The sequence below is a fragment of the Trichomycterus rosablanca genome, chromosome 10 (assembly GCF_030014385.1).
Source record: "Trichomycterus rosablanca isolate fTriRos1 chromosome 10, fTriRos1.hap1, whole genome shotgun sequence".
In the NCBI taxonomy this organism is placed as follows: Eukaryota; Metazoa; Chordata; class Actinopteri; order Siluriformes; family Trichomycteridae; genus Trichomycterus; species Trichomycterus rosablanca.
Genome location: NC_085997.1, coordinates 32769786 through 32891058, shown reverse-complemented (window position 1 = coordinate 32891058; position 121273 = coordinate 32769786). Strand labels below are relative to the sequence as shown.

Here is a 121273-nt window from a genome sequence, read left to right as displayed (position 1 = left end):
AAAATAAAATGCTATCTGATGAAGACTGAATTAAGTGAAGGCTTTACTTAATTTTTTGATTAATGGTAAAGCTGCTCTCTCTCTTCATGTTCAAAGTTATTTGTGAGGGCAGACTGACAGATGACTTAAGATGTTAATTATTTAAGCTTTAATTTACCCCTTGAACGGGTCACCTTGGCCATCATCACAACAATTGCCCCTCCCTGAGAGATTTGGCTGGAGCCGCCACTGGTATGAATTATATAAATAATAAAAATTAATTTAAATGATATAAAAATTCCCTTTTTCTCTCCAGAACAATAAATACTCTTCAGTTCCTTTTACACTGGGTAATAAAAATGAGGTAGCAAAATAAAATAACTGTAATCCATCATCATGAGGCCAACAGCTGATTTTCACAAAAGAAAAACGATGGGTTCTGAGTAGTACATCTGCTTGAAAAATTTATTAAAAATAAAAAGATAAAAATGAGAATAAGAGCATTCAGCTTACACACACAATGAGGAATCCGATGAGGGGGCCTGCGAAAAAATGCACTGTTGCACATTTTTACTTAATTCTTTGGCTTGTTTGGCCTTTTGTGGTTTTATTTTAAGATTTTAACATTTTAATCAAGTTACAATTTTACACTGTCCAATACTCACTAACATACTAACAAGTAAAAGGCAAACGGCCATTACAGCATTAAGCAGACACTTTTATCCAAAACAATTGACAATTGTAACTGAATACAATGCGAGTAATTAAGGATTGGGGGGCCTTGTCCCCAACCCAATTTATTCTATTTTTTCTAATTTGTCACATTAAAATGCTTAAACCTTTCCAAATAATTTTAATATAAGATAAAAAAATCATTCTTGAAGATGAAGATTTATTTAAAACTTATACTGTATCATTCATGTAAAAATGTAAACCTAATCACTGGTTGTGCCACACTTGGCAGTAACGACTGCAGTCAAACGTTTGCAATAACATTTACACCACTGTGGAGGAATTTTGGGCCACTTTACATAATTGTTTTATTTTGGCTATGCAGGAGGGCTTTCGAGCATGAACGGCCCATTTAAAGTCTTACCGCAGCATCTCAATGGGGTTCAAGTCGGGACTTCGACTCGGCTGCTCCAAAACCTTTATTTTGTTTCTTTTGAGACATTTAGATGTGAACTTGGTCGTGTGCTTCAGATCATTTTTCTGCTGCATAATCCACCTGTGCCTGACCTGTGAGTCATTAACAGAGGTGCCACTCCTGTGAAAGTTCACTACTGTTTCAAGTTTTCTCCAATCACTGTGGTTTGTTGGAGTCCCAGAGCTTTAGCAATGGCTTTGCAACCCTTACCAGACTGGTAGATTACAATGACTTTTGTACATCTGTAGTTGAATATCTTTAGAATATTCAAAAGCATCATGTGATGCTTTTTTAGCCTGTTTTACATTACCAGACAGGTTAGGTGATGTTTAGATTCGACAGGTTTGGCAGTAATCATGTCTGGGTGTGTCTAGTGTCAATTGAATTTGGTTAAGTGGCTGATTAAGCAGGACTGAACAGTATTTGTCCTTCAATTAATGAAAAAAACATTTGTTGTTTACTTGGATTATCTGTGTCTAATATTAAAAGCAGTTTGGTGATCTGAAACATACAAGTGTCACAAACATGCAAACAAAAGAATTTGGAAACTGGGGGTGAGTGGATGGATGGATGGATGGATTAGGTGGATGGATGGATCGGGTGGATGGATGGATGGATGGATGGATCGGGTGGATGGATGGATGGATGGATGGATTAGGTGGATGGATGGATGGATTAGGTGGGTGGATGGATGGATGGATGGATGGATTAGGTGGATGGATGGATGGATGGATTAGGTGGATGGATGGATGGATCGGGTGGATGGATGGATGGATGGATTAGGTGGATGGATGGATGGATCGGGTGGATGGATGGATGGATTAGGTGGATGGATGGATGGATGGATTAGGTGGATGGATGGATGGATGGATCAGGTGGATGGATGGATGGATCGGGTGGATGGATGGATGGATGGATTAGGTGGATGGATGGATGGATCGGGTGGATGGATGGATGGATGGATGGATTAGGTGGATGGATGGATGGATGGATGGATCGGGTGGATGGATCGGGTGGATGGATGGATGGATGGATTAGGTGGATGCATGGATGGATGGATGGATGGATCGGGTGGATGGATGGATGGATGGATTAGGTGGATGGATGGAAGGATGGATTAGGTGGGTGGATGGACGGGTGGGTGGATGGATGGACGGGTGGGTGGATGGATGGACGGGTGGGTGGATGGATGGACGGATGGACGGATGGATGGACGGACGGATGGGTGGATGGATGGACGGGTGGGTGGGTGGACGGATGGACGGGTGGGTGGGTGGGTGGATGGGTGGGTGGATGGATGGACGGATGGATGGACGGGTGGGTGGACGGATGGATGAATGGATGGATGGATTAGGTGGGTGAATTCCTTTTTGTACTAGTAAACTAGGAATCACATTTGAAATGTTAATTCCTTGAATCCCCTAAACAATGTATGCTCCAAAAGTAAACAATTAATTTAAATAAAACTTGTATATTATTTTTTTTTTCACCAATGAAAATGCTCTATTATTCAATTTTTTAATAAAAAGTACCATCCAGTGCAAAATAACTTTTTAATGAATCACCACATGTGGTGGGAGAGGCACGGCACACAGGACATGGTCTTCATTCCTCTCATATATTTTCTGGGTGGGACAGGAACTGTTGCAGGACCAGCTGAAATCGCTACCACTCAGCAGCTGTGAGGAAGCGTCTTAAATAGAGTTCAAAAATCACATAAAAATCTAGAAGAGAAACTGTTTCCCAACTCAGTGACTAGTAGTTATATAAGTTACATAATTTTAACTGTGATTGAAATTTGAGCCAAAATTATGTGAAGTTTATGTCTTTAATAATTTATCACATTAATATACAGTAGAACCAGTACTTCAGTTGTTCCAGACTTGTGATTGCTTATCAAGTAGGTTTATGCAATGCAATCATTCAGTCAGCTCAGAAGTAGCATGGATACATGCTAATTGTATTATTGTGTTCAAATATGCAGAACAAAACAGAGCAGTTGCAGATTTGTCTCTAGAATGGTGATAAATGCAAAAAGAAAAAGAAAAAACATCAAGGTGGACCAACTAGGTAGGAGTGTCTAATAGAGTGAACAGTGAGTGGACTCGGTATTTAAAAACTCCAGCAGCGCCGCTGTGTCTGATCCACTCATACCAGCACAACACACACTAACACACCACCACCATGTCAGTGTCACTGCAGTGCTGAGAATGATCCACCACCTAAATAATACCTGCTCTGTGGTGGTCCTGTGGGAGTCCTGACCATTGAAGAACAGGGTGAAAGCAGGCTAAAAAAGCATGCAGAAAAACAGGTGGTCTACAGTCAGTAATTGTAGAACTATAAAGTGCTTCTATATGGTAAGTGGAGCTGATAAAATGGACAGTGAGTGTAGAAACAAAGAGGTGGTTTAATTTTATGGCTGATCAGTGTATATATACATGTAACCATTTGACTTTGGTGTATGCATAGCATACAATAATGGTAGGTATTTGTTATAAATTATTATGAATTACTGAAGAGTCTAATTAATTGTAGTAAGGGGCAGTTTCATAGCAGAAATGCCTTGTTGTTAAATGTCAGACAGGTCCATTTTTTTTTTTGCATCGGTCAGTGTAAACCTTGGGACTGTCGGGTTTAAAACTGCAAGAGCTCTGCAGTTTCAGACAAATTTAAACCAAGTCATGGCAGGGCAGTTGTAGCCTAGTGGTTAAGGTACTGGACTAGTAATCAGAAGGTTGCCGGTTCAAGCCTCACCTCTGCCAGGTTGCAGCTGTTGGGCCCTTGAGCAAGGCCCTTAACCCTCAATTGCTTAGATTGTATACTATCACAACTGTAAGTAGCTTTGAATGAAAGCATCTACTAAATGCTCAACATGTAAGTCATTGGACATTAGCTGTTTCCATTTCTATTAAGATAAGACAGACTTTATTGTCATTGTAGTTACACAACTAACTTTGTTTGGTAGCTCTGTGAGATCAGCAGCAATAATAAAATAAACATAGGATAAAAATATAAAAAATATTAAAATATATTAAAAAAGTACAAAAAATATAAAACTCAGTACAGCACAAAATAAGCTAAAATTACAAGAAATATGAGAAATGAGTATTTACATGGTTACAGGTAGTAATTATTATCATTATCAATATTATTGCACAATAGTATATTTATGTACAAAATTTAAAGTGATCTGTTTTTTAAATAGCAGCTTGGGAGGGCAGGGTTCAAGACAGTTTGGTTTGCTATCTCAGTAACTATGGGTGTGTGTCTGGGTGTGGGGTGGGGGGGGGTGGAGGTGTAATGAAGGCTACAGCTCTGGGGAAAAAGCTGTTCCACAGTCTGTTTGTTTGAGTCTTAATTGTCCTGTATCTTTTGCCTGATGGGAGGGGGACATACAGTCTGTGACCTGGGTAAGTTGAGTCTCTGGAGCTGTGTCTGTGATTTTTTTAAATTAGCTGCTGCTACATGACAGAGCAGGTGAACAGGTGAAACAGTATATAAGGTAAATTGATTAAGCTAGTCGGCTAAGACCAGAGATGTTCACAAGTCACAAAATACGAGTTCGAGTCGAGTCACGAGTCTTTAGGCTAGAGTCCAAGTCAAGTCAAGAGTCAATATAATATAAACAAAACATATATTGGAAATGTAGTGTAGAAATAAACAAATAATCTGTAAGTTCAGATAAAAAACAACAACAGATTAGCGACTGTATTTTTCCGTTTTACATAGTGCCTTTACTTTCCAAGGTTCCAGTTAAAAGCTTAAACTGACAATTTGTTTTAATTGCAAATTATGGCACAGCGGCCAAAATCCAAAACACAGCAAAAAATCCATAATACTGCTTATTTTACCTTGTTCCAGATGCTATTAAATTTATAAGTGTGTGTCCCATTAGAAATATAATCCGCTATTTTGTAAATGTGCTAATCATTAAAAACTTTTCCCGGTTGTGAAGTAAAACACTAACTCGTTAGAAAGCCAATCAAGTGTTTCATTGACACATCAGAATGATGTCAGATCATATATACAGTATATATATATATATATATATATATATATATATATATATATATATATATATATATATAATTGTCACACATACAGTGTATCACAAAAGTGAGTACACCCCTCACATTTCTGCAGATATTTAAGTATATATTTTCATGGGAGAACACTGACAAAATGACACTTTGACACAATGAAAAGTAGTCTGTGTGCAGCTTATATAACAGTGTAAATTTATTCTTCCCTCAAAATAACTCAATATACAGCCATTAATGTCTAAACCACCGGCAACAAAAGTGAGTACACCCCTTAGTGAAAGTTCCTGAAGTGTCAATATTTTGTGGGGCCACCATTATTTCCCAGAACTGCCTTAACTCTCCTGGGCATGGAGTTTACCAGAGCTTCACAGGTTGCCACTGGAATGCTTTTCCACTCCTCCATGACGACATCACGGAGCTGGCGGATATTCGAGACTTCACGCTCCTGCACCTTCCGCTTGAGGATGCCCCAAAGATGTTCTATTGGGTTTAGGTCTGGAGACATGCTTGGCCAGTCCATCACCTTTACCCTCAGCCTCTTCAATAAAGCAGTGGTCGTCTTAGAGGTGTGTTTGGGGTCATTATCATGCTGGAACACTGCCCTGCGACCCAGTTTCCGGAGGGAGGGGATCATGCTCTGCTTCAGTATTTCACAGTACATATTGGAGTTCATGTGTCCCTCAATGAAATGTAACTCCCCAACACCTGCTGCACTCATGCAGCCCCAGACCATGGCATTCCCACCACCATGCTTGACTGTAGGCATGACACACTTATCTTTGTACTCCTCACCTGATTGCCGCCACACATGCTTGAGACCATCTGAACCAAACAAATTAATCTTGGTCTCATCAGACCATAGGACATGGTTCCAGTAATCCATGTCCTTTGTTGACATGTCTTCAGCAAACTGTTTGCGGGCTTTCTTGTGTAGAGACTTCAGAAGAGGCTTCCTTCTGGGGTGACAGCCATGCAGACCAATTTGATGTAGTATGCGGCGTATGGTCTGAGCACTGACAGGCTGACCCCCCACCTTTTCAATCTCTGCAGCAATGCTGACAGCACTCCTGCGCCTATCTTTCAAAGACAGCAGTTGGATGTGACGCTGAGCACATGCACTCAGCTTCTTTGGACGACCAACGCGAGGTCTGTTCTGAGTGGACCCTGCTCTTTTAAAACGCTGGATGATCTTGGCCACTGTGCTGCAGCTCAGTTTCAGGGTGTTGGCAATCTTCTTGTAGCCTTGGTCATCTTCATGTAGCGCAACAATTCGTCTTTTAAGATCCTCAGAGAGTTCTTTGCCATGAGGTGCCATGTTGGAACTTTCAGTGACCAGTATGAGAGAGTGTGAGAGCTGTACTACTAAATTGAACACACCTGCTCCCTATGCACACCTGAGACCTAGTAACACTAACGAGTCACATGACATTTTGGAGGGAAAATGACAAGCAGTGCTCAATATGGACATTTAGGGGTGTAGTCTCTTAGGGGTGTACTCACTTTTGTTGCCGGTGGTTTAGACATTAATGGCTGTATATTGAGTTATTTTGAGGGAAGAATAAATTTACACTGTTATATAAGCTGCACACAGACTACTTTTCATTGTGTCAAAGTGTCATTTTGTCAGTGTTGTCCCATGAAAATATATACTTAAATATCTGCAGAAATGTGAGGGGTGTACTCACTTTTGTGATACACTGTAAATAATGTTGCTGACTTTTGTTGGACACAAGTCACTTTTTGCGAGTCAAGAGTCGAGTCTGAGTTGAGTCTGAGGTCGCTGTGTGTGCGACTTATGTACGACTCGGATTCGAGTCCCCATCTCTGGCTTAGACTCGAGTAAATCATTACCAAAACAATGAGACGCAGTAAATTACATTTATGCTAATTCATTCAGATCTTACTGAGGATTTTAGTGACTCATTGGTAGTCTGGAGATGATAAAGGTACTCCATAGCAACTGAGAAGATCAGTTTAATCCCTCAGTCCATAACCAGCATGCCTAATGTTACTCTGGGGAGTCTTTTCACTGTGATCTTTACATAGCAAAAGCAGCTTAACTTCACAGAAGCTTTTTCCACTATTGACATCTGCTTCTGTCATCATTAAATAAAGTGACTTACATTCACATCATGCAAACACCTGGACAGAGCTGAGAACTTTGTAAAACAATGTCATAAATCACAAAACCTATAAATAACAAAGAAATATTATAAAACATTAATGCATTGTTGTTTGTTAAAAGCATGAAAGTAACTCACTCACTTTCTTAACCGCTTATCCGATTAGGGTCGAGCCTAATGCTGGAGCCTATCTCAGCTTTTCAATGGGCGCAAGGCATACAGTAACACCCTGGACGGGGCCCCAGTGCATCGCAGGGCAGACACACATACACACACACATACAAACACCCATAGGGCAATTCAGTGTCTCCAATTAACATGACTGCATGTTTTTGTACTGTGGGAGGAAACCCTCGCAGACACGGGGAGAACATGCAAACTGCACAGAAAGGACCCAGACTGCCCCGCCTGGGGATCGAACCCAGGACCTTCTTGCTGTGAGGTGACAGTGCTACCCACCAAGTCACAACAGTAATCAGACCACAGCAATCCATTCCCTTGTACTGTGTTAATTAAGTTAAGTGTTTATGTCAAACATTGTTGAGAAATGCAATGCATGCAATTTAAAAATATCTTGTTTCTAAACTCACTGTCCATTTTATCAGCTCCACTTACCATATACAAGCACTTTGTAGTTATACAATTACTGACAGTAGTCTGTTTCTGTGCATGCTTTGTTAGCCCCCTTTCATACTGTTCTTCAATAATCAGGACTCTCCCAGGACCACCACAGAGTAGGTATTATTTAGGTGGTGGATCATTCTCTGCACTGCAGTGGCACTGACATGGTGGTGGTGTGTTAGTGTGTGTTGTGCTGGTATGAGTGGATCAGACACAGCAATGCTGCTGGAGTTTTTAAACACCTCACTGTCACTGCTGGACTGAGAATAATCCACCAACCAAAAATATCCAGCCAACAGCGCCCTGTGACCACTGATGAAGGTCTAGAAGATGACCAACTAAAACAGCAGCAATAGATGAGCGATCGTCTCTGACTTTACATCTACAAGGTGGACCAACTAGGTAGGAGTGTCAAATAGAGTGGACAGTGAGAGGACACGGTATTTAAAAATTCCAGCAGCGCTGCTGTGTCTGATCCACTCATACCAGCACAACACACACTAACACACCACCACCATGTCAGTGTCACTGCAGTGCTGAGAATGATCCACCACCTAAATAATACCTGCTCTGTGGTGGTCCTGACCATTGAAGAACAGGGTGAAAGCAGGTTAAAAAGATATGTAGAGAAACAGATGGACTACAGTCAGTAATTGTGGAACTTCAAAGTGCTTCTATATGGTAAGTGGAGCTGATAAAATGGACAGTGAGTGTAGAAACAAAGAGGTGGTCATAATGTTACGGCTGATTGGTGTATATTTTTTTCTCTTTTTAAGTTTCCCGACAGTGTTTCATCATACTATACAATTCTGTTTTGGCATAATGACAATAAAGGTGAGTTAAATTAAATATAAATTAATTGAATTGAATGTAAAAAATTTTAATTTGGTACTTTAATTACATAATTAGAGATGGACAGCTGCGTAAATTGTGCTTGTGGCACTGCTTGTCCCATGGTCACCCCTGTACTTAATAATTATTTATCGATAATAATGATAGATGAAAAACTAGAGCAGATGGTCAGGAAGTTATCATCATGACACCTTTTTTACACTTTAACAGCTCCTGCTAAATAAGGATCAGCAATTTCACACAAGCGACAAGTGCTGCATTAAAGAATCGGTGGGTGGGAGAGAATTTGACACACAGAAGCACTGACATTCCCACGAGTGCCCTTGGTCTGTTCAGTTCATAGGAGCCACAGCTGAGAGCTTGTAGTATCCAAGAGAAAGAGCATCACTGCATACAGCTACAGGAGGGGACATTTACAAACTTGTGCAGTTATAACGGTGAGATGTGTTCATTATATCATGCTATCAATTCTAGCTGCTTATATTTGTTTCATATTAGGGCATAATATTGTATGTCCAGTGTGAATAAAAACGTAGAATGTGGGTGTAAAGTGAAGTATGTTAGTAACTGGCTGGTAATATAGTTTTTATTGCTTGAATTTACTGTTTAATAATGTAACTACATGCACATCAGTATTATGTAGGTATTTGATCTGTAATGCTTTTATGTTAGAGGACTGAATACTGGTAGCTCATTCACAAAAGCTGACCAAAGGTCTATATTTGATTAGACAAGCACTAATGTTGGGACATTTTGTAAAATACAATAAAAGGAAAAATCTGTGATTTGTTTATTATCTTAAATCTATATTTAAATGACAAAAGTACAAGAAATATTTGTTGCCTGCAGGACAAAAAAAGTTGGGACAGAGATGTGTTTACCCCTGTGTTCCATCAGCTTTCCTATTATTGAGACTTTTTATTGGTTTGGGAACTAAGGACAATAACTATTGCAGTTTTACAAGTGGAATATTTCTACATTCTTGCTTGATACAAGACTTAAGCTGTTCAACAGTTTGTGGTCGCTGTGTTGTTTGACTCTCCTCTTCATGATGCACCATACATTTACAATAGGAGACAGATCTGGACCTCAGGCAGGTCAGTCAAGCACTTTCTTAGGGGGCGCTGCCAAATGAATCAAAAAGTGCCAAGCAATGCAATTTAAATGAACACACACATACACATCCAGAAAAAATAAATACACTGAACAAACAATAGCTGGTTGGCAGCAATGTTACAAACAAAACTACAAAACTATGGAATTTATTCTAGGCAAGGCAAGGCAAGTTTATTTGTATAGCACCTTTCATACACAGTGGCAATTCAAAGTGCTTTACATAAGGAAAATTTAAAAGCAGTAAAACATTCCTGAGATCTAGAACCTCAGAAAGACTTCTTGCAAACATTTAGTTACAATTAAGACAACATGAAATTCAAACAAGAGAGATAAAAATTAAGAACACGAAAAATTAAAAGAAAATATTGTAAAATATACCCTACAATTTAAGAAATATGAAATTAAAACAAGAGAGATAAGCAATTAAGAACATGAAAACTAAAGGAAAATATAGTAAAATATACCCTACAGTTTAGAGAATATAAAATTAAAACAAGCAACAAACACTCATACACTACTCTATAAAAAATTATTAAGAGCATGAAAAACTAAAAGAAATATGGTAAAATGAGGGTAATAGCAAAAATCTCGAGCTCAATCATAGGCACAAGAAAAAAGAAAAGTTTTTAACCTGGATTAAAAAATTTCTACATTTAAGGAACATCTAATATATTCTGGCAGTCTGTTCCAGTTATATGCAGCCCAACAGCTAAATGCTGCTTCACCATGTTTAGTTTGGACTCTGGGCTCAACTAGCTGACCTGAGTCCATCGATATAAGAGATCTACTGGGTTTATATTCTCTAAAAATTTCTGAGATGTATTCTGGGCCGAACCCATTCAATGATTTATAGACCAGTAGCAGCACTTTAAACTCTATTCTGTAACTAACCGGAAGCCAGTGTAGAGATCTTAGAACTGGAGTGATGTGCTCAGTTCTCTTCGTCTTAGTTAAAACTCTAGCAGCAGCGTTCTGAATGAGCTGTAACTGTTTAATGGTCTTTTTGGGAAGTCCAGTTAAGAGACCATTACAATAGTCCACCCTACTGGAGATAAAAGCATGGATCAGCTTCTCTAGGTCTTGTTGGCACACTAGACCCTTGATTTTGGCTATATTTCTAAGATGGTAGAAGGCTGTTTTGGTGATGGTTTTTATATGGCTGGTGAATGTGAGATCTGAGTCTATTAGAACGCCAAGATTTCAGACTTAGTCTTTGGTTTTTAGAGCCCGGGAACTGAGGTGTTCACTGACACTAATCTCTTTGCTGCCATACACAACAATCTCTGTTTTGTCCTTATTTAACTGTAAAAAATTCTGGCTCATCCAGTTATTGATGTCCTCCAGACACTGACACAGTGAATCTATTGGGCTGTAATCATCTGGTGAGAGAGCCAGATATATCTGTGTGTCATCTGCATAACTATGGTAATCAATGTTGTTAGCCTGTAGCATTTGGCCTAATGGCAGCATGTACAGAAGAGGTCCGAGAACTGATCCCTGGGGGATTCCACATGTCATAGCCACCCTGTCAGATTCACAGCTGCCAATAGTGACGAAGTAACTCCGGTCTTCTAAATAAGACCTGAACCAATTAAGGGCTGTTCCGGAAAGTCCAACCCAGCTGACGTTACAGGGGCTGTCATTTTTCTCACAGTGAATTTGACATCCATTTTCCCAGGAATTAAGATATAATGTGGACTCATTTGACTTCATCACAAGTTTCAATTGCCTTTTGATTAATCTCTGTAAACATGAGCCCAGAGAACTTGCTGTCTGAGGGCTTAAAGGTTTTACTACAGATTCCTTGAATCTTTTTACCATATAATGTACAGTAGCTGGTAAAATACCTACATTATTTGCCTCCTTTGCATTGAGAAATGTTCTTTCTGAACTGATTGACAATGAAGTTTGGTGGTGAGCCAATAAACAATCTTTGCTTGTAGAGACCAAGCGGGTCAATCCATTTTACCCAGTCATGATACACCTCACCTGTTACCAGTTCAACTACTTATTGTAAAATGTTTTAAAATGTAAACATTATTTTAACTTTTCACTCTCATTTGGTAAATAAAGGTATTTAGACAATATAACAACCTTTGCAACTTTTAAGATTCAGCTACAATAAGTAGCAAAAATAAAACTGACAAAACTTAAGGAGTAAAAGTACAAAAAAAAAGTTTTTCCTTCTTTCAGAAACATACTCAAGTAAATGTACCATGGTAGATCTAACACATGATTATACACCTCTGCATATAATCATTTAAAATGGAAACAGCTGAACCAAGCATTTGCTGAAAAGCACTGTACGAAACCACATCACAGCCTGTGGTTATGTGCATCAGCAGTGTCACCTGTGCACCGTAATAAATGTTCAAGCCTGGTGTGGAAATGTGGCAGTTCTCAGCATTCGCCTCATTAATAAACATACCACACATACCAGGAACTGTGCTGTGTGCCCTCCCAACTCCAGCAAGGTTAACTCAGTATGCTTGTGCGACTCTGTGAATCTGAATACATTTGTAAACATTTGAACAACAGCAGCTGAAATGCAAATCTGTCTGCGCTTGCCCAACTATCAGTGAAAACCTTCAGATTTGCCCACACAAACAAATGCAGTGTGTGGTGCAGTCGAAAAGTTAAACTGTTTCATGTTACCACTCAGCTTTACTTCAATAGCTAACATTCAAACCCTCCGCTATGCCACATTTCATATATTCTCACGGGAGATAATAACAGGTATTATTACAGTGTTATGTTACCAGTATATGTAATTGACATGACAGCTTCTTAGCATGTGACATAAGCTAAGATGACTTTTTAGAAAAACAGGCATGAGATGACCCATTGCTTTAGTACTTAAGTACTTAAATGGAAACTAACATTGCTTTTTTAATGTCTATATCGCTATATTTCAAAATTATATATGGGTGGGTTGTGTATGTAAAAAATATCTGTATGTATGGGTGGGTGACATGACTCCCGATTGTACTGTAATCAAACATAAATATTTTATAAAATGCTTGTTTGTTTATTAGGATTTTAACATCATGTTTTTACACACTTTGGTTACATTCATGATGGTAGATATTTATTACACAAGGTTCAAGGTATCAAGTTTAGTTTCAAACACAGTCATGGACAATTTTGTATCTCCAATTTACCTTACATGTCTTTGGACTGTGGGACGAAACCCATGCAGAGAACATGCAAACTCCACACAGAAATGACCCGGACTGTCCCACCTGGGATCAAACCCAGGACCTTCTTGCTGTGAGGCGACAGTGATACCCACCGTGCCGCCCTTTTATAAGATGTGTTTTTCCTCTAAAATACTTGAATGTAATGTTTTATGTAACAGTTTTACTTTTAGATGGAAGATAAAAAGATGGTAATAAAAATGAAGTGTAAAATATACACATTTTAAATAAATCAGTAACACCTGGAACTGTTTATAAATGCTTTTTGGCATTTTACATATTTACTTTACCCATATAAGGTTTTAATATGGACATGACCCCTACAGTAATAATCACAGTAAATTAGGTGTTGTGATGAAAATGTTGTCCTGTAGTGTGACATCATGTCATGTGGTTTGTAGTATTTTTTAATCACTGCATAATTTAACTATAAAAAGAAAACAGATCGTTTTCATAAGAATGTCATTATTTTATAAGATACCCATATATAATTTTGAGAGTTCCACTTGTGTGAGTGATAAAAAAAGGCTACAAGTAAAGAATGGAATTGAAAATCAGCCATGAATAATATACATATACGAAATATTAATTATAGTTTGCTTAAAGGGACCCTTAAACTTTTACTTAAAAATATAAATAACAATCTGTATTGAAATTTATAATTACATATCCCTATATTCCTACATATTACTTTTTAATTTTTTTTATTTTGGTGTCACTCTGCAGGACCATCTATCTTCCTCTTTGTGATAGGAGCTTGTAAAATTGTGGAAAAAAGAGATATCTGTTGAAAATAGGGCAATTTAGACTTTGAACATTAGAATAAAATCCTTAGGAAAATAGGTAGTTTATATCTAAAATATTCTCTGTTCTACATATTTCTGTTTGTTCTAATTTGTGTTCAGATTTGTGTTCGTAGGCTGTTGTTTGTTTATTAGGATTTTAACGTCATGTTTTACACTTTGGGTTCATTCATGACAGGAACGGTAGTTACTCATTACACAAGATTCATCAGTTCACAAGTTTATAGTAAACACAGTCATGGACAATTTTGTATCTCTAATTCATCTCACTTGCATTTCTTTGGACTGTGGGAGGAAACCGGAGCACCTGGAGTAAACCCATGCAGACACGGGGAGAACATGCAAACTCCACACAGAAAGGACCTGGACCACCCCACCTGGGAATCGAACCCAGGACCTTCTCGTAGACTGTTGTCTGCTTGCACTAGAGTAATGAAATGTAGCTCTAGATAAGAGCATCTGCTAAATTCTGTAAATTTTAATTTAAAATTCTAATGTCTACACCAGGACTAATGTGTTATCACTATTTTAGGTGGAACAGGACTGAAACACTGATGGATCATCAATTCTTGGATTTCTTTTCGAGTGAAGACAATGGGATGACGTTTGTTAAGGTAAATGATAAGTGCTCAAAGTATGCTTTTACACAAAGCTGGTTGAAAGGCTCTTTTTGTCTTGATTAAATTCTACATCACTTATAAGTCACTTTCAGAAAAATATGGTCAAATATTCTGATTATTGTGGAATCAGTAGTCGTGCATTTCCTCTTTTCTTTATAGGTCATGTCCATATGAACTATAGAGTCATGTTCCTCTTACAGAGAAGAACAACACGCTTTATAGACCAGTGCTCCACCACATCTACCACACTACATCATATTTACAGAAATATAGTCCTAATATATTCTTTTAAAATGTTGTACTGATTAAGCTGTCCTAAGAACTTAGTTAAAGTATGTTCATCATCTTTACTCATCTTTAGTAACTCCTTCCAGTGGTAGCGCAGCAGTTAAGGTACAGGACCTCCACTGTCAAGTAACCACTGTTGTGCCCTTAGCAAGGCTTTTACCCCTTAATTGCTTGCAATGTATTTGGTCAGATCATTTGAATAAGGGTGCTTGGGTGGCGCAGCAGTCTAATAAGCTTGCCCACCAGTGCTGAGATCTTAACCTCTCAAATTTGAATCTCAGCTGTGCCATCAACCTTGGCAGGCCTCTAACAATCAGATGTGTCTGAGGTAGGAAGGTCAACATGTTCTTCACTGCTGATGCAAATCTGCTGATGCAGGATGATTCATGGAAGTGCATAGCATGTTTCTCAGTATACTATATGGCTCTCTGTGAGACTCTATCTCTGGCAGGTGAAAAGTAGCGGTTGCCCACTGCACATTTGTTGTATGGGCTGGAAAGTTGCAAGCTATAGTGGAGTTACAATCAGGAAGTGGAAATTGACTAGATAAAATGCAAAAATAGTCACTTTAGTTTGTAACAGGCCCTTCAGAACCCCCACTGGCTAAGACCATGTCTCGATTTAATTCTAGATACATTTTATTTACACCATAATATTTTTATTATAAATTAGATTTATGCTAATATATGGTGAATGGTTTAATATAAGCCTCCTGCTGCCAGCACAGCATGGTTTTTTTTGTCAGCAATAAGTCAGCAGAAGAACCAAGATCTTTATATACTCAGTACTAGAGAATGGTATGTTGTACCTGCTCTGTGTAGCGACAGGCTTACACACCCCACAAAATCCTCACAGCAGGGGCCCACAAATGTCCTGCATGCCACACACACACACTCCACTTCAGCTGACCGAGGTATGAGACTGACCCACAAAAGGAGCTCACGCCCAGCACAGTCAGCTTCTTGTGGTTTCAGTTCTCTCATAGTCCACCTGTGTGAAAGCAGGAGTCACAGCAGCTGCAAATTATTCTAGTGTGTGGTCACAAAGAAAAAGATGCCATTGCTTAGTGAGAGAGTATAGCAACAAATATCAAAAACACAAGCACATCTTCATGTATTCATAAGTTTATAAGTAATGTCATAATTAACTGTAATCTTTATTTGCAAAGATTGCAAATGACAGCCCACAGTGCCTCTGGGCCATAAAGTTGTGTTTAGATAAAAAGTGCACTGGGCAGCCGCTCAGGTGGCGCTGCGGTAAACCAGACGCTAAACACCAGAGCTGGGATCTCGAATACATCGTCACGAGTCTCAGCTCTGCCTGCCGGCTGGGCTGAGCTCCCACATGACATGCTGTCAGGGTGTGTCTCTCCGTACACAGTGCTGATCCGCATTGCACTCGTCAAAGTGTAGATGGGGCGTGGGTTAGCTTCGTTCTCCTCAATCAGAGCGGGGATCAGCATTGGTGGAGTGGAAGCAATCAGGCAGTTTGAGGGAGAAAAAGGGGAGGAGAAAATGTATAAACTATATACAGTATATATACAGTATATATGCACTGGGCATCAACAACAAACCACCCAAGAATTAATCATGGTGGGTTTAATAGTTAACTGATGTTCGATTCCCAGGTGCAGTTTGCATGTTCTCCCTGTGTCTGTGTGGGTTTCCTCCAGGAGCTCCCACAGTCTAAAGACATGCAGTCAGTGACCTTAACTAGGATACAGTGGTGGTAATACAAACAATAAATGAATGCTTATAAGCCAATAAATGTCGAATTTGTATAAAATATAAATGATCGATATTTAATTACATTGTTTAACGTTACGTTCTAAATGAATAACACAAAGCACAAAGTCTGGATTTAGACACATTCAGTGAAGGATATAAGTATTTATGCACTTACATTAACATTACATTATTATACTGTACTTACATTAAGCTACAAGTTTACTGCTTTTGAAAGTCTTTTAAATCTGAACAACCCAACCCAACCCATAGAATTTAGTGGTTAAAAAGAATGAAGTTAACAAATGAAGTGGGTGTTTCTTGCTTGTATGAAATAAATTGTAAGGTATGTTGTGTGTTGGTGGCACAACATACTGTTTACTGTGAATTTCCAAACATCTTCAGGGCAAAGAAGTGTTCCTCTGAGTGTCATTTTTGATGTGTCAAATTTAATGTTTATGTCTTGATATTTAGTTAATGTTGCTGAACTCTACGCTCTACACAAAATAAAACTCAAAGTTGAGCACCCCTGGCACTACTCATGTGCCCATCTGAAATGTGATTTCTGTGGTGGCACTGCATTAAGTCAAATGCACGTGACATTTTTTTTATTTTATAGGCTGAGAAAAACATTTTCTTTGTATTATTTGCTGCCTGGAGTATGAAGTGTGATTGTAAAAATGGCAGTTGACATAGGTCAAGCACCCTTGTGAGTCGTGTGTCTCTAATAATTTAGAGCTGATCTGAAATAGCCACAGGTAGTAACGTTTTTATTAGTGCCACTAGTAATACAAGCCAAGAAAAACAAGAGCAACAAAACAGGATTGTAAAATACAGTACAACCCTAATTTTAGAAATGTGGTGAAGGTAAAAAAAAAAAGTAATAAATTAGTTGCAAGTACTTTTTGACTTATGTATGTATACAGTATCACCAATCATCCATAACATTAAAACCATCTCTTTGTTTCTACACTCACTGTCAATTTTATCAGCTCCACTTACCACATAGAAGCACTTTGTAGTTTTATAATTATTGACTGTAGTCCATCTGTTTCTCTACATACTTTTTTAGCCTCCTTGCACCCTGTTCTTCAATGGTCAGGACCACCACAGAGCAGCTATTATTTGGGTGGTGGATCATTTTCAGCACTGCAGTGACAATTACATGGTGGTGGTGTGTTAGTGTGTGTTGTGCTGGTATGAGTGGATAAGACACAGCAGCACTGCTGGAGTTTTTAAATACAGTGTCCACTCACTGTCCACTCTATTAGACACGCCTACCTAGTTGGTCCACCATGTAGATGTAAAGTCAGAGATGTTCACTCATCTATTGCTGCTGTTTGAGTCGGTCATCTTCTAGACCTTCATCAGTGGTCACAGGACGCTGCCCACGGGGCGCTGTTGGCTGAATATTTTTGGTTAGTGGACTATTCTTAGTCCAGCAGTGAAAGTGAGGTGTTTAAAAACTCCATCAGCGCTGCTGTGTCTGATCCACTCATACCAGCACAACACACACTAACACACCACCACCATGACTGTGGGGGTCCTGACCATTGAAGAACATATATATATGGACACAAGTATTAGGCACCTGACATTTATATTAAATTTATTATTATTTTCTTTGTAGCTTTAATATCTTCCACTCTGGGAAGCATTTCTACATGACTTTGGCATGTGTCAGTGTAAATTTGTGCCCAGTGAGTCAATAGAGTCAGTGAGGTCAGGCACTAATGTTGGATAAGAAGGCCTGGCTCCCAATCCAAGTTCACTTGTAAAGGTGTTAAACTGGCTTGGGACTGGGGCTCTGTGTTGGTCACTGGAGCTACTTTGCACACAACTAGGGAAACCACCTCTTTTTAGACCTTGCTTTGTGCTCAGGGACATAATCATGCTGGAAGAGAAAGAGGAAACCCAAAACTGTTGCCACAAAGTTAAAAGCATATCATTTGCCTTATATTATTTTGATACACCTGTTTTCAACAGTGGTGGCAGAAACAACTACATTCAATTATTAGGAGGGGTGTCCACCCAGACTTTCACAAAGTGCAAACTTCCACCCATCCTTGTTTGCCCTTCCATTAATGCTCCATAATACACAATCACAACAGCATCATTTATTTAATTATTTGCATTTAACAGCATTTACTGATCTTAATTTGTTCCTTTTCCACTTTTGGAATGTGTTCAATGCATCAAATTAGGAATTAGCATATTAGCAAAAATCAATAAAGTTGTATCTTGAATACATCGTATCGAGTCTTAGCTCTACCTGCCGGCTTGGCCACTTGTTCAGATAGGGGTGGGATATTAAAAAAAGCCGGATGGGGTCTCTCTCATAACTAATGCAATTACAACCTCTGCTGGCTGATTGATGGCGCCTGCACAGAGACAGGAAAAGAGTTCTCTCAGGGTGTGTCTCTCCGTACACAGTGCTGAGCTGCACTTCACTCGTCAAAGTGTAGGTGACAAAATGCATACGGCTGCTGCCCACGTGTCGGAGGGGGGGTGTGGGTTAGCTTCGTTCTCCTCAATTAGAGTGGGGATCGGCATTGGTGGAGAGGAAGCATGACGCAATTTGGCAGTTGGGCACGCTAAAAAGGGAGAAAAAGGGGAAAAAATGCATAAAGAAAATATATATTTTTTTAAATCAATAAAGAGGAAAAACATTAAACAAATACAGTTTGGAATGACTGTTTCCTGTTTTTATTTGCATATTAAAACCTTAGTCACATTTTTTGTAATCGGGTTTGTAAGTATTTAGTCTTATTGAGAGGACCAAACCTAGTTCTGTAAATGACATACATTCTTAATAGCTGCTAGAATTTCTGTAATTATGAGTGAGCTGGTGATTCCTTAGTCAAATTCTTTAGCCATAGTAATCCATGCTAGACAGCACCACTCGTATTTCACGTGTCACTGAAAGACGACGGCAGCTTGAGGCACCTTTCTACGGATGAGTTTTATCAATTACCTCCAACACCCCCTTAAACTCTGACAGACGTTATATCATCCATCCATGTCACTGGAGACAGGCAGTCATTTTAGGAAATAGAGGGCAGGACAGGACACGGTCTTTTTCCAAATTGGCCTTTCACTTTCAAAAAACATTTTAATCCATACACATGTATGTATGTAAATCCCAAATCAGAAAAAGTTGGGACAGCATGGAAAATGCAAAAAAAACCCAAAAAAAAGAAAAAAAACCATGTGTTTCTTACATTTACTTTGACTTTAATTTATTGTAGACAGGATGAACCTGAGATATTTCGTGTATTATCTGGTCAACTTAATTTCATTTGTTAATAAACATTCATTCCTGCATTTCAGGCCTGCAACACATTCAAAAAAAAGTTGGGACAGTAAAGCATTTACCACTTTGTAATGTCGCGATTTCTTCACACCACACTTAAAAGACGTTTTGACACTAAAGATACCAAGTGATGCAGTGTTTCAGGTTTCATTTTGTGCTGTTCTTCCTGCAAACAGATCTTTTGCCATTTTTACTTTCAAAATTCTCCACACACTCTGTATTGAGGACAGGTCATGACTGCAGGCAGGCCAGTCCAGTACCCGTACCTTCTTCTTCCGCAGCCATGCCTTTGTAATGTGTGCAGCATGTGGTTTTGCATCGTCTTGTTGAAAAATGCTGGACGTCCCTGGAAAAGATGACGTCTTGAAGGCAGCGTATGTTGTTCTAAGATCTCAATGTACTTTTCTGCATTAATGCTGCCATCACAGAAAGGACACCAAGGGCACTGACACAGCCCCATACCATAACAGCTTTTGGATTTGTTGCTGATAATCTGCAGACAGTGTCCATCTCTTCCAAAAATAAGATCTGGAATACTAATTCGTCTGACCACAATAAATGTTTCCATCTGTGATCCATCCCAGATGCCTCCAAGCCCGACACACATGCTAGTTCTATTTTCTAATGAAAAAAACAACAGAGCACAAATTCATCTTCTATTACTAATGGCATCAAATGAAGTAAATGTTATTATTAGCATATAGAACATTGTATTTTACTTTCAACTTTAAAGACTTTTATGTCTTTTTAAGTATTTTACTGCTGTTTAGTGTTCTCTGCAACATACCACTGAATTTATTTACTTTATCCTTTTGGGCGGCACGGTGGCTAAGTGGGTAGCACTGTCGCCTCACAGCAAGAAGGTCATGGGTTCGATCCCCAGGTGGGGCGGTCCGGGTCCTTTCTGTGTGGAGTTTGCATGTTCTCTCTGCGTGGGTTTACTCCTGGTGCTCTGGTTTCCTCCCACAGTCCAAAGACATGCAAGTGAGGTAATTTGGAAATACATGACTGTGTTCAATATAACCTTGTGTGAACTGATGAATCTTGTGTAATGAGTAATTACTATTCCTGTCGTGAATGTAACCAAAGCGTAAAATGTGACGTTAAAATCCTAATAAACAAACAAACTTTGTCCTTTTTAACTTGAATATGCAATTCCATGTGAAAAGAAAATGTGGCTAAAGCATTTCTAGAATTGAACAACTGACCCTTGGTGAAGTAAATCAACACTATTCATCTGTATAACTCTCATGTCTCTATTTTTCTGTTGTTGTAAGGTTGCTGGAAGCGGTTTTGGCATCAGCAAACAGGCTGTCACTTCAAACCAGGACTATGTGGTAGGTGAATATGAGACATCCATCAAACAAGAAAAAAAGGATGATCTGGAAATCTGCTGTAACCTTGATGGTGATGAGACCACCAAGGTAAGATTAATCATAAAAACTGATAAAATCTGATTACTTACATATTAATTACATATTTATGAAGTAAGCAAATCTGGTACTAAATTGCATTTGGTTGATTTCACAGCCGCAAAAAGTGAACTGCCTCAGCCATGACCTTCAAAAGATTCTTGAACTCAGGCAGAAGAGAAGAGCGAGAAAATCCTCTGAGCGTAAAGTACAACCAGAACCTGAGACAGCTGTAAATAAGCTAACATTTAACTCATACGTATTGAATTACTGGTGAACTAAGCAATATATTCAACAAATGTATACATTTAATGTATTCTTAATGTTTGATTGATGTTACAGTCTGGTTTGGTTGATGAAGATGCCTTTCTGAAGGCAGCACTGGAAAACAAGTTACCAATAGTGGAGAGTTATCTTGCCAGAGGAGCAGATCCAAATGCATGTGATAATGTAAGTGCTGATCCAAATCTTTTCTGTTCAGATATACAAATTAGATTTATTAATGGTTGGTCATCTCTGCCTTCCTAGTTCAACCGTACAGCTCTGCACAAAGCTTGCTCTCAAGGAAACCTGGAGATTGTGAAGAGACTGCTAGAAGCTGGGGCTTTGGTTGAAAACACGGATAAGGTACAGTCAATATCAGTACCTTACTTTTCAATGTCAATAGGTTATGCAACTGCACCAATATAGCATAAAACCAGATGTTCATCTGTTGGTCAGACTCTTGGGTGTGTGCATTATACAAAATACAGAAATAGGTATTTTTACATTTTCAGCATACGCTTTTATCCAAAGCGACTTACACAATGAGCGGAACACGATGAGCAATTGAGGATTAAGGGCCTTGCTCAGGGACCCAACAGTGGCAACTTGGTGGTGGCGGGGCTTGAACCGGCAACCTTCTGCTTACTAGTCAAGTACCTTAACCACCAGGCTATCACTGGTATTTTTGTATACTTATTCTGTTTCTGTCCAGCTTGATGCCACTGCTGTTCACTGGGCTTGTCGTGGTGGGAGTCTTCCAGTACTGGAGCTTCTCTTGAACCACAAAGTCAACCTCCATGCCAGAGACAAGGTACATAGGCTAACAGGCAACAGTCTGTGATACTTTGCATACTTGGCATCGTTTCTATGAAATGTGACAATCACATACATGTATTTAAGCTCCAGAGTACCCCTCTACACGTGGCAGTAAGGACGGGTCATTATGAATGTGCCGAATACCTCATTCACTGTGGGGCAAACGTCAATGCAAAAGACAGAGTAAGACATCGTGTAGACTTTTAAATCACATCATATTTACATTCACAATAAAGTCAACATATGAATTCTGACCATGTTTTGTTTCTCAGGAGGGAGACACACCAATGCACGATGCTGTACGACTGAACAGATTCAAAGTCATCCAGCTGCTCTTGCTGCACGGAGCTGATCTGAAAGTGAAGAACTGTGTAAGTAGGTTTAAATCTTTTTCACCAGAACCAGTTTAGGCCTTAAACAGTGTAGGTACTCTCTGGGTAATCTCTGCGTCAAACTAGGCTTTAGAATGAACACAGTGCCATCTAGTGATGTATTTTTCTTTACCCACTTCATCACAGTCATAGTTGAAATATACCAGTACACACTGGCCACAAGTAATAACACACTTTGGACGGGCACTAATCTATCACAGGGCATTACACTCACCTGCCCAGCCAATATATCTTCTGAATTTTGAAGCATGGGAAAAAACAGATTACCCAGAGTAAACCCATGTGGTCACATGCAAGCAGACCTTGGTGTTGTGTAGGACCCACACTGCCAACGATAAAGGTATTCATTACAATGTATTTTCGGGGGACAACAGAGTATATAGAGCAGATCCTCAAAATAAGACATAACCTGTTTTTGTAGGGTGGTGGGGCGACACGGTGGCTAAGTGGATAGCACTATTGCCTCACAGCAAGAAGGTCCTGGGTTCAATCCCCAGGCGGAGTGATCCGGGTCCTATCTGTGCGGAGTTTGCATGTTCTCCGTGTGTCTGCGCGTCTTTCCTCCGGGAGCTCCGGTTTCCTCCCACAGTCCAGAAACATGCAGCCAGGTTAATTGGAGACACTGAATTGCCCTATAGGGGTGTGTGTGTGTCTGCCCTGTGATGGACTGGCGCCCCATCCAGGGTGTTACTGTGTAACACCCTGCAACCCTAATTGGATAAGCGGTTAAGAAAGTGAGTGAGTGAGTATTCACTTGACCACATAAATGATTTAACTGTAGGAATCAGATGAGCTGACTAGTGTTAGGGATGTAAATGCACATCCACAAGCACTTTTGAAATGTGAGCTGTAGCATCTCATGGGTTACCATTCTGTGGTTGTGACTGAAAGTCCACCATTAAAAGCAATTGTCAGACCCCTGAACAAACAACCTGTTTGAAACACATTCTCTCAGTTGTGTTTTACACAAACCTTTTTACATTGATGCCAAATTCTGTTTTCTGATTAAATTGACACATGGCTTGTTTCCTGCAGGAGGGCAAATCACCCATGGACAGCGTGTTGGAGTGGCAGAATGGAGCTAAAACCATACTGGACAAGCACAAGCAGAACAATACATTACAGGACAAATAATTGGAACAAGAAGCAGGAAGTTATGTGTAATATACATGTTGAGAAATGCTTAAATGCTTAAATAAAAATGTGATAGAGAACATTTTTACATTGGCTGGTGGCAGATTGAAAATGGTAAGGACACTAAAGAAAGAAGCAGTATGTTTGCAGTGCTAATTTTACAACGTTAGATTAGATATTAATAACATTTATAGGTGTAATTCCTTAATGACTTTACTGTCATTTAAAAAAAACCTTAACAAATTGTGTATTGCTTGATAGTGGCGAACGTGGCAGGTATCTGATATAGTTTCGAAAATTTTGTTAGACATGCTGAATGCACTTATTGATTGAATTTCTTGTGTTTTTTATAAATAGATACATGTCTGTTAATGATGATTAAAATCGTATTGGAATTTTACATAACAAACCTTTCCAAATGTGTAGTGTTTTTTCTTTAATATTTACTTAATAAAATAATAGTCTTTTATATTACCTGAAATTCTATACACATTTATGTGGTTTCTATACAATTATTAATAATAGAGAAACACATTCATTATGTACTAATTATTGTAACTATTATAATCCAGGCTAGGATAATGAGTTCTCCTAAAATTAGATGTTTTAATTATATTTTAAAATATTTTAGATTGAAAAAGTTTTAGGTGGCCTACAACACACAGAAAGTAAAGGTCTGCTCTTCTCAAAAACGATGTAGTCCATTACCCAATAAGGGAAAAAAATAAAGACATTAAGCTAAAAAATCTTTGTCCTTACATATTTAGATAATTTAGTACAGTTGCTAACTCTTACAAAAAGTGAACGTCATGCAGTGATCACACCAAGAACACAATGCGTAATACTGATTGAAGTTAAAAATAAAAAAAAGAACCCATGAGTAAAAGCTAGAGTGTATATGAAATAAAATGACCCCCAGACTAAACTGGTTGTTTTTAGAAGAAGCTGGTGGAGGGAGTAACATGGTTTGATGATATACTGCAGCTTTTAGTTATTTTTAAGAACAGAAGTTCTGGAGGACCTGGACTGCTCCACCTGGAAATCAAACCCAGGACCTTCCTGCTGTGAGGCAACAGTGCCATTATGCCACTGTGCCAAAAAAAACCCCAACAACATTAAAACACAAGTTTGTGTGGAGTAACTGTGGAGTAAACAAAAAACCTTATTGCTTCTAAAAGAAGCTTTTATTAGTTACTAAAAAAAAAAAAGGTTCACATATACATTTTTTTGCTTGCACTGTAAATAAATGTTCTATAATATACATAATAAAGATGCAGAATGTGTTTATGACTTAAATGAAGGTTGGATCACATGTAAAGAGAAATAAATGTAGAAACACTTGTAGTAACAGGTGTCAAACATAGGATTTCTGGTCACAACGGTCCTAAGATTAATAAAAGTTGTCTTATCAGTCTCTCTGTTGCATCTCATTTCATAAACTAATATTAAACAGACAGCTGTAAGTGTAAAATTAAGCTGTTTCAGTTTTTGCTTTCTTTGAGGATGGAGTTCCTTCCTCTGGCTGTTCAGTAGCCGGCTGGCTCCTCTTCACTGTGTGAATGATACCCAGTGCAGTGGAGCGGGTCTCTGTGTTAAATACAGAAACAAAAAGTTCTATAAGCATTTTGCTTCCAAAGAGCAGGAACCTTTACAATTACACTAAATTGACAAATAAATTTTCTTGACATATACAAATAAACAGAAGGATTGCAACATGACTTTACACAGTAAAATTAAAGCTATGATTTCAATAAATATTAATATTGTAAATTATTTACCTCCATGCAGTACTACAGATCGGCAGGTTGTAGAGATGGAAGATTTGCTGTCCCCTTCAGACAGGCCGAACACAAGCCCCCTAAACTCTGAATTAAGGACCGAACTGACCAAACAGACAGGCATTTACATACCATGCAAATATTTAAGTAAAGGATACAGATTGCCGATGTCATATGGGCCGCGCAACTCAAGGGGCTGAAAAATAAAGCAAGCAGAATAAAAGCTAAAAATAAACTAAGATTCATTAGACACAGTTTGCTTAAATCTGCAGAAAGTTTAAATGACTACTACTTACTGCTTCTGTTCCACTGGCCACAATGACATTCTGTAGAAATAAAATTGGAAGAGTCGCTTTAACCGAGGCTGTATGCGTATTAGATTCATGTTTTACACCGTGAGGGGAAAAACAAATACTTGACCACTTGATATACTTTTAGTACATTACTTTAACACATTTTAGTACATTACTTTTACACATTTTCTGATTATTTTTGTTTTCCTTTTTTTAATCCTTATAAAAAAAAAGTGAAATTTGTCTGGGACAATCACTTGGGGTTCCATTAACGCCCCACTTGTGGATTATCAAACCAGTTGTACAGAAAGACGTGTTTAAAGTGTTTGATATACATAGATGAATATGTACACCAGATAGGTACCTAATAAAATGCACAATGAGTGTATATTATGTAGCAAAAACAAAAGTGGCTGAATACTTTTTCCTTACCAAAAGTAAGGCACTACATCCTAAACCAAAATCTGTAATGCTTAAACTAAATATTATGCATAATTTACTCAGTTCTCAATTCTTTCAACTTAAAAACCTTTTTAACCTTAAACTTTACTCATTCAAAAACATTAAACAAAAATGTATTTAACAACAGGACTAAATTAGATTTGGGTTCTAGTGACATCAGCGTTCAAATACCTTTCCTTTGCACACGTCCACAAGGTTGATAGCGTTAGCAATGGTGTATTTCTTCATGGTGGAATCTCTGATGGCTGCTGTGTAGGTTATCTCAAAGCACACTCCCCTTTCAATAGCCTTAGAAAAAATGCATTTACACAATCAAGCAACTACGACAAAAACAAGCGTGTTAATATTAATATTTGAGCTGATCAATAAAAACACTAAAAATCGTTCTACTTTTGTCGGTTAGGTAAAAATTCAAAATAAAAAATATAATCTACATTAGCTGATTCCTATCTTATATGATTCCAGTTGAACTAACCCCATTTACTGGTGACCTTTTGAAGTGAAAGGGCTGTTTTTCAGTAGCTGCTATACAGATGATGTCCACATCATAGGTCATGCAGGCTGTCTGTTGCAAAGAGAGATACACAGTGACTGACCTTAAATATTTCTTCACATTATATTCACTGACAGTAGGGTAAAACACTAAAAAGGCATAATGGTTAAAAACTTACATGAAAAACCTTTTCTGTTTTAGGATATACAGCCAAAATGTCAAATAACTTGTATTCATTGCAAGGTCTCTAAAGTAGAGCAGGTCAAGCAACAACAATTAGATGCATCATATTATTAACATCTGTTTAAAACTGAATTATCACTAGAATGATAACTTACAAAATGAGAAGCATCTGTGGCCACCACTGTCAAACGATTTAGCACTTTAATGGGTCTTGATCTTCCCTAGCATAACAGAAAGCAAAAATCAACAGCCTGCTTCCAACCACCAAAATCTGGAAATAGAATTATATAATAAATAAATCAAGTCACCTGTACGATGGGGAGTTTCTCACACAGCTCTGAAACTGGTTGAGGCTTAGGAACTTGCTGTAATAAAGATCAGGACAGATAATGAAAATGTTTAACTGACCACTGGGCAGTTTGTGATTTATTTCTTAGTATGGGAAAAAGGTTATACAATTACAGGCAGTGGTTAACGCTCTTATGATACAGTTGCATTAGATCATTATGTAAAAAAAAAAATAGGGCTTATTTCTTAAATTCTTAAAAAGTTTAAAAAAAAATTTGGCTTAGCATTTTGTAGACATTAAAGAAACACCAAAATACCTGTTTCTTTTGCTGGGGTTCCATTACATAGTTAATTGCAATCGTGGAGTAGCCAACTGAAAGACAATAAAAATGATTAATTAATAATTATCAGTAAAGCTCATACAAAACACATGTATTAAAGCCACTGTGGAGAATTATACAGTATACAATCACTGTTCAAGAAGGATGTACAGGTATCATATAGGTGAAAGTGGTCCAAGCATTTGAGTTAATAAAAGCTTGATATTTATTACATGCAGGTCAATAAAAATGTACCTACTACTGATCCTAGTCATCACTCAATTAAGCAAAATTGATAATAAATTAAACTGTATTGACTGTAAACTGTAAAAGTGAATGTGTGGCTTTTTAAAATAAGACTATTTAAGTAAATCTATTTGAGAGTAAGTGAAAATGAACTTACGGTGAGCAGCAGTCTCTATTATACTAAGTAGCTTCTTTTTGTCATTGACTGCGATTATATTTAAATCCATAAATACAGACATTTTAACTCTATTGCCCGATATAAACCGAAAGTAGTAAAAATATAAATAAATAAAGCATATCTCTTCGCTAAGTGATTATATATTATTGGGCGCTAAATAGATCATTTCATTTCAGTTATGTTTTCTTATTCTGGCTATTTATTTTTTCATTATTTACTTTTATTTTTGCTAAAGCGTGCTAGCTAGCAATAGGTTTTAAACGCATGGGCGCTGTTTGACCACATGGTTGAATGAAGCCACTGGGGGGATTGTGGGAAATGTAGTTTACATTAGTACGTTCATTCTATTATGCATTACGGTAGAAACTACACTGCGGTGAGTTCTGCTCCCATGAGCCTTTTCGCGCTTCGCAGCAATCCGATTGGTGGAATTTAAACAGGAGACCGCGGCCGCTATGGATGTGCAGTTGACATGTTTGTAGCGCTATTGTTAGATTAGCTATTTACAGTTAAATTAGCTTAGCACAGAAAGCGAACGGTCAGTTTAATGCACTGTACACCTCACTGGAATAACTGCATGCTGTTTTTGTTTGTCCTGGTGAACTAAAACAGGTATGATGTAGCTGAACTCGTTCTTTTGCTTTTTGTTTTTATGCTGGTAATTTAACGATAAAACAGTGGCTGCGTTCCAATCGCGTACTTCATTACTGAATAGTACGCCTAATTAGTATGCCAATAACACTATTGTACTCTGTGTCTATAGCGCACTATATAGTAATGAGTTTGCGATTTGGGTCACAGCCATAATTTGTCGTTTAGGTGTCTTGATAATGTTCTAGCGTCTCTAATGCAGCTTCTTATAGCTAGAATAATGTGTGTATCTTATGTTACCTTTATTTAGCACAAATGTTTCTGAATCTCTCACATTTACCTACATTTGTTCATTAAATACTCGTAATATGTGTCTGCTCGTCATCTAGGTTAAATATAAACGGCACATCCTGCCCAAACTGTTTATTCTGTTAAATTAATTGTGTGTTCCTGATCAGTCCTGTACAATGTTGACAGTGAAAGCCTAGTGGGTAGGGCATTGGGCTATCAACTGAAAGGGTTGAGAGTTCGAATCCCAGCTCTGCCATGCAGCCACTGTTGGGCCCTTGAGCAAGGCCCTTAATCCTCTCTGCGTCAGGGGTGCTATACAATGGCTGACCCTGTGCTCTGACCCCAGCTTTCAAACAAGCTGTAGCGTAGTGGTTAAGCTACTGGACTGCATTTACAATTACATTTCCTGCATTTAGCAGACGCTTTTATCCAGTGACTTACAGTTTACAGTCTAAGCAATTCAGTGTTCAGGGCCTTGCTCAAGGACCCAACAATGGTAACCTGGCAGTGGTGGGGTTTGAGCCAGCAACCTTACGCTTGCTAGTCCAGTACCTTAACCGCTAGGCTACAGCTGTCACTACTGGTAATCAGAAAGTAGCTAGTTCAAGCCCCACCACTGCCAGGTTGCTGCTGTTGGGCCCTTGAGCAAGGTCCTTAACCCTCAGTTGCTCAGACTGTATACTGTATCTGTAATGTAAATGTAAAGTCGCTTTGGATAAAGGCGTCTGCTAAACGACGTAAATGTAAATATGCAAAGAAAGAATTTTGTTGTACTGTACAATTGTATATGTATATATGGCAAAGGCATTCATTCATGAAGAACTTTGAGGTTAATTTCTTGCATGAACATCTGAGTCAACCTGAGGCACCTCCAAGAATGCACAGTTTCCTCTGTTTATATTTGTTTTGAATACATTGTTCCCTTATCCACAAAGTTGAATCAGTTCATCTGGACACAAGTTTGTTGTAGAGATACGTTTCGTCACTCAATCCGAATGAAGAAGACTTCGGAGAAGAAGTCATTCGGATTGAGTGACGAAACGTATCTCTACAACAAACTTGTGTCCAGATGAACTGATTCAACTTTGTGGATTTGTGTACCTGGATTATTGAGCATGCATCAACAGATTGTTCCCTCATGTATGGAAAAATGCTTTCTGCAGGTTTAATGTGTGCTTCTGTCTTTTTTCCACCCACTTTTTAAAAATTGTATGTTGTTGGGATTTTGCTGTACGTCCTCTTCTTTGGGGACAAGCAAGTGTGCTTGTCTTGTGGTGGCTTGCCTTTTACGTATGCTCAATGTAAAATAATAAGGAAGCGTGCCTACGTGGTCCAACCCTCACATATATGGACTCTAAAACACAGCTAGTGTTTCTGTAGCTTTTTTTTTTTACTGCTTTGTGATTAAGATCTTTGAAATTTGTTTAAATGTATTTTTTTTCAGCCTCAGCTGTAGATGAGCAATATGCTTTGAATAGTCATAAGAAGCACCATTAATTCTGTATTACTTTAGGCAGTGTTTGTTTATGAAAATCGGACCTCATATATTAATCATTAGTGCAGAAACCCAGGTAATGTAAAATTTCGCAACTGTACCTACAGGGTGTATAATTATTATTATCTGATCTGTTAGTTCAGGAGAAGCATCTTTGGGGAATAAAGGAAAATTGAAACTATTTAGTCTGATTGAAAACCAGCAGCACACAGATGTGTTAATTGTAGAGGCTCTACCTGGCATTCTACCAAAACTGGATAAATTAAAATGGTCTTGGTGATAATGCAGGAGAGCATGCCTTTTTTATATGCATTTACTGACCCATAATTAAAACTGATTTACTTATGACTGAGTTTATGGAAAACATCCACTTCTATCAACTGTGATCACTAAAACAGGTCTGCTTTAAGTAAGTACATTGTTCTGAAGTGTGAGATTGCTTTAAGAGTTCAGCAGTTTAACTCTCTAGGTCGTTTAATGACAACGCAGGACTTTGTATAAATTGCGCTTAATATGCAGAAACGGGAAAGTAAAAGACTGGACTTTAATGATACTATTTTGTTTCTGATTTCACACTTTTTCTCAGAACTATGGAGTCCTGTTTGAACTACAAACCCGAGAGAGTTGGCTCTGTAACTGTGGAAGATCTGAGAAAAGATCTCTTTGAGGAATTCTCCAAAATACCTGCAACACAGGTAAACCTACTCAAGAGTTCAGCACAGTTTTATTCTAATGTATCATCCAAAAAACAAAACCTGTTTCAGAATTTACATGTTGCCACTGTTTAGTGTTATACTTAATTTGACAAATTAACCCTTGTTTTATCACTTTGTTCCTGTAGGCACCTGTATTACTAGAGAAGGAACATTTGCATGTCTACTTGCGGATACGTCCATTTACTTCCAGTGAGAGTGAGTTTGGTAAATCACAGGTAAAGACACAGAAAACTGATGTTTATTTCTGGTAAAATTGGATAGATGAATGAATGTAATGGGAAAAGACATTAACCATGTTTTTTTCTTCATATACAGGACTGTATTTCAATTGAGGCTCCAGACACTGTCGTTTTAAAGGCCCCAAGATTTTCGTTGTCAGCCAGGCAAAGTGAAAAACTAGGCCCTCAAGTCGCACAGAGATTTCAGTTTTCAAAGGTGAGAAGTTGTCTTTGTCTTTTTTCCAGTGTCAACACTGATACAACAATGTCAGCATCTTTCAATATACGTTTTTGTCATTAATGTATTTTTTCAGGTATATGGTCCAGAAACATCACAGAGACAGATTTTTGATGGAACAACAAAATCTCTTGTAAAAGATGTCCTAGCTGGGGAAAATTCCTTGGTTTTTACTTATGGAGTTACCAATACTGGGAAGACGTTTACATTTTTAGGTGAGTTTTCCCTACAGACAACAATGCACAGATCACAGTTATACACCGATCAGGCATAACACTAAAACCACCTCCTTGTTTCTACACACATTGTCCATGTTATTAGCTCCACTTACCATATAGAAGCACTTTGTAGTTCTACAATTACTGACTGTAGTACATCTGTTTCTCTGCATGCATTGTTAGCCCCCTTTCATGCTGTTCTTTAATGGTCAGGACTCTCCCAGGACCAGTACAGAGCAGGTATTATCTGGGTCATTTAAACGATCATTCTCAACACTGCAGTGACACTGACATGGTGGTGGTGTGTTAGTGTGTGTTGTGCTGGTATGAGTGGATCAGACACAGCAGCGCTGCTGGAGTTTTTAAACACCTCACTGTCACTGCTGGACTGAGAATAATCCACCAACCAAAAATATCCAGCCAACAGCGCCCCGTGGGCAGCGTCCTGTGACCACTGATGAAGGTCTAGAAGATGACCAACTCAAACAGCAGCAATAGATGAGCAATCGTCTCTGACTTTACATCTACAAGGTGGACCAACTAGGTAGGAGTGTCTGGAGTGGACAGTGAGTGGACCCGGTATTTTAAAACTCCATCTCTGATCCACTCATACCAGCACAACACACACTAACACACCACCACCATGTCAGTGTCACTGCAGTGCTGAGAATCATCCACCACCTAAATAATACCTGTTCTGTGGGGGTCCTGACCATTGAAGAACAGGGTGAAAGCAGGCTAAAAAGGTATGTAAAGAAACAGATAGACTACAGTCAGTAATTGTAGAACTACAAAGTGCTCCTATATGGTAAGTGGAGCTGATACAATGGACAGTGAGTGTAGAAACAAGGAGGTGGTTTTAATGTTATGGCTTGGTGTATATACTTAGTGATCTGACATTATTTGTGTATACCAGCTTTTTTTATTAACATTTAAAATGCCATCAATGACTTATGAAATGCAAGTAATTTAAAATTCAGTCAAAGTTTATGTTTTAATCAAATTAATGCACCCATCCTTGCAAAACTACTTGTCAGTGAAGTTTACCCGTATCTTCTCCACTGACGTTATCATTTAGGACCTGAGAGTGATGGAGGAATTCTGCCAAGGTCACTAAACGTAATCTTCAACAGCATAGAGGGACGCATCTATAATCAAAATAACATTAAGCCTCACAGATGCATCGACTTTACAAGACTGACCAGAGATCAGCAAGAGGAGGAGGCCAAAATGAAGAGAAACCTTTTGAGAAGATATAAAGAGGTACACTTTGGAAAGCATTTCATTTTTAAACTTGCTTGTAATGTGTATTATATTTGTACACTGTCATAAATCATATTCAGAGATGTTACATGATCTTTTACAGAATGATTTGCAAAAAAGCTCCTCCAGTATGTCAAGTTCTGCAGGCAGCACCATACTAGAGGGCAAGCATAAGTTTTATATTTATAGACTAATTTACCTTTTTATTTACACTTGTTGTTGCTCTAGTGATAATGTCGTTCTCATCTTTGCTTTAGGTTCCAGCTATAGTGAATTAGAGGGAGACAGTCTGTGTTTGGAGGAAGACTCTTGTGTTAAGTTCTCAGTGTGGGTCTCTTTCTGTGAGATCTACAACGAAAACATCCACGACCTGCTCGACTTTATCTCCAATAGTTCACAGAGACGGAGTGTCCTGCGGCTGTGCCAGGACGTCAAAGGCAACACATTTGTTAAAGGTGACTAGACAGCTTTGATAATGGATGTCCACCTATTTATCTTACATCTACAAACATAAAGACTGCACTACAATGCATTTGTCTTGTAGCTTAATAAATGTTATATTTATAATTAATGAGAATGTGTCTCTCAATGTCATGTGTTAAAAGTTAAGCTATATGGCCAAACATATGTGAACACCTGATTGTGGGCATGTTGCACATCCCTTTTCAAATCCAGGGGCAATTCTATGGTTTTGGTCCACAAGATTCTAAACTGTGTCTGTTACCTAGCTGGAGAGCATTTGTGAGGTTGGACACTAATGCCGGACGAGAAGGTCTGGATCAGAATCAACATACCAAATCATGCAAAAGATGTTAAGTAGGATTGAGATTAATGCTCTGTGCAGATCTCTGCCATTCCTCCACACCAGATTCAACACGTCAAACCTTTTTATGGTCCTTTGTTGTTTACAGTGGCACAATCATGCTGAAACAGGAGAAAACATTTACATACTGTTTTTCCAAAGTCGGAAGCAGACAGTTCATTTGATAAAATTGTTTTTAATTTGTTAATTTAGTAATTAGTCCTAAATCACTTTGGCAGTACATGGTAGTTTTTAATATGACACTATTGTTATTCTCCCACAGATCTGACATGGGTGCAAGTAAACAGTGCAGATGAAGCCTACAAAGTTTTAAAAATTGGAAGAAAGAACCAGAGCTTCTCTTCTACAAAGCTCAACAGTGTTTCAAGCAGAAGGTACTTCTTCTATTTATATTATACACCAATCGGGGATGGCACATGGCTCAGTGGGTAGCACTGTTGCCTCACAGCAAGAAGGTGGGTGGGTCTGCATGGGTTTCCTCCGGGTGCTCCGGTTTCATCCCACAGTCCAAAGACGTACAAGTGAGGTGAATTGGAGATACAAAATTGTCCATGACTGTGTTTGAGATTAAATACTTGAACTGATGAATCTTGTGTAATGAGTAACTACCTGTCCTGTCCTGAATGTAACCAAAGTGTGTAAAACTTGATGTTAAAATGCTAATAAATAAATATACCAATCCATTGCAGGGCTTCAACCATCTTCCTCACCCCAGACATAACCAATCATTTCTGTGTAGGCGCCTGACCAGCAAAATGCACAGTACTCAGATCTCAGCGGCAGTGGCCCAGCAAAATAGATTGCTGTGCCTTCTGAGTGTCCCCTATATAAATAAGCACTGTTTTTTAGCACTGGTTTGATGTGTACAGTTAGAGACTAGAGCTGTTTACTTTTTTTCATGCACGATGTCTTAATTTTCCTCCCATCTTATCATTGGACACTTTCTGATCACAGGATAATGTTTTTTTATTTTTGGCTGGAGCACTATTCCACTTTCATCACTGACAATGAGGTGTTTAAAATCTCATACACTGCTGCACTTGATACACTCATACCAGTACAACTACCATGTTACTGTCATTGCAGCACTGAGAATGGTCCACCAACCACTTAACATCTAGACAGTAACTCTAATTTATATATATATAGGGTCACTGAGGGGTGACCGTGTACAGAGCAACTTTTTTTATTGCTGAAGTTCATATTTGTAGCTTTAGGTTGCACTTAGTTGTGGCTTTTATGAAATTATATATAAAATGTATGTTTTTATGTTTCTCTCAGCCACAGTATTTTTTCCATCCGAATCTTGAGGATTGAGGATTTGGCTGTTCCTCGAGTTCAAAGCATAAGCGAGTAAGTATAGTCTAATTGCTTTTTAAGTTTTTCCACCATTTGGTGTTTCAGACCAGCAGTCTTTAGCCTACATTACACTTCCATTAACATAAACCAAATGTAATTTATAGAGATCTGTGTTAAGCGTCCCAGTATAAACCCAGTTAGTTTCTGGTTATATACCAAAACAAAGCAGCACAGAGCAATTATAATTATTACCGTTCAAGAGAAATTCTGTTGAACATCTAGTCTGTGGCACCTCATGCAGCTCCTGTGCTTGTGAGAGGCAGCACTGTCGCCTCACTTCCCAGGTGGAGTGGTTCGGGCCTTTTCTGTGTTAAGTTTGCATGTTCTCTCTGTGTCTGTGGGTTTGCTCCAGATGTTCTGGTTTCCTCCCACAGTCCAATGACATGTAGGTGAGATGAATTGGAGACACTGTTTTTGACATTGCACTGATGATAACCTGTTACCACCTGTCCTGTCATAAATGTAACCTAAAACATCACCTTAAAATCATAATGAATAAATCATTTCTGGTCAGGTTTCAGCACTTGATGTGAACGATGTGTTGTACATAATGCACTGTACATACAAACATTGAAAATACAAATAAGTGGCACTTAATCCTTTAGAATGAAGAATCCTTGATCAGGCCAAATGATAGCTCCAGAAGGTGACATTCAGTCGATGACCTGACACAAAGCTTGTTTTATAGCAAAAAGAAGCACCTCTTTAAGCCAAGGATCTGTTTTTTTTCTGACTTCAAGATCGAGTCAACGAGAACCAGTGTACGCCAAAATATAAGCTGTAACACTGATATTTGGCTAATTAATAATTTTTTTATTTTTTTCAGATTGTCTTTATGTGACCTGGCTGGATCAGAACGATGCGCAAAAACCCAAAACAGAGGAGACCGCTTAAAAGAGGCAGGAAACATCAACACCTCTCTGTTAACTTTAGGAAAGTGCATTAATGCACTACGACTGAGTCAGACACATTCAAAGTGAGTAGCAGTTTCTAATCTGTAATGATAATCTGTTTTTTATAATGCATTTTTGTAATAAACAAAAAATAACTTAAACACTTACTCCTGCCAGGTTCCAGCAGCATATCCCTTTCAGAGAAAGCAAGCTTACCCACTACCTTCAGGGCTTCTTCTGTGGACGTGGCAAAGCCTGCATGATTGTTAACGTCAATCAGTGTGCATCCATGTATGATGAAACGCTGAACGTCCTCAAATTTTCAGCGCTGGCTCAAAAGGTCAGTTACCCTTAGATTTCTATCTCTTTATACTAGTGAGCTGGCTCACAGCAGCACAGCCTAGCCATTAATAGGTGCACTTGTCAGTGTGCTTTCATGACCAGTCCCAGGCCTGGATAAAATAAGGGTTGTGTCAGGCACGGCTTTTGGCTTAACAACTTACGTAGCCTAATCAGGTATGAAGACCAGTATTATCCAATGTGATTCATAAATAGGGAGCAGCCAAAAAAATCTAGTTCAAAAGTATATTTTTGGGTTAAGAAAGAGGGTTAAGAAACCAGGAGTGTTTAACTCTTTAAGCTTATTGCAAAATTCAGTTATATTGCTTGCATTAAGTTTTTATTGAAATGTGTTAAATTACAATGCACTGTTATGAGCACTGCACTTTATTGTACCAAAAGCACACAAAGCTTTAAACAACACATTCTGTAATATCTGGTTTTCTTTACGCATTATGTAGGTTGTAGTCGTAAACCCCAAACCCACGTTCACCAGTTTGCCCAAGAAATCAGCCAGAGAAGTCTCCATGATGATAAACAATCTGGAGAGAAGAGAGTGGACCAGAAGAAGCACCCTGATTGGGTGGGAGACCAGCTTGGAGGATGTACAGGAGGATGGGGATGATGAAGAGATGGAGGAAGATGTGGAAGAAAGTGAAGAGGAAAGCATGGTGGAAAACACAGTTTTAGAAGCTGGTGAAGAGTTGGACGAGGTATGGTGTTGTGGTGGTTTTTCTAAACCAACAGTATCCAATTTTATTTATTAGGGATCAATTTGGGGTCTGCAGATCAAAAATCATCGCTTTGTTTAGAAGTAAGAGTAGATAACCGTGACCCTACATTTAACTCTTATGTGATTACGTTAGGTATGAGAATAAACACAAAATTAAGAATGTAGTTCAACAATGCCTGATATAATATGGAAACAAGCCTTCAGTGTACATACTGTATTTCTATTACTGTAATGCCATTTCCTAATCTTTCCTGCTCAAACCGCACACCCTGACACATTTGCATACCACGAGAGAGAATTTATTTATAATGACTCTAGATTTACTCTGTACCAACACTAAATTTACAGCCTTTCGCTACTGTTTAATCTTCTTTTCATAAAAGCATAAACCTACTACAATTACCTTTTTATAGCTACTTTTATTGCTTCTGGTCTGCTGGTGGATTGTGTGATCAGTAATTTATGATGTTAAAGGATAAGTGGCAAAGATGGTTTTGCTGTAAAGATGTATTTGCAACTGTCAGTCGGCCAGGCACCTACACAGACACACAATTGGCTGTGTGTCTGTGAGGGGCGGGACAGTGGGGGGAGAGCCTCTGCTGGCTGATTGATAGTGGATGCACAATGAGACAGGAGATAATAAAGATCGTGACTCTCCATGTGCAATACAGATCTCCATATTAATCATCCTTGTGCAGGTGAAAAAGAAGCAGTTGGTAGTGCACTTGTCATGTCAGGGGAGACGCGTGACGGCTGTGACTTTCCTTGGTCAGGAGTGGAGGTCAGCAGCAGTAGAGATGAAATACTATTGGGTAACTTGCTATGACTAGAAGGAAAATTGAAAAAAAATGCACCAAAATTTTTATATGCAACCTAATATTTTTTAGCTTTACGCACATACAGGGCTTCCCAAACAACCCCTTTATGCCATATAGTTGCATTATATTGGTAGCAGGATTTGGCAGACGATGGCTTGAGTTTCTATACAAGTCGACTAGCAACAGCTAATTCAGATATTTGTTACTAGCTTCTAAATCGCTGAAATATGAAACAACTAAGCCACAAAAGAAAAAAAAATACTCTGATCTTTACATCCATAATGTTTTTAAAAACAACATAACATTTTTAAAAACAACATGACAACATAAACTGTTGAATATCAAGCATCTCACTGCTGAATACAAGCTAAGTTTCAGATTAATGATGATTAATGATGAATGTTTGTATTGTGATGGTTCATTTTAGCTTCAACAAAAGATTAAAGAGCTTAATGATGAACTGTCCAAGGAACAATCTGAAAAACTGGCCATGGAATCTCGCATCCGGGATGAAGTTACCGCTGAGTTCATGGAGCTGTTCTCCAATATGGAGAAAGATTACAGGTCAAGCAGTGCTTCTTTTACCATCTCATAAGAGATTAATAGCTTCAGAGTGGGGGAAAAAATCATTGGATTTGTAATTTGTTTTTGCAGTGAGCGTATTCAGCGGGAAAAGGAAATAGCTGAAGAAAGAGCTGAGAGGAGAATGGAAATTCTTAGGAATTTAGTCGACAAAAGTGCTGATGACCTGGCAGCCGTGAGTTCTGCTGATGATCCAACTCGGGTGATGTATATTTTATTCATTTTATTTTACAAGAGCACATCATTTTAGATGATCATCTCTGTTTTTTTCTCAGTCAGTACAAAGGTATAAAAAAGAAGACATTACAAAACGTATAAAAGTTTAATATAATATCCTTTACACCAGGGGTCACCAACACGGTGCCTGCGGGCACCCAGTCACCCGCAGGGACCACGTGAGTCGCCCGCAGGCCATGTTCTAAAAATAGCACTAGTCACTGTGGAGCTCCGTCTAAACGTATTTGTGTTGCTGTTCTTGCTGTTGCTGTGTGATTTTAAACAAAATTTGCTAAACTGTCAAGAAACATATTTACAAAAATATCAGAGATGTGATAACTCTGACTTTCAACTATTGACACAGATTAAGACTAACAGAAATGATGTTTATTAGAGTGGAGACTGCGAGCCAGGCCTTCTCGTCCAACATCAGTGTATAACCTAACAAATGAACTTCTGGAAGAATGATCAAAAATTCCCCATAAACACACTCCTAAACCTTGTGGAAAGCCTTCCCAGAAAACTTGAAGCTGTTATAGCTGCAAAGAGTGGGCTGACATCATTTTAAACCCTATGGATTAAGAATGGGATGTCACTCAAGTTCATATTTGCGTGAAGGCAGATGAGCGAATACTTTTGGCAATATTGTGTATATATACAAATGTTTATTAATATTATTAATAATAATATTATCATTAAAGGTGAACTGGGCAACTTTGTTATTCAGGAATTTTGTATCAAACAAGTAGCCCTTTCAATTACTCAGTACCCTTGAAGTAGCTCTCAGTTTCAAAAAGGTTGGTGACCCCTGCTTTACACTATATCTTTTACCTTAGCATTAAGCTGCTTGAATTATTGAGTAAAATGGCTAAACCTATAAACCTAAATCTTTATCCAATAGAGAAAAGCATATGTCCTGTTAGGGGAAAAAAGCCTGCTTTTAAGCAAACTGCTTCTAAAAAGATTAAAGTGATGATGATTGATTGGCCCCATCATTTTCCTTTTAATTTGCAAAAGGTGAACTTACTAAACTGGTCAGAAATGATGTGACTTTAACAAGTTTATTGAGTTTATTTTATTTCATCATGATTTATTTTATATATTTATTTATTAGTCTATTTTTAAGTTTATACTTTTTATACTGAAATCATATATTTTTTTTATGATTTTCAGGAAAACAAATTTGACTGTTTGGATGGAATGATTGAATCAATGCAACACGACCTGGCCAAGATAAAGAAAGACGCGGAGACTGCCCAGTCATGTCTGGAGAACGAGAGCCATTCTCCTGGAGCATTCAGCAAGCTAAAGGCACAGCTTAATGATATGACTGAGGAGCTTTCTAAAAACCATCAGCTTCTCGATATCAAAAACAAGGGTTTGTTGTCTTACTTTGATCTCTGCCCCAGCAAAAAAGAAAAAAGCATGACAAGTATGTCATTGTCTGGTTGTTTAATTGTGTTGCTGTTTTTATTTTAGAAATGGAAGAGGTTCAGGTGCAGTTACAGAAAACCACTGATAAGCTGTTGGAGGCTGACAAGGTTGGTGTGTTGGTGTTGGCAGCTGTTACTGTAGACTAACAGTACTTTAAAATATTGACTTTAATTTTTTTGTCTCCTAGAACTATGAAAATCAGACACTGAGGTATCAGAAGCTGATGGCTATCTGCCAAGAGAAAGATGAGATGATCTTCAAGCTGCAGACTGCTTTGGATAAAAATGTTGAGGCAGCCAATGAAGATGTAAGTACTGGTTTTAACTAAATTAGATTTTTATATAAACACGTTCATGCCAGTTTATTCAGTATAATTAATTTTATAAAAGATTGTAATGTTTTATGGCTCAAAAGTGTAAAGGAACCGGGGGAGAACCAAACTCAAAAAACTATTATTACATTATTGTAATTTAATTGAAAGGCCACACAAGTCTTTAAAAGTTGGAGATAAAATAAACAACAGTAATTGATAAGGCTGTGTTCCAAACCACACTCTGCAATAGTAATCAGTATGTCTAATTAGTTAACAATTTAGATGACGAATGTAGTGATGTTTATCAATGCCATAAAACTGCGTACCATGGTTCTCTAATGATTTTTTGGTGATTATGATTGACCACAACTTGTATGTCCTTTCATAAAAATGCCTAGTTTGACTGCAAGTGGTTAAAAAGTGCAACAGTGGAAACCCAAACTGTCACCTAATGCTGGAAGGGATGGTCAGTATGTTAATGATTAAGTCTCAAGGCTAGGGATGTAACGATGCACCACAAGACAGTTAAAAATCGATTCACATGTGTAACGATTTAAAGCAGTTTACATGTATAATGAATCAATATTCACTTTAAACAGCAGAGGGCACTGGCGCTATTCACCTCACTTCACTTCACTACAGGGTTGCCAGGTGTGGAATTTGTCTTCAATTTTATTTTGTTTAAAAAATCCGGAAAAAATCGTATCGTGAACCCAGTATCGTGAATCGCATCGCATCATGAGTAAAGTTTATCGTTACATCCCTACTCACGTATATAGCCGTAATCGTGCTGACGTGGCAATAAATCCCAGCTACCTACCTACATCCCTACTCAAGACTATTGTGATAGGTCTCGTACAGCTGTAAGTAAACTTGGATGTTACGTGTGTTATAGATGTAAGGCTAATTAGTGTAAGCACAAGGTAAATCTACCGAATGATCGGGCAACAGTGTGTACAGTCATGCATTGTACTACTTAGTCAGTGCAGATTTAAAATATTAATGCAACTGTTGTGTTGCTGTGGTTTTCTTTAGAGGACGTTTATTGACACCGTCAAGGAAGAACTTATGCATTACAGAAATAACTGCAAGTGTGGGATCAGTGATGGCAAAGATGTCACAGAAAACCAGGAAATGAAGCAGCTTGTACAAGCATTAAAAGAGAAAGATGAAAACCTGGAGGAGCTCAAATGTGAGCAGGATTCACTTAAGCAAAAGTTGAAAGCTCTTACTGAAGATCTTTCAAAGCAAGTCCAGGCCTGGGAAGTTGCCATTTCCTCGTTCGAGACTGAGAAAGCAGCAACCAACAAACTCACAATTGAGAACCGATCTCTTGCCAACAAGCTCAGCGTCATCCAGCATGCAGCCAGTGACATGGAGTCCAGGCTCAAGGTCATGGAAACTGAATTACACAGTCAAAAGACTGAGGCTGCCAGGCTGTTTGAGGAGCTTCAGAGTGCCCAGGTTCTCATCCGGGAGCATGAAGATAAGACCAAAGAGCAATCAAATACAATCAAATCTTTAACAGTGGAGGCTGAGAACTTGCTCCAGAGGCTCAATTCATCGTCACTTTCTCAGGGACAAGAGAACAACTGCACTTTCCAAAAAACTATTGAGGCTCTTAGGAAAGAATGTGAGACAATGATGGCAGGATCCCTGGAGAAGATTAAGAGAATCCAGTCCCTGGAGCAGGAGCTCAATCAGATCAAAGGGGAGATGTCCCAGAAGGAGACCCTTCATAATCATCTTAAGAAAGAGCTAGAAGAGAACCAGAACCTGCTCAGACAGTATGAAACTGAAAGGCTAAGTGTGGAGCAGATGAAAGGAAGTCAGTCCGAGCTGGAGGCAGAGCTGGTTGCTTTAAGACAGCAGCTAACATGCTTAAAGGAGCAAGAACAAACCTTCACACAGAGCCTGGAAGGAATAAATGATCTGCAGAAGAAGCTTGAGGAGAAACGGACCCACTGTGCAGATCTGGAGCAGAGACTACTACAGCTTCAGAACAACTTGGTTCAAGCAGGAGAGGATTTACAGACAGAGCAGCGCAGAAGATCAGAAGAGGAGGAGAAAAGAAATGTGGAGACATCTAAAAGACACGAGGAGGCTGAGAGAAGAAGAGATGTGGAAGGTGCACTTGCCAAAAAGGAGGAAGAGCTGAATGCTAAAGCTCAAGTGCTTCTAAAGTAGGTTATGCCAAATTATTTATTATCAACATATTGGTATAAGTATGGGCATAAGTTACTATAAGTATTGGAACACCCCTTGTGATTACTGAATTAATGTGTTTCAGCCACAACAATTGCTAACGGGTGTCGTAAATCAGTTCTATAATGGAAGTTATACACTTCTATGCAGCAACAGTTTAGGGAAGGCTCTTTTCTGTTCCACCATAATTGTGCCCCTGTACACAAAGCAAGCTCTTTAAAGACTTGAAGACAAGCTTGGTTTTGGGGCGGCACGATGGCTAAGTGGGTAGCACTGTCGCTTCACAGCAAGAAGGTCCTGGGTTTGATCCCCAGGTGGGGCGGTCTGGGTCCTTTCTGTGTGGAGTTCGCATGTTCTCCCCGTGTCTGCATGGGTTTTCTCCGGGTGCTCCGGTTTCCCCCCCACAGTCCAATGACATGCAAGTGAGGTGAATTGGAGATACAAAAATTGTTCAGGACTGCATTTGATATAACCTTGTGAACTGATGAATCTTGTGTAATGAGTAACTACCGTTCCTGTCATGAATGTAACCAAAGTGTAAAACATGACGTTAAAATCCTGATAAACAAACAAACAAGCTTGGTTTTGAGAAACTTTTGTGGCCTGCACCAGACCTCGCCAGACCCTGAGCCCTGACATCAGACCCACTGAACAGCTTTGGAATGAACAGGAACATGAATTGAGGCTTTCTTAACCAACATCAGTCCCCAGCCATACAAATGCTCTTTTGACTGAAATATGTCTGTTGGAATTTGTGCCCATTCAAAGTCTAGTTAGAAGCCTTCTCAGAAGTGTGTCTGTTGTCACAGCTGAAAAGATCACATAGAGGTCACTCTATTTTAATACCATTTGTTTTTGTAATAGGGTGTCCCACAAGCTCATGGTCAAGTGTCTAAATACTTTTAATCTCCAATTATAATCTCCAATTATGGCAAAGACAGTTAATGGTTCATGGTATCAGCCCTGTTGTATTATTTTGCTCTTATCACAGATTCCAGAAACAGGTGGATGATGGGCTGGATACCATTCAAAGCTTACGGTGTGATCTACAACAGAAAGAGAAAGAAATCTCTAATCTACATGCCAAGCTGATGGAGAGAGATTGTGAGATGGAGCAACAGCAGAAAAGGGTAAGAGAGCCGATATTGAGCTGATTTATCAGAACAACTAAATTGTGATCAACACTTTTACTTTCACATAAAACTTTTTCTATTAGATTTCGTCCTTGACGAATGAGATCGCCTTGCTGCAACAGAAGCTGAATGTCTCTGAGAAAGACAGGGATCAAGCTCTAAAGACCTTGGCCAGTAAAGAAAAGGCTGTTGATGAGCTAAAAGATGTGAGCACTTTTCTTATAAATTTTTTTTGCCTTAAAAATGTTGTTTAGGATTTAACTGGAGGTTTTCTCATTTCTTTCTTTGTTCCTGTACAGAAACAAGACAGCAAGAATAAATCACAAGAATATGAAGTCTGTCAAGGTGATCATTTATAACCGGTTTTCATTTTTCCCTTGCTTAGGGTTTTCTTATGGAATAAATAAAAGACTCAATATTAATTCATGTGTTCATTAACCTCAACCTGGTACAAACTAATACACTGGGTCAGAAAATCTAAGATCTAACCTTGTACTCGTGGCCCTCACCTGGTACTGTATTTATCTGACTCTCCACTTCGAGCTAAGCTCTGACCGAGGATGTCCTCAGAGACATTATACAAGGTTTGTAAAGCTGCATCTAGCAGTAACAAACCTAAGATTTGGGTGTCACAGTGGCTTGGTGGGTAGCACTTGCCTTACAGCAAGAAGGTCCTGTGAACTTGAACTGATGAATCATGTGTAACCTGTAACCACCTGTCCTGTCATAAAGAAACATAAGGTAAAAAGGCTAAACGTTATGCACAGACCAGAAGTGGTACACTTTCCAGTTAACAGCATTATTTATTTTATGTTTAATATGTAAAATACATAAGCACATCTTATATGTCAAATGTCATCTGATGTTTATAGTGCTTTTGGACAAGGAGAAGCTCATTGAGGAGATGCGTTGTACTCTATCAGATCGAGAGAAAGCACAGAAAGAACAAGAACAACTCTTAGAGGCTCAACTAACTGAGATTGAATCATTAAGTGCAGGCGAGTAAAAGACTTTTCTTTTTGCTTAGACTGGTAATCAGGCGACTGACATTAGTGGTGTTTTACAGAGCTCATGAAGCTAAAGGAGAAATACCAGAGAGGAGAACTGACTACCTCTGAACCTGATCATTCACACCAGGATGAGCAAAATGAAGAAAAGCCTACAGGGGTCTCAGCTGTATGTATTTAAACACACTGTACATATGAAACGTCTACTATGAGTATTATATCTGCATTTCTTAAACACTAATTTAATATAGTAAGAAAATTATTGCTTTGCTTTTCAGACAATGAATGAGCTCCAGATAGAACCAGATGATCTTATGTGTTCTGATGAAAGCCAAAGTCCAAAAGACTTCACAGAATCACAGAAGAAGATCCTCAACAAGACACAGCATGAAGTGGTAGATAATTTTCCTCTATACCTCACCACTCTCACTGTGGAATCAGGGATGTAGTACCCACTAGGGGAGAATAATATAATAATGTATCAGTGTTTTTCTTTTCCCTAGAGCTGTGTAACAATGTAAAGCAGCAATTCGTTTTGTGTCTATTGTATTTTAACACAAGCACACATTCTACTAACTGGGGAACTATACAATGATCACCTGAACCAAATCTTATTCAAAAATATAAAAAGTATAAAAGCCACTGCTGTGGTCATCACTGTTCTCTTGCAATAGGACCAGCTTGGTCTCAAATGTAACTGGAATCAAATAACTATTGACCATGCCAAAAAAGTAGGAAGGTTTAATTGAGGGAAAAAAAGAAGGTTTTAATTCGGGTTTCACCAGCAGAGGGATACAGTAAGTAAAAAAGCCCTTCATCAATGAGAAATAATGAAGACAGGCTGAGTTTGCAAAAAGACGTAATGATTTGACTTTAGAGGTCTGGAGTAAGGTCATCTCTGATAAGTCGAATTTTCAGTGCTTGGCCCAACACCTGGTCATCCAAAGCAGCGGTCCCTAACCTTTTTTGCACCACGGACCGGTTTCATATAAGATATAATTTCATGGACCGGCGGGGAGGGAGGGTTTTATAATATTGCTCACAACTTATGTAAAATGAGCTTTTTCCACTGCAACAAAACGCTGCTCCCATCAAGGGGTGATATGAGACAATAACACCCAAAATAGAAGCAGTGAAAACTGCTTTTCTAGCGATCTCTAGTTATTTATTCTTTCTGTGCGGCCTGGTAATAAATGACCCACGGACCGGTACCCGTCCGCGGCCCGGTGGTTGGGGACCACTGATCTAAAGGTTAAAGACCTGGAAAGGCTTACAAGCTAAAGTTTCTCGCACCCTCTGTAAAATTTGGCATAGGATCTGTGAAGATCTGAGGGTGCTTCAGAAGTTATTTAAATAAATTTAAATTATTATTAAAATTTAAATTTAAATTATTTAAATAAATGCAGTAAATGACACATTCCAATGAAAAATGATGTAAATTTTACTTAAATACTAACCTATAAATAATGAAACCATAGAAACTGTTTATCACAAAATATGTAAACTTGGAAAAAGGAAAACAAATTCAGAAATAAAGTCCCTTGATTTGGGATGTGTTATTAATCACGTTTAACATTCTTGTTTTAATACTCTGCAGTCTCAGATTTGCTTTTCCTCATGTTTTGTGTGTGTTTTCAGCTGACTACAGTGCAGAACTCCTCGATTCTCTCCACTGATAGTGAGAGAGACAAGCGCTTCCCCAAACCTGAGCTGGAGATCACCTTCACCCCTCTCAAACCCAACCACCTGAATGTGCGCAGGCCAGGAAATGAGGAATCGGTTACAGTCAAGATCAAACGCACTGGCAGGAAGAGGAAGAGTGCTGAGATTGAGGTCTTATTCTTTTTATTATAGTAGCTAAGGTGTCCTTGTTTATAACATGTAAAATTGCTATTACCAACAGTGTTGTTTATACTTATGTGTAATTCAGAACTCAGTGGAATCTGAAAATAGTAAGAACATGCGACTTCGAGGGAACTACAGGACTAACGCACAGTGTGTAGAGGTACATATCTGATTCTGAACTTACAGCTGTATGGTCTTGGAGTGTATGATTAACACCTTGAGTATATCATTTAATAGCAGATCACACGCATTTCTTTAATATTTTAGTTCAATAAACATCACATCACATAAAACCCATGAAATATTTTATGAAATAAAAGCTTGTGATGTTGAATGACACCGTGCAAACTGATTCGTTTTCTAAGCATGGACAGGGAGGCCGGTACGAAATCATGGACAGATTAATACAGCAGAAAAATCCTTAATTAATACAGGAACATCCTTAAGAAAACTCTCTTTAGAACGCAGATAACCTTAGACTGGGGTGACGGTTCTCCTTTTAACTTGGCTTTGAGTAGCCAAGCCTAAGCACAGATTTAAACCTCATGGAACATCTGTAGAGAGATCTGAAGATTCACAGATGCTTTCTGTCCAATTTAATGGAGTTTGAGAGGAACTGCCATGAGGAATTGGATAAACTGCCTAAATCCAGATGTGCATATCTTGTTGAGACAAATTCGAAAAGATTTGTAGATGTAACTGTTGCCAGTGTGGGTCTGAATACTTTTGTGAATGAGAGATTTAATTACTCACCCAATAAAACAAAAATGTTTTAGTAAATTAAGTGTGAATTGATGGGTAGTAAAGACAATTATATCAATTTAAAATCAAATCCACAACACAAAATGTTCAAAAAGTCAAGTAATCTGAATACTCAAACTGACTGTGTGAGGCTGCTTTGCATAATTTCCATGTGAAAGAACTGATGAATTAGGGCAAAGAAGAGATTCACACAGGACTTAAACTGAACATGATTGGAATTTTAATTAGAGGTGCACCAGATTGGTCATGTGAATATGGTTATTTTTTTTACCTAGCAGATGCCTAATAGAAAAATAAAACACAACTAACTTTTAAATTTTTTTTTAAATTATACAACTTTAAATATACTTTTCCCTTTTTTACCTTGTGGGTGCATTTATTAATCTTACTGTTTTCCTTCCACAAGTCTCCCACAGTGCTGGGTAAAAAGACAAATCAGCTGAAGCAACAGGATTCTCCTGCTAGTCTGAAAAACAGAAAAGATGGAACACTGCAGAAGATTGGTGAATTTATCCAGAGCTCTCCAACTCTCTTGGGAAGTAAAGGTCAGTACATTTAGGTTTTATTTTTAGTAGACTGTCATTGATTCTAAGTTCATCACACAGGTGCCTGTATTTCTGATCATTCTAACCTTTTTCCGCAGCTAAAAAGATCATGGCAAAGGTTGTTGTAAAATCTCCAGACTTACAGAACGAGACAAACAACAAGCCGAAGAGATCAAAACGCAAGCTTTTCAAGACCCAGATCTCCTCCCCTCTTGATATAGCTTCTCATCCGGTAAGAAGTGTTACACTAAATTGGGAGAAAATGGGAGGGAAAAAAATGCATAATTCCATAATGAAAGGGTTAAACACAAAACATTAACTACCCATCATATGCTGCATCCTTACTGTTGCTAGAAAAAAACCTCGGTGTCATCTCATAGCAAGAAGGTCCTGGTGGATTCCCAGGTGGTGCGGTCTTGGTCCTTTCTGTGTGGAGTTTGCATGTTCTCCCCGTGTCCTTGTGGGTTTTCTGCAGGTGCTCTGGTTTTCTCCAACAGTCCAAAGATGTGCAGTCATGCTAATTGGAGATACTGAAATTACCCCTATGTATGAGTGTGTGTGTGAGAATATGTCTGTAAGTGTGTTTTGCCCTGTGGTGGACTAGTGAATTGTCCAGGGTGTTTCTTGCCTTTCGCCCAGTGAATTAGACCCACCACGACCCTGAATAGCATAAAGTGGTGATAAAATGGACAATGAGTAAATGAATAATCATTAGGCAATAAACCACTACTTTTTTCTAATTGTTCTATTAATGATTGCAAGCTTGCCTAGATGCAGTAGACCTAACTCTAAATAACACTTCACTAGGCTTTATGGTTCAGTCGAGATTTTGGTGCTGATAAGCACTAATTCATAGCCTAGTGGGTAGAGCTTTGGGTTATCAATTAAAAGTTTGAGAGTTTGAATCTCAGCTCTGCCATGCAGCCACTGTTGGGCCCTTGTGCAAGGCCCTTTACCCTCTGCTCCAGAGGCCAGCTGTAGCCTAGTGGTTAGGGTACTGGACCAGTGATCAGAAGGTCGCTGGTTCAAGCCCCACCACTGCCAGGTTGCTGCTGTTGGGTCCTTCAGCAAGGCCCTTAACCCTCAATTGCTCAGACTGTGTACTGTAACTGTAATGTAAGTCGCTTTGGATAAAGGCGTCTGCTAAATGCTGAAAATGTAAATGCTCCAGGGGTGCCATACAATGGCTGACCCTGCACTCTGACTCCAACTTCCAAACAAGATGGTATATGTGAAGAAAGAATGTCGTTGTAATGTACACCTGTATATGTACAGTGTATCACAAAAGTGAGTACACCCCTCACATTTCTGCAAATATTTCATTATATCTTTTCATGGGACAACACTATAGACATGAAACTTGGATATAACTTAGAGTAGTCAGTGTACAGCTTGTATAGCAGTGTAGATTTACTGTCTTCTGAAAATAACTCAACACACAGCCATTAATGTCTAAATAGCTGGCAACATAAGTGAGTACACCCCACAATGAACATGTCCAAATTGTGCCCAAATGTGTCGTTGTCCCTCCCTGGTGTCATGTGTCAAGGTCCCAGGTGTAAATGGGGAGCAGGGCTGTTAAATTTGGTGTTTTGGGTACAATTCTCTCATACTGGCCACTGGATATTCAACATGGCACCTCATGGCAAAGAACTCTCTGAGAATGTGAGAAATAGAATTGTTGCTCTCCACAAAGATGGCCTGGGCTATAAGAAGATTGCTAACACCCTGAAATTGAGCTACAGCATGGTGGCCAAGGTCATACAGCGGTTTTCCAGGACAGGTTCCACTCGGAACAGGCTTCGCCAGGGTCGACCAAAGAAGTTGAGTCCACGTGTTCGGCGTCATATCCAGAGGTTGGCTTTAAAAAATAGACACATGAGTGCTGCCAGCATTGCTGCAGAGGTTGAAGACGTGGGAGGTCAGCCTGTCAGTGCTCAGACCATACGCCGCACACTGCATCAACTCGGTCTGCATGGTCGTCATCCCAGAAGGAAGCTGACGCACAAGAAAGCCCGCAAACAGTTTGCTGAAGACAAGCAGTCCAAGAACATGGATTACTGGAATGCCCTGTGGTCTGACGAGACCAAGATAAACTTGTTTGGCTCAGATGGTGTCCAGCATGTGTGGCGGCGCCCTGGTGAGAAGTACCAAGACAACTGTATCTTGCCTACAGTCAAGCATGGTGGTGGTAGCATCATGGTCTTGGGCTGCATGAGTGTTGCTGGCACTGGGGAGCTGCAGTTCATTGAGGGAAACATGAATTCCAACATGTACTGTGACATTCTGAAACAGAGCATGATCCCCTCCCTTCGAAAACTGGGCCTCATGGCAGTTTTCCAACAGGATAACGACCCCAAACACAACCTCCAAGATGATAACTGCCTTGCTGAGGAAGCTGAAGGTAAAGGTGATGGACTAAACCCAATTGAGCACCTGTGGCGCATCCTCAAGTGGAAGGTGGAGCAGTTCAAGGTGTCTAACATCCACCAGCTCCGTGATGTCATCATGGAGGAGTGGAAGAGGATTCCAGTAGCAACCTGTGCAGCTCTGGTGAATTCCATGCCCAGGAGGGTTAAGGCAGTGCTGGATAATAATGGTGGTCACACAAAATATTGACACTTTGGGCACAATTTGGACATGTTCACTGTGGGGTGTACTCACTTATGTTGCAGCTATTTAGACATTAATGGCTGTGTGTTGAGTTATTTTCAGAAGACAGTAAATCTACACTGCTATACAAGTTGTACACTGACTACTCTAAGTTATATCCAAGTTTTATTTCTATAGTGTTGTCCCATGAAAAGATATAATAAAATATTTGCTTAAATGTGAGGGGTGTACTCACTTTTGTGATACACTGTATATATGACAAATAAAGGGCATTCTTCTTCTTCTTTTTCTTCATGAATAATTTGCGTTAAAATAAAGAAGTAAATAATAAATGGTGTGTTTAGGGGCTTTAACAAGTATATTTATTCATCATGGCAATGCACTTTTATTAATTTATTTAATGTACTTTTTCCTTTACAGATCATTGGGATAGATCATGATAATAAAGAAAGTGATCATCTTATTATCAAGAGAAAACTCAGAACCAGAACCTGCAAAAAATGATGCCAGTCATAGAGGTTTTTTATGACCAAGTACTGTTTATTAAGATCTCATATGTTTACTGTATCTGTTGGAAAAAGCTTGAATATTCTGTGTACATACTGTTTTTGTAAAAACATGCTTTTAAAAACAATGTAAATAGATTCAGCATAGTTATTAGTTCAATGCTTTTTTTTTTTTCATTTTATAACATTGTTTTTACAAAAAAAAAAATTTAAATAAAACATGATGGAGGGGTCATTGTGTGTTTGATTTAGGTCTATAAATGACCTTTGCTGTCTTTTGCAGGTTGCTTTCACATACTGGTAATTCTGATACTGTTTCATTCTGGTTCGTAAATTCTGTGGTCTCGCTCTTTTCAGTCCAAAGCAAAGCCATTAAATCTGTTTCCTGATCATGATTGTTGTCTTATGTCATTTTTGATTGTAACACCAGTGCTAAGCCATTTTAAGTGTTCATGCTGAATGTTAATGTACCCCTGTGTCCCCCCCAAAAATATTTCGAAATAGGACATGTACTTACATGTACAGTTTTGATGCAATCACATCTAAAAGGCAAATTATTATTATTTACAAATAAGCAGGTTCTTTTTGCCAGACATGTTATCTTTTGAACCTCATTTTAAGGCTTTGGTCAAAAAGCTAAATGTTTTTTTCACTTATGCAGTATCATCTTTGTCCCATGCTCTATGAAAGATACTGAAACTCTGGTTCATGCATTTGTATCATGCTGCTTGGACTACTGCAACTCACTCCTTATTGGTGTTCCCTCTGTCCCTACACAAAAGACAGTAAAATCAGCTGATATCACCCCAATTCTGCGTCAGTTACCTGTACTCTGGTTACCTGTCCCACTTCGTATTCTGTTTATACTCCCTGTTAACATACTAATCTCTGCTTGGTGTAAAGCCAGCTTATTTAGCTAAACTCACCCTTACTGATCTGCCCAAACACTCAAGGCCCCCTGATACAGTAACTATGTCACTACGAAAAACATTGCCCCAATCTCCTGAGCGTCACTCAAATTCCACTAAAATGTACCTTTTTAGCAGTGATTTTATTCTTCTACTCTAGTTGTTTTTTAATTTCTTGTCCTTGACTAAAGCGGCCTTGGGTTTGGGAAAATCACTGTTTATATTTAACTTACATTAATGCAATTATATAATCATTGCTTATATCTAGTGGCTGTTTAACTTGTGTTGCTAGTGTTATGTACATAGTCAATTGTAGATGTAGGATGTTGTAACCTAGTGGTTAGGGTACTGGACTAGTAATCAGAAGATTGCTGGTTCAAGCCCCTCCACTGCCAGATTGCTGCTGTTGGGCTCTTAACCCTCAATTGCTTAGACTATACTCTCACAGTACTGTAGGTTGCTTTGGATAAAAGCGTCTGCTAAATGCCGTAAATGTACATTTCTGAGAATTTATTTATGTAAATCCAGTACCAATACTAATGAATACTAATTGACAGAATATCTACATAAAATCACATTTATCGTGTTTATTATGCAAATAGTTATCTAAAATGCCATACCCCTAGCTAACTGACGTGCTACAGTGGCTAAAGGTATGTGAATAACTGACTGAGATTTTTGGGACATCTTATTCCAAAATCATTAATACAAAGTTTTTTCCTTTTTATGGCCATATCAACCTCCAGTCATCTGGGAACAAAGCAACAAAAGGTACAGGTACAGTCAGTACCTGTACACCTACCACATGTATAGTAGGTGTAGCTGATGAAATGGTCAATGTCATTCAAAGTAGATACTAAGCGTTTAGCTGATCATGTGCTAATCATGTATCAGAATCTAACTCTAATAGTGAACTTGTTTCAATCAAATCTGGAGCTGTGTGCAGATGTGTACATATGCAGTTTAATCAACTGGACATGTGACAACTGTCAGCGGTCAAAATGGGGATATTTTTACCACATGACCACACTGCCATCACATGGTTAAATCACATTGGTGCTTCGTTCCACTTACAGTAGTGTCAAGTGACAAGTCCATATAAACTATAACTCAATCTTCATTGCTTCATCTGCATACAGGTTAGAGTTGTCACAGATAGCGGCTTAGCTACATTAACCAACCATATATGGGTGATTACAGGTCCAATCAAGATTACTTTAACTAGAGAAATAAAAAAAAGCATTTGTACAAAATAACTTTTTTATTTTTGGTTGGTGTATTTTTGGTTGGTGGACTGTTCTCGGTCCAGCAGTGACAGTGAGGTGTTTAAAAACTCCAGCAGCACTGCTGTGTCTGATCCACTCATACCAGCACAACACACATTAACACTGTCATTGCAGTGCTGAGAATGATCCACCACCCAAATAATACCTGCTCTGTGGGGGTCCTAACCATTGAAGAGCAACATGAAAGGGGGCTAACAAGGCATGCAGAGAAACAGATGGACTACAGTCAGTAATTGTAGAACTACAAAGTGTTCTATATGGTAAGTAGAGTTGATAAAATGGATAGGGAGTGTAGAAACAAGAAGGTGGTTTTAATGTTATGGCTGATCAGTGGATATTGTGTTCAGATATACTCACAATGCCCTCATATACTAATGTAAAAATTATATATAAATATATTCCACTTAGTAGCATTGTGTACTGTTATGATCTGTTAGCGTCTTATCATTGTTGGCAGGAGTGTTGAAGAGTAGCAGGACCACCAGATTTTGGTTTGTGTTTATGGGGATTTGTACACATTGTCAAAATATGATTGCATCTGCATACTGGTCGCATTTCTATTCCTACTGCAGAGTCATCAAGAATTCTTTGGTTGTCTGTTATCAGTTTAACCTTTGTTTAGTGATAAACAATAAAAGAGTGTGTGTGTGTGTGTGTGCGCACATAAAAAAATTAAATTGCAATGCAAGTCAGTAATATGATTTGTGCTAAACCAGGAAAGTTCCGCCTACATTTATGCTACTCAGGGTCCACAAATAATGCTAATGTAATGCAAGTACTGGGCAGACGATCATATATAACCTCTCCTACCAGTACTGCTATTAAATATTAGTAAAGGTTCCTTAATAAGTGATTATTCTTAATAATAAAATACCAATAGTGGTTATCGGGTAGCTATGTTACTCTAGCCAATGTCAGGGTTCTCATCAGTGTTTTTGGCTGGCTAGGCATCCACACACACAACTGGTTTATGATAAATGTATAGCTGTTTTAATTCTAAGTAATTCTGATCTATAATCTATGATATCAATTTGTAGCCTATACTTAGGGACAGTGGTAGCCTAGTGGTTAGAGCTTTGGGCTCTTAATTGAAAGGTTGAAGGTTCAAATCCCAGCTTTGCTATGGCCCTCACTGTTGGACCCTTGAGCAAAGTTCTTAACCCTCTCAGCTTCAGACAGCTTCAGAGGAGCCATACAGTGGCTGACCCTGTTCTCTGACCCCAACTTCCAAACAAGCTGGGATATGTGAAAAAAGTACAATTTCATTGTACTGTATACAGTATGTACATACACCAATCAGCCATAACATTAAAACCACCTCCTTCTTTGTCTACACTCACTGTCCATTTTATCAGCTCCACTTACCATATAAAAGCACTTTGTGGTTCTACAATTACTGACTGTAGACAATCTGTTTCTCTGCATGCTTTGTTAGCCCCCTTTCATGCTGTTCTTCAATGGTCAGGACCCCCACAGGACCACCACAGAGCAGGTATTATTTGGGTGGTGGATCATTCTCAGCACTGCAGTTACACCGACATGGTGGTGGTGTGTTAGTGTGTGTTGTGCTGGTATGAGTGAATAAGACACAGCAGCGCTGAAGGAGTTTTTAAACACCTCACTGTCACTGCTGGACTGAGAATAGTCCACCAACCAAAAATATCCAGCCAACAACGCTCCATGGGCAGTGTCCTGTGACCACTGATGAAGGTCTAGAAGATGACCAACTCAAACAGCAGCAATAGATGAGCGATCGTCTCTGACTTTACATCTACAAGTTGGACCAACTAGGTAGGAGTGTCTAATAGAGTGGACAGTAAGTGGACACTGTCTCCAGCAGTGCTGCTGTGTCTTATCCACTTATACCAGCACAACACACACTAACACACCACCACCATGTAATTGTCACTGCAGTGCTGAGAATGATCAACCACCTAAATATAACCTGCTCTGTAGTGGTCCTGTGGGGGTCCTGACCATTGAAGAACAGGGTGAAAGCAGGTTTAAAAGGTATGTAGACAAACAGATGGACTACAGTCAATAATTGTAGAGCTTCAAAGTGCTTCTATGTGGTAAGTTGGAGCTGATAAAATGGAGTGTAGAAACAACAAGGTGGTTTTAATGTTATGGCTGATCAGTGTATGACAAATAAACAATTTATTATTAAACTATAATAAACTAAACATTCTATTCTATTAGTTGTTCTTTTTTATAGGAACATAAATATATTATTCCTCCTATTATAAAAGATTATTATAAATAATTTGTAGCAATAAATCTGTATTTATATTAAATATTATTTACAGCCAAAGAAGCCTATAGTCTGACAGCATGACCCACACTTCCATGTATCACTTGCCAATAATAGCTCATGGGCTAAGCTTGGAAATCACAGCTGTTTATTATCATCTAGGTTGCAGTGTTTATATCTGCAGAAGGGACAAATTATGAGCACTATTAAATCACTGAGTGAGAGGAACTGTGCTGCCAATGTTTACAGTAGACTAAGTTGTTTTGACTGTGCATCACATTCAATTTGACCCATCAGTAAAACTAATTGCATTTGATATGTAAGCTAATCGTGGGAAACCTGTGATCTCATTGAAGTTATGGTTCACCAGTATCAAAACTAAATTCATTAAAGGTATAATGTGTTAGACCCTGCCCCTAATACTAGCTTTTAACTTTTTACCTGCCGGTTTGATTATTTATTTAATAATTCAGTTATTTATTAATTTCATTACATTTCCCTAAACTTCTAACTATGCTATTCAGCTCAACAATCCCTGCAGCAAGCAGTCGCTGCTTTGTTTTGGGCCCAAACCTGAACCCTGAACCATCACACCACCACAGCACACCACTCCCAACCCCCTGGCCCAATGTAACCTTCAGCACCATACCACTCATACACTAGGACAGAGGTCACTGAACGTAAATAACCCCAGACAGAGAACTAGTGAATTACAATGCACCTTTGAACATAATGTTATTGTGATTGTTTACCTACTTGGCCACAACTATGTGGACTCCTTCTGGAAAGGTGAAGTAATTTACACTCTTCTGAGAAGACTTATCAAAAGGTTTTGTAGTGTGTGTTTGTGCTCATTTAGCCACAAGAACATTTGTGAAATCAGACACTGATGTTGAACGAGAAGAGCTGGCTCTGTGTCACCACAGGAGTTCCACAGGACATCAAACAATGCCTTTAGAGTGTGTCTGTGGGGATTTTTGCCCATTCATTCAGAAGAGCTTTTGTGAAGTCAGACACTGATGTTAGACGAGACTTGCATTCTCTGTTCTAGTTCATCTCAAGGGTATTTAATGAGGCTGAGGTCAGGGCTCTGTGTGGGCCAGTCAAGTTATTTTATACCAAACTCACCCAATCACTCTTTTATGGGATTTGCTTTGTGCACTGGGGCACAGTCATGCTGGAACAGAAAAAGAGCTAGGGTGAAGAAGCAGTAACACACGCTAGTCCACCAGTGCTGAGCTCTCAAGCTCTCGAGTTCAAATCTCAGCTCTGCTATCAGTTGTACAGACATCAGTCCAAACTACAATCCATCGCTAGGCCTTGGCAATGCCCCCTTAGACACAGCCAATCATATCTGCATGTAGACGCCCATCAGGTCAATAGGTGACTGTAGAAAAGTAATGTCATTTGTTTTCTTTATAAATAGAGTTAAAAAATATGGAAACTTCTTAAAGAACCACCTATATATAATATATAATATAACATGAATATAATAAATAAACATCTGCACACTCACACAGTTTTGGTAAAACAGCACCAAATTTAGGCTTCATTTCTATTTCTATTTTAATGCACACAGTATTGAAATAGGATTCCCAACAAGGTCATGGTCATGTAAGTGCATACTTTTGTCCCTACAGTGTATAGATACAAAGTCTAAAGTCATTATAAGTGACATTGTAAAGTCAAAGTATACATAAATAAACACATAAAACGTGGTAAAATGCTAGTAAAGCTGGTGTATGGGTAGCAAATATAAATGGACATGTTGTTTGTGTATACATTAAAATTAAGGAGTTAAAGACCAGTCCCTTACAAGTGTTTGATACCATTTAACTGTGCTGTGGTGAGTGTGGAACCACTACAGCCAAAATACAACCTACTAAATAAAAAAACACATAAATAAACACATAAAACATGGTAAAATGCTAGTAAAGATGGTGTATGGGTGGCATATATAAATGGACATGTTGTTTGTGTATACATTAAAATTAAAGAGATAAAGACCAGTCCCTTACAAAAGAAAATTAATTAAAAAAACACATAAATAAACACATAAAACGTGGTGAAATGCTAGTAAAGATGGTGTATGGGTAGCATGTATAAATGGACATGTTGTTTGTGTATACATTAAAATTAAAGAGATAAAGACCAGTCCCTTACAAGTGTTTGCTACCTTCTAATTGTGCTGTGGTGAGGGTGGAACCACTACAACCAAAATACAGCCTAATAAATAAAAAAACATAAATAAACACATAAACTTAGCCTGGTTTACAGACTATCTTTCTCTAAGGTCACAGATTGTGAAATTAGAAAATGTCTCTTCTCTCCCTCGTTGGGTTACTAATGGTGTCCCTCAAGGGTCAATATTAGGACCTACATTGTTTTCTGTATACATTAATAATATTCCCCTTGTTGCTGGAAATGCTCTCATTCACTTATATGCAGATGATACAATTCTGTATGCATCTGGCTCTTCCCCTGACTGTGTACTGTCCTTGCTCCAAGATAGCTTTCTCCAGGTTCAAAATTCTTTTGCCAACCTTAAATTGTCATTAAACATTTCTAAGACAAAGATTATGTGGTTTGACCGGAAGGGCAAGTTACCTGAACCCATTTTTAAGTTCACTACCAGGGAAGGAGCCATCTTGGAACAAGTTACAAAGTACAAATATTTAGGTATCTGGTTAGACAGTTCATTGTCCTTTTCGCACCATATTACTCAGTTACAATCAAAAGTTAAGGCCAAACTTGGTTTCCTGTACAGAAATTGTTCTTCCTTCACTCGTGCTGCTAAACTCACTCTTGTTCAGATGACTATACTTCCTATGTTTGACTATGGAGATACAGTTTACCGAGTGGCAGGCAAAAACACTCTTCAGAAGCTTGATGCTTCTGTATCATTCAGCTCTCCGTTTTCTTACAAATGCTCATTTTAGAACTCATCATTGCTCTCTTTACACTTTGGTTAATTGGCCTTCTTTACACACTCGTCGCAGTATACACTGGTTTACACTCATCTACAAAACTCTCCTTGGTCAAACACCACCTTATCTACAAAACCTGATACAGCCAGTGTCTGTTACATATAACACCAGGTCATCTAGCATCATTCAACTAAACATTCCCAAAACATACACTGCCTTTGGCTCTTCATCATTTCAGTTATCTGCTGCTAGAGATTGGAACACACTCCAGAAAACTTTAAAACTACAGGTTTTTATTCCGATCTCAAAATTTAAGAACAGCATTAGGAATATTTTTACTAATACATGTACTTGTTTTACTATGAATTGACTGTTTTACTATTATGATTATAATTTTTGTTTCGTTTTTCCCTTCTTTTCCCCCTGTTGATGATGTTGTATTCCCTCTTCCTCAAGTAGACTCTTCTACTTGCCAGGCTGTTATTGTAAATAATGACTTAATGACTTGCCTGGTTAAATTAAAGGTTAAATAAAAAAAAAAATAATAAAACGCACTAAAATGCTAGTAAAGATGGTGTATGGGTAGCATATATAAGTGGACATGTTGTTTGTGTATACATTAAAATTAAAGAGATAAAGACCAGTCCCTTACAAAACAAAATAAATAAAAAAAACATAAATAAACACATAAAACGTGGTGAAATGCTAGTAAGGATGGTGTATGGGTAGCATATATAAATGGACATGTTGTCTGTGTATACATTAAAATGAAAGAGATAAAGACCAGTCCCTTACAAGTGTTTGCTACCTTCTAACTGTGCTGTGGTGAGGGTGGAACCACTCCAGCCAAAATACAACCTAATAAAATAAAAATAAAAACATAAATAAACACATAAAATGTGGTGAAATGCTAGTAAGGATGGTGTATGGGTGGCATGAGAGTGTGGGTGCAGTGTGAGTGGTGGTGAAATGAGGGTAGAGGTGAGGCTGGTACATTCTGCCCTCCTTCACTCCTCTCCGAGTGACGTCTCACTCTGCCGGTGACGTCACCGACCGGCTGTTTGACTCGGAAGCTGCAGTGCTCGAGCGAGACGCGTGAGGAGAGAAAAAAAAAAATGACCGACAGCGTCTTCGAAATCGCCTCTTAGAACAAGAAACGCGTCCTTCCAGCTCCGTACTAAACGCCGTCCGATAGTCTGAACGCTTTTCTTAGCCTGGTTCCCCTCAGGGTCGTCGAAGGTAAACGGTCAGTCCAGCGTCGCTCGCTTTGCGCCGTGTCACATTATGGAAAAAGCCAAAACGCCCGAGCAAAATGGAGCACCGACGCACTACAGCAACGGTCTGCTGAACGGATTCCACACGGCGCAGTCCAGTCCGAGCGCCGTCGGTGGAGGAGGAGGAGACGATGGTGGCCCGAACTGTAGCGGTGGACATAATGGTATTGAAAATTTCCACCATCTTCATCAGGATGTTCACAACAGCGTCTCTCCTGCCAAACGCTGCAGGCTGCGGAGACGCGTGGACTCGGGCAGAAAGAACCGACCCCGTAAGTAGCGCAATTCAGCCGTCGGTCCTGCATTAGTCCTGCATTTCTGCTGGCTTCCTTAAACAAAGGAGACCCAGGGTGCAGTGTGCACAATTTGCATTGAGTCGCAGCTTTGATATTGTAAAAAGATAGAAATATTCTCATAAAATAGGTGTTTTTTCACCGCATTACAAATTGCGCTTTTCTCCAATAAATAGACGCGTTTTTAAAGTGAGCTTTATTGTCAGGTACAGTGAAGTACAGTGAGGTGCCGGGGTGTTCTGTCGATTTATCCTTCCCATCGAGATAATTTCGTGCTATAGTAACATATAGATCTATCTAGATGTGCTAGCTATAGTGTATGATAAGAAATACATCTATCTAGATGTGCTACCACTAGTTATAATAATATATAGATCTATCTAGATGTGCTACCACTAGTTATAATAACACACTACACATCTATCAAGATGTGCTACCACTAGTTATAATAATATATAGATCTATCAAGATGTGCTACCACTAGTTATAATAATATATAGATTTATGTAGATGTTGTAGCACTAGTTATAATAACACACTACACATCTATCAAGATGTGCTACCACTAGTTATAATAATATATAGATTTATGTAGATGTTGTACCACTAGTTATAATAACACACTACACATCTATCAAGATGTGCTACCACTAGTTATAATAAGATAACAGATCTATTAAGATGTACTACCACTAGTTATAACAAAACAACACACCTATTGAGATGTGCTACCACTAGTTATAATAATATATACATCTAACAAGATGTGCTACCACTAGTTATGATTTTATATATATATATATATATCGACATGCCTGTAGTCTAGTTTTAATAAGAATAAATTCGGTAAAACTTACAGATATTTACTATATATATATAAAAATGCGCTATGGTAGGACATTTCGATAAGATAGGGTAAATCGACAGAACACCTGCTCAGGTGAGGCTCTTGGAGTAAATGAATAAACAAACCTCTTTAGTCTATATTTATTTTGTCTTTTTCCAAACAAATTCAATTCCAATTTGACATTTCAGAGCAGACCATATTAACATCATTTTAGGAAAAAAAAAAAATAATTTCTGATGTTTTTTTTTATATAATACACCGTGTAAATGCTGTTGTTTAAATGGCATTGTGTGTGTGTGTGTGTGTGTGTGTGTGTTGAAGTGTGTGTTGTGTATGGTGAAATCGTGTACGTGGTTTTCATTGGCCAGCGCAGATTCAGCAGATATGACAAAAAACCGGTCTGGCGTGATCGACCCGTCTGTTTAGCCAATCAGAAGCAAGGTCTGTGTAAAGTGGGCGGGGCGATTCATCAGAGCTATTGAGATAGATTCAGACTGTCAGTGTCAGACATTTACATTTACATTTTCAGCATTTAGCAGACGCTTTTATCCAAAGCGACTTACACAATGAGCAATTGAGGGTTAAGGGCCTTGCTCAGGGACCCAACAGTGGCGACCTGGTGGTGGCGGGGCTTGAACCGGCAACCTTCTGTTTACTAGTCCAGTACCTTAACCACTGAGCTATCACTGGCCACTAGACAATGCTGCACTTCTGCACGTGTAGCTTATACAGATGTTTATGTACAAAATACAATCAATCATGTATAAGGTTTAGTTTGAATGGTCTATTTTTATCAGAATAACACATGAATAATGCATGTTAGTAAGAACAAAATCTAAATGACAGTTCCAGTTTGCATCTCCTCTACTGAATGTGAGATGCAGATCTAATATCCCTCACTTGCCTTTATGACTTCAACCTTTTGTATAATTGATTAAATAGTAACTGACTTGTACATTTGACTGTATATCAGTGCCATGGCCTGATTTTGTGACCTTTGAAATATAGTAAAGACAAAGTTAAAATCAAATTATGGCTTTTTACAATGCAAGAATGTTATATAATACGACTGTTTAAACATACACCGATCAGCCATAACATTAAAACCACCTCCTTGTTTCTACACTCACTGTCCATGTTATCAGCTCCACCTGCCATACAGAAGCACTTTGTAGTTCTACAATTACTGACTGTAGTCCATCTGTTTCTCTGCATGCTTTGTTAGCCCCCTTTCCTGCTGTTCTTCAATGGTCAGGACCCCCACAGGACCACCACAGAGCAGGTATTATTTAGGTGGTGGATTATTCTCAGCCCTGCATTGACACCGACATGGTGGTGGTGTGTTAGTGTGTGTTGTACTGGTATGAGTGGATTAGACACAGCAGCGCTGATGGAGTTTTTAATCACCTCACTGTCACTGCTGGACTGAGAATAGTCCACCAACCAAAAATATCCAGCCAACAGCGCCCCGTGGGCAGCGTCCTGTGACCACTGATGAAGGTCTAGAAGATGACCAACTCAAACAGCAGCAATAGATGAGCGATCGTCTCTGACTTTACATCTACAAGGTGGACCAACTAGGTAGGAGTGTCTAATAGAGTGGACAGTGAGTGGACACAGTATTTAAAAACTCCAGCAGCGCTGCTGTGTCTGATCCACTCATACCAGCACAACACACACTAACACACCACCACCATATCAGTGTCACTGCAGTGCTGAGAATGATCTACCACCTAAATAATACCTGCTCTGTGGGGGTCCTGACCATTGAAGAACAGGGTGAAAGCAGGCTAAAAAGGTATGTAGAGAAACAGATGAACTACAGTCAGTAATTGTAGAACTACAAAGTGCTTCTATATGGTAAGTGGAGCTGATAAAATGGACAGTGAGTGTAGAAACAAGGAGGTGGTTTTAATGTTATGGCTGATCGGTGTATGTAGGAAGGTAAACTGCAATAAAAACTGATGTATGTATACATTTAAAATTATTTTTAATTTATTTGGGAAAATTTTTTTGTTTAAATAACAAATGAAGCGCTGTACTTTAGTATAATTGATTAAATACAAAGTGATTGGTTATTCTTTGCACAACAAGGGTAATGAGCGGAACAGTGGCGCACTGGGTAGCACTGTTGCTTTACAGCAAGAATGGCCTGGGTTTAATTCCCCGGGCGGGCGGGCGGCCAGGGTTCTTTCTGTGTGGAGTTTGCATGGTCTCCCTGTGTCCCCATGGGTTTCCTCCGGGTGCTCCGGTTTTCTCCGGGTGCTCCGGTTTCCTGCCTCAAGATCAAAGACATGCAGTCAGGCCAATCGGAGCTACTAAAAACTGTGTGTATGTGCCCTGCAACTCTGTGTGTGTGTGTGTCAGATCCACCATGAATGGTAAGAAAAAAGTAGTGGTAAAACTGAAAATTAATGAATGAATAATTGCATGGTGAAGCATCAACTCATGAGGCTCCTTGAAAAATTGAACATTTATTTTATTAAAATAAATGCTTATAAATGCAAACTTTCAGTTCATTCTTGTTTGAAAAGCCTGCTAAAAGGGGATGGGGGTGTTAAGATTTAGATTTAGACTGTCCATTTAAGTGCTGTATTTATGTACATCACACAGCAGAGTGCAAAGTTTTGCCTACCAAATTCAATGTAATAATATTTAAAACAATTTGCATCTTCCTTTCTGATTGTGATATATTAACTAATGGCTTTTTCCAAACATTTTGCCTAATGAAAACAATTTCTCACACAACAAGGTCTTATCATGTTATTAATAGACCTGTTCAAGAGAGATTAGTTTTAGTAACAGTGAAGTATTCGGTAAGCTGAGCCAAGAATTTAACGCCAGTTTAACATGCCATTATTTTGGGTACTCTGGAAAGAGACGTTGTCACCTTATTTTTGCTTTAGATTAAAACACATATAAGTTGCTTCTTTAGCCACTCAGAGGTGAAGCATGTTTAAAAAAGTGGCTAAGGGAATTGAACACTATTGTTTTTTTTGTTTTGTTTTTTTATAGTGTTAGACAAGGCATGTGTGCATATATTTACATAAATGAACATACAAACTGACAGTAACTGACTTGTATATTTGACTGCATATCAGTGACATGGCCTGATTTTGTGACCTTTGAAATAAAGTCAAAGTGAACACACTCATCAAAATTAAATTCTGGCTTTTTACAATGCAAGAATGTCAGATTTTCAGTATGACTGTCAGTACGATTGTTTAAACACATGTAGAAAAGTGAACTACTATAAAACCAAATGTACATATACATTTAAAATTATTTTTAAATGTATTAAATAACAAATGAAGTGATGTGCTAAATCTGCAGGAAGAAGCTCCTTGGTGGATGACTGTCATCATTTTTTCAGACATTATAGACTGCAGTCACCCACCAGCTTTCGAATGCAGGGCAAGAGGGCACATACTTGGCTCATTCACAACAAAGATTAGCCAGAATAAATAGTCTGCGTGCTTGTGCTTGGAGATAGAAGTTTATGATTGTAATGTTAAAAGCACAACTTTGGATAGAAGTATTTAAACATTTTGTGTCTTAATATGAATAACCTCATCTAAAATTGATTTATGCCATTTTATTTATTTATTAGGATTTTAATGTCATGTTTTACACACTTTAGTTACATTCATGATAAAAACGGTAGCTACTGGTTACACAAGATTCACAAGTTTAATGTCAAACGCAGTCATGGACAACTTATGTATCTTCAGTTCTCCTCACTTACGACATTGGACTGTGGGAGGGAACCGGCGCTCCCGGAGGAAACCCACGCAGACACGGGGAGAACATGCAAACCTGTGAATCGAACCCAGGACCTTCTTGCTGTGAGGCGACAGTGCTACCCACCGAGCCACCCTGTCGCCAATTTATGCCATTTTAACAGCTACAAAACAATGAATAGATTATTGAATAGACAAAATGCATTTTATGTCAATCAACAATACTCAACAATGTACAGTATATGTTTGTAATTCTGAGCTTATTTTGGTCTAGTATTACTGTACAATCTCAATTTTTAGCATTTCATCATTGTGTGTTTAAGTGACTACTTTTCCACCCCATTTATGTCACTCATCTCCGTATGTCCTTTAAAGGTGAATAAACACACCTTTCACCTACATGTACTCCTGCCAATTGTTCTGACCCTTATAGCTGTAGGTTTCTTTATCAGTTCAGTCGAGCTTTATTGAGGGGTGCAAAGGTAATAGATACACTGTAATGAAAACAAATGCAAGCTTAGTAAACAAGTACAGTAGAATTCATTTCAGAAATAAATCGGAGCGACAGGCATCGTTCTTTAAATGAAATACTATTACATTTTTTTTATTGCTGGCAGAGCTCATCTATACCAGCATTACTTAACCGTTGTTTAGTCACGGCACCTGTTAAAAGTAAGAAAATTCACCCCAGTCTAAAATCTATTTAAACACACTCACTGTGCATCACTCTGATGGGTAATGTAGATTGGTGAGTTCGTCTCCATGTGCGATGCAGATCTCCTTATGAACCTGCTCCTCTGTCATAGTGGAGTTCAGCAGCAGTAGAATGATCAAAATACGGTCGTAACTGGATACTAGATTAGGAACTGGAATTAAGGAAAAGACAAATATAAAAGCATTGTGTTTAAACCCTGTGTTTTACAGCTTTCCCTTGGTTTGGCATGGATATTGGAGGCACCCTGGTGAAGCTGGTCTACTTTGAGCCCAAGGACATCACAGCTGAGGAGGAGCAAGAGGAGGTAGAGAGCCTGAAAAGCATCCGCCGCTACCTGACCTCCAATGTGGCCTACGGCAACACGGGCATCCGTGACGTGCACCTGGAGCTGAAGAACCTGACCATGTGCGGCCGCAAGGGCAACCTGCACTTCATCCGCTTTCCAACGCACGATATGCACAGCTTCATTCAGATGGGCCGTGACAAGAACTTCTCCAGTCTGCACACCACACTGTGTGCCACAGGAGGGGGAGCCTACAAGTTTGAGGAGGATTTCAGAACGGTGAGGAGTAAAGAGAAAAGTACATGTAGCCAGACATTTTCATGAAATATGACATACAGACGAATATTGACATTTTTATTTCATGTATTAAATGACATTTGTGTGCAGATAAAAAAATGCAAATGTAGTACTGTGGTGGGTGCAGTAAGGCACACCACAACGAGGTGTGTATAGGTGTAAAATAAGAGGAGGACCTGTTTGAATCTAATACACGTGGTATGAGTATATTCATATGGACCTGATCACCAGTTCCATTGTTATGCAGTGGGCAGTGATCAGTCGTTATGCAAATCAACTGCATATAAGGTTGGGGTATTCAACACCAGCTCAGACCGAAGAAGTCATTCGGATTGAGTGACGAAACGTATCTCTACAACAAACTTGTGTCCAGATGAACTGATTCAACTTTGTGGATTTGTGGTACCTGGATTATTGAGCATGCATCAACAGACGTGGTATGAGTGTTTTTTAAGTACGGGTGCAGATTTAGCAAGTTCTTTTAACCAACAACTGTACCATCAAAATATAAAACACAAATCGGAGCAGCAGCAGAGTTCTACCTTTGTTCTGGGTCATGATGCAAATTATTCTCATCATTTTTGGATTTGTTTAATAGTGGTTACACCTGTAAGAGTAAACATAGTGTTAAAATTTGAATTAATGAATAAATAAATAAATAATAACAATAAATAAATAATAATAATAATAACTAAAAGAACGAACAAACTGCATGTATGAACGTTAAGGGTGGAAGATGTAAAAGATAAAGAAGTAATTACCATAGACATTGCTGTTATATTAAATTAGCCTTTAAATCCACGTTAGACTGGATACTGCCACATTATAATACAGTGGTACCTTGAAACTCAACGTCCCCTAAACTCAAAATCTTTGAAATTCAACGCCCTTGTCAAGAAATGTGTACCCTTAAACATAACGTTCCCCTAAAACTCAACGTGTGTGCGACTGCTGCCTTGTTCAGCGCTCGGCTTGAGTGGTGCAGTAAAACGTCATCAAAGTGCAAATACGAGACGAATTTGCATTTGTGTGGAATAACCGTCAAATCCAGTCTGAAAGCTTCACATGTATCTGTGTTTATCTGGATTTTCCTCCTGTTTCACTTTTAAACTTGTTTTACAGCTCGAGGTTCTGAGAAAATGTGATAATCAGCTTTTCTGAGAGTCTAAAACACCTATCATTAAAAAAAGGCTTAATGTGACAAAGTATTAAAAGAACGACATAGAAACAATAACCTTCTCTTAATTATTACTGCTTATAAGTTCTCTCAAATTAAGAAGCATAAGAAAACAATAAAGAAGTAAAAGTAAGGTTAAGGTATACCTTTTTTTTAATGATTTTCAACTGTTTTTTAGTTATATTACAGTGTTTTTATATTATACTTATATTATGTTATTTTCAGCGTGTGTCAGAAACAATTAAAATGTGAAAATTTATTTTACATAAGCCTAAAATATATACAGTTCCATGGGACCATGAAATGCATAATGGGAAAAAATACCTTAAAACTACATACAGTGGTACCTTAAAACTCAACGTCAATTGGTTCTGGGAGTGACGTTGAGTTTCAAGATACCACTGTATATTAAAATAATAAACAAAACCATCTGTAGTGTACAAAGTTGGTATAGTGGTATAATGACTGATGCATAACAATATCCATGTGTCCTAAAATAATTCATCTGTAATTTCTGGAGATATTTACTCTGTATTGCTTATGAGATTATGTGCTTATTTTGTTTTGACAGCTATACATGTGTAGCTGAAAACCTGCAAGATTAGACATGCCCTGTACCACTGCTTGGTACCTTAAAAGAGGCTCCACATTACACAGTTGTAGAATTAAACAAATAAATGGTATTTCATTATTACAAAAAGCCTGGATTAGACTTTGCTACTCTTCTCATTCTGTTCTCTCTCTGGCTGTGTGCAGGTTGCGAATCTGGAGCTGCAGAAGCTGGATGAATTGGACTGTCTGATCCAGGGCTTGCTTTATGTTGACTCAGTAGGCTTTAATGGCCACCCAGAGTGCTACTTTTTCCAAAACCCCTCAGACCCGGAAAACTGTGTCAAGAGGCCGTGCTCCCTTGACAATCCCTTTCCTATGTTGCTGGTAAACATCGGCTCAGGGGTCAGCATCCTGGCAGTTTACTCCACAGACAACTACAAGCGGGTCACGGGCACCAGGTAAATGGCTTGCACATGTCAACCAAACTATACTATATGTTACGTTATATAAAGTATTTATTACAATAGTGAGTAAATTAAAATGATGATGTAATTTCTTATTTTTAATAATAAAATTGATGTATGATTTGCAGTCCTGACTGGATGTATTTGGAGAATAAAGTGTAGTAAAAGTATGTAATGACTAGTAGGTGTTTTTTAAGCAGATAATCAGTTTTTGCACAAGAGTAAGAAAGAATTTTAGGAACTTCCTGCTTACGAAGCATACCCACCTCATCAGTCAATTTAATTGTCAAGGAAGCCAAAATGTTTTTCTACTGTAAATAGTGTTTATATCTAGCTTGGTTTGTGGAATGTGGAACTTCCAGTATTTTCTGTTTATGCATTTTCACCTACATTTTCTCCCTATCTAGTCGTATTTAATTACCCAGCTGTATTTTGTCTCTACTGCTACAGTCCTACACTGCTAACTGAGCAACCATAACACCCTCTCCGACGTGTTCAATAACGACTACATCTTTTCACCTGCACAAAGCGGGTTCTTGCATTCAGTCATGCATCGATCTACCTTATCCCTTACTGATCCGCCAGCAGAGGTCATAATTGCAGCAGTTATGAGAAGGATCCCTGTTCAGCCATTGTCCTGCTTCTTGCAGACACAGCCAGTCGTGTGTCTGTGTAGGCTTCCGTCCTGCTGATAGCAGAGCTGAGATTCAAACTCAAGAGCACTGGTGGGCTAGTGTACTTTACTGCTGCACCACTTTTAGATTTACTAATAGTGTGTTATTGAACACTCAGGACTAGAAATATTTGTGTACCCTTAGCAGTTTTGTTTATCTCTACATCAATTATTTTAAGGTCGACTGCCAATTATATTTATTTAGACATGGTTAACAGATCTGTTTTGAGAAGAGCAGACAAACATTAGGTTTTGTAGGGCAGCAGGGCACCTTTATTTTCATCCAGTTCACACCTTCAATATCACTGTCTCACACGGTTTCCTTGGATCTAGGCTGTGAATGTCTAAACTGTGTTTTAATTTAGTATGTTTTTCAGTAATGTATTATGTCTTTTTTAGTTTGGGAGGCGGAACATTTCTTGGCCTGTGCTGCTTGCTGACCGGCTGTGAGACGTTTGAAGAGGCTTTAGAAATGGCAGCTAAGGGGGACAGTACTAACGTCGACAAGTTGGTGAAAGACATTTATGGTGGCGATTATGAGCGCTTCGGTCTTCAGGGCTCTGCTGTAGCATCCAGGTACCAAAATATTTGTTCATCCTATTATGTAGCCATGACAGAAATACATTTTTCTTCTTTATGGAAAATCCTTACTGTTTCTTGTGCTTTAGTTTTGGGCATATGATGAGCAAGGAGAGACGTGATAGCATCAGCAAAGAGGACCTAGCCAGAGCTACTCTGGTCACCATTACAAACAACATTGGTTCCATCGCTCGCATGTGTGCTGTAAATGAGGTTTGACATGATTTTTTTTGTTTATTCAAAATACACAAATGAATATAATTAGTAAAAACAAGATGTTCTTGAAAACACTGAGTTAACAGACCTACAAAATAAGTTTGTAGCAGATTAATTCTTTGTGCCTTCAGCTTCTTTACAGTGTTGCCTTGTGGCATGGAGATCAAGCAGCATTGTACAGGGCTATCAAGGCACACAGAACAACAGCGGGTTTAGCATTGTACTTTTTAACATTTCTAGGATGCTGTGGTTTTCAGTGCCTTTTTTTTCCTTTTGATGTACTTTGTGTGTGTTCGGTCGTTAGAAATACTGGCACTGTTTATGCTTAAACATAAAAATAGGTATGAAAATGGATCTACAAATAAGAAGCTGCCTTATTGATTGGGTTTTATATAGGCCAGGAGGACTGCCAAATGGACAAGATCCTTAATTTCTTAGCTTTTTTTTAATTAAAAAGTTTATATACAGTGGAAAGATATGTTAAAGTTTATTTCTCAGTAAGTTTTTCCTTTTTTATTGTTATTATTACTAAATAATGTCACAACTATAAGCTCATTTGGGAATCCGGTTTCTTGTACTTTACTTGCAGAGCTGCTGGACACTTTAAATAAACTTGATTTTCATATATAAAATCATCAAAATGAAGTAAAAACCAACATTAAGTATCTACACCCACCAGTACAGCTTTTGTGCACTTTGGCATTAATTTATATCTCATGAATTGAACCGGAATAATGAAGTACTTTTTTCCAACACATATTTTCTTAACTAGTGTTTTAATAATAACGGCATAAGTCAATAATAAGAGCGCTGGTTAAGACATTGGTCTGTAATCACTTCTGTATTTAAGTGGATGAAGATCAGTTCTCTGTTCATTGTTATTATTATTTTGTTGTTTAAATTGACGTATATCAGTCATATAGGCACAAAAACCAAAACAATGTTTGTAAGACTTTGATACAGGTCAGTGGGTAGCACTGTCGCCTCACAGCAAGAAGGTCCTGGGTTCGGTCCCCAGGTGGTGCGGTCCGGTTCCTTTCTATGTGGAGTTTGCATGTTCTCCCAGTGTCTGCGTGGATTTCCTCTGGGAGCTCCGGTTTCCTCCCACAGTCCAAAGACGTGCAAGTGAGGTGAATTGGAGATACAAAATTGTCCATGACTGTGTTTGATAATGGACTTGTGAACTGATAAACGAGTAACTACCTGTAACGAATAACTACCTGTCCTGTTATGAATGTAACCAAAGTGTGTAAAACATGACGTTAAAATCCTAATAAATAAATAAATTGAGACAGGTCAGTCAGATGAGGGATATATAACAGTTCGGAAAAATGCTGTGATATCAGGGCAGTGGTCGCTTGGTGGTTACGGTACTGGACTAGTGAAAAGGAGGTTGCTGGTTCAGGATCCACCTGGTTCAGGCCAAGTTGCCACTGTCAGGCTCCTGAGCAAAATACAACACCAAGAGGATAAAGAGCTGCACTTTTAATATATTTTATTTAATTGCCATTAGTTAACTGTTATGATCAATTATTAGTGTTTAACAGATGTGAGTTCATGTTTGCTGTAAGCAGATGTTTCACACACATCAGGCAATATGAGGCGAACTTATTGGAAGTTCCAGCAGGGGGAGATGTCGGGCTAGCTTTGCCGTGACACCGAGTTTACCATGAAATATGACTAGTTACTCAATAATTGTCTCTTGTATGTGGTTATGTTTGTGATATGTATACACTCTACTATATAATTATTGCTGGTTATTGTGTCACTTGTGTATTAAAAAGTCAACAAATGAAAACCCTACCTGCGATCTCAACACAAGTCAATGACTGAGTGAATGATTCCTTTTGGCTGCTCCCGTTTGGGATTGCCACAGTGGATAATTCGTCTACATATTTGATCTGGCACAGTGTTTACGCTGAATGCTCTTTCTGATGCAACCCTTCTGTTTATCCACGCTTGGGACTGGCACTAAGGGTGCACTCTGTGTCCCCCACTGGCTAGGCTCATGTAACACCATGTGCTTCAACACAGAAGTCAATGGCTATCATACACAAAACATCCAGATAGAGCAGAGGAAGTTGTGAAGTAAGTTATGCAGTAAACATCTTCATAGTTTGGATCTCTTTAATCAAAGGTTGTTATGTTTGTTTGTTTTTAGAAAATCGAAAGGGTGGTATTTGTGGGGAATTTCCTGCGAATCAACACAGTTTCAACGAAGCTGCTAGCCTACGCCATGGACTTTTGGTCAAAAGGTCAACTGAAAGCACTGTTTTTGGAACATGAAGTAAGTTTCAGTAAATAAACTAAAGAATCATATATTTGTAACATATAAATGATTGCATTTTAAGTCAACAACAATATTAAATATTAAGTATATTTCTATGTACAATTCAGCCCAATTTGGTTCTAATTTCTAAAAGCAAGATCATTTATAAGAGCAAAGTGAAGCCCCAGACATTGAAGACTACAAAGCTACAGACTGACAAAAGGTGAAAACGAGACTCTACTGACTGGGATGACTGCTAAATTGTTACTCAATAAATATAGGATGACCTGGGGGGAAGTGCCTAGTGAGGACGGTTTGAGACAGGCTTTTATGAACAGGCCTTTATCAATGAGAAGCAAAGTAGTGCCAGGCTGAGGTTTATAAAAGACCATAAGGATTGGACCTGAAGTAAGTAATTGGTCTCTGCGGAGTGAATTTTTAGCTTGGCTGAACACCCGGTCTGCTAATGGTTAAACGGTTAAACAGTTAAGGCTGGAATCAGGCAGATTTGTCTTTGTGAAGGATGCATGGATCAAACCACATACAAGGTTATCATGGAAGATAGATTTTTTCCACAGCAGAACAATGTTTCATGCCACACAGCCAGGTCAACCAAAGTGTAAACGAAAGACCACCAGACCCTGCCATGGCCAGCCCAATATACAGATCTAAACCTCATTAAAAATGTGAAAGTCCCAATATTAAATATTAGGTTATTTTACCGAACTTTGATGTCTGAACTTCTTCCAAGTTGGAAAATTTGAATTGGGTTCTTTGCAAACTAATTAATGCTTGTTTTGTTTTTATTCGAGGTCTGAAACACTTGAAAAAAGAACTAAAATCTCTACAAAAGTATTTAATCCCTTTTATTCAATACTTTGTAAAAGCCCCTTTGGCAGCAATTACAGACTTATAATATGCAGACACACACAAAATTGTATAAAACTGACTGTGGTCACCCCCTCTACCCCATTCTCAGTAGTAGACCATTCTTAGGACTGCAGTGAAATGAATGTCATGATTACATGGTAGAACGTGTTGTAGCTGTGTAGGTGTAGCTTCAGCAGGTGCATCAGTGGCTTTAGTTTGTATGATTGGTATCATCATGAGGGTTTGAGTGTTTAGAGGTTTTGAGTACAGCTGACATTTTTTCCCGTTTACATGCTAACATGGATTATCCTCCTGTACACAGGGTTATTTTGGGGCTGTTGGTGCCTTCCTAGAACTACTGAAGATGACTGATGACCTCTGAGGCATTAAGGAACTCAAGAACTTTTTAACCAGAAGCTGCTGTAAGATGTCAAAAGAAAAACCACCACCAGTAATAAGGAAAAGCAATTTGGATAAGATCAGATATCCAGATATAAAATGATGATGCCTGATGATCCTCCTGCTCTATTGAAACGCGTAATGCAGACACTCGACTGAGGGTTGGAGAAAAGCTCGTGTGTATTCGCCACTAACAGAAAAGCCGCTCATGGTACAGTCTGCTGTAAGATAGAAATGATGATGGTTATGTCGATAGACCATATAAGCCAAACTCTACTGATTTTCAGCCTAATGCTGAGCACTTGTACTAAATAGTTGTTGTGTGTTTTTTAGTAATTGTCCTGGAACTTGGCTTAGAAGAAACAAACCCAAAGTCTCTTCTCACATTTTAAGTCTTGGTTGTCTTGTCCTGAGGTTTTGCTTCATCATGTGCAAATGGGTTTTAGGTTTTGACTACATTTTATGGTTTGAAAGGTCCAATGCGTACAGTTTTAGCATTAAGACTTGGTACACTTGTAATGACGATGCCAGTTACTTTTTTATAATAGGTACAGGACAATGGGAGCAGTAACAAAAAGTCTCTTTGTCTCTTTAAGCTGGTCTGAGCAGTACTGGATGTACTTCCAGTTTACAAGTAACACGAAAAAAATCATGTGACCAATCATGTAATTAGCGGTTAGTAAACAATATGCAATGTACTACAAAGCTGTTAATTGCAAGACCGAGCAATTAGCATTACTATGCACATCTCGGTAAGCTAAGGACTGTGGTCCAGCAACGGTAAACACAGAGGACCTGGGCATAATTGTTAGGTCAGGAGATTTTTATGTATTACTTATTGGATGTTGATATTTATGTGTCAAAAACTAAACTGTATAAATCAGATGAGGAAATTTCTGAAGCGATTTTGCAGTATTAAGCAAATCAGATCAAACATATTGACCTGTGTCTTGAGATTTCAGCAGATTTCTAACCTTTTTTTTTTTTTTTAATTTTTGGGACCAAGATTTCAGTGTTTACTGATCAACATTTTATCCATTTCCTAGATGAGTAGCTTGGGTGTAGATTTATGTAATGGTATGCATCGGCTCTGTTTATATCCCAGTTGAAATAATTGTTTGCTAAATGACTACTTTATTCACACAACCATTTTCATTTCTCTCTTTACATGTACTTACACTGTAATAAATGTGTTGTATTTTTTTTATTATTTAATCCATAGTGTGTAGAATATTTGATTTAAGAGATTTTGTGGAATTATATGATAGTATCACAGTTTCACTTGAAACTTCAAAATGAGCCTCTACACCTTTTTCCTGCCTTCCTCCTGCCTTTCCAGCAAATGCCTTCATTTGCATCTAACTACATCTCATGTTTTTCTGAGAAAAGCCCAATGGCGTGTACCTTTAACATGAACATGCACCTTTAATTTGCCTTCTTCAAGGATACCTACAATACTACAAGTAGTCCTCTGTAATTCTGAACATGTTCATACTGGCTGCATTTTCCAAGCTGTGAAATATAGACATGTGCAATGGAGGTTTAAGTGTCACTTAGCAAAGGGGGCTTGATGTAAAACATATGGTAAACATACCCTCCAGGATGTACACTGAAAATCCAGAAAATTTGGAAAGGCCAGTTACTGTGACCTGTTTGTTTAACACCCTGCCCTGCTTGAGAATGTTTGGCCTTATTTCTTGTTTTTGCTGTGTCAGCATTTCTGAATTAGCTGAGAATGTGACACAGTATGCAGCATGTCACCACCAGGCTTGGCACTGTAACCTTTAAACAAAACAACTTTGTATTCAACCAGTTTAAGTAGACGCTATTCAGTAGGATTTCAGAGACTCACTCCTCTGTAGACAGAACACAATCTCTGTTATTGTTGCACTCATGGTGATTTTTGAGAAAAGAAATCCACTGTGGTTACACTAGGTACCTGTTTTTATTCTGGCTGAAATTGTGGGACTGGGGGTAAACTGTTCCATGTGTAAAAGTGGTCCTCGTCCAAGGCTGTGGTTTAAAAAAAGCTGAGGGTGTTAAATGAACAGTTGAATGTGGTCAAACACTAAAATATTCTAAATATTTAATGTAACCTGTTCTCCTGTATTTTTTCACTACCAACAAATGTATAGCTGTATTGTATGTCTGTAAAAATGCCTCATACTCTGCAGATTAAATACTCCATCGCTTTTATGCAGTTAAAAGCGCATGGACCTTTATAAAACATTGTGATGTCACTGGAAATCAAGCGTTTTTATTAATTGTATAGAGATTTGAAACCATATTTCCACATCACTCACTCATTACCTCTCCCCAGAATCATTGCCTTATGTTGTTGGCCACCATTTTCATCTAAGTATTAAAGTATGCACAATAGTAGTTCAACATGACAACGTATAATTTATCTGCAGTGTTACGGTGTGCCTTTTACTGATGAAGATTGGAATTATATCTGTACATTTTCCTTCTTGTAATGTGATGTTCAAGGCTCATAAGAAAATGTAAATTCTGTAAGGTCTTGACTAAAATTTGTCTGTTCATGATTTAAATGTGATATTACACACTGTTCTGAACTCTGAGCCACGGCACATTATGAAACAGTAAGAATGACATGAATGCAAAACCGTGTGGGATCAAGTTGAGGCACTACAGTTGTTAATGTTGAATTTGTGCTTTGTATCAGACCTTGTTCATTTCAGAAGTTATGGGACTTAGCCAGGACTTAAAGGTGTTTGCTTCTTCATCTTATGTTGCATTGTTTTTCTTTTTTTTCCACATTGTTTTCATAAGCCTGTTTATAATGCATTTTCATCAAAGATCTATAAAGATTTTAACATAATTGATTTAAACTTTTGACTGTTCTTTTTTTAAAATAATGAACCACTGGTAATTTTAGTTGGACTAAATTTAGCTGCATTCTGATTATCTAACTTAATCTGCTTGGCATCAGTTGTGAGGCAAATAAGACATTGCCCCTGGTGTCTGTTGCGAAAGGCAGTATATTAATAATTGTATAATACTCCCTTTCATGGTTCACTTTGATCTGGCTGTGTATGCACACTGCTTTTACATATTGACATGGGGGGCAGGATGTATTTATGCCCTTTGTGGAATGACTTGCTCTGTCCAGCCTTCTTAGACACTCAGGCTGCTTTTGATTAATCTGCAAGTCTGGCTTGTTTTGTTCATTTTTCTGAATACTTACTTATTGAGATGGATGGGTGAAGAGTTCCTCAGCACTTCTAATGCTTTGGTTGTGTTGGTGCACATTGGCTATTTCTCCAAATGATCATAACAAAAATTGTTTATTCATTTATCTTTCATAATGTTCCATCCTGATAAAGATTAACTTATACCTAGAGGCAATTTAGAGCAGTTGGTCCCCCTTCTGCATGCTTTTGCAAGGTGTGTGGGGCTGATCTGCTGCCACACCAACAAATTCATACAAACTAAACTTCTGTAATAAAGTTCCGACATATTTACACAACATAGTTTTACTGCATTTGTTCTTAATAGTATATTTACTTTTTGTTGTCCACATTTTTAATACTGTCCCTTTTTAACAATTAAATTTTAACTATCTGCACACAACCTTCACCCTAGATATACAGAAGATACCGTATCAGCAAAACACTGTTTTGAAAGTTAATTGTTCACTTTTTGGCCAGATTTCATTTTAGATAATTTATTAAGTAAACATGACTTTGGAATTCAGTGTGCACTGTGGTCACTGACCTGTCTACAAAAAATTGTAAACATGTGAACTGTGACAAAAACACAAAAACTTACCAGGTTTCTGGCATAAATTAATCGTAAAATGCTGTCTGATCTTAATCTAAACCATAGTAATCGACAAACTTTATGCCACAGCATATACACACTTAAGAATCTAATCTGAATTTAAACACACTGGATATTTTTGACATTTCCTCTTGGGAAAAAAATATGTGGGTTAATTGCGTCATGCTTCTAAAGAAACTCACAAACTATCTTTTGACTAAACTCAATATGATTTATTTATTATGTCTGTCAATATAAAAATATAAATGAATTTAGAGCCATATGAAGCTTAGAAAGTCCACAATAGCACCTGGGTTTTTATTAATATGCAAAAAGTCAAAATCTTCAAATAAACCAACTTTAGTCTTGTAGCTGCTCACAATTCCTTCAGCTCTTAAACAGGGTTCATTATATAAAATATATGGAAGAGTTGAAGGTAATAAAGACGACAACCAGCAACAAGGTGGATAGATACAATTAGAGGAACAATGAACAAACTATTACAGTTTTCCAGTTAGTCTCACTCATTGGTAATCTTATTGCTCATAATTACCAAGTAGTCTCACTCATGTTTCACCTGTGCAAACTCAATAGGAAGAACTTAAATCATGTCAGGGTATAAAAAAATATTGGTATAGTTGCTCCTGCACTGGGTTGCACAAATGGAACATGATATACAGGTCCTTCTCAAAAAATTAGCATATTGTGATAAAGTTCATTATTTTCCATAATGTAATGATAAAAATTTAACTTTCATATATTTTAGATTCATTGCACACCAACTGAAATATTTCAGGTCTTTTATTGTTTTAATACTGATGATTGTGGCATACAGCTCATGAAAACCCAAAATTCCTATCTCAAAAAATTAGCATATTTCATCCGACCAATAAAAGAAAAGTGTTTTTAATACAAAAAAAGTCAACCTTCAAATAATTATGTTCAGTTATGCACTCAATACTTGGTCGGGAATCCTTTTGCAGAAATGACTGCTTCAATGCGGCGTGGCATGGAGGCAATCAGCCTGTGGCACTGCTGAGGTGTTATGGAGGCCCAGGATGCTTCGATAGCGGCCTTAAGCTCATCCAGAGTGTTGGGTCTTGTGTCTCTCAACTTTCTCTTCACAATATCCCACAGATTCTCTATGGGGTTCAGGTCAGGAGAGTTGGCAGGCCAATTGAGCACAGTAATACCATGGTCAGTAAACCATTCACCAGTGGTTTTGGCACTGTAAGCAGGTGCCAGGTCGTGCTGAAAAATGAAATCTTCATCTCCATAAAGCTTTTCAGCAGATGGAAGCATGAAGTGCTCCAAAATCTCCTGATAGCTAGCTGCATTGACCCTGCCCTTGATAAAACACAGTGGACCAACACCAGCAGCTGACATGGCACCCCAGACCATCACTGACTGTGGGTACTTGACACTGGACTTCAGGCATTTTGGCATTTCCTTCTCCCCAGTCTTCCTCCAGACTCTGGCACCTTGATTTCCGAAAACAGTACTTTGGACCACTGAGCAACAGTCCAGTGCTGCTTCTCTGTAGCCCAGGTCAGGCGCTTCTGCCGCTGTTTCTGGTTCAAAAGTGGCTTGACCTGGGGAATGCGGCACCTGTAGCCCATTTCCTGCACACGCCTGTGCACGGTGGCTCTGGATGTTTCTACTCCAGACTCAGTCCACTGCTTCCGCAGGTCCCCCAAGGTCTGGAATCGGCCCTTCTCCACAATCTTCCTCAGGGTCCGGTCACCTCTTCTCGTTGTGCAGCGTTTTCTGCCACACTTTTTCCTTCCCACAGACTTCCCACTGAGGTGCCTTGATACAGCACTCTGGGAACAGCCTATTCGTTCAGAAATTTCTTTCTGTGTCTTACCCTCTTGCTTGAGGGTGTCAATGATGGCCTTCTGGACAGCAGTCAGGTCGGCAGTCTTACCCATGATTGCAGTTTTGAGTAATGAACCAGGCTGGGAGTTTTTAAAAGCCTCAGGAATCTTTTGCAGGTGTTTAGAGTTAATTCGTTGATTCAGATGATTAGGTTAATAGCTCGTTTAGAGAACCTTTTCATGATATGCTAATTTTTTTAGATAGGAATTTTGGGTTTTCATGAGCTGTATGCCAAAATCATCAGTATTAAAACAATAGAAGACCTGAAATATTTCAGTTGGTGTGCAATGAATCTAAAATATATGAAAGTTTAATTTTTATCATTACATTATGGAAAATAATGAACTTTATCACAATATGCTAATTTTTTTAGAAGGACCTGTACCTGTTTCATCCTCAGCTGGAGTTGATTTAGAACACGATGTACGTGTTGTTCTGGTCTACGACTGGTTCGTCAGCAATCCACATCTTGTAGTGCTATATTGTCCATCATATTTCTTATTTTTTAAGTCCAAGAAATTATTTTCACCATGGTGGTTGAAATTGTACAAATGCAGACCCCATGAGAGTGTGGCAATATTTCAGACAGGCATGTGATGACATCCACATAGATGAATGCCAGGGATGGATCTGCCATGCCAGGCGTTTTTCCCCTAGTGCTTGGTCAGGAAGAACATTGCAGTCAGTGTAGATGACGTTCTCTGGCCTGACTAGGATCAGATCGGAGGCAGGATCATGGTTCGAATTACAGGGGGATTAATTCATACTTTGGGCCCCCCTACCCCCAAAAAAGAGGTAAACACAGGTCAGGAAGGTCATTAACTAATGAATAAAGTTGACCCACTCCCTGTTGTCACTGTATAATTTGCACTTATTGCAGTAACAAATAAACGTGAAACCATGCACTTCACCAAAATAAGAAAAACTAATTTCCATAAATCTGTGTGTTATTTAAATATGTCATGGTTTAAAACTGATCACATCAGTGTTTATTTGATGCTATGTAAGACATGAGCTTATGATGAAGGGATCGGTTTTGAGAACAGAGAACATGGTTTTGAGTGCTGTGGTTCATTCAGCAAGAGATTTGTAGAGTTTTGACAATGCAGTTAAATCTTTTGTTTGTGTTTAGAGTTTTGAGGAACTAGCTAAGGTAACTGGAAATGTGTTTACATTAAATGTTAAGGGTCTTGTTTAAGGGCCCAACAGTGGCAACTTGGCGGTGGTGTGGCTTGACCTGGCAACCTTCTGATTACTAGCCCAGTATCTTAACCAATGAGCTATCACTGCTGTGTAAACGTTTTGGGGAAAGACAACGATGACGACGACGACAACAACAACAACAACAACAACAACAACAACAACGGGCAGTTGTAGCCTAGTTGTTAAGGTACTGGACTAGTAATCGAAAAGGTTGCTGGTTCAAGCCCCACGACTGCCAGGTTGCCACTGTTGGGCCCTTGAGCAAGGCCCTTAACCCTCAATTGCTTAGACAGTATACTATCACAGTACTGTAAGTCGCTTTGGATAAAAGCGTCTGCTAAATACCAAGGATGTAAATGTAAAATGCAAACAACAATGTCCATAATGAACTTAATGTTCAGTTCCTCTTTGGTAAATTGAGTAAAAATGTAAGGTGTTGCTGTTAAAGTAGTTTTTCCTGCATCTAAATATTTAACTGCTAGCGAACCTTGGAAGCTGAATACTACATTCTCTGTTAGTATGAAAAAGCACGACACCCAGGGCCGGCGCTAGGGGGGGGCTGAGGGGGGCATTGCCCCCCCAAATTGTGTCTTTGCCCCCCCAAGCAAAGCAGTCCAGAACCGGGGCTAGGGGGGGCTGAGGGGGGCATTGCCCCCCCAAATTGTGTCTTTGCCCCCCCAAGCAAAGCAGTCCAGAACCGGGGTTGACGACACCCATAGTAAACATCATATATTACTTTTTATAGATACATGAAACAAAGGATTGATATTGCTATATTTTTATGCTCAGTGTACAATTCAATGTATTCAACTATGTTTAGGGGGGAGGGGACAACAACAACAACAACAAAAACAAAGGGCAGTTGTAGCCTAGTGGTGAAGGTACTGGACTAGTAATCAAAAAGGTTGCTGGTTCAAGCCCCACGACTGCCAGGTTGCCACTGTTGGGCCCTTGAGCAAGGCCCTTAACCCTCAATTGCTTAGACATTATACTGTCATAGTACTGTAAGTCGATTTGAATGCCAAAAATGTAAACAACAATGTCTATAATGAACTTAATGTACAGTTCCTCTTTGGTAAATTGGGTAAAAATTTAAGGTGTTGCCGTTAAAGTCGTTTTTTCCTGCATTTAAATATTTAACTGCTAGCGAACCTGGGAAGCTGAATACTACATTCTCTGTTAGTATGAAAGAGCACAACACCTTTAGTAAACATCTCTAGGGGCGTACTGTTTTCACATACTGTTTAGTACGCTAGTATGCGGGTTGGATGTAACCCTGGATACGAGGGCGAGGTTAAGTACAGTGGTGTGTGTTCATCCGTCCCTCACTGCAAAGCTGCTTTCTTAGACCACGATGTTCTTTCAGCTGCAAACTCCAGCGCTGGGAGAAAACTTTAAACCGGCTTTACAAATATGTCGGACGTTTAAAAGTAAAAACATAAGAAAACACTGTGGTGTTTGTGTACATTAGTTGGGGTAGTGAGTGTGAAGAGCGGTTTGTGTGGTGGAGGCCGTTAAGGAAGTAAGTGCACTGTGTAGCTGCTACTCGAGGCTCCTATCGGAATGGTATGTACACTTTAGTTTTTATTTATATATTTTTTGTTGTTGTTGTTTTTTTTTTTTGAAAAACCAAACCAAAAAGTAAAGGAAAGTAATGTTACTTTTAAGACGGACTTTGGTACTTACACTTTACATATGAGCGTTGCAGAATGCATTTTAAATAGTCAACAGCGAGCTACAGCTGTTTTCCTAATAAAGTTGAGACATTCACTAATAAGCTCATTAGTCCTGTATATTTAAATTCTCTGTATTTTTGACAAATAAATTTGCTAAATGAAAGTTGGAAATCATTGTCACTTTGTTACCTTCTGCTTGTTTGACACTGTACCCAACTGTATTTATTCCTTAATTAATAATCACTCAAACTGTGATGTTTTTAAGTCATTAGTCCAATTGTGCCTCAGCTTCCCTAAAGTAAGTCGTCAATTCACACATTTTGCCATCTTAAAACCAGGATTTAAATCCAAACTTTAAAATGTAGCCATAAAAACTGTGTTTTATTTTTGCTACTTTTTATGTTTTACCAGCATTTGTGTATTCCAATGTCATTATCATAATTTGGAGTCCTCTGTGATAAATGTATGTAAGATCAGTAGACTTACATCCTCAAGTAATATTAAAGTATGACCTAAAATTCTGTTAATGGCATACATTAGATAGATAGATAGATAGATAGATAGATAGATAGATAGATAGATAGATAGATAGATAGATAGATAGATAGATAGATAGATAGATAGATAGATAGATAGATAGATAGTAGTGGCGATTTCTCTAAGACTGCAAGGGAAGCTCAGCTTCCACTAAAATGTCAAAAATTAAATGGTCAAATATGTACAGTTGTGCAGAGGTGGAAAGAGTACTAAAATATTGTACTCAAGTAAAAGTACTATTACTTTAGTGATTTTTTACTTAAGTACGAGTAAAATTACTAGTCTAAAAATCTACTCAAGTAAAAAGTAACTAATTTAAAATGTACTCAGAGTAAACGTTACTTCGTTACTTTTTTAACAGAAGGAGGGACGTCATTTTCCAACAGAAGTTGATAGATGAATGATACAGCAGACTACACACAGCTCACCAGCCATGCAGCATATTAGCAGTTCATGTGTGGACTGCAACTGCTGTTGTCAATTCAAAACAGCATTATTTCTGTTTATCCTCAATAAAAGGGTTAGGCGGTTAGGGTTGCACCTATAAAAAAATATAACATAATGAAACAGAGTGAGTCGTTTCTGACTCGTTAACTCAGTGATTCAGTTCGCAAGCCCGACTCTAAAGAACAGGTTTGTAAATGCTCAGCGGGCTGGATCAAACAGCCTAACGGTTTTTTATTGTTTTCTTTTTTTTTTTACTCAGTAACGGATGTTATTTAAAATGTAGCGAATTACAATTCTTAATACAAAACATACTTAAGTAAAAGTAAAATTACAGGTTGTAAAATCTACTTTAAAAAGTACAAGTACACAAAAAACTACTCAATTGCAGTAACGCGAGTAAATGTAATTCGTTACTTTCCACCTCTGCAGTCATGTTAACATTTCATTGACTACAAATGCGTTAGAACACGTTCATCTCGAAGACGAGTTTGTTCAGAATCAGCTACTTATCACAAATCGACTGACTCGAACTTCTCATACATTCCCTTAGCGTCAATGCATTTGCCCGCAGAAGCTGAGCGTCTATTCACTTCAATGGAACTGCATGGAAAGGTTTTTTCATTGCTTCAAAACTCGCCGGTCATTGGATAAATGCCACGATTTTGTCCCGCCCCCGGACGCTGAGCGTCTCTGGGGGTGAATGGAGCTGTGGGCGGGTCTGGACGCTGAGCTTCTGCAAGATGATTGGAGGATCAGTCGAAAGGCTGAATCCCGTTTTGATTGACAGCTATTTTGAGATCTACACGTCACTTATTCACTGGGAGCTTCAGTCCCATCGTGGATTTTGCGTGAGAAGTCGAAAGACAAACTGCAACCCATTTCAGGCCATTTTTTGAAAAGGAACAGAGGGCAGAATTTATGTATAAATAAATTGACAAATTTTATGGTGTAAGCCGACAATGAGCTTCCCCTCTTTGAAAGACCAGCAGCCGCCACTGATAGATACTTTATTGATCCTTTGCAGGAAATGTCTTTGTTACATTATATATATACAGGGGTTGGACAAAATAACTGAAACACCTGGTTTTAGACCACAATAATTTATTAGTATGGTGTAGGGCCTCCTTTTGCGGCCAATACAGCGTCAATTCGTCTTGGAAATGACATATACAAGTCCTGCACAGTGGTCAGAGGGATTTTAAGCCATTCTTCTTGCAGGATAGTGGCCAGGTCACTACGTGATGCTGGTGGAGGAAAACGTTTCCTGACTCGCTTCTCCAAAACACCCCAAAGTGGCTCAATAATATTTAGATCTGGTGACTGTGCAGGCCATGGGAGATGTTCAACTTCACTTTCATGTTCATCAAACCAATCTTTCACCAGTCTTGCTGTCTGTATTGGTGCATTGTCATCCTGATACACGGCACCGCCATTGGATGCACATGGTCCTCCAGAATGGTTCGGTAGTCCTTGGCAGTGATGCGCCCATCTAGCACAAGTATTGGGCCAAGGGAATGCCATGATATGGCAGCCCAAACCATCACTGATCCACCCCCATGCTTCACTCTGGGCATGCAACAGTCTGGGTGGTACGCTTTTTTGGGGCTTCTCCACACCGTAACTCTCCCGGATGTGGGGAAAACAGTAAAGGTGGACTCATCAGAGAACAATACATGTTTCACATTGTCCACAGCCCAAGATTTGCGCTCCTTGCACCATTGAAACCGACGTTTGGCATTGGCACGAGTGACCAAAGGTTTGGCTATAGCAGCCCGGCCGTGTATATCGACCCTGTGGAGTTCCCGACGGACAGTTCTGGTGGAAACAGGAGAGTTGAGGTGCACATTTAATTCTGCCGGGATTTGGGCAGCCGTGGTTTTATGTTTTTTGGATACAATCCGGGTTAGCACCCGAACATCCCTTTCAGACAGCTTCCTCTTGCGTCCACAGTTAATCCTGTTGTGGATGTGGTATGCTGACATTACCCTGGATACCGTGGCTCTTGATACATCACAAAGACTTGCTGTCTTGGTCACAGATGCGCCAGCAAGACGTGCACCAACAATTTGTCCTCTTTTGAACTCTGGTATGTCACCCATAATGTTGTGTGCATTGCAATATTTTGAGCAAAACTGTGCTCTTACCCTGCTAATTGAACCTTCACTGCTCTTACTGGTGCAATGTGCAATTAATGAAGATTGGCCACCAGACTGGTCCAATTTAGCCATGAAACCTCCCACACTAAAATGACAGGTGTTTCAGTTATTTTGTCCAACCCCTGTATATATATATATTGCTCAGGGACCCAACAGTGGCAACTTGGTGGTGGCAGGGCTTGAACAGGCAACCTTCTGTTTACTAGTCCAGTACCTTAACCACTGAGCATTTTATATATAATCATTATATTCTTTGTTACATTATATATATATATATATATATATATATATATATATCATTGTATGCAGTAATTAATAATTCATGAAACAATGTTTGACATCCCAGCCATCTACCATCATATGATTTTTTTAGTTATGTTTATTTTAAATGTGCTTTTTATTTTAAAAGTGCATTCCAAGTTAGTACAGTATTACTCTGCAAGTCCCTGCATGTGACCCAATTCTATACTAAGATTAAAACGTTCAGCTGTGTACATTAGCATTTACTTTCCAACAGGTTTTAAGGGGTTGGTGACTTTAGTATGTGTGTGTGTTATGTAAAGAAAAAATAGATTAGTCTTCTAACTGTAGTGTAATAAATGTACCATAACTTATTTCCACAGTGGTGCAGCAGGTAGTACTGGTGCCCTGGGAAGTAGGTTTTCTGTTAAGAATTTGACACCAGTAGGTTTTTTTGGGTGTTCCTGTTTCCCCTCCCCTCCCAAAGATATGCAGAATGTGCCCTGGCTTCTCAAAATTGCCCCTAGATGTGAGTGAATAGATAAATGTGTTATACCCAGTGATGCACTGGAAACTCTTGTTTTGTACAATGTGAGTTATTAAAATTTTCAGCATTTAGCAGACGCTTTTATCCAAATCAACTTACACGATGAGCAATTGAGGGTTAAGGGCCTTGCTCAGGGACCCAACAGTGGCAACTTGGTGGTGGCAGGGCTTGAACCAGCAACCTTCTGTTTACTAGTCCAGTACCTTAACCACTGAGCTATCACTGAGTTATATAGTGAAATATTCATTTCACAGTATCATTTCACATCACCATTTACCATACTACATATACACTGATCAGCCATAACATTAAAACCACCTCCTTGTTTCTACATTCACTGTTCACTTTATCTGCTTCACTTACCATATAGAAGCACTTTGAATTTCTACAATTACTAACTGACTGTAGTCCATCTGTTTCTCTACATACCTTTTTAGCCTGCTTTCACCCTGTTCTTCAATGGTCAGGACCACCACAGAGCAGGTATTATTTAGATGGTGGATCATTCTCAGCACTGCACTGACACTGACATGGTGGTGGTGTGTTAGTGTGTGTTGTGCTGGTATTAGTGGATCAGACACAGCAGCGCTGCTGGAGTTTTTAAATATCGTGTCCACTCACTGTCCACTCTATTAGACACTCCTACCTAGTTGGTCCACCTTGTAGATGTAAAGTCAGAGACGATCGCTCATCTATTGCTGCTGTTTGAGTTGGTCATCTTCTGGACCTTCATCAGTGGTCACAGGACGCTGCCCACGGGGCGCTGTTGGCTGGATATGTTTTTGGTTGGTGGACTATTCTCGTCCAGCTGTGACAGTGAGGTGTATAAAAACTCCAGCAGCATTGCTGTGTCTGATCCACTTATACCAGCACAACACACACTAACACCACCACCATGTCAGTGTCACTGCAGTGCTGAGAATGATCCACCACCCAAATAATACCTACTCTGTAGTGGTCCTGTGGGGGTCCTGACCATTGAAGAACAGCATGAAAGGGGGCTAACAAAGCATGCAAACAAATGAACTACAGTCAGTAATTGTAAAACTACAAAGTTCTTCAATATGGTCAGTGAAGCCCATAAAATGGACAATGTGTGTAGAAACAAGAAGGTGGTTTTTATTGTTATGGCTAATCGGTTTTTATGCTCAGTGTATAATTCACTGTATTCAGCTATGTTTAGTTTGAGTCTTGCATAAGTGAAATCTCTCCTTACATGCTTTCTCATTTCTCTCCCTTGGAAACTCTATATAGCAGTTGTGTACACTAGAGCAACTGTTTTGTACCAGTTTACATAACAGCTCTAATGACACATTAATAACACTGTAAAGTTGTCAATCAAATTTTGATTGACAGATTTCAACCATCATGTGGTACATATCATCAAAAAGCCTTATTTTATAGCTTTTACAATATTTTTTGCCCACTTCATTCCTAAAAACAAAGCAAAATGAAACATCTCTTTGGTTGGTTTTGCAGCATGATATCAGATATTATGGACAAATTATTTATATTGATTATCTCTTGGGAGCATGGATATTTATGTTGGAGATAGCATGGTAGGTAATGAGAAACCATGACCCACTGAAAGTGTTGTTCCTGGAAAAGCATGTCCAAGCATGCCTGAGCCTTTCATCTGGGCTACAGGGTCACTAGGAGCAGGCAACAGGGCCCCTGAGTTAGCACGGCCTCTGTGTCTGTAAACACTCGTCATGAGAAAACATGTCACCTTGCTCAGACCAGCTGCGAGTCATTAGTGTTGCCCATGTGTTGAGAAAGAGACGACTCTTCACATGCTTGAGTGCACCGAATCTTCTACGATGGCTAACGGCTGTGGATTAGCTGCGACAGTCTGCCTGTTAATGATTGTAGATAAGCTCATCACTCATTCTTACTTGTTTTTCAGGTTGTAACATTTCTTGCAAAGCAAAGTAACAGCACATTATTGCAACTCGAGTGGATACTCCATGATGGGTATGTGTGCAAGAGGCAACCTATGTTTTGGACTTGCTGCTAGGGATAAGAAAGAAACAGAGGTGGGTGCAACTTTCATGGCTCAGGAAAAGAAAAAGACAGCGGGAGTGCTTCCTCCAGACGGGGGCTGGGGCTGGATGATTGTGGCTGGCTGTTTCATGGTGACTGTCTGCACTCGTGCCGTAACAAGGTAAATTACACTTGTTTCCCACACATTGTTTTTTATGTTTGAGTTTTTTTGTGCCAGGTATGTCATTTTGGACTAGCTTTCTTGTTCATTTAGTGGATTTCTAGATTCCAGAAGAAGTTTGAAAACAAATCCACTGGTATCTAGGGTTTCTGTCATGTGCGGTTTGGATAACATTTAAGTAAACAATTCAGCAAGTGGTCAATCAAGGGGCAAAGGTTGTCACACAGGTTTAACCCTTGTGTTCAGTTAACATTAAATTTACTGCCTTGTTCTAGTAAGTTTCTTTGGAAAAAAATGTCTGCACAAATGTTAGTGTACACGATGGGCAGCAAAGACTCAGTAACGACGGAGGACATGATGTCTGGGACAAATCTACATAAGAGCTACTGTGGCTGAAATTGCCAAATTGCTAAATAATTTCAATACTGGTGATGATAAATGTAATGATTAGGTGAATGTATCTCAACACAGTGCATTAAACCCTTCTGTATGTGGGGCTGTGTAGCTGCAGGTCAGTTAAAGTGCCCACCAGCCCGCAAGCAAATAAGTCACACTGGATATGCAGTTATCAGAACTGAAAATCAGAGCAATGGAAGAAGGTTAGGTAGTTTAATTGATCCGGTTTTCTCCAAGATTGTGGATGGCCAGGCATGTGTGCACAGTTTATCACCAAAGAGGTGGCACCAGGGTGCAGTGTAAAATGCTCTAACCCGCAACACACAAAAGTGTGAGGACCAATGTCTTGTGGAGTCCATGTCTTGGTGGGTTAGAACTGGTCTGTTTTATTGTTATGGCTGATCTGCATATTGTTGTTGTCTGATGAAAAACACGTATCTCCAAAAACCCAACTTTTCAGGAAAAGGAAAAAACTTTTTCCCCTGACAGTAATGGTGCAAACAAACCATAGATGTTAGAAAGTCATATAAATTGGTCTCGTAACCAGTACGCTGCTGTGGGTGCTGCAGGATTCCAAATTTGTTCAACAGTGTTTCGCCATGCTTTTTGCTCCATGTCTGCTGTTCTTGCTTAGTTGAGATCGAGCCGTTGGTTCTTTAGGTCTTCCTCGATTTGATTTGTCTATGTTTTCTGTTCTCCACTTGGTGGGTTGCTGCCTCCGAGTTGGTGTGATGTTTGGTTTATGCACATTCTGCACAAGTGACCAAACATTAATGGCTGGTTGCTGTTGGCATCTAATTTGATTAGTGTCATTGTTGATATGATCATGTAGTGAGTTCCCAAGGATCTATCTAAGCATTGCATTTGGAAAACTGTCTTGCACAGGGTCCAAGTTTCTGATCCACAGAGGATTGGTAGGATCAGCTTTTAGAAGAGGTGGATCTTAGGCGTCAAAGGGATGTTGTTAGTACTAAACAAATGCTAGAATGTCAATAATTGTGACCCATCTGGTGTGGCTAAAAAGATAAACCTCTGTTGATTTTTTATTCTTGCTATAATTTTAATTTTAGTATAGGTTAGATTTCTCTAATTAACAAACACACACGCAAAGACATTTTTAAAACCTTTTTTACTTAATGTTTCAGTAATTCTGAAACTGACAGGTATAACACATTGTTTGTTTTCTCCATAAAAAATGTACTAAATTTTTGTACTGAAATTTGTAAAAGTGCCTGCAGGACAATTTGGTTTGTTGTTGTGAACTATGTGTACTTTTCACTCATAAACTATCTGTCCTAGTTAAAAAAGGCGTGACTGTTGAGTGTCAGGGTTTTTAATCCAAGTGTAAAAAGGTGAGACAAGCCTTGTCATGCGAGCTCTCACTTAAGGGAACATGAAACACTTCAATTATTTAAGATGCTTTGTTGGCCTGACAGACAAGGGTAGAATTACATACAGACACAAAACTGCATTTCAGGACATTTCCAGTGGTTGTCTTCTTTTAAATGAGCTGCTATTGGTTGCCACAGTGGACTAAAGCTTGTCTTGTGGGACACTCTAATGTATTAATAATGTATTAATGGCTGAATCTTAAATGTTGTTATTTTAATCTTAATTGATGTTACAATTGTTGTTTGTTTTATAAATAATATTGCATGTTTAAAAATGGGTTTGCACTGTCCCCGCCACAATGTGTTGTGAGTCTGAAGCTCAGTATTGTGAATTAGGTCAAATTGTGATTAGAGTTTATCATTAGACCCCTACAACATACTGTCACAATTTAACCAAGTCGTCCATGGCAGTTTCAAAACCCTACTTAAAGGTGAAAGAGCAACCTAATACTGTGTTTTTCCCGTTTTGCCCTCTTATCCAAATGTACAAGTGTTGACGGGTGTGGTTCCTAACCTCAAAAGCCTTGATTCCTATCAGACTAGCTCTAACTAGTAAAGTGAAGGCCATCTTCCCTTTGATGGCCCCTGGCTAACTCGCCATGTGTGTTCTTTGGCCAATGATTGGGTATGTGAAAGTCACTGGCTGTCATATTTACTGACAGATTTGACCCTGGTCCCCTGCCTGGTGCTTTCACCATGTTTGTTCAGGTGCAGACATGCTGTGTTGAGACTTGTGTCTCATTAGCCGTTTTCTAGCCGTTTTCTAGAACCAAAAAGCCTTACAGGACTCTGATCAGCCCCTTAATGTCCAACTAAGCAGCAGTAATTACAGGCCTTGATGTCTACTCATTAAATACAGAATGATTCTGATTATTATTTCTAATCACTTCATGTAATGTTTCCTAGAGAACAAAGCACCAGTGCAGCATCTTTCATGTGCTTTGATGTCATTGCTGGATTGGATTTGTGATTGTATTTTCTAATTCTTTTTTAGATGCATCTCCATCTTCTTTGTTGAGTTTCAAATGCATTTTGGACGGGACTACTCTGGAACAGCATGGATACATTCATTAGTAGACTGCACCACCATGCTGTGTGGTATGTGACCCTTCAGATCTTAATTACCTTATTGCACCTCAGCAAAGATACATTTTTATTGAGTAATCTTGTAACAATAAATCTAAAGAAACATTATTATTTTTATTTGATTGAAAACTGGTGGGAATGTAGAATAATTACTGTAGGAACCAAGTTACCAAATTTTTTCCTCGTAAAGGTGGAGCTTTCAACACTCTACACTAACATGCTTTTACGTTTATAAGTCTTTATACTAGTCAGTTATACTAGGTTAGTTAGAACAACGGATGAGCAATTATGGAATCTAATTACAAATGTTTTCTGGGATTAGGATTAGGGCAGTGTGCTTCATCGTTATCTTTATTAATTCCATCTTGTTTTCAAAGCTAAAGTTTACTAAGCTGTTTTATATTTCATATTTTGTTGATTAATGCACTGATTTGCCAGAAAACACAACATTTTGTGGATTTTTATTCAAGTAAGATAATGTATGAGAATGAAAGACTGAGGGGGGTTACTTCACTTTTTTTCCTGAAAAAACTAGTAAGACAGAGAGAACATCTTGAGAAGACGTGACTACAGCTTGACTCAAATCAGCAGGTCTTTTTGTTTATGCTATAGAGTACTTACTGCTGTCACAACAAGAATTTTAAAAGAATTTGATTAAATTTATATGTAAAGTACAAGAAATATTCAATTCTTTCTGTTCTGTTTGTTTTGGTTTTGTACTTGTACTGTTAATTCTTTGTTCTTAATTTTCTTCGGGATCAATAAAGTATCTACACGATCAGCCATAACATTAAAACCACCTCCTTGTTTCTACACTCACTGTCTATTTTATCAGCTCCACTTACCATACAGAAGCACTTTGTAGTTCTACAATTACTGACTGTAGTCCATCTATTTCTCTGCATGCTTTGTTAGCCTCATTTCATGCTGTTCTTCAATGGTCAGGACTCTCCCAGGACCAGTACAGAGCAGGTATTATTTAGGTGGTGGATCAATTTCAGCACTGCAGTGACACTGACATGGAGGTGGTGTGTTAGTGTGTGTTGTGCTGGTATGAGTGGATCAGACACAGCAATGCTGATTAAGTTTTTAAACACCTCACTGTCACTGCTGGACTGAGAATAGTCCACCAACCAAAAATATATCCAGCCAACAGCACCCCGTGGGCAGCGTCCTGTGACCACTGATGAAGGTCTAGAAGATGACCAACTCGAACAGCAGCAATAGACAAGCGATTGTCTCTGACTTTACATCTACAAGGTGGACCAACTAGTAGGAGTGTCTAATAGAGTGGACAGTGAGTGGACACAGTATTTAAAAACTCCAGCAGCACTGCTGTGTCTGATCCACTCATACCAGCACAACACACACTAACACACCACCACCATGTCAGTGTCACTGCAGTGCTGAGAATGATCAACCACCTAAATAATACCTGCTCTGTGATGGTCCTGTGGGAGTCCTGACTATTGAAGAACAGGGTGAAAGGGGGCTAACAAAGCATGCAGAGAAACAGATAGACTACAGTCAGTAATTGTAGAACTACAAAGTGCTTCTATATGGTAAGTGGAGCTGATAAAATGGACAGTGAGTGTAGAAACAAGGAGGTGGTTTTAATGTTATGGCTGATGGGTCTATCTATCTATCTATCTATCTATCTATCTATCTATCTATCTATCTATCTATCTATCTATCTATCTATCTATTTAAATACGTTGTTTGTTGGGATGGGTCAGCTTATTTTAATACACGAAAGATATAATAATAACAACCATAATCCTTAATCAGTGCTATTAAAGATTTTAGAGTTACCCATCGCTGTTTGCTGCTGTTTACTCTTATTACTTTTATCACTGATAGCAAAGCTTTAAAGCTGGCCAAAATTCTAACTGGTTTAAAGCTGCAAAAAAAACCAAACTTTTATTTTCATACTATATCATTTCAGTTAATTGAAATGTACATTCTCACCATGCAAAGTTAACCTATTAAATTCATATTAGTTTTCAGTTATGGTTAACCCTATTTCGTTTAGTTTTTTTTGTTTTTCACTGAATATCTTTTAGCTCCTCTGGGCAGCCTAATTGGGAATCGGTTGTCATGTCGTGTAGCGGTGATGGTGGGAGGATTTCTGGCTTCTTCTGGCTTGGTACTCAGCACTTTTGCCACCAGTCTTGAGTATCTTTATCTCACTCTGGGTGTTTTAACTGGTAAGCTACACCATCTTAAAACCGCTTATTGTCAGAAAATATCAAACTGTGTTTATTTATGAATAACATAACCAATCATGTCTGTGTGTGTAAACTCATCACTAGCGGATAGCACTGCTGGGGATTTAAACCCTGAATCCCAGCAGTAGTTGTCTAGTATAATGTGCTGCTGCTACACCCAAGCACCTGTAATAATAATAATAATATAAGTCTGATTTAATTATATTTTGAAAATGAAAGAAATTCAATAATGAATGTAGCTTAAGAATGTAATTAAGTCAATTTTGCTGTGTAGCCTGTAAAGTAGTTGACTACATTCCTTTTAATCATAGCTTTGGTGTAGCTAAGCTACATTTTGTAGAATAACATGTAGCTAGCTACAAAAAATTACTTGTCCAACGCTGCATGTATGACCATAAAATTATGCATTATATAGGAGTTTGGATGTTGTTACAAAGTAAGAACTTCCTTTTTTGCAGGTGTTGGCTTTGCTCTATGTTACACACCGGCTATTGCTATGGTTGGTGTGTATTTCTGTGAGAGGAAGGCTTTGGCTTACGGCATCGCCATGTCTGGCAGCGGCATCGGCACATTTGTGCTGGCCCCTGTGGTGCAGCTACTAATTGAACACTATTCCTGGCGTGGGGCTCTGCTCATCCTGGGGGGTTTAGTGTCCAACCTTTGTGTTTGTGGAGCTCTTCTTCGACCCATCACTCTTAAAGAAGAAGATACCTGCCCCTTGCCTGTGGACATGGAGCGTGGGTACAGCTCAAAACCCCTCACAGCGGAAGAAAAACAACTGAATGGCACACACCAGACCGAGAGGATGCAGTGCTGTTTGCAGTCCCCACAGGACTACCACTTCCTGCTTATGCCAGACTTCCTAGTGCTGGCAGGCTCCTTCCTGTTCCTGGCCAGTGGCTGCAGCTTGCCATTTGTTTACCTGGTGCCCTATGCTTTGGACGTGGGCATCAGTCACCACAATGCAGCCTTTCTCATGTCTATATTAGGCATCATTGACATTGTTGGCAACATCACCTTTGGCTGGCTCACAGACAGAAGGTGGGTTACTGTGGATGCTAACTCACTGTGGATTAATAATGATTAAAGGTGTAATACACAATTTTTAGCCATTTTTCATTACATAATCCAAACAAATACAATTTTATAGTTTTCAGTCATGCAGTGCAACCAAAATTCATGTGCATGCACTGGCAAGGACAGGGTGCTTAAACACTAAAAAAAAAAAAAAGAGTTTTTTTCTGAATTAACAGGCAACAGTACTTTCCTGTTTGGTTAGATGTTGGTGATCCACTTTGTTCTTTGTAAACAGTAGAGGACAAATGTAATGAAATTCTTTGTAATGGTTTTAGGGGCAGTAGTAGCATATGGGTTAAGAAACTGGACAAGTGATTAGAAGATTGCTGGATCAAGCCCTTGCTACTGCCAAGTTACCAATATTAGGCCCCTGAACAAGGCCCTTAAATCTCAATTGCTAATTGTTGCTAAATAAAATTGTTAATATTGTCAGCCTAAAGAAATGCTTCGATACAAAATCATTTTTACATTGTAATGTCTGAAAATACTAAAAATCTAAAGTGATCCTGATTTGAACCCACTTAAGATGCAACGGCCTAAACAATGTTAACGTGTTCCATCACAGTAAGAAGGTTCGATCCACAAATTGTCGGGAGCATAACACTTTATTAACTTCTTCTGTTACGGTACCGAATAGCGGACAGCTAGAGTCATCGCGTTAGCCAAGCACGCTATTCCATGCACTATGGAAACCCCAAAGGGTCAAAACACCCTCACTTTGCGTAGAAACATCCATCAAACCATTGTCACAATACAACCACAGAAAAGTTTGTTACAGTTACAACACGCATACAAGTACAGTGGCTCATAAGAAACAAACCAGATATCATTTAACCAAGCGATCTACAATTACTACCAATTTGATACGGCACCTAAAAAATAAACACACAGTCGAATACAGCGAGTTTATTATTATATGATGAGAAGAGGAACCGGCTGTCCGCTAACACGGCAGAGATGCTGATTTTCCTCAAAATGAACCTTCACTTCATTTTGAGTGTTCTAGTTTTACTACTACAATGCTGCACTAAGTTTGTTTACTTTTATTTTGTAAAAATGTACAAAACATTAAGCAATAGCTTGGATGCAGGCAATTTTTTTCCTACAGCACTGCAGAGCTATTTAGTTGTTAAACATATACCTTGGATTAATTTGAATAACTGTAATGTACTTGAAGTGTGCACTGTGTGAACAGTATTATCTAGTTCTTATCTAGACAATATCTAGGAAATACAAGTATCTGTTTGAGACTCGGTATCGGATCGGGATAAAAAAAACGTGATCGGGACATCCCTACATTCAAGTGAGGTGAATTGGAAATACTAAATTGTCCATAACTGTTTTCGATATAACCTTGTGAACTGATAAATCTTGTGTAATCAGTAACTACCATTTCTGTCATGAATGTAACCAAAGAGTGTAAAACATGACGTTGACAAACAAACAATATTAAGGACCTAGCAGTTCTAAAAAACAAACAAAAAATAAGGCAGAATTCCTCCACAATGATGTAAAAGACTAATACTAAATTAAAGACAGTGTTGAGCTGAAGTTATTACAGTTAAAGGTGGTGCAAACAGTTCATTAAGTGGACAGTTACTTTTCTCAAGGGTTGTGATAAGACACACCGGAAACCAGGACATTTAACATCCTGTGACTTTAAAATCACAGATTTGAGGCTTAAAATATTTCTGATAAACGTTTAAATTTTTGTAAAAATGTTGTAATTTTTTGTTCATTTAATGGACTTTAGTCTTTAGAAAAACAGCTGTCTCTTTTTCTGTTTGTTTAGCTGTTCAAACAAATAGGTTGAAATTTCCAAAGGGCTTCTTAAAATAACCTGGAAATCTTTAAGCAACATCAATAATAATTACAATCAGTTTTGACATAATTCTCTTTCTTTTTACTCAGGTGTCTGAAAAAATACAGGAGCATTTGTTACTTGGCTGCTGTGGGGATGGAGGGTCTCTGCTGCTTTTTCATTCCTCTTCTACGCACATTTTGGTTGCTGGTGCCCTTCTCAGTGATTTATGGCTATTTTGATGGTGCCTATGTGGCCCTCATCCCTGTGGTGACATCAGATGTTGTGGGGACAGCATACCTGTCCTCTGCACTTGGTGTGGTTTACTTTCTCCATGCTATTCCATATCTGCTTAGCCCCCCTATTGGAGGTGAGTCCACCAGCTTTTCATTGCAGCTTCATTAGAAGTAGTGTAAGCTTAGATAAAGGCCTGTAGTTGTGTTATAAACAATATAGTTCATGTGCATTTTATAACTACTCATACAGAGGATTGATTCATTGGGTTGCAGAATAAAGTGAAATAAAATACTTTGCATTAATAGCTTAAATGTTGTTTTTAAAAACATTTCAGGTTTCTCTACATTTAAGATGTATTTCCTACTTGAAATTATTATTTATATGTCTAGATACTGGCTTCCTATGAATCTCTTCATACACAGTAAAGGTGCACCTACTGGCACTGCTATTGTGCTGCTGAAACTTTTAAACCAGTAGCATTGATTTACATAAATAACTGCTTGTATGCAGGTAGATGTGTCAAAAATATTATTTAAATCACTATGGTTTTAAGAAGAAACATGACAAATAGTTACTGGAGTAAAAGTAGAATAAAAGTATCAGGTAGCAAATCTGCTTAAGTACTGAGTTAATCAATACATTTATAAAATCTCTGTAAATACAAAAGAAAATGATATAACATATGCATTATGTGCAAAATCTGTGAAAATATGTCATGCTGGCTTTTTTTTACAGCTAAATGACAGGAACACTGCAGTGTAGAGGTACACTTAAAAGACCTTTGTTCAAAGTGCATAAATGCAGATACAGATTTATTCAGATAACTGTAATACAAAACAGCTATTTAGCAGTCATAAACTGAAAGCATGCTCACCCTATCACGCCAATAATTAACACTTTTGTGAAAGATAAACAAACTCTATTACCACAAAAGTTAGGACATTTTGTAAAATGCAAGAATAACAGGAATCTGTGATTTGTTTGTTCTCTTAAAACTTTATTTAACTGACAAAAGTACAAAGAAATGCATTTTAATGTTTCGGCTGACCTACTTTATTGCATTTTGTAAATATAAACAAATTTTGAATATGATGCTAAAATAAAGTTGGGTCAGGGTAAAATAAGAGTGAAAACGTTGAAGAATATTTAAGTTACACAGTTTTGAAACATTTCATAGCAGGTGAATTGCTAACAGGTGAGGGACTCATGATTGGGTATAAAAGGAGGATCCACTAAAGGATCAGTCTGTAAAAGCAGTGATGGGTTGTGACTCACCACGTTTTGCTAAGCTTTGTAAGATAAAAAAATTCTATAAAAAGAATGCAAGATTGCAAATAATGTCTTTTACCATCTACCATAGAACATTGTGTAAAAAGATTCAAAGATTCTTAGTCCGTGTAGGGCAAGGCCAGAATCCACTGTTAAAAGTGTGTGACCGTCAAATTGTCACATGGCACTGCATGAAAAACCGCTGCGCTAAATAAAGCCACATGGGCTCAGGAGAACTTCGGACAATTGCCATGTAACACAGTTAACCACTGCATCAAGAAATGCAACCTATAACCCTGTTAAGCAAAGGCTAACAATAATTCTTTGCAAAAAAAGTTCTCTGGGCATGTTTTAGCTTGTAAGAAAATTATATATATACACAGTATGTACAGTATATATACATCAAACTGTACTGTAGCATTAGAAGAAAACTATTATTACAAATTGTTACAAAACATTCACTTTTAACATTTGGTTCATTTACTTCAGTATAAGAGTTACATGCAGTTACATACAGTTACATACAGTTACAAACAGTTACGTTATGTCTTACAGTTTTTTCAGTAATTGTTTCAAAATAATTTACAATGTATAGAGTTTATGGCACAAAACTGAATCATGTTGGTTTGATAACGCATAGCTTTTTTGTGGAAACAAACCATAATAGAAAATCTGTTAAAATTTAAATGATTTGAATTTAAATGCAAATTTGTTGAAAGTACAATTATGGTCATTTTACAGATTTTTACTGTAGTGTCTTGGGCTGAATTTGCACAAGTAATAATTAATGTTGTGTTGTTGTGTCAGGTTGGTTAGTGGACACCACAGGTACCTACACAGCGACGTTTTTCCTGAGTGGCTTTGCACTCATTTCTAGCGCTCTTCTGCTGTGTACCAGCACTGCCATCCGCTACTGCCAAAGGACTCGAAGGAAAACACGAAACAAAGACACTGCAACAGAATCATGTGAAGCCAAAAAGGAAGACTTTTATACCAAACAAAAAGGCACCTACTGATCTTAAGCTTTAGGACTTTGTAATTTCAGGAATTTGACATTTTTGTCATGGTATTTATGTACAAAACAGAAGCTGTGAAAACTTGAGTAGTGGATGATAAAAATTGTGTACAATCAGCTGTACAAAATCATGGTAATGTGCCTTTCCTACCTGCCTATATTTCTCTTTAAATGTATTTTATTCTTAGTATAGAAACGAGAAGCTTGAGGAACAATTTGTGAGTTAGAGTTGATGCATATTGCATCTAAACCTTTTATATAACATGTCCAGATGTGTCATATGTGTGAGTTCCATGTTTCATTTAGTAGCAATATGTTGTTTTATGTGTGATGTATTTTCAAAAAAAAGTAAAGCATTTATTTATCTAGAGCTCTGTAGAGGATTTTAGGGTTTCCCGTCAAGTAGGAAATTATGGGTTTTGTCACGTGTGATCCTAAAAACTTTAAGGATCTATTCAGTACCAGAAGAGGGCAGTGCTGTCTTCTGAAATTACCCTGCAATGTTGGAAGGTCATTTAAAAACGTCATCATGATACATAGGTCAGTGGTAGCTCAGCAGTTACCAGAAGGTTGGTGGTTCAAGCCCCACTGCAGCCAAGTTGCCACCGTTGGGCCCCTGAGCAAGGCCCTTTATCCTTAATTGCTCAAATTGTTTTCAGTTAGATTTGTAAGTCGTTTTGGATAAAAGCTAAGTGCCATATATGTAAAGAAGATCAGGTGCACTGAAAAATAGTTTTTAGTAACATTTTGTATAAACTAGTTTAATGAAAGGAGAAATTAACATAATGTACCGATTAAATTCTCTAAATCTACAAGGACATTATAATATGAACACTTAATAAAGTACACACTTTAAACTGTCCACCTTTGTTATCATTAAAACAAATATACTGTATATGTATGTGTGTGTGTGGGGGGGGGGGGGTTTGCAACTGACTGTAATATTTATTATAATAAATCAGCCTTCAGAATCAGTAAAAATGACATTGTGCCTAAATTATATTTTTTATTCAGTAGAATAGAGACTTTATAAACTGTATAAGTAAATACAAATATTAATATATAGTTTCTTGTAATAAGCAGATATCTACATTTAGTGTGGTGACACAGTGTATGTCCATATTGTTACCGGAGAGCCAATACCATGTACGTTCCAAGGTACCAGTTTGATTAATGATGATAGTCTGTTTAGGTTAGTGGGGTTTATCAGTAGTAAAGTGTTGGTGTGTAGGTTTCTGTGTATGAGAGTGTTGGGGTGTGTTGACTGGTCTGTAATGCTAGGTGCATACAAAGTTTGTTATTGGTGCAGTTTTGTAGTGTTGGTGCATATGTAAGGTAGGATTATAAGTAGTATGTGATCACTCTATAGCAAGCTGAAGTTCACAAAGATTACTGAGGTACTCATCATTGTGTACGTATCCTAGAGCTTTCTCATAGTACTCCTGAGCACGTTGTCTATCCCCCTGTTCCTTATGAACTAATCCCAGTATTCCAAAGGCATCTCCATCCTGTGGGTTTATGCGAATCCTTCTCTCAGCAATCTTTGTCAGGTGTTTAGCACTTTCCTTCCCTTCATATGTTTTTGAATTCAGCTTCAGACATTTAGTGTAGTGTTCAATGGCCAGAGGCTCACATTTCATACTGTACTGCTGAAACGCTGCATAAAATTGATGAAACATCTGAAGGTTTTCATTTCTTTTTTCTGCTGTCTGACGTGCTAGCTTAAACATCTCCTCTGCCTTTGACCAATCCTGGTTCTCCCCATATTGGAGGGCCAACTCATTCATGGCCAGAATAAAGCTGGGCCTCAGTTCGGTGGCCCTCTGTAAATGATAAATGCACTGTTTACGAGCCTGCTTAATTGCAGCATTCTTGCTATGGTGACTACTTGCACGCTGCAGACTAATTTTAGTTTTCTTGTAGCAAAGGGCTAGTTGATGGTGTATAAAGGCAGAATTTGGCACTTTCTCTAGGGCTCTTCTCAGAAGGGTAGTTGATCTGTCCACGGAGCCCTTATACCGAAAATACTTTGCAACATATCGAATCACGTGTGGATGGTCTGGAGTCCTCTCTAATGCTGTCTCCACTAAGCTCTCTGCCTCACTGTATTCTTTGTAAATGGTTAATCTTAAAGCAAGCAATACTTTAACAACATTATCATCCGGGTTTGTTTCTATGGCACGTCTCAGTTGCCTAATTGTTGGTGATTCAGTTGAACTGACAGACTCAGTTTCTGTTCGGTACAGAACAATGGCAAGCCCCGAGTTCCATTGACCTTCTTCTGGTTCTAGCTCCAAGGCCTTTCTGAAGCACTCTTTGGCTCTGTCATAGTATTTGCGAGAGAATTTAAGGAAGGTCCATCCTTTCTCTCCATGCAGAGTAGCATCCATAACAGAGGAAGAGCCTGGTGGATATTTTTCTTTAATCTCTCCCAGTTTATTCAGGTAACTTTCACTCTCAACATAATTATCCATATGATAGTGTAACCATGCAAGGTTTCCATATGAAACAAGGAGCAGCTGGTCACATTTATTTCCATGCAGCTCTCTAACAACCTCCACAGATCTCTGAAAGTTACTAAGTGCTTCATCGTTGGAGGCTAGAAGAAACTTTACAAATCCCAGTTGGCTGTATGAACGTGCAACTCCTGCTTGTCCACCAAGATCCAACTCAGTTTGAACTTCTAGTCTATTCAGAACATCAGTCAGCTCTATATCTTCTTTTCTCACATCCCAGGTGAAGTGACACTCCAGCTGAGTTAGCTTGGTCCTCAAAACTGTACATTGTTGGGAACTGAAAGAAGCAATTACAGAAATTGTTAAAACACATACATACCTGGACAGAATTGCATTTAGAGTAAAAACAAAGCACAAATAAATAAATTGTAACATTTTCAATAAAATCTGCTGAGAGATCTAACAGAAACAGCAGAAACAGGCTGCAGTCACATGATATGTATCTTTTGTGCTGATTGTGCCATTGTTTCCTATAGAGTTGGAGCGGTGGCGCAGACCTTGTTGCTGCACTACCTTGAGTTGTGCACCATGTACATTAGCTACTTTGACACGGTTTTGCCTGTTGGCTGAAGATTTTCTATTTTTTTTATTTTAGCGCATCCAATTTTTCAATTTGCATCGTGCTTCCTCTCTGACTATGCCGAACCCTGCCCTGACCGAGGAGATCGAATCTAACCCATATCCCCTCCGAAACATGGGCAGCAGCCGGATGCATTTTTGCCACCCACGCATTGATGAGTGTTGTGCCACCTAGCGTTGCATGCGGAGAGACACACCCTAAGGGCACTCTTCCTCATCTCTGTGCAGGCACTTCTAATCAGCCGGCAGAGGTCGTAATCGCATTCTGACAAAGAGAGACCCACATCCGGTTCTTTGTCCCGCCCCCCTTGCTCATACAGCCACTCAGCCTCGAACTGGTAAGGCAGAGCTGGATTCGATACAATGTACTCAGACTCCAGCTCTGGTCTTTTTACCGCTGCGCCACCTGAGCAACCTGGCTGAAGATTTAATGTGCACTTTAATGTGCATTCTCTTTTCTTTCTTTTACCCATCTTCTCATTTCACCAAATGATGACTACTGCCAGAGCATTCATGTTTTAAACTACAATATATTTTATACTAAACTGCATGTGAATGAATATTGTGTACTGTTTTCAAGCTTGCCACTTCAGTCATAAACACTGCAGTAAACAGCAATATGTACTGTATGTACCCAGCCTCACAGTAAACTAAGTGCAAACAGTGACAACACAATCAGCCATTTTCAGCAGAATCAACACTACTAATCAATGAAATAATATTTAATTGTTGGAATTACTTTGCTTTTGCTTTTATTTGTTCATAATTATCTTTGCATACAAGCCAATTGCAGTAAAGCTGTTTCCAGCTTCAAACATCAGTTCACTATAGCAACAGGCAGTGACCAGCACAGGTCTCAGTAGTGCATTTTCCTTAATCCTTGTTTATTTTCTGACCAATGCTTTATTGTTAGGACCATTAAATAAATTTAGTGTTATGGCCCAATTTTTGTAATGCATATGTAAACATATTTTGCTGGTGTAACACAGTCTGTTTCATTAAAGAAATGTAGCTTAACACTGGGAACTGTGACACCAGTTAATTGGGGAATTGGGATCTTGGAAAAAAAAAAACACTAGTTACTGATGTGTCTTATGCGGTGGTTGCCTCAAACTGAGGCACCAGATGTTACACCATAGCTCAAAAGATAGTGTGTAGTGAAAAGTAGTAAACCTAACCAGGAAATACATTTTAAAAAACTAAAGGAACCTGAGTTGATGCAGAAAAATAAAATTGACCACTGGTCTCAGGCAATCAGCATAAAGCTTGAGGAAACAAAGGGACAGACTGGAATAGAAAAAAAACAAACAAAAAAAAACAGTTGGGTGTAAATAAACCAGCTAATGTGGCTAACAGATAGCAGATAGCTAGAGAAAGCTGGATAAGTTGCCACAGTGAACATAGCAAACTTAAGAAAAAACAGTGGAGAAACAACTGGAGAAATCAAAAGTTAAAACTGTTTACCAGCTGACTCCTGGGAAAAGGGTCTTGATTAGAAGAACAGTAGACCTAGAGCTGCTTTGTTTGGAAGTTGTTGACATTCAACTTTAAGGTGCATTACCACCACCTACTGGACTGAAGTGTGGGCAATGATGTCAAGACTAGCCATAATCTTCTAGTCTGTTCCTAAACCTAATTCACCAAGCTTTACTACTACTACTACACACTGCTAATACTACTGCACATATAAAATCCAAGGTCTCTAAAACTGTAATCTGACCAACTGCATAATATGGAGCAGAGAGTTTGCCAATATAAACAAAACAAACAAAAAGAAAAACAATGACCAAATCTTGAGCATCATGAAAATGCAGATGCTTTGATAGTCATTTGGGCTGAAAAAACCCAATGTACATTGACACCTGAGGAGGAAGGAACAGTAGTGCTGACACAATAGCCAGAACAGCACTAACACTCGGCCTAAAAGGCAAGAGGCCATGTGAATCAGAATGATAGCTGGATCAGAAAAAGAAAGACATGCTTGCAGCCAAATTCATCAAAGAGAAAAATTGTGGCCAAAATGCAGAAAAGTCACCAAGTGGGACAACATAGGCTGTACATCTTTTTGACTTAATTTTAATAATAATTTTATTAGATTTTCTATATTTCTGCATAAATAAAACATCAGATTTTCACACAAGTCCTAAAAGTAGATAAAGAGAACCCAGTTAAACAAATGAGACTACTAAAAAATATTATACTTGGTCATTTATTTATTGAGGAAAGTGATCCAATATTACATATTTGTGAGTGGAAAAAGTATGTGAACCTTTGCTTTCAGTATCTGGTGTGACCCCCCTTTGCAGCAATAACTGCAACTAAACGTTTCCAGTAACTGTTGATCAGTCCTGCACACCGGCTTGGAGGAATTTCCTCCATACAGAACAGCTTCCAGCCTGATGAGCATCAACAACTCTTTTTCTGAGGTCCTCAGAAATCTCCTTTGTGCATGCCATGATACACTTCCACAAACATGTGTTGTGAAAAGTAGACTTTGATGGATCCCTGTTCTTTAAATAAAACAGGGTGCCCACTCACACCTGATTGTCATCCCATTGATTGAAAACACCTGACTCTAATTTCACCTTCAAATTAACTGCTAATCCTAGAGGTTCACATACTTTTGCCACTCACGAATATGTAATATTGGATCATTTTCCTCAATAAATAAATGACCAAGTATAATATTTTTGTCTCATTTGTTTAACTGGGTTCTCTTTATTTACTTTTAGGACTTGTGTGAAAATTTCACCACTTGTGTGAAAATCTTTCTATTTATGCAGAAATATAGAAAATACTAAAGGGTTCACAAACTTTCAAGCACCACTGTACACAGTCATACACAGTACAACTGGCAGTGAAATGATTTAGTGACTGCTCGGCCACATTAGCTACAAAATAGAAGCAATTGAAAGTGAACCAAGTGTGCGAACGTTTAATTACTAAACACGATTTTTGAACTATGAAACTGGAAAGCAGAGTTTACTGAAAACCTATTTACACCAGTCACAGTTTGTTAACCAGATAATGTAGATAATGATTATTTTAGATGATGGCACTTACCTCATTGTTCAGTAAACTGCAGTGTAAAAACAGATGTGACTGTAAGGCAAATTCTACAGATTTCTCCGCCCTAGTATTAAGGAAATGAAAATGAAAGCATCCACTGTTCAGATTTAGCTAAATCCTTTCTTTAAAAAATATACGAAATGAGTCTCGACAGAAGGTACGTGGTCTCAAATATTATCGAGCAACACACAATTTATGTCCGAGTATTTAATTCCTTGAAAAAATACAGGAGAGTTTCGTTTTCTCAACCAGTGATTATTCGGTGGCGTCACAACTCACTCTGCCCAGTCACTCCTCAAGTTCCCTTCCACCAACCAGCTCAGGCAACGTTCAGGGCATTGATTTATTCATCCTGATATGATAACAATGCAAGGCATTACACACCCTAATCACAACTCTAGGCAAGTGAAAACCACACACACACACACACACACACACACACACTCACACACACATTCACTCATTCTCTTACAGCCACCGGTCCAACTTACACAGTCCAGGTGTAAAGAATTGTAGTACCCGGAGGAAACCTACGCAGAAAAGGGAACAAAGCAAATGATTTAAATGTTCATTGCCGAGTCATGTACCATATCACGCACTCACTATAAAGCAAAAGTTTGCTCACTGGTTGTTTTGATTGTCAGTTCACATGGGGTAGCGTGGCCGAGCGGTCTAAGGCGCTGGATTAAGGCTCCAGTCTCTTCGGGGGCGTGGGTTCGAATCCCACCGCTGCCAACTAAAAGTTTTCGACTGGTGCATGATGTTAACCCACCGCGTTTTTTTATTTGTTTATTAGGATTTTAACGTCATGTTTTACACTATGGTTACATTCATGACAGGAACAGTAGTTACTCACTACACAAGACTTATCAGTTCACAAGTTTTAACATCAAACACAGTCATGGACAATTTAGTGTCTCCAATTCACCTCACTTGCACATCTTTGGACTGTGGAAAGAAAACCGGAGCACCTGGAGGGAACCGGAGTAAATTTATAACCTTTCTAAAATTTTCTTTAAAGACGAAGGTGAACATTGCATGTGCGGTTCATTTTGGCACAAAGCATTTTTGCCAAACTTATAGAGCATTATATTTTAAAAACTGTGGACATATTGTTTTCAGCTGACAAATTATGTCAATAGTTCATGTTTAATTATTTTTTGGGGACAGGTTGTGAATGATTTAAGATTCACTTAAATGTTTATTAAAACGTAAAACGATGAACGCCATTCTATAAAGTTGCCTCTTGGTTGTGGGTTCACAGGCACGTGCACAGATATTTTTGGGGGCAGGTGCTCAAGCCAAAAAAAGGGCACCCATCGCCAAAATTATTAATAAAATTCAAAAAAAAAAAAAAAACAGTTTTTATTTTGTTAACACAATCAATACACATCTAATCAAATTATCAGATTGCATAAATAAATAAATAAAAAACAGGCAAAAACAAGTCCATATTGTGCGCGCTTTTTAATAACCAAACAACTGATACTGGTACATCTCCCTCATTTGCTTTACTGGTAGATGGCCTAATCCAGGATAAAAGAGAGCTGCTACCCTGAGCTGCTTGCTAGTTCCTTTTCTTTCTGCTTTTGTAACCTTTCTTTTCTTGGCATTATGCTGCAAAATTTGTAAATGAGATAAATCAATGTTGTGCATAATAATCAAGAGTGACTTAAAGGGGATAACACAGTATACATCATTTTACTGTTTTCTGACAGAGTTTAAGCATTACACTAATAATATACCATTACTAGTATCAGTTTACCTCACCAGACTGTCATGTAGCTCAACTTAAGACCTACCTTTGATTTCAAATCAGAAACCCACTTTGGGTAGTTAATGTTAACAATGGGCCTATTATTATGCCAATAAAATCAAATAGACAGCTAAATAACATTTTCCTATTTATTCATCATTTTTTGTATGCTGTTTTATATCATAGAGCATTATATTTAGCCTTCTACATATATTAGTTTGTAATGTTAATTACCTAGCAAAATTATTCCTCATTTGTAAACCTCAACTGTTGAAGTATAAATGCTTGTATGGCGTCACATCAATGTCAAAACTATCGCGCGCAACTTTTAACATTTCGCGTGTGTAAATATCCCTCTCGCGAGCGCAAAAAGAGGAATTGCGTGCACACTGATCATAAAATCGCTCTCAAACTGTCTTTTTCACTCTCGAATGTTGTTTTTCTGCTCGATTTCATTGTTGTGCGCGCGCGCGAAAGCAAATTGCGCTCGGCTGCTCTTTCTGCGCGAGAGAAGATTTTGCGCTCGCGTTTTCAAAGGGGCGGTTTTGACAGTTTGGGGGCGGAGTCAGGGCCGTCTCTATCAGCGAATGCTATTGGCTCTATGCATGCAAGCTCTGTGACGTGTTTCCGTTTAGCCTTAGTCGGACAGTCTAGCTTCTGTTTTGTGAGAACCCCCAGCAAAGTTCTAAACACATGTCGTATAGCGGTGAATATGTAGAGTTTGCGTTTTCAAACACAAGATCGAGGTGGATCGGAACATTCTCAGGGTTCATGTTGAACGCTGCATTCGACGGGTAACAGAGCATAAGTTGTTCGACACGGTGATCGCTATGTCCATTTCTGTTTACTGTGTTTTACCTGCATGTGAACTATCGGATTGGACCACTTGACAAGGCATGAAGCTAAACACTCGCCTTTATCTGCAATTTTCTTTTTTTAATAACGTGTACATTTAAATATTGTAAATATATATTATAGTTTATACTCTATTTCTGTGTTAAACAAAAGCATAAAAACCAACAAAAGCCTCTTTATTATGTAAACATCTTTTATATCTACACTCTTTGATTATTTTATCAGTTCTACAATTACAGACTGTAGTTCATCTGTTTCTCTCTATACTGTGTTAGCCTCCTTTCTGTTCTTAATAATCAGGACCCCCACAGAGCAGGTATTATTTAGGTGGTGGATGATTCTCAGCACTGCCGTGACACTGCCATGGTGGTGGTGTGTTAGTGTGTGTTGTGCTGGTATGAGTGGATCAGATACAGCAGCGCTGCTGGAGTTTTTTAATATCATGTCCACTTACTGTCCACTTTATTAGACACTTCTACCTAGTTGGTCCACCTTCGCTCATCTATTGCTGCTGTTTGAGTTGGTCATCTTCTAGACCTTCATCAGTGGTCACAGGACGCTGCCCACCGGGCGCTGTATTTATCGTCTTATTTACTCATACCAGCACAACACACACTAACACACCACCACCATGTCAGTGTCACTGCAGTGCTGAGAATGATCCACCACCTAAATAATACCTGCTCTGTGGGGGTCCTGATTATTAAGAACAGGGTGAAAGGGGGGCTAACAATGCATGCAAAGAAACAGATTACAGTCAGTAATTGTAGAACTACAAAGTGCTTCTATAAGGTAAGTGGAGCTGATAAAATGGACAGTGAGTGTAGAAACAAGGAGGTGGTTTTAATGTTATGGCTGATCAGTGATAGATGGATGGATGGATCGATATCAGAAGAAACAATAAATGAGCTGGTGTTTCAATACTTGTCCATATTGAGTGTGTAAAACAGTTTATCTCCACCTTTGCCGTTTCTCACGTTTTGTGAATCTGGCAGTTGTTTAGCATTCATTTCATGATGAATAGACCACTTGAATGGTGTTAAAGACTTGAAATAAAATCTTTTTACATTTAACTTTAAATGAAAGTCAGTTTTTTCTCTTTTGTAACATGATACAAGGTTTTGAATTGAACAGCATATTGCTGCCAGCTTGACACTGATAAATTCTGTAATGATTATGTCTTGATAACCTGCCGTAAGAAACATAAAAAAAAAAAAAAAAATCAAGTTTATCCTCACATTTACTACAAAAATGTTTTTTTTGGAGAAAGACATGTTAATACTGTAACATCAAATTAATTAAATGACATGAAAATTTAAAGGTCTGACATAACATTTGATAATAAATAAAAGATAACTCATTAATATATTGGCAAACAAAACTTTTTACACTTAATGAAAAGATTGAGGGTAAATTGGTAATATATTCAGTCAGATATGTTAAGTTTGTTTTATTAGGAATTTAAAGTCATGTTTTACACTTTGGTTACATTCATGACAGAAACGGTAGTTACTCATTACACAAGATTCATCAGTTCAATTCATCAATATCAATTAATTAATATAAATTATATTAATATAATAAATAATTAATATCAAACAGTCATGGACAATTTAGTGTCTCCAATTCACCTCACTTACACACTTCTGGACTGTGGGAGGAAACACGGAGGAGCACCCGGAGGAAACCCACATGGATACAGGGAGAACATGCAAACTCCACACAGAAAGAACCCAGACCACTCCACCTGGGAATTAAACACACACACATACATTATATATACATATACCTGACACTGTGCAAGGAGAAGATGCATCAAAATTAAATTGTAATGGTATGCTTCAAAGCTAACTAAAACATAAATCTCAATACTGGTCTGTCAAGCTAGATGTAGTGTTTGTCTAGTCTAGCAAAACAACCACTAACCAGTTTACAACTAGCCTACCTGCATGGTTATAAGGAAATGCTTGCAAACGTACTTACCTTCGTATTTGTCAATGTAGCTGGTGTTGTACATTTAAAATCGTTCACCGTCAGACGAGGTTAATCTTGAAGAGAACAAGTGTAAAAGAGAGAGCCACGATATCTGCTTGTTGACAACCGGCGTCTGAATACCGGAAGTTGATCTGTCCCGTACACGAGAACCCGGAAGTAAGGCGTGCATAGAGCCGGCCCTGACTCCGCCCCCAAACTGTCAAAACCGCCCCTTTGAAAACGCGAGCGCAAAATCTTCTCTCGCGCAGAAAGAGCAGCCGAGCGCAATTTGCTTTCGCGCGCGCGCACAACAATGAAATCGAGCAGAAAAACAACATTCGAGAGTGAAAAAGACAGTTTGAGAGCGATTTTATGATCAGTGTGCACGCAATTCCTCTTTTTGCGCTCGCGAGAGGGATATTTACACACGCGAAATGTTAAAAGTTGCGCGCGATAGTTTTGACATTGATGTGACGCCATATGCTTGCATGAAAATAACTCCTTGACTTAAGGTGACTTTTCCTACACAGCGTTTTTGCCAGGATGCTGTAATTATAAAATATTGTATGTTTGTATCTATTTTCAACACTTTACTGTGAGAGCTACTGGACATTTTCCTGCAAAATGTTTGTGCTCATGCTTTTTTTTCTTCAGACTTTCACATCAAAATAAGTAAGATTTTAAATGAAATAAAACTAGTGAACTTGTCTAATTTGTAAAACAGTAAAACTGTCTTTAAATTCTCTGTCTGTCTGTCTGCTGCAGTTTGTCCCCCTCCCCCTTCATTTAACATGACAAACGTCAGTAAACAGCTGGACAAGGCTTTGAAATCACGTATTTCATGACTCATGAGTACAAAACGTGTAGGCTATGCGTTATGCATGGATGCTCTTCGTATGAAACACTGTCATTACCTGTCTGTCTGATGCTGCAGGTCAGAGGAGAAGTGTGTAGCAGGGGTTTGGCCTGGCGCTCAGCACTGCATGAGTGCTAACCGGAGGAGGAGGAGGAGGAGGAGGAGGAGGAGGAGGGAGGGGCAAGGCGGGAATCAGATCGGGGCAGAATTCTCACAAGAACTCAAATAAATGCTCGTCAGATATCTAAACACTTTTGGGGGGAATTGATGACAGAGAGGGTAATTTTTATTTTTAAATATTAAGGAATGTAGGAAAAAAATTGGGCTCCAGCAGAAAGGGCACTTTTATCATCCAGTGATGAGATGCTTGTGCTTGAGCAGATGCTTGAGCACCACTAAGGGTTTATCTGTGCATGTGCCTGTGGGTTCATGTGACTTGAAATGTGGTTGTTTGTCCTTTGTCTTGAAAGCTTCCTCTCGAAGATCTGTGCACAGTGATCAGAATCAGATCAGAATCAGAATCACTTTATTTCGCCAGGTATGTTACACATACGAGGAATTTGCTTTGGTGATACACTCAATGATACACACAACAGTCCACATAGTAGTACAAACAATACACATAATAGTACAGACAATTACACATGTATGACATGTAACATAGAACATATTTAACAGACCTGTCTTGATTATACGCTGGAGTTTGGCTCGTTCATGTGATGTTGAGGAACCAAACCAGGTGGTGATGGACGATGTAAGGATGGACTCTATTATTGCTGTGTAGAACTGGATCAGCAGACTCTGTGGCAGGTTGAATTTCTTCAGCTGTCTCAGGAAGAACATTCTCTGCTGAGCCCTCTTGGCGATGGAGAGTGTGTTCTTTTCCCACTTTAGGTCCCTGGATAAGGTGGTGCCCAGGAACTTAAGTGACTCCACCACTAAGGCCATAGAGCCATTAATTGTGAGGGGGTGTAAGGAGGGTGCGTTGCGCCTGAAATCCACCACCATCTCTAAAGTCTTTTGTGTGTTGATCAGCAGGTGGTTGTCGCTGCATCAGGAGACCAACTGCTCGACTTCCTTTCTGTAGGCAGACTCGTCACCATCGGTTATGAGGCCCACCACAGTGGTGTCATCAGCAAACTTAAGGATCTTTACAGCTGGTTCCTTAGAAACACAGTCATTGGTATAAAGACTGAAGAGAAGGGGTGAAAGCACACAGCCTTGTGGTACACCAGTACTTAGGTTCCGCTGGTCTGAAGTGTGTTTTCCTAGCCGTACCTGCTGTGTCCTATTTGTCAGAAAGTCCATGATCCACCGGCAGATGGCATCCGGCACTGACAGCTGGGACAGTTTGACCTGCAGCAGCTCTGGCACTATGGTGTTAAAAGCCGAGCTGAAGTCCACAAACAGAACTCGAACGTAGGCTGTAGAACGTAGCAGCAATGAATGTGACTTCAAATCCTGCCTTATCTTTAACTTGTATTTAAAAACCAGCCTGAAAAAGAAAGGCGTGTTGTTGACTTCTGCAAAACTCAGAACACCATCTTATTCCAAAACAACATTTATTTACTAGGTTTAATAAAAACAAGTCAGAAATCTTCATAATCAATCATAAACCAGGGGTGCACAACTTCTTTTTACCAAGGGCCGATTTCACATAAACACCTAAACCAGAGGGCCACACATTTCATTTTTACAGATCTGTCCACATGAATTTGTAATACAGTTAGGGCTGGGTGATATTGAAAAAAAAAAATTCGATTATTTTCAAATGTATTATTGATTCTCGATTGCGATTGCAATTTTTTTTTTTTTTTTTTGTATAATGAAATTGAAAAATTTAAATTTAAAAGACTGCAGAAATGCAAAAATAGTAACAGCACCACCTAATTATCCTTTCAAGGAACTCAAACTTTATAACAATAACAATATAACAATAATTAACAATAATTTGAACAAAATAGAAATCTTAATTAGCTATATCCTTTATATAAAAAACTCACAAACTCACTTTAAATAATGGGCAGCATAAGAAAAGTGCAAAACCACAAACAGTTCTTTACATGTTTTTTAAAAGGAACACGAGCCAGTTTACTGTTTCCACCATATAAGTGAGTCTGTATCAGTATCTACTCTGGGGGACATCGAATAAGCACTCAGCTCAGCTATGATTTTGCCCTCTTGTGATTGGGGGGTGGATGGAGGGGGCACATTCCACGTCTAACCATATGGACTACAATTCCCATGAGCCCCTGGAGTGTCACGTGACTATCACATGTCCCCGGTCAGCCAATCCTGATCGCGCTCACCGTCTCCGGAGTTTTGATTCAGTTCAGTTGTGTTCGGTTCCATGAATCTTATTTAAACTCTTCTGTTCGTGTGTATCGTTGTGAAGTTTTGCCGATTGTGTTTGTGTCCTTATTTCTGAATCTAACCGTTACAGTGTATGATCCTTGCTGTCTTCCGTTTGCTGCCTGTCTGTTTATCCTCTGGTTTTGGATTTTGTACACTGTTTTTGCCCATTTGATATTAAACTGTCCCTGATTTATATTCCGCGAGCGTCTCCTCAGTTTCTGCCTCATGACATGTTGGTATTTTAATTAAAATATAAAGTATGTAAACAATCGCGATCGTCACATTTCTAACATCATGTGAAAACGTTCATTCGAATTAACCGAATTAATCGTGAAAATCGCCCAGCACTAAATACAGTTACATAAAATCAGGTAGTTAGAAGAAATGTGTTGGTCAGTGGGAGATACTGCAGCAGCTTTCTGACACCAACCAATTAATGTGGTCGCAAGCACACCAGACATGAGAAAATACCTGTATGTCCATTCAGGGTTAAATTTCATATGCTCGAGATCCACTTTTCTTTTTTTACTCGTACTTGGTTTGGACAAACACATGGTACCGCTGAGGTAACTTGTATTTACATCATTTACTTTTCAGTCGCAAGTTCATGGAATTACCCGGTGAATTTAAACCATCGTGCTGTATGCTTCATTTAAGAGTCCGTGGTGCATCGGTGTGTTTGAGCTTGTTTAAAAGCTCATTGGCTTTAGAACGTATTTCAATTTCTACCTGCATTTTCCAATTGAATTCAAATAGGTTGCGCACTGAAAAGCTCCAAGTGCAGCTAAACCAAAAGCTACACCAAACTGGTAAACATCATGAGTTGGCAGCTGTGGGATTCGAACCCACGCCTCCGAAGAGACTGGAGTCTAAATCCAGCGCCTTAGACCGCTCGGCCACGCTACCCTGGCGACGGTGATGCTCGTTGATCGCTGCTTTCTGATCTGATGCCGTATTTAAGTTCGCTGCTTTCTGATCTGATGCCGTATTTAAGTTCGCTGCGACATCATGGGCATCAACTTCCATGAACAAACTCGTGCTGAAAGTTTTCTAATAACATCAAAGTCTTCCTATTAGGAGGTGGCTGTACCACTACGCATGAATCCAACTTACATTGGCACTGCATGTATGTACAGAGCACAGGCCAAAGTCTGCAAATGTTTGTTTTTCCCCACACTGTATCTTTTTCTGACTTGTTTTAATTTTCTTTCCAGGGTGTGTACTTACCTTTCCTGCCCAAGCTGTTTTCCAAAGTCCTCCGCAACTCTTATCAGGATTCACTATTCGAAACCTAGTAAATAAATGTTGTTTTGGAATAAGATGGTGTTCTGAGTTTTGCAGAAGTCAACAACACGCTTTTCTTCTTCAGACTGGTTTTTAAATGAAAGTTAAAGAGAATGCTGGATTTTGAAGTGTTTACTGTGCACCTCGAGCATACACACCAAACCTCCTGGTGTAAATCCTTAAGTTGGCAGCGGTGGGATTCGAACCCACGCCCCCGAAGAGACTGGAGCCTTAATCCAGCGCCTTAGACCGCTCGGCCACGCTACCCCAGAAAGCTTTGAAAGTAGTACGGGACTCGGCAGATGATTGTCGCTCCCTTGCCTGATGCCGCTAATATTGAAATGTTAATGGTAGGGGGTGGCTCTGCTGCCAGGTATAAATTCCGCCAATTAATGCCATTATGCTTGTAAGTTTGAATTAGACAGGGTTCATAAAATCAAACAAACTAAATTATTAGCATATACGTATATGTGTGTGTTTATTGCTATATCTTTGCGTTTTTCTCGTACAGAACAAGTTACACTTCCAAGGCCAATCTTAACAACCACATTTCCTCATGAACATAGCCAATTTTCCCAAGAGGAGAGGAAGATCTCAAGATACAGGACAAAACCCCCACACGTTTTATTTGAAGTCTTATGAACTCAACACCAGAAGGTGGCGGTATTTCCTAAGGCAACTTCATAAACACTTTGGAAACGTCGGACTGCCAAGATCTTTAATCACATTCATTGCTGCGACGTTCGACAGCCAATCACTGTGCACAGATCTTCAGCGCCGTCCAGAATTTCCAGCATTTAACCAGCCACAGCAAAGAATTGTTGGAGTAGCGACTAATCTTAACCCATCAGATACACGACCGTTCTTTTGTTACAGTAAGCTTGCAAGCAGAGCAACGAGACGGTCAGTATTTAGGGGCTTTCTTTCTTACAACATTTCTTCTGCTAAACCATCGTGCTGTATGCTTCATTTAAGAGTCCGTGGTGCATCGGTGTGTTTGAGCTTGTTTAAAAGCTCATTGGCTTTAGAACGTATGCTGTTTTCACAGTGTCTGCGTTCCATTTTAGATAAAAACACAGTTATTGGGTGAGTACAGGTGTGTTTTTTTATTTTGCTTCTTATTATATCATAGTTGCATGTAATCGGAGCGATGCTAGAGATAACAGCAACGATACAAAGGTACACCAAGGTAAGGTTTGTGTGCACAGTGCGGTCGAACTGTATCATGTTACATAAAAAAAAAAGTTAAGAAAGGTTGTGGATGGAAAAGGGCCAATTGCGTGTTCCCCACTTGGGATTGTGATTGAGTACACGTTGCATTGGGTGCGTAAACATGGAGCCGGCGTTGAAAAGCTTGAGTTGGCAGCGGTGGGATTCGAACCCACGCCCCCGAAGAGACTGGAGCCTTAATCCAGCGCCTTAGACCGCTCGGCCACGCTACCACTGGTGTGGGTGTCGATCAAAACGAGCAACTACGCATGCAATTTCTACCTGCATTTTCCAATTGAATTCAAATAGGTTGCGCACTGAAAAGCTCCAAGTGCAGCTAAACCAAAAGCTACACCAAACTGGTAAACATCATGAGTTGGCAGCGGTGGGATTCGAACCCACGCCTCCGAAGAGACTGGAGCCTAAATCCAGCGCTTTAGACCGCTCGGCCACGCTACCCTGGCGAGGGTGGTGCTCGTTGATCGCTGCTTTCTGATCTGATGCCGTATTTAAGTTCGCTGCGGCATCAACTTCCATGAACAAACTCGTGCTGAAAGTTTTCTAATAACATCAAAGTCTTCCTATTAGGAGGTGGCTGTACCACTACGCATGAATCCAACTTACATTGGCACTGCATGTATGTACAGAGCACAAGCCAAAGTCTGCAAATGTTTGTTTTTCCCCACACTGTATCTTTTTCTGACTTGTTTTAATTTTCTTTCCAGGGTGTGTTCCTTACCTTTCCTGCCCAAGCTGTTTTCCAATGTCCTCCGCAACTCTTATCAGGATTCACTATTCGAAACCTAGTAAATAAATGTTGTTTTGGAATAAGATGGTGTTCTGAGTTTTGCAGAAGTCAACAACACGCTTTTCTTCTTCAGACTGGTTTTTAAATGAAAGTTAAAGAGAATGCTGGATTTTGAAGTGTTTACTGTGCACCTCGAGCATACACACCAAACCCCCTGGTGTAAATCCTTAAGTTGGCAGCGGTGGGATTCGAACCCACGCCCCTGAAGAGACTGGAGCCTTAATCCAGCGCCTTAGACCGCTCGGCCACGGGACTCGGGACTCGGCAGATGATTGTCGCTCCCTTGCCTGATGCCGCTAATATTGAAATGTTAATGGTAGGGGGTGGCTCTGCTGCCAGGTATAAATTCCGCCAATTAATGCCATTATGCTTGTAAGTTTGAATTAGACAGGGTTCATAAAATCAAACAAACAAAATTATTAGCATATACGTATATGTGTGTGTTTATTGCTATATCTTTGCGTTTTTCTCGTACAAAACAAGTTACACTTCCAAGGCCAATCTTAACAACCACATTTCCTCATGAACATAGCCAATTTTCCCAAGAGGAGAGGAAGATCTCAAGATACAGGACAAAACCCCCACACGTTTTATTTGAAGTCTTATGAACTCAACACCAGAAGGTGGCGGTATTTCCTAAGGCAACTTCATAAACACTTTGGAAACGTCGGACTGCCAAGATCTCCAATCACATTCATTGCTGCGACGTTCGACAGCCAATCACTGTGCACAGATCTTCAGCGCCGTCCAGAATTTCCAGCATTTAACCAGCCACAGCAAAGAATTGTTGGAGTAGCGACTAATCTTGACCCATCAGATACACGACCGTTCTTTTGTTACAGTAAGCTTGCAAGCAGAGCAACGAGACGGTCAGTATTTAGGGGCTTTCTTTCTTACAACATTTCTTCTGCTAAACCATCGTGCTGTATGCTTCATTTAAGAGTCCGTGGTGCATCGGTGTGTTTGAGCTTGTTTAAAAGCTCATTGGCTTTAGAACGTATGCTGTTTTCACAGTGTCTGCGTTCCATTTTAGATAAAAACACAGTTATTGGGTGAGTACAGGTGTGTTTTTTTATTTTGCTTCTTATTATATCATAGTTGCATGTAATCGGAGCGATGCTAGAGATAACAGCAACGATACAAAGGTACACCAAGGTAAGGTTTGTGTGCACAGTGCGGTCGAACTGTATCATGTTACATAAAAAAAAAGTTAAGAAAGGTTGTGGATGGAAAAGGGCCAATTGCGTGTGCCCCACTTGGGATTGTGATTGAGTACACGTTGCATTGGGTGCGTAAACATGGAGCCGGCGTTGAAAAGCTTGAGTTGGCAGCGGTGGGATTCGAACCCACGCCCCCGAAGAGACTGGAGCCTTAATCCAGCGCCTTAGACCGCTCGGCCACGCTACCACTGGTGTGGGTGTCGATCAAAACGAGCAACTACGCATGCAATTTCTACCTGCATTTTCCAATTGAATTCAAATAGGTTGCGCACTGAAAAGCTCCAAGTGCAGCTAAACCAAAAGCTACACCAAACTGGTAAACATCATGAGTTGGCAGCGGTGGGATTCGAACCCACGCCTCCGAAGAGACTGGAGCCTAAATCCAGCGCCTTAGACCGCTCGGCCACGCTACCCTGGCGAGGGTGGTGCTCGTTGATCGCTGCTTTCTGATCTGATGCCGTATTTAAGTTCGCTGCGGCATCAACTTCCATGAACAAACTCGTGCTGAAAGTTTTCTAATAACATCAAAGTCTTCCTATTAGGAGGTGGCTGTACCACTACGCATGAATCCAACTTACATTGGCACTGCATGTATGTACAGAGCACAAGCCAAAGTCTGCAAATGTTTGTTTTTCCCCACACTGTATCTTTTTCTGACTTGTTTTAATTTTCTTTCCAGGGTGTGTTCCTTACCTTTCCTGCCCAAGCTGTTTTCCAATGTCCTCCGCAACTCTTATCAGGATTCACTATTCGAAACCTAGTAAATAAATGTTGTTTTGGAATAAGATGGTGTTCTGAGTTTTGCAGAAGTCAACAACACGCTTTTCTTCTTCAGACTGGTTTTTAAATGAAAGTTAAAGAGAATGCTGGATTTTGAAGTGTTTACTGTGCACCTCGAGCATACACACCAAACCCCCTGGTGTAAATCCTTAAGTTGGCAGCGGTGGGATTCGAACCCACGCCCCTGAAGAGACTGGAGCCTTAATCCAGCGCCTTAGACCGCTCGGCCACGCTACCCCAGAAAGCTTTGAAAGTAGTACGGGACTCGGCAGATGATTGTCGCTCCCTTGCCTGATGCCGCTAATATTGAAATGTTAATGGTAGGGGGTGGCTCTGCTGCCAGGTATAAATTCCGCCAATTAATGCCATTATGCTTGTAAGTTTGAATTAGACAGGGTTCATAAAATCAAACAAACAAAATTATTAGCATATACGTATATGTGTGTGTTTATTGCTATATCTTTGCGTTTTTCTCGTACAAAACAAGTTACACTTCCAAGGCCAATCTTAACAACCACATTTCCTCATGAACATAGCCAATTTTCCCAAGAGGAGAGGAAGATCTCAAGATACAGGACAAAACCCCCACACGTTTTATTTGAAGTCTTATGAACTCAACACCAGAAGGTGGCGGTATTTCCTAAGGCAACTTCATAAACACTTTGGAAACGTCGGACTGCCAAGATCTCCAATCACATTCATTGCTGCGACGTTCGACAGCCAATCACTGTGCACAGATCTTCAGCGCCGTCCAGAATTTCCAGCATTTAACCAGCCACAGCAAAGAATTGTTGGAGTAGCGACTAATCTTGACCCGTCAGATACACGACCGTTCTTTTGTTACAGTAAGCTTGCAAGCAGAGCAACGAGACGGTCAGTATTTAGGGGCTTTCTTTCTTACAACATTTCTTCTGCTAAACCATCGTGCTGTATGCTTCATTTAAGAGTCCGTGGTGCATCGGTGTGTTTGAGCTTGTTTAAAAGCTCATTGGCTTTAGAACGTATGCTGTTTTCACAGTGTCTGCGTTCCATTTTAGATAAAAACACAGTTATTGGGTGAGTACAGGTGTGTTTTTTTATTTTGCTTCTTATTATATCATAGTTGCATGTAATCGGAGCGATGCTAGAGATAACAGCAACGATACAAAGGTACACCAAGGTAAGGTTTGTGTGCACAGTGCGGTCGAACTGTATCATGTTACATAAAAAAAAAGTTAAGAAAGGTTGTGGATGGAAAAGGGCCAATTGCGTGTTCCCCACTTGGGATTGTGATTGAGTACACGTTGCATTGGGTGCGTAAACATGGAGCCGGCGTTGAAAAGCTTGAGTTGGCAGCGGTGGGATTCGAACCCACGCCCCCGAAGAGACTGGAGCCTTAATCCAGCGCCTTAGACCGCTCGGCCACGCTACCACTGGTGTGGGTGTCGATCAAAACGAGCAACTACGCATGCAATTTCTACCTGCATTTTCCAATTGAATTCAAATAGGTTGCGCACTGAAAAGCTCCAAGTGCAGCTAAACCAAAAGCTACACCAAACTGGTAAACATCATGAGTTGGCAGCGGTGGGATTCGAACCCACGCCTCCGAAGAGACTGGAGCCTAAATCCAGCGCTTTAGACCGCTCGGCCACGCTCCCCTGGCGAGGGTGGTGCTCGTTGATCGCTGCTTTCTGATCTGATGCCGTATTTAAGTTCGCTGCGGCATCAACTTCCATGAACAAACTCGTGCTGAAAGTTTTCTAATAACATCAAAGTCTTCCTATTAGGAGGTGGCTGTACCACTACGCATGAATCCAACTTACATTGGCACTGCATGTATGTACAGAGCACAAGCCAAAGTCTGCAAATGTTTGTTTTTCCCCACACTGTATCTTTTTCTGACTTGTTTTAATTTTCTTTCCAGGGTGTGTTCCTTACCTTTCCTGCCCAAGCTGTTTTCCAATGTCCTCCGCAACTCTTATCAGGATTCACTATTCGAAACCTAGTAAATAAATGTTGTTTTGGAATAAGATGGTGTTCTGAGTTTTGCAGAAGTCAACAACACGCTTTTCTTCTTCAGACTGGTTTTTAAATGAAAGTTAAAGAGAATGCTGGATTTTGAAGTGTTTACTGTGCACCTCGAGCATACACACCAAACCCCCTGGTGTAAATCCTTAAGTTGGCAGCGGTGGGATTCGAACCCACGCCCCTGAAGAGACTGGAGCCTTAATCCAGCGCCTTAGACCGCTCGGCCACGCTACCCCAGAAAGCTTTGAAAGTAGTACGGGACTCGGCAGATGATTGTCGCTCCCTTGCCTGATGCCGCTAATATTGAAATGTTAATGGTAGGGGGTGGCTCTGCTGCCAGGTATAAATTCCGCCAATTAATGCCATTATGCTTGTAAGTTTGAATTAGACAGGGTTCATAAAATCAAACAAACAAAATTATTAGCATATACGTATATGTGTGTGTTTATTGCTATATCTTTGCGTTTTTCTCGTACAAAACAAGTTACACTTCCAAGGCCAATCTTAACAACCACATTTCCTCATGAACATAGCCAATTTTCCCAAGAGGAGAGGAAGATCTCAAGATACAGGACAAAACCCCCACACGTTTTATTTGAAGTCTTATGAACTCAACACCAGAAGGTGGCGGTATTTCCTAAGGCAACTTCATAAACACTTTGGAAATGTCGGACTGCCAAGATCTCCAATCACTTTCATTGCTGCGACGTTCGACAGCCAATCACTGTGCACAGATCTTCAGCGCCGTCCAGAATTTCCAGCATTTAACCAGCCACAGCAAAGAATTGTTGGAGTAGCGACTAATCTTGACCCGTCAGATACACGACCGTTCTTTTGTTACAGTAAGCTTGCAAGCAGAGCAACGAGACGGTCAGTATTTAGGGGCTTTCTTTCTTACAACATTTCTTCTGCTAAACCATCGTGCTGTATGCTTCATTTAAGAGTCCGTGGTGCATCGGTGTGTTTGAGCTTGTTTAAAAGCTCATTGGCTTTAGAACGTATGCTGTTTTCACAGTGTCTGCGTTCCATTTTAGATAAAAACACAGTTATTGGGTGAGTACAGGTGTGTTTTTTTATTTTGCTTCTTATTATATCATAGTTGCATGTAATCGGAGCGATGCTAGAGATAACAGCAACGATACAAAGGTACACCAAGGTAAGGTTTGTGTGCACAGTGCGGTCGAACTGTATCATGTTACATAAAAAAAAAAGTTAAGAAAGGTTGTGGATGGAAAAGGGCCAATTGCGTGTGCCCCACTTGGGATTGTGATTGAGTACACGTTGCATTGGGTGCGTAAACATGGAGCCGGCGTTGAAAAGCTTGAGTTGGCAGCGGTGGGATTCGAACCCACGCCCCCGAAGAGACTGGAGCCTTAATCCAGCGCCTTAGACCGCTCGGCCACGCTACCACTGGTGTGGGTGTCGATCAAAACGAGCAACTACGCATGCAATTTCTACCTGCATTTTCCAATTGAATTCAAATAGGTTGCGCACTGAAAAGCTCCAAGTGCAGCTAAACCAAAAGCTACACCAAACTGGTAAACATCATGAGTTGGCAGCGGTGGGATTCGAACCCACGCCTCCGAAGAGACTGGAGCCTAAATCCAGCG

General features: G+C 39.0%; 6 protein-coding genes, 2 long non-coding RNA genes and 13 other non-coding genes across 23 annotated transcripts in view; 7 read left to right on the top strand and 14 right to left on the bottom strand.

Annotated features, from left to right (window-relative positions):
• Positions 1–8738: 8738 nt before the first annotated feature.
• On the top strand, positions 8739–23978 carry ankrd1b (ankyrin repeat domain 1b (cardiac muscle)). Its single transcript, XM_063003970.1, has 11 exons — positions 8739–8750; positions 21107–21253; positions 21360–21473; positions 21584–21691; positions 21770–21868; positions 22218–22316; positions 22406–22504; positions 22594–22696; positions 22780–22806; positions 23011–23021; positions 23749–23978. Exons 1-11 carry the CDS (start codon positions 8739–8741, stop codon positions 23845–23847), a joined length of 918 nt encoding a protein of 305 aa, XP_062860040.1. The 3' UTR covers positions 23848–23978.
• Positions 23979–25050: 1072 nt separating this feature from the next.
• Positions 25051–28356, bottom strand: rpp30 (ribonuclease P/MRP 30 subunit). Its single transcript, XM_063003838.1, has 11 exons — positions 28068–28356; positions 27662–27717; positions 27365–27421; positions 27212–27277; positions 27052–27120; positions 26856–26945; positions 26552–26668; positions 25922–25951; positions 25784–25821; positions 25626–25705; positions 25051–25434 (listed from the first exon to the last, which is right to left on the bottom strand). Exons 1-11 carry the CDS (start codon positions 28147–28149, stop codon positions 25319–25321), a joined length of 801 nt encoding a protein of 266 aa, XP_062859908.1. The 5' UTR covers positions 28150–28356; the 3' UTR covers positions 25051–25318.
• A 257-nt stretch (positions 28357–28613) lies between these two features.
• On the top strand, positions 28614–51627 carry kif20bb (kinesin family member 20Bb). The gene is made up of 30 exons (XM_063003837.1): positions 28614–28700; positions 31052–31160; positions 31307–31396; positions 31497–31616; positions 31714–31852; positions 32934–33118; positions 33222–33292; positions 33389–33573; positions 34204–34315; positions 35223–35294; positions 36127–36260; positions 36490–36533; positions 36994–37245; positions 38511–38647; positions 38738–38867; positions 40055–40259; positions 40361–40422; positions 40503–40622; positions 41664–42811; positions 43825–43963; positions 44050–44172; positions 44266–44311; positions 44839–44964; positions 45033–45142; positions 45252–45368; positions 46612–46806; positions 46904–46978; positions 47987–48125; positions 48224–48357; positions 51159–51627. Exons 2-30 carry the CDS (start codon positions 31056–31058, stop codon positions 51240–51242), a joined length of 4599 nt encoding a protein of 1532 aa, XP_062859907.1. The 5' UTR covers positions 28614–28700; positions 31052–31055; the 3' UTR covers positions 51243–51627.
• An 8104-nt stretch (positions 51628–59731) lies between these two features.
• pank1b (pantothenate kinase 1b) lies at positions 59732–76116 on the top strand. Its single transcript, XM_063003193.1, has 7 exons — positions 59732–60162; positions 65695–66047; positions 67999–68252; positions 69331–69507; positions 69600–69723; positions 71888–72013; positions 73188–76116. Exons 1-7 carry the CDS (start codon positions 59901–59903, stop codon positions 73245–73247), a joined length of 1356 nt encoding a protein of 451 aa, XP_062859263.1. The 5' UTR covers positions 59732–59900; the 3' UTR covers positions 73248–76116.
• A 5349-nt stretch (positions 76117–81465) lies between these two features.
• slc16a12b (solute carrier family 16 member 12b) lies at positions 81466–99257 on the top strand. The gene is made up of 7 exons (XM_063003192.1): positions 81466–81694; positions 87638–87895; positions 90677–90780; positions 92832–92975; positions 93455–94037; positions 95985–96244; positions 98188–99257. Exons 2-7 carry the CDS (start codon positions 87699–87701, stop codon positions 98394–98396), a joined length of 1497 nt encoding a protein of 498 aa, XP_062859262.1. The 5' UTR covers positions 81466–81694; positions 87638–87698; the 3' UTR covers positions 98397–99257.
• Positions 99258–99263: 6 nt separating this feature from the next.
• LOC134321439 (interferon-induced protein with tetratricopeptide repeats 5-like) lies at positions 99264–104820 on the bottom strand. The gene is made up of 2 exons (XM_063003191.1): positions 104554–104820; positions 99264–101188 (listed from the first exon to the last, which is right to left on the bottom strand). Exons 1-2 carry the CDS (start codon positions 104556–104558, stop codon positions 99754–99756), a joined length of 1440 nt encoding a protein of 479 aa, XP_062859261.1. The 5' UTR covers positions 104559–104820; the 3' UTR covers positions 99264–99753.
• Positions 104821–105212: 392 nt separating this feature from the next.
• Positions 105213–105294, top strand: trnal-aag (transfer RNA leucine (anticodon AAG)). The gene has a single exon. It is a non-coding gene; the product is annotated as a tRNA-Leu (tRNA).
• Positions 105295–113179: 7885 nt separating this feature from the next.
• Positions 113180–113261, bottom strand: trnal-uag (transfer RNA leucine (anticodon UAG)). The gene has a single exon. It is a non-coding gene; the product is annotated as a tRNA-Leu (tRNA).
• Positions 113262–113824: 563 nt separating this feature from the next.
• trnal-aag (transfer RNA leucine (anticodon AAG)) lies at positions 113825–113906 on the bottom strand. The gene has a single exon. It is a non-coding gene; the product is annotated as a tRNA-Leu (tRNA).
• A 485-nt stretch (positions 113907–114391) lies between these two features.
• LOC134321437 (uncharacterized) lies at positions 114392–120089 on the top strand. 3 transcript variants are annotated; one of them, XR_010013855.1, is made up of 3 exons: positions 114392–114542; positions 115574–118529; positions 119560–120089. It is a non-coding gene; the product is annotated as an uncharacterized LOC134321437 (long non-coding RNA). The 3 variants fall into 3 exon arrangements; XR_010013854.1 differs by having other exon boundaries at positions 114392–116525; positions 117556–118529; XR_010013853.1 differs by having other exon boundaries at positions 114392–118529.
• On the bottom strand, positions 115000–115081 carry trnal-aag (transfer RNA leucine (anticodon AAG)). The gene has a single exon. It is a non-coding gene; the product is annotated as a tRNA-Leu (tRNA).
• Positions 115226–115307, bottom strand: trnal-uag (transfer RNA leucine (anticodon UAG)). Its single transcript has one exon. It is a non-coding gene; the product is annotated as a tRNA-Leu (tRNA).
• trnal-aag (transfer RNA leucine (anticodon AAG)) lies at positions 116982–117063 on the bottom strand. The gene has a single exon. It is a non-coding gene; the product is annotated as a tRNA-Leu (tRNA).
• trnal-uag (transfer RNA leucine (anticodon UAG)) lies at positions 117208–117289 on the bottom strand. The gene has a single exon. It is a non-coding gene; the product is annotated as a tRNA-Leu (tRNA).
• trnal-aag (transfer RNA leucine (anticodon AAG)) lies at positions 117812–117893 on the bottom strand. Its single transcript has one exon. It is a non-coding gene; the product is annotated as a tRNA-Leu (tRNA).
• Positions 118986–119067, bottom strand: trnal-aag (transfer RNA leucine (anticodon AAG)). Its single transcript has one exon. It is a non-coding gene; the product is annotated as a tRNA-Leu (tRNA).
• On the bottom strand, positions 119212–119293 carry trnal-uag (transfer RNA leucine (anticodon UAG)). The gene has a single exon. It is a non-coding gene; the product is annotated as a tRNA-Leu (tRNA).
• Positions 119816–119897, bottom strand: trnal-aag (transfer RNA leucine (anticodon AAG)). Its single transcript has one exon. It is a non-coding gene; the product is annotated as a tRNA-Leu (tRNA).
• A 288-nt stretch (positions 120090–120377) lies between the features above and the next one.
• The window catches only part of LOC134321981 (uncharacterized), a 1293-nt gene continuing 397 nt past the window's right edge, over positions 120378–121273 (top strand). The window contains exon 1 of the long non-coding RNA XR_010013946.1: positions 120378–120533. This is a non-coding gene — a long non-coding RNA (uncharacterized LOC134321981). The remainder of the gene's footprint in view (positions 120534–121273) is intronic.
• Positions 120991–121072, bottom strand: trnal-aag (transfer RNA leucine (anticodon AAG)). The gene has a single exon. It is a non-coding gene; the product is annotated as a tRNA-Leu (tRNA).
• The window catches only part of trnal-uag (transfer RNA leucine (anticodon UAG)), an 82-nt gene continuing 25 nt past the window's right edge, over positions 121217–121273 (bottom strand). Inside the window, exon 1 of the tRNA in view lies at positions 121217–121273. This exon is cut by the window's right edge and continues 25 nt beyond it. This is a non-coding gene — a tRNA (tRNA-Leu).

Excerpts from the sequence above, each read along its gene's own strand:
- ankrd1b (XM_063003970.1), top strand. Across the intron at positions 21,254-21,359 it reads ATGGTGATGAGACCACCAAG|CCGCAAAAAGTGAACTGCCT; the intron begins GTAAGATTAATC and ends TTGATTTCACAG. Across the intron at positions 22,317-22,405 it reads ACCTCCATGCCAGAGACAAG|CTCCAGAGTACCCCTCTACA; the intron begins GTACATAGGCTA and ends CATGTATTTAAG.
- rpp30 (XM_063003838.1), bottom strand. The coding sequence starts at position 28,149 with ATGTCTGTATTTATGGATTTAAATATAATCGCAGTCAATGACAAAAAG. Across the intron at positions 27,422-27,661 it reads AACCCCAGCAAAAGAAACAG|CAAGTTCCTAAGCCTCAACC; the intron begins GTATTTTGGTGT and ends TCTTTATTACAG. Across the intron at positions 27,278-27,364 it reads AGAAACTCCCCATCGTACAG|GGAAGATCAAGACCCATTAA; the intron begins GTGACTTGATTT and ends CTGTTATGCTAG.
- kif20bb (XM_063003837.1), top strand. The coding sequence starts at position 31,056 with ATGGAGTCCTGTTTGAACTACAAACCCGAGAGAGTTGGCTCTGTAACT. Across the intron at positions 34,316-35,222 it reads AACAGTGTTTCAAGCAGAAG|CCACAGTATTTTTTCCATCC; the intron begins GTACTTCTTCTA and ends TGTTTCTCTCAG. Across the intron at positions 46,979-47,986 it reads CTAACGCACAGTGTGTAGAG|TCTCCCACAGTGCTGGGTAA; the intron begins GTACATATCTGA and ends TCCTTCCACAAG.
- pank1b (XM_063003193.1), top strand. The coding sequence starts at position 59,901 with ATGGAAAAAGCCAAAACGCCCGAGCAAAATGGAGCACCGACGCACTAC. Across the intron at positions 60,163-65,694 it reads GGGCAGAAAGAACCGACCCC|CTTTCCCTTGGTTTGGCATG; the intron begins GTAAGTAGCGCA and ends TGTGTTTTACAG. Across the intron at positions 68,253-69,330 it reads AAGCGGGTCACGGGCACCAG|TTTGGGAGGCGGAACATTTC; the intron begins GTAAATGGCTTG and ends TGTCTTTTTTAG.
- slc16a12b (XM_063003192.1), top strand. The coding sequence starts at position 87,699 with ATGATGGGTATGTGTGCAAGAGGCAACCTATGTTTTGGACTTGCTGCT. Across the intron at positions 87,896-90,676 it reads TGCACTCGTGCCGTAACAAG|ATGCATCTCCATCTTCTTTG; the intron begins GTAAATTACACT and ends ATTCTTTTTTAG. Across the intron at positions 92,976-93,454 it reads CACTCTGGGTGTTTTAACTG|GTGTTGGCTTTGCTCTATGT; the intron begins GTAAGCTACACC and ends CCTTTTTTGCAG.